Genomic DNA, 122,577 nt, shown 5'->3' on the forward strand with positions numbered 1-122,577 from the left:
CTGTTGCTGCCGCCGCCGGAGGCCCGAGATCCTGTTGCTGCCGTCGCCGGAGGCCCGAGGTCCTGTTGCTGCCGCCGCCGGAGGCCCGAGGTCCTGTTGCTGCCGCCGCCCGTATCACTTGAATTTAAAATTCTCCATCTGTTGTGGTGGGATTCAAACTCGTGTCCAGGCCCATGGATATTAGTCCAGTAACAACCATTTAGTACTGTTGAAATTCAATTTTCTACTAGAACTTTTCTTTCTGATCCTCAACCAATGCTGCATCCCCTTTACTCGGCCGCGGCAGGAGGAAACACACGCAGGCCGATTCCAGGGCATACCACTCCATAACTGGGAACAGCGGTCGTAGATCTCCAGAAATGGTTCGACCTAAAAGGGGAGGCAGGCCTCTTCAGCCCGGTTAGGCAACCTGCATAGGAGAAGGTCACTCCGATATAAAACCTACAACCCAATTACACTACAAGCACGTCTTTGGGATATGGGAGGAATACAAAAAATTCAGAGAAATCCGTGTAGTCACAAGTAGTCATGACTAAGAAACATGATTTTAAAATGAGACCAGCTCCTCCTGTACTTCGTAGGAAACACTTCTTCATCCACACAAACAGCACTGGAGGTCAGGACTGAATGTGGGAATTTGTAAAAACAATCCAGTATTCTCCAGATCTAAAGGATGTGCTATACTGTATGTGGCATGAATGTGGATCAACTATATAGAAAGGGCATGTATAAATATGACACTGCAATTATTAACTGAAATTAGAACAAAAATTGATTTAAAAAAGGCAGCATCCATAAAGAGAAAGTTCAATAAATGTTTTTGGTAAATAATCCATGTCTGAAAAGTGAATCATTTTCCGATACATTTCTGTCATGCTGACATTTTCCAATTTTATTACTAAGTAGGAGGATGCTGCCATCTGCTGATTAATAATAAAAAAATAGCAGATTTATATCACCACCAACAAAGCCAAGAGTCATGTTCAACGCTCTCCAATTTGTCCCCATTTGACACCCAAAAGACCAAAACTACTGGAATCTGGAGCGAAAAAAAATCACCCCAGAGCTCGCACAGCCTCTGCAGCCACACAGACTCCTGTTTGATTCATCGGCCACTCGAGATCTAGATCCAAACCTCCAGCACGATTAAGAAGCCTTCAGCGCCCGAGTCCTCTTGGGAGCCCTTCCTGTCCTCAGCACCCTCCCAAACTCTGGCACTGATATCTGGTTCCCATGAGCTAGTATCTAGCAATCCACAGCCTGAGTGGGTTCCCCAACTGCAAGTCACCAATAGCCACGGCCTATGTGGTTTCTCAGCCGCTAAGCACCTCACTGGTCTGCTGCCAGGTCATCTTCCCTTTTGGGTCCTTCAGCTGCTAAGTCCCTCGCTGGTCCGCTGGCAGGGTTACCATCCTGTATGTTCGTGTCCTCTCCTTCTCCTCAACAGGGGCAGTTTCTTCGCATTTCAGGTGCTCGCACCAGATCACTGCTCTTGCTGAATCTACAACCCCTCATGGCCATCGGCAAGCACAAGTGCCATCACCTTAGGCACAGACTTCGTGGTTGCAGGATTTTGCTCTCAACCACCATTGTGTCCTTCAATAGGCCATTTAAAGCCACTGCAAAGCCATCGGCATTAGGACTTGGTGGTTGAAACCTTTGGAGCAGCACTGTGTCTCCACTCTCTGCTCCTTGGGTCTGCATACACAGCTCCAACAGCATTGCCATTTTTATTTTGTCAGTATGCATACATGACATTCTTTTTTCTGCAGACCAGGCAGAATTTCTACTTATCAGCAATTATAAACTGTACTCAAGAAAAAATAGGCATACAAAGAAAGAGATCTAAATAAACTGACTGTGGGAACACAGAAAAAATATATTTTCAGTAATAAGTAACATGTAAACTAAGAGTCCTTAAATGAGTCTCTGATTGAGTCTGTTGTTTAAGACTCTGCTGGGGTTGATAAGAAACTGTTTCAGAACCTGTTGGGGCATCTATAACTCTCTGCTGATGGCAGCAGTGAGAACAGAGCATGACCTGTGTGGTGTGGACCCTTGATGATTGCTGCTGTTCTCCTATGGCAGCATTCCATGTAAACTTTTTCGAAGGTGGGGAGAATTTTGCCTATGATGTACTGGGCTGTGTCCACTATCTTTTGCAGGGCTTTCCAGTCAGAGGTCTTAGTGCCCCCCATAACAGGCCATGATGCAGCCGGTCAGTACACTTTCCACTACATATCTGTAGAAGTTTGCCAAGGTAATACCAAACCTCTGCCAACTCCTTAGAAATTAGAGGCACTGACATGCTTTCTTCACAATCACATTTGTATGTTGGTAAGGTACTCCAAGATAAAGACTCCCAGGAGTTTAAATTTGCTCACCCTCTCAACCTTTGATCCCCAATGATCAATGAATTGTGCATCTCTGGTTTTTCCTTGCTAAGGTGCACAATCAGTTCTTTGGTTTTGATGACATTGAATGTGAGGTTCTTAGAACACCATTCACCGAAGTTTTCAATCTCCCTTCTGTATGCTGACTCATCGCTTCTTTTTATACAACCCACTCCTGTGGTATCTGGTGAAAGAAAGTGAAAAAGGTAACAGTTCAGTAATGGTCTTAATAAATTGCAGCCAAATTCAAACTATACTTTGATCCTTTTCTCTGTTCCATTTCCGATGTTGTTATGTTTCTCTCCTTATTCACCACTCCACTGATGACCCAAGCAGATTTCTATTCCAAGCGTTTGAATCTCTTTTCTATATTCCACTGACCTCGCCATCTTCCTTTTCTGTTAAAATATTCTAAAAAGACTGACTGCAACTAACTAACACTAAAATATTCTAATCACTCCTTTGGCAATGTGTCCGTTTAGACTGCTTATACATTTCTGGAGTCTTGGAAAGTTTTTCCATTTCAAAGTTGCTAAAGGGTAAATTCAAATTACTGTTGATAATAGAAACCTTATGAATTTTTTTTTGTATTTAAACAGGAATCTTCTTGGATTAATTTGTCTCACAAAGTGTATTTGAGCTCCTGCCGAGTTCTGCATATTATTATTCAAAATAGATTTTGGTCAGAAATCCAACCCATGGTGTGAAATGTACATACGATTACATTCACAATTTGTTCAGAAAAGGTTTGCATTAAGCACAGTAAAGAAATTTAAAGTGAGTAGATTATTGTAACGATATAGACCAGCAGCAATAGAAATGTGGAAACAAACCTCAGACCAGACCTTGTCTCATGGTCGGCCTCACTCCATCTCATTTAGATCTCGAGTTTACAGTGCCCTGGGAGGATGTAGTGGAGGAGGCCTATGAGTGCAAGAAACTGAGGTATGCGGAACTTTTTAGCAGCAACATGGCTGGAAGGCAAGTGTCTGACTACTCCGGGAGTTGGGAGTGTGAGGAAAGATACACTGACAAGCAGTCAAAGATCTCTCCAGTGCTGCTAAAAAGGATAGTCAGTGGCTCTGGATGAGGATAAAGGATTTCATCTTGGCCCCCAAGAGAGTGAATGGTATCTAAGAGGTGAGCCTGGTATGCCAGGATTCACTGCTGAAGCCTCCGGAGATGTCATGGGTCTATCAGAGAAACACTGAGGAAGGAGGGCACCCACTTGATAACCCAAAAGATGCCACCACTCATTTGATAACCCTGCAGAGTCCAGGCTGCAAGTCTCAGGAGTGCAATAAGAGATATTAACATCACACCAAAACAAGGATATCTTCAAAACAATTATTTTTATTAATAACTATTAATAATATAAAATCTTACTTAACTCTAAACTTAACCCCACTATGCACAAGTGGTGTGTGTGTGTGTGTGTGTGTGTGTGTGTGTGTGTGTGTGTGTGTGTGTGTGTGTGTGTGTGTGTGTGTGTGTGTGTGTGTGTGTGTGTTTGGGTTGGGGGGTGGGGGTAAACCAAACCATTACAGTTCAGGCATAATTCAGAAGAGATGATTTTAAAGTTCAATCTCAGAAACCTTTTGTGTTGAAACTCAAAGCTTTAAAAAATGCCTTTCAAAAGTTCTCAAACTCATGAATTCTTTGTAGATTTGTTTTCAGAGTAATGTTTCTTCATAGAAATGAGTTTCCAGAAATCCTCCTCTCTTGCACAGAGGTTTACACAGTTTCAACCAAACATTGGATTAGCAGACATCAAAATGGTTTCTGAGTGTAAGAGTCTGTGTTCCTGTCCACCCACAAAGCCTTTTCTAATAAATATGTATTTTATATCTAAAGATTAATCATAGCACCATTCCACCACACCTCCTTCCAACAGAAGACAATTTGAGCTTTTTAAAGATAAAAATTGTAAACTGTAATCTATCATTTATCTGGTAGATTTTACATTCTTATGTTATATAATATAATGCAAACAAATATTGCAGAAACAACATGCAAATTCAACATCTTGAAAGGCAATTAGCCATGATAGTATCCTTGCCTTTAATATGAGTTAACACTAAATTATATTCTTCAAAAATTAAACTCCAATTTAATAATTTTCTATATTTATTTTACATTTTACTCAAAAACACTAAAGGATTGTGATCAGTGTAAGCCACAATTGGTCCCATTGTATTGCAAATGTAAATCTCAAAATGTTGCAAAGCCCATACAAGGGACAATAATTATTTTTCAATAATAGAATAATTCTTTTGATGTTGATTGAATTTCTTAGATATGTAAGCGTCTGGATGTTCAATATTATCACAGACACTCTTTTGTAATAAAACAGCACTAGTCGCTTCATCACTAGTATCGACTGCAAAATAAAATGGCTTTTCAAAGTCAGGTGACTTAAGCATAGGCTTGGGACATAAAATAGATTTCAATTTGTCAAATGCTTCCTGACAAATGTTTGTCCAAATAAAATTTTCACTCTTTTTTAGAAGGTTAGACAAAGGAATTGTGATATCAGCAAATTTTTTTAACAGAATTTAATTTTTGCTAAAAATATTTCTGACCCATGAGTATGGGAAACTCAGTAATCATCTGACCTTTCACCTGGACAGGAGTCAATTTTGCTTGACCTACAATATAACCAAGATAAGCGACAGTAGCATGACAAAATTCACTTTTAGCTAAATTAACAGTAAGATTTGCACCCAGACATCTTAAAACTTCCAATTATGATAATAATCTATGAATGGTCCCCACATCTCATCAATTGAAACTTTCTATCTTTTATGTTGTATCTAATTTTATCCAAACTTAAATAGGACACAATATCATGTAACCACTGTATATGAGTTGGTGAAATAATCTTTCCATTTCATTAAAGTCGCTCAACTGGATATCAATATAATAAAAGCTAAATCTTTCTCTTGGGTTGCAAACTGGGGTATATCTGTTTGTGAGAAAAAAACAAACAATGCAATTAAAGGACGTGGTTCTATTTTGATCTTAAAAATCATTGATAAAGTTTGGAAATTATTTTCCCAAAATTTTCCTAAATTAGGACACTCCTAAAACATATGAATCAGTGAAGCTTCAAAAATTTTACACTTATTTAGTGTCTGAAAGTCACTTTTCGATTGATATCATCATAATTTTTATGTTAACCTTGTATTTATATGTTAAACTCAATTAAAATATTTTAAAAAGAACAGTAAGGTTTGCTTCTGAAAGTTTATTGAACAATTTCTCTAGTGCAAACATACGTGCTTCCAGGTATCAGTCCCCATTACCAAATCATCAATATAATCATCTGTATGCTCTAATTCTTGAGTGACAGAATTAATCATCCTTTGGAATGTTCCTGAACCATTTATCATTCCAAATGGTAGAACATTGTATTCATATAACCCTGATGCAGTTATGAATGCAGACATTTCTCTACCTCTTTCTGTTAAGGTAACACATCAGTAACCTTTTAATAAGTCTATCTTCATAAGAAACTTAGTTTTCCAACCATATCCAGACAATCTTCTACCCTAGGAATATGATAAGCATCTGCCATTGCTACCACATTAACTTTTCAATAATCAGTGCAAAATGTAACTGTCCCATCTGATTTAGATACTGTTACAAGTCCAGAGGAACTCAAAACTCAGCAGCAAAAGAAATTCACCAAGACAAATGTTTACCTAAACAAAATTTGTTTTCAATTTTCTTTAAACATAAAAATAGGATCAAACTTTAACTTATTACTATTAACTTAACTTAACCTAACTTAACCCCCTTCTAATTCTAAGTGCATGTGTATTTAATGTGTATATGCTCAGGAAAGTTCTTTGATTTGCACACCTCCAAGTTCACTGGTATCAGACAATTCTTATACTGTGCACAAAATTTAACATTTATGAATTTTCACCAGACTCTGGTGCTTAAAGGTAAATGGTTACCACACAGGAAGGCTCCTGTTGGTTTCAGAGAGATTTGTTGTTCATTGGACACACACATAAACTGATTTTCTCCGATCAGCCACTTAAATGTCTTGCCGAAGGAACATGCTCCATCACGGGTTTCCAAATGATAACCTCTTCTTCCAGGTCACCACAGAGTTCCTCTTTTTTTCCCCTTATTTCAGGAGATAAACACTATAGCCAGCCATTTCCTCTTGTAAGGACTACAAGGGTTTTCAACAGGCTGAACTCAGAACTCACAAACCATCTTCAAAATGGGGATTTCAACAAGCCTGCCACCTTGACATGTTGCAGCCTCCAAAAGCTACTGCAGAACTCAGTTCTGTCTCTCTCTCTAAGAGAAATCCTGTTTGTTCTTTCCTCTCTTTCTGCTTATAAAAACCTGAACACCTCCCCAAGGCTCCAAAAGATCTTATCAATACTTTGAGCCTGGACTGTTTATTTGCTCCTGGTTTTGAAATTCCTTCCAAACCAATTCCATTGTCTTCTACAAAGCCACTGGTGCCTGCATGTCTGGCTTCAACAGAGCTCTTGCATTTTAAATGAGATGTGAAGTGAAGAGACCTACACTAAACCCCCACAATCTATCTTTTTTAAAAACATATTTCTACATAATATAAAATATAATATAACCCATAACAATACCAGGTCACAAGGTGAACTCCAATCTGAAATAAAATGTCTAATGATGTCATTCTTTAACATATATTCAATTTTTTGATCTACCAGTTTACACTTTTCAATATTCATTCTATTTGGATGTTGTTTGATAGGTTTTGCTTCTCCAATGTCAACATCATGGCAAGCTATTGAAGTTTCCTGAGGCATATCTGGAAACAAGTTCCTAAATTTTAAAATTAGCTATTTCATTTTTTTCCTTTTCCTGGGGCTGCAGATTAGCCAATTTATCATCCAAATTCTTCAAAATAAAGTTTTAACATGCTGACATAGCAACTTTGTGTTTTACGTCTCCAATCAGGTGTTTTAACTACGTAATTGACTTCATTTGCTTTGGATTCTATCTTACATGGTCGTGAAAATTTTGCTTTAAGAGGACTGAAATTTATTTGGAAACGAATTAACACTTTCTCCCCAGTTTAAAAATTCTCACTCTTGCTTTTTCATCATAACAGAATTTAATTTTGTCTTGTGTCATTTTCAAATTCTCCTCAGCTGTTTTACAAACTTTCTGCAAATTATCTTGAAACTTTGAAACATAATCTAGCAAATTCAACTGCACATCCTTATTAACCCATTATTCCTTCAACAACATTAACTTCATGTCCAAATACCAACTGAAAAGGACTAAAACTTAATGATTCTTGTACATACCTACAAACTACAAACAAAAGCAAATGGACATCCTCATCCCAATCCTTATTCTCAAACAATCATGGTTTTTGTGGTCAAATGGAACCTCTCCAAATCCCTTTGAGATTCTGGATGAAATGCAGATGACGTGATTTGATTAAATCTCTTTAGGCAGATTAACTAAATTGAAAAATTTTACAAGAGCACATGACAGAGTTTTAGTTTTAGTATTTTTAAGTGGAATGGCTTCTGGAAACCTGAAAGCTGTACACATGATGTTATAATTTTATAGTTTTCTTTACCCCAAGATTAAAATCTTATCCCTATAGGCGTTAGGAACTATAACCTGGTGAACAACTGCCCATTCTACATTGGCAGGGATATCAGGTGATCTCCACTTCCATTGGATCCACTCCCTCTGTGAATCCCTTGTGCACTCATCCTTCCATGGCTGCCAACTTCATTCTCATCCACCCCCATACTGCCCGTTTCTACCTTCTATCCAAGATACACAAACTCAACCATCCAGGTAGACCTATTGTTACAGCCTGCTCTTGCCCCACCAAACTAGTTTAATCTTCCCATGACTCTATCTTTTCTCCCCTTGTCCAATCCCTCCCCAACTACATCTGCAACACCTCACATGCCCTCCATGACTTCAGATTCCCCGAACAGGACCACCTTATCTTCATGATGGATGTCCAATCCCGTTATACCTCCACCCCCCACACAGAATGTCTGACAGCACTTTGCTTATTCCTGGACCAAAGATCTGATCAGTCACCCTCTACCGCCACCCTCCTCAATCTAAATAACATCTCACTTTCTCCAAAGTAAAAGAATAGCTATGGGTACCCGTATGAGTTCCAGCTATGCCTGCCTGTTTGTGGGTTTTGTGGAGCAATCCATGGTACAAGCCTACAGAGGAAAGACACCACAACTCTTCCTCTGGTATATTGATGACTATATTGGGGCTTTATCAACTTCATCTACTTTGCGTCTAACTTCCATCCTGATCTCAAACTCACCTGGTCCATCTCTGACAACACTCTCCCTTCCTTGATCTCTCTGTCTCCATCTCAGGAGACAAGCTTTCCACCGACATATGCTACAAACTTCCACAGCTACTTTGACTACATGTCCTCACACTCTGTCCTCTGCAAGGATTCCATCCCTTTCTCTCAATTTCTCCATCTCTGTCACATCTGTTTCCAAGATAAGGTCTTCCAGTCCAGGTCTTCCAAAATGACTGCCTTCTTACATGGATGTGGCTTCCCCTCTACCACTATCAACTCAGCCCTCACCCATATCTTCTCCACTTCCCACTCATATGCCCTTGCCCCCTCTGCCCTTAGGTGCAACAAACACAGAATCACCCTCGTCCTCACCTACCACCCCACCAGCCTCCATATCCAACACATCATCCATCAGAATTTCCAGCATTTACTACAGGATCCCACCACTAGACACATTTTTCCTTCTCCTCCCCTCTCTGCCTTCTGTAGGGACCACTTTCTCTGTGATTCCCTCATGCACTCATCCCTCCCCACCTATTCCACACCCCCACCCCAGCACCTTTCCCAGTTGCTGCAGGAGTTGCAACACTTATGCTCATACTTCCTCCCTCACCATAGTCCAGGGCCCAAACAGGTCTTTCAAGTGAAGCAACACTTCACTTGTATATCCACAGGACTCATTTACTACATCTGGTGCTTCCTTTGCGGCATTCTTTCTATTGGAGAGACTGGTCACAGATTGGAAAATCACTTTGCTGAGCACCTCCTCTCTGTCCGGAACCACAGCGACCTCCCAGTAGCCAAGCATTTCAATTCTGAGTCACACTCCCAGGCTCACATATCTGTCCATGGCCTTTTGCACCATTCTGCCCTGACCACCTGCATATTGGAGGAACAATACGTTATTTTCCATCTGGGCACTCTCCAGCCAAATGGGATGAACATTGATTTTTCTGATTTCTGTTAAACTTGCTCCTTTTCTTTCCTCTCCCTTTTCCTCTTTCCAGTTCTCCCCTCCCTTCCCCCTTACCTACCCAGCCATCTCAACTCCTCCTCATTGCTGCTGTTCCCTCCCTCCACATCCACCTATCATTTTTTGCCTTTCCCAACACCCCCCCCCCCCACCCTTTTGTTCGAATGTCCGCCGGCATTCGCTCGTACCTTAATGGAGGGCTCAATCCCAAAACGCTAGTTATGTATTTCTATCTTTGCTGCATAAAGGACACTGTTTGACTGCTGAGCTTCTCCACCGTTTTGTGTTTTTTACCAGAGAAGCAGATCTGGTCTCAGTTGGAGCTGGCAATTTCCGGTGGAAAGATGAGTCACTGGCCAAGGTCTACAAGCAATTTCCAGTCTCTGGCTGTGTTCATTTGGCCTATGTTTCAGAGTGAGGAGCAGTGCATCCTGTAACTTATCCCCTCCCGAATGAAAGGTATTAGGCATGGGAGGGTGTTTGGGTTCTGGGTGTCTGTTGGCAGAGTGTTCAAAGTTCTTTTTTATTTTTTTATTTTTCACACAGTGAACCATATCAACCAAAATACATACAATAATTTCCCTCTTAAATATAAACAGTGGCATTTTCTCCCCTTTTTTATGCCCTACCTTCCCTACCCCCCTTCCCACCCCCCTCTAAACTCATTAAACATTCAACATATACAATACAATAAAACCATTAAACAATGTCATCACACAATGAAAATAAACAAGAAAAATGTGTCATCTACTTTTACACACTGGATCAAGTCATTTTGTCTTCTTATCATTTTAGGGGGTGGAGGTCTGAGATAAGCCCCCTGTTATGTTCCATGTACGACTCCCAAATTTGCTCAAATAATGTGACTTTATATTTTTTAATTATGTTATTTTTTCCAATGGAATACATTTATTCATTTCCATGTACCATTGCTGTACATTTTCTATTCTTTTAATTCCTTTTCTCTCCCATTCTCTAAAGGAAAGGTTATTTATTGTGAAAGGGATGAGTGGATTTTGCGTCAATAATAATTTTGGTATTTGGTAATTTGTTTTTTTCCTTTCTAAGTGAATCTTCTTCCATATATTGAGTAAATGATGCGATACTGGTGAGCTTTGATATCGTACCAGCTTTTCATCCCACTTATAAAGTATATGTTCCAGTACCTTCTCCCCTATTTTATCTAGCTCTATCTTAGTCCAATCTGGTTTTTCGCTTGTCTGACAAAAATCTGATAAATACCTTAATTGTGCTGCTCTATAATAATTTTTAAAGTTTGGTAACTACAAACCACCTTGGTTGTACCTCTCTGTTAATTTATCTAATGGTATCCTTGGTTTCCCCCTTTTCATAAAAATTTCCTTATTATTCTCTTTAGTTCATTAAAGAATTTCTCTGTTAAGGGAATTGGTAACGATTGAAATAAGTATTGTATCCTTGGGAAGACATTCATTTTAATGTAATTTACCCTCCCTATCAACGTTAGCGGTAATTCTTTCCAATGTTCTAAGTCTTCCTGCAATTTCTTTATTAGTGGCTGATAATTTAATTTGTACAAGTGGCTTAAATTATTATCTAATCTAATAACTAGGTATAGGATTGCTTGAGTTTTCCATTTAAATGGAGATTCTTTTTTAAATTCTGTATAATCCGCATTACTCATTGGCATCACTTCAGTTTTATTTGCGTTAATCTTGTGCCCTAATATTTCTCCATATTCCTTCATATTCTTATGTAGTTCTTTTATTGATATTTCTGGTTCTGTTAAGTATACTATGATGTCATCTGCAAATAAACTGATTTCATACTCTTTCTCCTTTATTTTTATGCCTTTTATTTTATTTTCTGTTCTTATCATTTCTGCCAATGGTTCTATTGCTAAAGCGAACAGTGAGGGAGATAGCGGGACATCCCTGCCTAGTTGACCTACTTAATTTAAATTGGTTCAGTACATATCCATTTACTGTTACCTTCGCCAATGGTCCATTATATAATGCTTTAATCCAATTAATATATTTTTCTGGTAGATCTCTATAATACTTTGAATAAATAATTCCATTCTATCCTGTCAAAGGCTTTATCTGCATCTAAAGTTACAGCCACTGTTGGCTTATTTCCTTGAACTGCATGAATTAGATTAATAAATTTACAGACATTATCCGCTGTTCGTCTTTTCTTAATAAGTCCAGTTTGATCTTGTTTTACTATTTTTGGTACACAGTCAGCCAATTTGTTTGCTAATAATTTTGCTATTATCTTATAATCTGAATTAAGTAGAGATATTGGTCTATATGATGCTGGTTTTAGTGTATCCTTCCCTGTCTTTGGTATTACTGTAATTATTGCTGTCTTACATGAATCTGGCAAGTTTTGTGTTTCTTCAATCTGGTTCATTACTTCCAGGAGAGGAGGAATTAATAACTCTTTAAATGTTCTATAGAATTTTATTGGGAATCCATCCTCTCCAGGCGCTTTATTGTTTGGCAGCTTTTTTAATATATCCTCTACTTCCTCTATTTCAAATGGTTTTATCAGTTTGTTTTTGCTCCTTTTCTTGCAATTTCGGCAGTTCAATTTTAGCTAAAAACTCTTCTATTTTATTATCTTTCCCCTCATTCTCAGTTTGGTATAATTGTTCATAAAATTCCTTAAAATTCTCATTAATCTCCATTGGATTATATGTAATTTGTTTGTCCTTTTTCCTTGATGCAAATACAGTTCTTTTAGCTTGTTCTGTTTTAGGTTGCCAGACTAATATTTTGTGTGTTTTTTTCTCCTAGCTCATAATACTTTTGCTTTACTTTCATTATGTTCTTCTCCACCTTATATGTTTGTAATGTTTCATATTTTTATTTTTTTGTCTGCCAATTCTCTTCTTATTGTTATATCATCCCTTGTTGCTAGTTATTTTTCTGTACTTTCCCTTTCCAACTGTTCTATTTCCCGATTGTAGTCCTTTTTCATCTAAGTTAATAACTTATTATCTGCCCTCTAATTAATGCTTTCATTGCATCCCATAATATAAATTTGTCTTTCACTGATTCTGTATTTATTTCAAAGTACATCATAATTTGGCATTCAATAAATTCTCTAAATTCCTGCCTTTTTAGTAGCATGGAGTTTAACCTCAATCTATATGTTCTTGGTGGGATGTCCTCCAGTTCTATTGCTAATATCAGATAGCAATCTATCTTTATATTCAGTTTTCCGAACTCTCCCTTGAATATGGGCCTACAACAAAAACATATCAATCCTTGAGTATGTTTTATGCCTACTCGAATAATATGAGTATTCCTTCTCCCTTGGGTGCTACCTCCTCCATATATCCATGTTTCATTTCCTGCATTGATTTAACCATAAATTTGGCCACTTTATTCTTTTTGCTAATCTTTTGTCCAGTTTTATCCAACATTGGATCCAAATTAAGGTTTAAATCCCCTCCTATCAATATATTCCCCTGCGTATCTACAATCTTCAAAAAATTATCTTGCATAAACTTTTGATCCTCTTCATTAGGTGCATATATATTGATCAAATTCCAAAATTCTGAATATATCTGACACTTTATCATTACATACCTCCCTGCTGGATCTATTATTTCCTCCTCTATTTTAATTGCTACATTTTTATTAATTAATATAGCTACACCTCTAGCTTTTGAATTATATGATGCTGCCGCTACGTGGCCTACCCAGTCTCTCTTTAATTTATTATGTTCCACTTCAGTTAGATGCATTCCCTGCACAAATGCTATGTCTATTTTTTCTTTTTTCAGGAAATTTAATAGCCATTTTTGTTTAATTTGGTTATGTATTCCATTAATATTTATAGTCATATAGTTCATCATGGCCATCTCATATCCTGTTTACACCTCATTTGCATTTCCTCACCACCACCATTCCCCTTTTCCCCATTTTCATCTCTCAGGTTTCCTTTTTTGAACTCAATGTATGACAACAAATTTAAAACATAAAATACTTCAACAACTCTCACATCTAATATTCCATTAACCCCAAATGTCCCCCCCTCTCCGAGTTGCCCCTTATCCCTTGCCGGGCAACCACAACTCCCTTCTCCATTTGGATTACGAACCCGCACGCAAGCGTCAACTGATTTCGCATTGATGGTTATTCTCTCCCACCCAACCCCCTCCAGAAATGACATTTTTCTTCACACATAACAAAGCTCACCCACTATTATCCCCCATTACTTCCTTTCTTCCCTTTTCATTCCCTTCTTTAGTTCTTACATATACATTATTTTTACATCTTTATATGTATTTTATTGCCGTTCTTCATTCTTGTTACATCTCTTCATCTCTCCTTCTGTCCTGCAGGCGTTCTGCAAATTATCGTGCTTGCTCCAGATCCAAGAATGGCCTGTTTTGCTCCCCAGGGATAAATATTTTAAGCACAGCTGGATATCTTAACATAAATTTATAACCTTTTTTTCCATAGGATTGATTTTGCTGTATTAAACTCCTTCCTCTTCTTTAAGAGTTCAAAAAATATTTTTTGACCCTTGTATTCCAATGGTTTTTTTGTCTTCTCTAATTTAATTCCTTGTCCGCTCCAGTATATTTTCTCTTGTCATATATCTCAAAAGTTTTACTAAAACGGATCTTGGTTTTTGTTGTGTCTGTGGTTTTGGGGCTAATGTTCTTTGTGCCCTTTCTATTTCCATTCCTTCCTGTATTTCAGTCATTCCCAGGACCTTTGGGATCCATTCTTTTATAAATTCTTTCATATCTGTGCCTTCTTCTTCTTCCTTTAGGCCCACTATCTTTATGTTGTTTCGCCTACTATAATTTTCCATCGTATCAATTTTCTGAGCTAACTACTCTTGTGACACTTTAATTTTTTTGTCAGTGTGATAGTACAGATTCTATCACCAATGTGTATATGTACAGATGGTAGTGTAGGATGACTGTGATTGGCTGAGAGTGTAGCCACACCTACTGGCAGGTCTTAAAGGATTGCTCCTAGCCAGACCAGGTCATTCTGGACTGGTCGACCTACCTGTGATATGCTCCAGTCTTTTAGTTAATAAAAGCCTTGGTTTGGATCAACAAGTCTTTGGTTCCTTCGACACGCATTACAGTCACTTTCTTCCAATTTTCTTCTAAAGTCATTCACTTCCATTTCTACAGCCGTTTCTCGTTCTTCCACATTTTCTAATCTTTTCCCTTTTTCTCTCATGACCAGCTCTATTCTACTCACTTTTTCTTCTGTACATGTGCAGTTGCGCACTTTTGTTTGGTTCAAAGAGCTATTTTTGCAGTCCAACGGTCAGGGGGTCGCGACTCTGTGGGGTCGTCACCAACCTTGGAGAATGGGCTCTCTTCTCCATGATGGCTCCCTGTTTCTTCATGCAGGTAAGGTCTTCTCCTTTCTCTTCCGGCATCTATTCTTCTTTTTTTTTCCCGTTGTTTTTACTTTTTCCTTCTTGGGTGCCATTTTCTTTCTTTTCTCTACAACTTTATCTTTTATTTGTAATGTTTTGTATTTCTTGAACTTTGTATTTTCTTCACTTTATTTCTTCTTTTCTAGAGAGGGCTGGTATTCTCCTACCGGCCACTACTCCATCACATGACTCCTCAAAGTTCTTTTTTCTTCAAGTTCAACTGCTATACATCTCAGCACTTGATTGTGTATATCAGCCTTGGGTGAGACTGCCATTGGACACAACCAAAATGTGCTCGAGGGTATCAGGAACTGTGCAGAGGGGACATGCTAGGTCCTCTCCAAACGACAAATTTAAGTTTATGGGAGAGGACAGGACATCATATGTGACTCTGATGTTGCTATGAAGGTTATTGAGGAAATGCTTAGTGCAATCTTTTGATTTTGTTAATGTGGTCATGTCATCAATGTATGGTCTTATTGGAGGAAGACATAGCCCACTCTTCAGATGCTCCCCTCCTACCACCCATCGTGATGCATGGATGATGAGCTCCATTGCCATGGTGAAAGCAATGGTGTAACCTGCCATTATGCCTATTTCCAGGTTCTGCCAAGCAGGGGTGTAATAGAGAACTGGAGAATATGAAAATATGCTTGGATGAGATGTGTGATGGTCTCTGGAACCTTGAAGAAGTTCAAGGCTGTCCAAAGCATCTTATGAGGGACTGATCCAAAGGCATTGGCTAAATCTAAAAATACTATGTGCAAGTCTTTGTTTTTCCTCGTGGCTGTTTGTATCTGGTACCAGATGATGCTAATGTGCTCTAAGCATCCCGAGAATCCCCGTAGCTGTGCCATCTGCACTGATGCATCAACAAACTTATTGCTCACAAGGTATGTAGAGAGACATTGAGCCATGACACTGAAGAAAATCTTTCCTTCCATGTTCAGGAGACTGTTCTGATGGAATTGACTGATGGCTGAGGAGTTCTTTTCTTTAGGAATCAATATTCCTCCTGCTCTCCGCCATGCCTTAGGAATGATACCTGAGACTTTTCTTGCCTGCCACTCTCATCATGTTTCAAAGGGACTTCAGGATGTCAGGGGTGCTTTTATAGATCCTGTATGAAGTTCCATTGGGCTCTGAGGTTGATGCTGTTTTTGCCCGCTTTACCATGCTCTTCACTTCTTTCCATGTAAGAGGCCTCTCATCCAACTGATGTTCTGGTTGGTGAATTGGTGGCATCTCAAGGGGTGGGGGGGGGATGTTAATTGGATCATTCCTTAGACTACCTGCGTGGATCTTCCTCAAGATCCCTCCTTGGCACCTTGAGTGTTCCACTCTTTTCTACAGTGAAAATGCCTTTGATGAACTTTAAAGATCTTTGTAGAAGTTCACTCTTGCCCGATCTTTCTTTCTATGCTGCCTTCTCAGGCACTCTGCTCTTCGCAGAGTGGCAAGATGCATCTTTATCTCTTCCTGTAACACATTGAATCACATCAGCATTACATACTGTATGTTATTGACCTTTAATATGGAGCATTAAAGAGAATTTACATTTCCTCATACATTAAAACAAATTATGTCTAAGCATTTGTATGTGTCTTTAATGTCTGACTGTCAGTGGTGTGGATGGGACTCATCTACCTGCTGCCCCGCCACTATGTACATTGCTTAGTGGTAACTTAAATGATATTTCAACATTGCCTTTGAATTTGCTTCTCCTATTGTTACAATATATGTAGATATATATATATATATATATATATATATGTATAGAGAGAGAGAGAATGTGAGTAATTTAACACTAAATTCTAAGTTTATGATGCTCAGGGGAAAACAAAAGCTATTGATGATGGAATTTTGAGCAGACAGAGAATTGCTGGAGGAACTCAGGAGGTCAGACGGCCTCCATGAGTAGAAAAGAACAGTCAATCCTTCAGATCTGGACTCTTTATCAAGACTATGGGGAAGGGAAAAGAAGTTGGGGAGAGAAGAAGCCCAAAGGTGATAGGACAGAAGGCTTAAGAGGTGGAGAAACAGGTAGAGGGAGAGCCTGCTTGAAGTGTTGAGGGTGGGGGGGTGAGGGGTTGAATAAAGTTAGATAGTGGGGGAGAAATGAGTGCAGGAGTAGGTAAAGATGAAAACAATAGATGTTTTCAAATTGCAGCACCCGGGTAGCCTTCCTGGGACACGAATGCAATTGCTGTCAAATCCCAGCAATTTAAGGGGGATCCCGCTCCTGCTATAATGTGGTGAGTGGTGCATCACGCAGTCAGTTCCCTTTCTGTTTTAAAGTTCTTCTAAACGCCCTCCCCACCCGTCAGTCTCCCCCGACCCCCCGGCTGTCAGTAATCCCCCACTCCCAGCCATCAGTAGCCCCCTCTGGCCATCCGCATTCCCCCCCCCCATCAGTCACCCCCTGACAGTGTCATTCCCCCACCCACCCCCCCGTGACGTCTTTTTGCCACAAATGGAGGGGGGAGTGATTGCTGCCACGACATGCCACTCCAGTTCATGGCAACGCTCAATGCGGGAATACGGGAGCAATGGCCATCTTCCTTACCCATAATCCCCCAATGGCAGGGGTAAGGAAAATGCCTGTTGCTCCCACACTCCCACATTGAGCCATTGCCATGAACCAGAGCGACATTCATGGCAGCAGCACATCATGGTCCCCTCATCGCGGCAGAAACCACTCCTCCCCCACATTAATGGCAGTGGAACAATTTGCCCCCCCACCCCCTGATCATGACAGCAACGACTCTACCTCCCCATTTGCAAATTGCCCGGTTAATCCCATTTTACATGGCAATTTGAAAGGGCCTAATGGAACAAAGTGGAGTTAGGGTTACTGAGGTAAAGATTTCAGATTTATTATTATAGAGTACACACATGGCATCACATATTACCTTGTGATTCTTTTTCCTGTGGGCAAGGCAGAATTACCACTTATTGGTAGTGCAAAAAAAAACTATACACAGCGTATACACGTAAACAAATAAAGAAATGTAAACAGATAATGAATGTAAACAACTGACTGTGCAGTATAGAGTGAATAAAATAAACAATAAAGTGCACAAGCATCCTTAAATGAGTCCCTGACTGAGTTTGTTGTTGAGGAGACTGATGGTGGAGGACTACCAGCTGTTCCTGAACCTGGTGGTATGAGTCTTGTTGCACCCATACCTCAGCAAGAACAGAGTGTGATCTGGGTGGTGTAGATCCTTGATGTTTGCTGCTAACCTCCGAATGCAGCATTCCCTATAGGTGTTCTCAATAGTGAGGAGGATTTTGCCTGTGAAGTCCTGGGCATTGTCCACTAACTTTTGCAGAGTTTTACGCTCAAAGGAATTGGTGTCCCCATACTAGACTGTGATGCAACTGGTCAGCACACTTTCCACCACACATTTGTAGAAATTTGCCAGGGTTTCTGGTATCATACCAAACCTCCACAAGCTCTTGAGAAAGTAGAGGTGCTAATGTGCTTTCTTCACAACGTTATTAGTGGGTTGGATCCAGGAAAGGTCCTTCAAGAAAGTAACTCCCAAGAACTTAAATTTGCTCACCCTTTTCACCTCTGATTCCCCAATGATCACTGGATTGTTTTCCTCTGGCTTTCCCTTCCTAACGTCAACAATCAGCTCCTTTGTTTTGGTGACATTGAGTACAAGATTGTTGTTGGTGCACCATTCAGCCAAGTTTGCAATCTCCCTCCTGTAGGCTGACTTATCACCTTCCTTTATACAACCCACTACAGTGGTATCGTTGGTAATTTGTAGATGATCAAACCGAGCCACATAGTCATAGGTGTAAAGTGAGAAGAGCAAGGCAAAGTGAGTAGAGTGAAGGCTCCAGACCCAAACATTAACTGACCATTTGTACCCATGGATGCTGCCAGACCTGTCGAATTCCTCCAGCAATTGTTTGTCTGCTTTATAATGCTTATGCTGTTTCACCATGGAATACTTGCAAAACTCTACTGAATTAATTGCCGGCCAATATGCCAATGTTTTTATTCCCCAAAAATGAATGCAAGAAGTTAAAAGCAGTCAAACTAATGCCACAAGGTGGTGCTGTAAATATAGTTAAATACCAAGACGATTTCAGATCACTTTGCTAGGCACACAATTTAACTTTTTGATGAAGAAGAAATAAAGTTCCTTTTGAAAATGACCATGAATAATAAATCTTCAGGATGCAACCACATCTCCAACAAATATTTTTCAATTTCTGCTATTGCAATTTTGAACCTCTTCCCCATTCTTCTTCCTGCCAAGCACTCATTCATTGAAATGCCTTGTAAACTGATCCAGATATCTGTAAGCACAGCATATTACACTAAAATGTGTGGTATAATGGACAGTGAAGAAAATAATCTGAAAACACAAGATGTAGATGAACTGGGAAAGTGGGCTAAGGGTTGGCAGATGAAGTTTTACTCAGAGGTGAACGCAAGATTTTGCACTTTGGTAAGTTAAGCGAGGGCAGTAATTACGAAGTAGGGCCCCAGAGATTATTGTAGAACAGAGAGCTAGTGGTAGAGATAGGTCCAATGAAAGTACAGGGTGACGAAAAAGGCATTTGACAGCTTGCCTTCATCAGTCAAGTCATTGAGAACAGGAGCAGGAACAACATGTTACAACTATACAAGACATTGATGAGACTACATTTGGAGTATTGCATGTAATTTAAATTGCCCAGCTGTAGCAAGGATGTCATTAAGCTGGAAGTGGTTCAGAAAAGATTCACAAGGATTTTGTCAAGGCAGGAGGCCTTCAGTTGTCAGGAGATGCTGGATTCGCTGAGACATTTTTCCTTCAAGTGAAGGTGACTGAGAGATAACCTTAAAGAGATTTACATAAGCTGAATGGTCACAGTCTTCTTACCATGACATGGGAGACTAAAATTAGAGAGCACAGGTTTAAGGTGAGAAGGGAAAGATTTAAAGGCAACCAGAGGGGCAAGATTTTCCACATGGAGGGTACTAGATATATGAAATGATCTGCCATCGGAAATGATAAAGGCAGGTATAATTGTTATGTTTAAAATATGCAAAAACACAATGCTGGAGAAACTCAGCGGATCAAGCAGTTACTTTATATAGCAAAGATAAAAATATATTACCAACATTTCGGGCTTGAGACCTTCATCAAGGCATGATTAAGCATACTTATGTTTAAAAGATGTTTTCAGGTTCATGGAGAGGAATGGTTTAAAGCAGGGGTGGGTAACCTTTTAATTTTTAATTTAGATATACAGCACAATAACAGGCCATTTTGCCAGATGAGTCCGTGTCACCCAATTAACCTAGAGCCTTGGTACGTATTCATGGGCTGAAATGGCCTGTTACCATGCTTTATGTCTAAATTAAAAATTAAAAGGTTGGCCACCCCTGGTTTAGAGGGATATAGGCCAAATGCAAGCAAATGGGACTAGCTCAGGAAGGCATCTTGCTCGACATGTCCAAAATAGGCTGAAGGGCCTGTTTCCATGAGAATAACTCTATGACTGTACACAAGTCATATGATTGTACAACCCAGGTCCTTTCAGAGACAGATCAGCACCATAACATTTTTCAAATATATGGGGAACATTTTCATTGAACAGGCAGTCTTGAAGGTTAAATAATAACTGCTGGGATCAGTCTTCCGTTTCTTATCCATCCCAAAATGTGGTGATATGATGGTGAAGGAAGTGATCAAACTGGATGGAAATGTAGTCCCTAAATCTTCCACCCTCAACTGGACATTCAAATGCTTGTTGGGAAGGTAGGGGTGAGTCAAAGATCCCTAGCCAGATTTTCCCTTCTGCATCTATTCCAACCACTACCCTAACCTCCTTTTTGTAACAAAAGTTTATCATTGTTTTAAGTCAATGCTGAATTGATGTTTGAGTTCAGTGCACATTAAGGAGAGCAAATTCATCACTTTGCCACTCTGTAAATAGTATGCATCACAAATTGGATGTATGGCATTTTAGATACTGAAGCAGTTATTAATTTGTATGTACAATAATAAAGAGCTAGATAAATGAAAGAAACTATTCAACTGTAAAACATTATTTTAAACTGTATAAATTGGATTCAAGTGGAAGCTATCAACTAAGAAATGAATATATCAAATATTAGAATGCTTCATTAAATCTCTATTGCTGAGTAGGATTGTAATTTGTTTTTATTGAAAAATTTTGTGCCCCAAAGGTATTATTTTAAGCATTCCATTTTAGAATATGCAAGCTTGTAGGAACTAAATAAATGCTAGTTTTCCAAGATGTACATGATGCTCAAAGGAATCATTCTGATTGTTTAATTTTAGCTCATTGCAAATCTTTATTTCATACATTAAGAATTTCTTAATTCTTTTTAGATACAGGATGGTGACTCATTACAATCTGACATTTATAATTCTCTAATTTTACTTCTAGTCAAAAAGACATTTTTTTAAAACCAGAATAAGCTTCTACTTTCATATATCTGTATACATTCTATTTGTGCAACTAAAGTCAGGAAACATAGTCATATGCCATTACAAGACCATTAGAAATCAAAATCTGCCCCTGTTTAACCAGCCATCCTCACAAATTGCATAAAAATAGTTCTGTCAATGGATCCCAAACATAGAAAATTAACTGCTTCTCTTTCCAGGTTTTGCCTTATTCACTGAGTGTTTCCAGAACTTTCTGTTTTTATTTCGGATTTCCAGTATTAGAAATTCTTTTATTTTTCTCCATACATTAGCTTATTTGCTGTGGGGTTTAAGGACACATAGTAGCATAAACACACAGATCCTGGGTTTGATCTTGACATTTACACATCTTCCCTTAACTGTGTTTGGTTTCTTTTTTTCTGCCTCAAATTCCAAAGGTGTGCAGATTAGCAGGTTAATTGGCCACTGTAAATTGCTCTTTTGTACAGATGAGTGTGGAATTGTGGGTGGAGGAGGGGGCGATGGGAAATGGGAAGAAAGTTGATAGTCTGTACAGACGCAAGGGCTAATCTTAAATTGGACAATTCTAAGACTCTGGCCACAAAAAGCAAGAAAGATTTTTTTTGACATTTATACAACTTACTCATTTATTTTACTTGAATTTTATAATCACAGAGTCAACAGAAACATTGTGGGTGTTGAGGATCAGTCCAGTGGGTCAAAGAATGAAAGGGAAGTAAGGAATTTACCTGATCAGGGCCCAGGTCAATTACTGCACTGAAATCAAAACTTTGAAGATCAAGTTAACCTGTAAGTGCCCAGCTATATGAATTTTTGGGACAATTTTGCTCAAATATCCCCAGATGGAGTAGAGTAATACAAAAAGGACAAGAAATGGCCATTCTCTCATTTTGAATTTAAGAAAAAAAAATTTCAATCATAAAACATTGAAAAAAAAGGCAGAAGATTAAATTTATAGACAGCTAGTTATTCCTGATGCAGACTAAATCTAGAGTTTAGAAACTAAAATACATTGAAATAATAAAGAATAATAAATACAATAAATAATTCAAGAAAAAATAACTGTTTTTTTTTAAACTTTATTTAAAATTTTATGACATAAATAAAATAAAAATTACATTTAAAGAAATAATAAAAAATAAGATAATAAAAATTAGAATACTACATCATTAAACTACACAAATTAACCCCCCCAATAATTATAACACATTAATCATCTAATTTAAAATTAATCCAACCTTCCCCCCCAAAATAAAGAGTGAAGAATTAATTAACAATGTTGTAAATAAAATAGAAAAAACCCCACTTACAAAAAAAGAATAAAACTTAACAACAAAAAAAATATCAATACTAAAATAATACCCTTAAACATATATTTAAATCAAACATGATTCATGTATTTAACAAATGAAATCCACTTTAAAACTAAATTCAAATATTAAAATCATATATCAACCACATATCTGTTATATAAAAAATCATAATTAATAATACATAAATACAGAATTTCCATTAATACCAAGTTTCCTTTATAATTCATTGAGAGAACAAAAACATCCCTTAGAAAAACAATCAGATATACTTTTTATTCCCTTCCCCTCCCCTTATATAAAAAAAAGAAAAAAAAGTTCAAACTCTTATAAAATTCTCCATATTCTTCATTTATAAATTCAAAATTCTCTATCAAAATTAACTTAATTTTATTAAACTCTTCTCCCTCAATGTATTTGTACTTAATTTTTTTTCTTCTTCTTATCACCTTTCCCCTCATCTTCCTCTTCATCTAATTCAACATCCTCAATTTTTGACTTATTATCTTCTGTGACATCATCCTCTTAAAAAAGAAAGAAAAAAAGAGAAAAAAAACCCCAAAAAAAGAGAAACAAAAGGAGAGAAAAAAACCTCCTAATTCCCTCTCAATTACAATCAAAACAAAAAGAGTTAAAAAAAATTATTTATTTAAAAAAATATAATAAAAAAAACCTTCACTTCTTAACCCAAAAATTAAAAAGAAAAAAAAACAGGTCGGAGGTCACAACTACCTCCTCCTGTTTAAACCGCCCAAAGCGGTAACTCCCCCAAAATATTGGGTGTGAGATAACTCACAGGTAGCTGATGACTTCTGGAAACTAGTGCCCACCCAGTTCCCTCTCCCAACTCCCATTTCATTAAACTATCATCATTACTTAAACTATTTAAACTCTTTTCAAAAAAAAGATAAAAGATTAATTTTTTTAAATCAACGTTACCACTTTGATCGCCATTGCTTCCATTTCTTTTAAAAATCTAGATACCACCTTTGGAGACCTTGAAGGACTACATCGTTCCTGAAACTGCATGATTGGTAGAGACTGAGCAAAGTCCATAACCTCTTTAGGATTGTCAAAGAATTTTGGCTAATTTCCATCCTAAAAAATCTTCAGTACCGCAGAATACCTGAATGTTGCCCTATGTCTTTTTTTCCACAACCGTTCTTTCACAGAATTAAATTCGTGTCGTAATAGCATAGTATTAAATCTCCATCTTGAAGCTTTCTGAACATCTTGTGAACTCAAATATTCTAATAATAATAATGAATGATCCGAAACCAATCTAGCCTTATACTCCACAGATGTAACCCTATCCTGCAAATGTGCTGATATTAAAAAATAATCAATTCTAGAAAAAGAATTATGTCGCGAGGAATAAAAAGAAAAATCTTTCTCTGTAGGATTAACTCTTCGCCAAATATCAATTAAATTCAAATCTGCCATCATATTAATCACTTGGATTGCCATCTTAGACTTCTTAATTACTCTTGAGTACTTATCCAATAAAGGCTCCAACACCACATTCAAATCTCCCCTAACATCACATTAGAGTTCGATTGTCCAAGTAATAAAGACATATCCACAACAAAAGCTGTATCCTCAACATTAGGAACATAAACATCAAGCAAAGTCCATGCCACATTAAAGATTGTACAATTTAATTTTAATAATCTTCCACCATTTTTCTCTTCACTCTGTAACTAAAATGGTAGATTCTTATGTACAAAAATTGCCACACCTTTTGCCTTAGAATTAAACAAAGAATGAAAAACGTGCCCAATCCATTCACGTTTGAGTTTCAAATGTTCCTTATCTATTAAATGAGTTTCCTTTGCCATTGCTACCTCCGTTTCTTCCAGAAATCAAATTCCCTTCTCTGTCCTCTTTGGAGACCGTGGAGGACTACGTCGTTCCTGGAATTGTGTAATTGGTAAAGACTGAGCAAAATCCATAGCTTCTTTAGGATTATCAAAGAACTTTGGTTGATATCCATCCTGAAAAATCTTCAGTACCGCAGGGTATCTAAATGTTGCCTTATATCCTTTTTTCCACAATAATTCTTTCACAGAATTAAATTCACATCGTTGAAACATAATTTCCTGACTCAAATCCAGATAGAAGAAAACACGATTACTCTGAACCATCAAAGGAGATTTGTTTTGCTGTGCATTTCTAATAGCCATACGTAAAATAGTCTCTCTATCACAGTAATTTAAACAGCGAACCAGAACAGGTCTTGGATTCTGTCCTGAAAAAGGTCTCCTTCTCAATGCTCTATGAGCCCGTTCCAATATTAAACCTTCAGAAAACTTATCTTGTCCCAACACTTGTGGAATCCATTCAATGAAAAATTTTCTTGGATCTGGCCCTTCTATGCCTTCTGGCAAGCCGACAATTTTCACATTATTCCGTCTGGATTGGTTCTCCAAATAATCAACCTTTTTTGCTAAATTTTTATTCTGAATCTGTAATGTTTCAATTGTTTTATTCACATCTTGCAATTGATCTTGTACATCAGATAATCCTTGATCACACATCTCAAGTCTTTCAATAGTTTCAACTTTAAAAGCTCCATAATCAGCCATCTGTTGAGTATTGACATCCACCAATGCATTAATCTTAGAAGTAAGATTATTCATAGAATCACCTAAATGCATCATTGAAGAAAATATCTTATGTTCAAGACTCTTGAAAAGTATATCAACATCAGTAGATCCAGACATGGTGGGATTCTGCTGTTCTTGTGGAATCAGAGGACCTTCTATCCCTTCTTTTAATTTAGTAGCTTTTCTTGCAGTTTGACTCCGTGTAAGAGCCCCTGCCACAGACCCCCCAGAGGTATCAGAAGGCTGATGATCAGGGTTATCTTTGATCCAAACCTCCTTTAAAAGCTTCGTTACGTCAGTATCTGGAAGAGCTGTTATAACTGGTGGTATAGCAGTCAAATAACAACTCTTTAACTCTCCAACTGGTGGCGCCCCAGCTAATTCAGCAGTCAAAGTCTCAGTAGACGTTGTTTGAAATACTGGCATCCGGCCAGCCCTTTGTTCTAAAGGCAGCTGAAAACGACCTTCAGAAAGACTTACGGAATCAGAAGGGAGCTCCAAGGCTGAATTCTTCGCTTGTTTTCCTGGATCCATTTCAGGCTGAGTCATGGCTTTTTGTAAACAAGCAGGCTCAGATAATTTCGGAAAATATAATTTCTTAACAATCTGTTGATGTTTTCTTTTACTTTTTTTTTAAACAAATGTACCATTAGGTATTAATTCAACATCTCATACTATTTATAAACTTTAAAAAAAAGTTTTAACGGGTACTTAAAGACAAAACAATAAGTTAGAGTCAGGAGAGGACTGGAAGGCACGTCTGTTCCTTACGCCATCTTGCCACGCCCCCCAAGAAAAAAATAACTTTGTTCATGAGAGAGTGGTGAGAATATGGAACCCTCTTCTAGCTGGAGTGGTTGAGGCAATTAGTTCAGATACAGGCAGATCTTCTCACAGGCAGATCATAAGCGAGGCTTTTTGACACTATCAAAAGGAGTCACTATTTCAGAGGATCTTTCCTGGACCCAACACATGATGGCATTGTGAAAAAAGCATATCAGTGCCTCTGCTTCCTCGGGAGTTTGCAGAGGTTTGATACAACACCATATACCCTGGCAAATTTCTACAGATGTGTGGTGGAACGTGTGCTGACCAGCTGCATCATTGTCTGGTATGGGGACATCAATACCCCTGTACATAAAGCCCTCCAAAAGGTAGTGGACACACTCCAGGACATCATAGGCAAAACACTCCGCACTATAAAGATCAACTTCAGGGAATGCTGCCATCAGAGAGCAGCAGCAGTCAAGGATTCACACCACCCAGCACATGCTCTGTTCTCACTGCTGCCATCAGGAAAGAGGTGTATGTGCCACAAGACTCGCACCACCAGGTTCAGGAACAGCTGGTACCCCTCCACCATTAGACTCCTCAACAACAAACTCAATCAGGGACTCATTTAAGGACTCTTACTTGTGCACTTTATTGAATTTTTTAATTCTCTCAATATTACACAGTCACAGTTTGTTTACAGTTGTTATCTGTTTACAGTTCTTTATTTATTTACATGTATATGCTGCATACAGTTTTTTCTGTCACGTCTGTGACATGTATGTACTCTGACAATAAATCTGAAATATTTGTAATTATAAGGCAAGAAGATCAAACAAAAGAACATAATTAATTTAGCAAAGAAGTCAAAAGCCAAGGACCATAGTTGTGAAGTTATTCGTAGAATTTTGTGTGTAAATACTGTGTGTGTCTATATGTGCATGTATATATGGTCAAGAATCTCAAGTTCCTGGTTGTCAACATCTCTGAGGATCTGTCCTGGAGCCTCTACGTTGATGCAATCACAAAGAAGGCTTGCTAGTAGCTATACTTTATAAGGTATTTGAGGAGACTCGGTATGTCACTGAAGACTCTCATAAACTTCTACAGATGTAGTGTGGAGAGCCTTATTGCTGGTTGCATCACTGCCTGGTTATGGACGTGCCAATTCTCAGGACAAGAATAAACTCCAGAGGGTTGTTAACTTGACCTACAACATCACAGGCACCAGACTTCATTCCATCAAGGACATCTACATGAGGAGGTGTCTTAAAAAAAGCAGCCCCTATCCTCAAAGATGCCCTCTTCACTTTGCTACCATTTGGAAAAAAGTACAGGAGCCTAAAAACGAGCTCTCAACTGCAGGATAGCTTCTTCTCCATTGCCATCAGATTCCTGAATTATCAATGAACTAATGACAATGCCTTAATTTTCATGAACTACAATTTTTTTTAATTTCTAGTCATTTTGTAAGATGGTTATAATATGAATGTTTGCACTGTGACGCTGCCACAAAATACTGAATTTCATGACTTGTTCATGACAATAAATCCTGATTCTGATGCTGGAAGGTTAGATCGCATGGGATCCAGAACGAGCTGGCTAATTGGATGCAGAATTGGCCTGGTAGTAGGGTAGTAGAGGTTTGCTACTCAGAGGTACACTGAAGAGACCAGTCTTTGCCATCTATATTTATGACTTGGGCATCAAAATGGTGAGTAATTTGGACAAGTTTGAAGTGTTTTACTTTAGTCGGTTAAATCAGGGTAGGTGAATAGTTGGGCCCTGTGAGTGTTTTTTTTTTTGAAAATTTTATTTAATAATCAAAATAATTCATACAATAAAAATACAAACAAAGACATAGCATTTTAACCCTTTAAAACCCCCCTCCCAGCCCCCCTCTAACCTACCCCAAAAAGAAAGAAAAACATTAAAAAAAAGAAGAGGAGATCAAATAAAATAAAATAATTATTTGCCATGGTTTGGGGCATCACCACCAATGCATGGGAAAAAAATAATAATTAAATCACATATATTCCATACAAGGGCTCAGGGTTTTAACAAAAAAAGAAAAATTATTATGTAAAGTATATGTTATCTTTTCCAACGGAATACAAGATCTCATTTCCAAATGCCATAGTTGAATACTCAAATTAGTCTAATTTTTCCAAGTAATTGCCAAGTAATTCCAGCCACAGCTAAAGTTAATTTCAGAAAAGCAATTTGAAATTTATTTAATTTTAACTCCAAACTCAATTTCTTAATATAACCCAATAAAAGTACCAAAGGGTCAAGTGAAATTTTAAATTTGAAATCAGTTTCTAAAAGTTCCTTAATTCTACTCCAAAAGGGTTTCACCGTCTCGCATAACCAAGTAGCATGTAAAAAAGAACCAACTTCCTTATAACATCTGAAACATATATTTCCTTAATTTCTCCAGAGTTAAGTACAACTGATGAAGAAAATTATAATGAATCAATCTATACCTTACATTTACAATTTTAGTCATAATCTCCTCACATAAAGACATCCAATCATCTTGAAAAATAGATATAGACAAATCTTTTTCCCATTTTAATTTAGATTTATAAACATCCGGCTTAAGCATTTTATTCTGCAATAAAGCATACATATCAGATATAAATCCTTTCTTACCTCCATCAGTAAGCAGACATTCAAATTTAGACCACTTAGGTAGCCAGCACCGAAAGTGAAGATTTGGCATGCTTGCCTTCATTGGTCAAGGCATTGAGTATACAAGCAGTGACGCCATGATTCAATTGTCCAGGTCTATTTATTTTGTGCAAAATTCTGGTCACCCACCTATAGAAAAGATATAATTAAGCTGGAAAAGTTGCAGAAAAGTCATGAGAATGTTTATAAAATAATGAGACATGAAACAATGCCTTTTCCCCCAGAGTAGGTGAATCAAAAACTAAAAGGCATAGATTAAAGGTGAGAGGAGAAAGATTTAAAAGGAGCCTGAGGGATTCTTTCTTCACACAGAGGGTGGTGGGTACATGGAACAAGTTGCCATAGGAAGTAGTAGAAAGGGGACAATTCAAAAGCATTTAGACAAGTACATGATTAAGAAAAGTTTAGAGAAATATGGGCTGAACGCAGCCAACTCAGACTGACTTAGTTGGCATTGAAGAGTTGGGCTGAAGGGTCTGTTTTCATGCTGCAGAACTCAATGGTTTTATAAAAGCTAGCAAAGTTTCCTTTTATTTCCTCATGAAATTAGGGCATGACTAGAGGACCAGCATTTATTGGAAACAGGTAACCCCCAACTTACAACAGTAAGGATTGATTGTAACTCGGGTTTGGTCATATCAGATTCACCCCACCGCACATGCCCAATGTTATGCAACAAATGGGGATCTCGAGCTGCTGCTGGGAAAGGGGACCTCAGGCTGCCTCAGGGAACGGTAACTTCAGGCTGCCAAAAGAAAACAGGACGTTGGACTGCTTCGGGGAATGGGGAATGTGGACCTTGGGCTGCCGCCAAGAGCGGGGACCACTGAATACAGTACTCTTAATAAAAAAATGTACTTGTACAGTAGTTTTAATAAAGATATTTTTTAAATGTGGTTGGACGTGCGGGTGGACTTAATTCATGTAGGTCAGAAGTCAAGGACTACCGGTATTCTATTGTTTATAAGAAGGTGGTGATATGTTGAATTATTTAATTGTTTCAATTCTTCTGGTGAAAATAATCCAAAATTATTGTTGAGTGAATATTTCTTGGATTGAAACTTGCTGACAATTTAGAAGCAGCAAAGCACTTGAAATTGGAATGGTGTGTGATTGCTGAAGAACTTGCAGCTGAAGGTGTTTTAATGCACTTGATGCCCTTTGTTGTGAATGTATGCCTATGTGCTTATGACATCATCACATATATATATTGTGTGCTGCGGGGAACAATTTTAGATTAGTAATAAAGAATGAATGAGACACCCTGTTGAGTGTGTGAGTGTATTTCTAAGCCTAGAATACACAACAGATTGATGACGAGGATTGTAATGAACTTCTACACACAAAGGATTGGAGAGAAGATTTTAAAGTGAAATACAATGAACAAAAACCAGTGAGTCACAGGCTCATGCAGAGAGAACAAAGAAAAGATTCAAGATGGTGGAGGGACAGTTTAAAAAATTTGAGAACTCAGAATAAAACTGGTATAACTATGTCAAAAGATTTGATCAACAGTCTTGCCCATAATATTACTGATACACCAGTTTTGAGCAAAAAAAGGGCACTGTTTCCGAGCCATGTGTGAAGCAAGACATTTAAACTGATGAAATCTCTGTTGGCACCTCAAAGACCAAGTATGTAAACTTATGCAGAGTAGGAGAATGTCTATGTCCAAAGCCATTGGTTAGCACAGACCCAACTTTTATTTCAGAAAACAGAATTCAGATGAATCCGTAAGTGAATATTTGGCTGAAACCTGTGAGTTTGGTGCATTCTTAAACGAAGCATTCAGAGATAGGTTAGTTATGGGTTTAGTTGACCACAGTGCCCAACAGCGATTGCTAAGTACAATAAATCTGTATATGACACAGCCTTGGGTTTCGAGATGCCAATAAAAGCTTGGAAATTATACTAGGTAAACCATAGGTAATGGGAAAATTGACCTGACGAGAATCCTTCTGCTGCAGAGAAAGCAACCACAGTCTGGATCATTGTTATTTCAGAAAAGCTAGATGTCATCTATGTGATAAGGAGGGACACATCAGACCCAAATGTCCAAGAAAGAAAGAGTGTCAATAAAGGGAAAAAGGACAAAAAGCAAAGATCCAGATATGAAAAACAGTCCCTTCAAAGTAAAAACCATGGAGAAGAAGGATGAAAGCCCTAGCAATTAACCTAATGACTTGGGAAGATAAGGCACTGGAAGTAATGTATATTCGTGGATTAATGGATAAGAAATCAGAAAACTATGTCCATGTGAAAATCAACAACAAACGTCTTCAAATGGAGTTGGACATGGGAGAAACAGTGTCATTAATGGCAATAAAGTTAAAAACATGACTGTTAACTCATCTTACCATGAAAGAGTCTGACATGGTGCTCAAAACAGTCACAGGGTTTGTGAAATGGAAAATAAATATTGAATATAAAGGACAGACACCAAAAAGATTATCCCTCTACATCATTGACACCAAGGGGCCACCGATGTTTGGAAGAAACTGGTTGTCGCACATCCAAATAGATTGGATGGAAATTGGATCCGTAATGAGTGCATGTTCAGAGGGTGAGGCCAAGCCAAAACTGGACCAAGTACTTAAGAGATATCGGATGATTTTTGGAAAAGACCTTGGGAAAATCCAAGGAGTCTAAGTGAAATTACACTTGAAATCTAGTGGTGAATTAAAGTTCTATAAGCCCAGGACAACACCATTTGTAATAAAAGGAAAGATTGAATCAGAACTGTGATGTTTCTTCTATTACAATAAAGAAACTTGGATTCTTTGTAAAACAACTAGATTTATTAACTAAGCAAACAGCACTAAGGACAGATCATACACATGCAGACTTCATGGGAAGGCATCCATCTTGAATCTATTAAAGAAGCAACAACATTTGCAATATGCTACATTCCCCAGATGCTACATACTCCATCTCCGACTCCTCCTGGTGTTAGCTCTTTATCACTATGCCCTTTCCTTGAGATGTTTAATCAAACATGACACATTAATATAGCATTCTTTCAATTTAAAGTTCAACACCAACATAACCTGAACATCAGCAGCTCAAACCTTTTAAGTGTGCAGTTCTTCAAACAAGTCTCACAGCTGGAAATCATCCTATCAATGTCAGCATTTATCCCTGGCCAATAAACAGCAGTTCTGGCCCTCTTGCATTTTTCATTTCCAAGGTGCCCCTCGTGCACTCTTTTCAGCATCTCTTGTCTTCATGATTAAGGAATGACAATTCTGCTCTGTCTAAGTAGAAGCCTATTGTCAACACTCAGCTCAGCTCTGATGTAGTATGACTGACATTCACCTCTAAGCCATTCTTCAATCAGATTCTTGATGACTTTCTGTAGACCTGTGTCCTTTTCTGCTTCAGCGGCAATCTTCTTGGATTTCATGTCAGATACAGGAAGAGATTCAGTGATCAGGTTCACCTGGAGATTCACATCTGTCTCTGTGGAACTCTCATTGTGTGCTTCACTCTGCATTGTTGCCCTGGATAATGCATCAGCTAAAACAATGAGTTTTCCTGGTGTGTACACCAATTCAGAGTCATAATGTTGTAGCTTCATCATCAGTCTTTAGATTCTCAGCGACATTTCACTAAGATTTTTATTATTGGTATTAATGGCTTTTGGTCTGTCTCTGCCATGAATGTTGGTCGACCATGCATATAACTGTGGAATTTCTCACGTTCATAGACCAGACCTAGACACTCTTTCTCGATCTATGCATATCGACATTCAGATGTTATCATCGTCCTTGCTGCGTATGCTACTTGGTAGTTAAATGCAGGCCTATTTACCTCCCATGGAAGCTTACTATTGCTATAGTTATAGCTGCTTATATCCCACCAGATGCTAATGTGAACAGAGCTTTGGGTTTCATTCTCAATTCTATTAACTTACAACAGATTACACACACAAAAGCAGCTTACATCATTGCCGGATTCAAAGGCAGTCACCCAAATTTCGAATAGCATGTCACTTGTGTGACTAGGGGGATAGGAGTCTTGATAAAGTCTATTCAAATATCAAGAAAGGTTTCAGGTCAATTTCCATGCCACATTTAGGCTGGTCGGATCACCTTTACATACTTTTAATTCCAGTATACATTCCCCTTAGCAGAATGGCTACACCCACTGTAAAAATCATTAAGACAAGGCCGGAAGGTGCTTCTTTGCAGTTGCAGGATTGCTTTGAATGGAAAAACTGGGACATCTTTGAAAGTCAGGATTTGTAGGAGTATGTACTTGGATATATAAAGAACTGTGTTAACACTGTCACTGTCAACAAATGGATTAGGATTTATCACAATCAGAAGCCCTGGATGACCAGCGAGGTTAAAATTCTTCTCAGGTACCATAATATCACTTTTAGGTCAGATGACAGTGTATTGCATAGTGTGGCTAAAGCCAACTTGAGCAGAGGTATCAGGGATGCTAAAGTGGCCTAAAGGAGGATTGAAGACTACTTCAATGATAATGAACCATAGCAAATGTGGCAAGGCATCCAGCACTTCACCAATTATAAAAACAACAACAGCATGACTGTTGATGGTGATTTTAGGCTGGCCATTTTTTTTTGGATGATTTGAGGTGGATGTGGAAGAGATGGCTGCAACACACTCACTGGCCTATAACGGTCTGTCCTCACTGTGCAAGTACATGAGGTGAGATGGGTACTTAGAATGATAAACCCAAGGAAAGCTGCCTGCCCCGATAGCGTATCAGGTAGGGTGCTGAAGGAGTGTACGAACCATCTCTCTGAGATCTTCATGAAGATTTTTAATAGGTCCCTGTCAAAATCTATCATTCCACCTTGCTTAAAGGCTGCTACAATCATTCCACTGCCTAAGAAGACTATCAAAGGCCTCAACAACTATCGTCCTGTTGCTTTAACACCAGTTATTATGAAGTGCTTCGAGAGGCTGGTTGTGCAGCACATTAAAGCCAGTCTCCCATCCACCTTCGATCCATGCCAGTTTGCTTACAGGAGTAATAGGTTTACTGTGGATGCTATTGCCACTGTTCTTCACTTAGGATTGACCCACTTAGAACAACAGGGGTACTATGTGAGGTTGATTTTTATAGACTTTAGTTCTGCTTTTAATACTGTTATTCCAGGCAGACTGGTTGGTAAACTCACTGACTTAGGATTTTCCAGATCGATTTGTCTATGGGCTTTTTAACAAACTGTTCCCAGACTGTAAAAATATTCATTATTCCCCTACTCTCACACTTAGCACTGGTTCCCCGCAGGGTTGAGCCCAATGTTGTATTCTTTTTATACCTATGACTATGTCTCCAAGTATTCTAATACCATCATAACATTTGCGGATAAGACTGCGATTGGGCTCATTTCAAGGGGTGACGAGTCAGCCTATAGGGACGAAGCCCACAGACTCAGTGTAGGGCTCAGAAAATAATCTGGTATTGAATTCCTTGAAGATGAAAGACCTAGTAATGGATTTCAGAAGGAACAATATGGCCCCAGCTCCATCGTATATTAATGGGGACTGTGTGGAAAGGGTTGTGACTTTTTAAGTTTCTGGGAACGTATTTGGCCGAGGATCTTTCTTGGAGCATTAATACCTCTGCGATAGTCAAGAAGGAACATCAATGCATTTATTTCCTGAAAATTCTTAGGAAAATCGATCTACAGGAAAAGTATCGATGTCCTTGCTTCACTGCTCTATTGAAAGCATGATTTATTGCATTCCCATATGGTTTGCCAGCTGTACAACAGCAGATAAGAGGGATACTCAGAGGGTTATCAATATGGCCCAGAAGATCATTAGGTATTCCTTGTCCCCTTTGGCAGATTTATTTCGATCTTATTATATTGGGAAGGAAGTTAATATTTTTAAGGATTCTACTCACCTGGGCTATCATGTTTGACCGTTCGCCCTTGTGTAGATGATATAGGTCCATTAAATCATAGAGAAACAGACTCAAGAACATTTTCCATCCCAGAGCTATTTGAGAATTAAATTCCATCAATTAGTGTATTTGTACAGGTACACGATCCTTTATCTGGACATCTAAAATCCAGAAAGCTCCAAAATCCGGCAAGTGGGGACCGGCAGTTGGCAGAGGCGGTCAAGGGACCGGCAGTTGAGGGAGACTGCCGGGCAGCCAAGGGACCGGCGGTTGAGGGATGCGGCCAAGGGACCGCGGTTGGGGGAGATGGCCAGGTGACTGGAAGGGGGTGAGGTGGATATGGCAGCACAATTCAGGTGGGCTTTCCGAAATCCGGAAAAATCCGAAATTCAGAACACACTGTCCCCCAAGGGTTCTGGATAAAGGATTGTGTACCTGTATATTGTATTGTTTTAATCCTGCTTTTTCTTCTTTCTTAGTTTTACTGTTTTATATGCTCTTATATATTGCATTTGTGAGTACTGCAGTTGCATTTTTAAATTTTGTTGTATTTTTCTTATGCAATGACAATAAAGTACTTACTTACTTACTTCTCCTATTGCCTGAAGTAGTATTCCATCTTTTGAAGCGTCTGTGGATATTTTCAACTTTCTGGATGCGTCAAAGAATGTCAAAAGTACTAGTTCTGTAATGGCCTTCAGTCTTCCTCATGGTTGTCTGTCCAGTTGAATTTACATTAGTATGAATTTACCAATGAAATTGATCATTCCCAAGATTGTCAATAAGCCTTTTTTGTCAGTGGGTCTGGGCATCTCTAAAATTGCTTTCACCTTCCTCTCGCCTGGCTCTACACCTGCCTTTGAAAGATTATCTCCCAGAAAGGTGATTACGAACTAACAACCCTTTTAATTTTTTTTGGGGCTAAAGGGACTTTGTTAGCACTAACATATGAAAAGCAATGGAAAATTCTCCAATGGTAAATTCAAATTAATAGTTTTTATTAAATTATCAGCAATATATCATATCTCTAAATTTAACCCCACTATGTCCAAATATAAATGTATGTGTGTGTATAATTAAAGTCCCACTCTGAAAAGTCGATCATTAAAAGTTCAGTATCATTTTAATCTTGCTTGAAGGTCTTAAATTCTCATTTCAGAAATAATTATAAAATGCTTTTAAACATCACATCATCAGACCTCTTTACTTACAATTTGGCTATTTTCTTCCACGATGAATTCACAAACCCAGCCAAGGGTTGAACAAATGTCGTTACATGATTAAGTCATAAACAAGAGAAGGGTTAAATGAAGTGGCCACACAAAAATAGACCCAGTATAAATCTGTGACAGAAAAATGGACTTCCTTATTTCAAAACCTACTGATTCTGTGTTCCCCTTTTCCCAGGAGTAACACACAACAGCACCAGTTTTGGTTACTGTAACTCAACCCTGTCTTTCACAAGGTTTCAACCCCTGTGTCATAGAGTTTTGACTTCTATCAACTCCAAAATGAACTCTTCAAAAAAAACTTAAGATGTCTGAATTTGGTAATATATTTCTCCAAATCATGTGACCAATACATAATCACCGTGGTGAGTCCCAATTCTTGAAACCAATTGACCATCAGTTATATTCCTACCAAAATTCTGTTCATTTTTCGAAACCATTTCATGTCCATAACAACCTCTGACCTCATCTCTGTTCAAGAGGCTTAAGTCGCTTTAATTAAAAACAGATGGCTTCTTCAGCAGTTCGTGAATAATTAAGACCCACTTGAAACCCATTAGCTCTGTCTCGTTGGCTCCGAGAATTAACACTCTTCTCAGAAAATAATGGTTCTCTATAAATATGCTGTGACCTATGTGTGACCCTGTACCAACCCACAACTAACTTACTAAGAATACATTTACAATACTTTAACTCTACAATTTACTTTAAGAAGACATTTTTACATATGAGATATATAGTTTAACATTAAAGATGAACATAAATTCATTACACTTCACACCAAACTGACATTTTTCTGTTTAATTTTAATCCATACTTCTGGATGGGTTTTAGTACTTCGATGAGGCTTTCGTTGCATTGTTTTTGTGTGGATCCTCATAGGATTATGTCACCTATGTACACACATATCCCATTTATGCCTTCTGTGATGTGCTCCATTGTCCTGTGGAACACTATTGCAACTGAGGAAATTCCAAAAGACATCCTCGGACAGGAGTATTGGCCAAATGGTTTATTAAATGTTCAGTATTTTGTGCTATCATCATGCAGTTTTATTTACCAGAAGCCCTGGGATGCATCCAATTTAGTGAAACACTTTGCACCGGCCATCTCACTTGTAATTTCGTCCCTGGTTGGAATCTGAAAATATTGCAATCAAGTCTTTTGGGTCAATGCACATACAAAGTCACCATTCTTCTTTTTGACACACACACCATTGAATTCTCCCATTCTGTTAGCTCCTCCACTTTCTTTATGATGCCTAATGCCATCATTCAGTCGAGTTCCTGCTTGAGCTTTTCTTTTAGTGGCGTTGGAACCTGCCTAAGGGCATGCACTACTGGCTGTGCATCCTCATTTAACTGTATCTTATAGGTGAACGCTTCCACCAGCGTTGTCTCCGCTCCATCCTCAACATCCATTGGAGCGCTTTCATCCCTAATGTCGAAGTACTCGAGATGGCAGAGGTCGACAGCATCGAGTCCACGCTGCTGAAGATCCAGCTGCGCTGGATGGGTCACGTCTCCAGAATGGAGGACCATCGCGTTATATGGCGAGCTCTCCACTGGCCACCGTGACAGAGGTGCACCAAAGAAAAGGTACAAGGACTGCCTAAAGAAATCTCTTGGTGCCTGCCACATTGACCACCGTCAGTGGGCTGATATCGCCTCAAACCGTGCATCTTGGCGCCTCACAGTTTGGCGGGCAGCAACCTCCTTTGAAGAAGACCGCAGAGCCCACCTCACTGACAAAAGGCAAAGGAGGAAAAACCCAACACCCAACCCCAACCAACCAATTTTCCCCTGCAGCCGCTGCAACCGTGTCTGCCTGTCCCGCATCGGACTTGTCAGCCACAAACGAGCCTGCAGCTTACCCCCTCCATAAATCTCGTCCGTGAAGCCAAGCCAAAGAAGAAGAATAGGTGAATGGTAGAACTCCAAACCCTTTGAAGATGTTGGGAAATTGATCCAGTGTTTCCTCTACACTGTTTTGTGTATAGTCACTGTTAATGTGATGTATGGCTTTATCTTCTTTACCCTGATGTCATGCTCACAGATTAAATTGACCTTTGTCCCTGCGTCTAACTTGAAAAGAATATTTGTTCCATTTGTATGCAATGGCACAGTCCATTTATCCTGCTCGATACTGTTCACTTCCTGCACCACCATGCCCATGAAAAGTGTATCACTAAGAGCAGTTTCTTCTATAATGTGTACAGTGTCTTCTATAGTGTGTACTTCTGTTTAGTTTACCTTTGGAAAAACATTGCTCTGACCTTTACACTTGTTACACACTTTTCCATAAGCAGGGCATTGCTTTGGCACATGCTTACTGCCACATCATTTACAATTGAACGTCTCTCCATCTTTTTGTTGGTTCCTGCATCTTATTTTTTGTTTGTAAGTATATCTAAACACTATGGCTAAGACTATGTCTTCATTTTCACTGGCTTTTACACTATCACCAAACTTTCTGCATGCTGCAGAACTAGTTCACTGGTATAACATAACTTAACAGTTCCTGGCAAGGTAAGCTCTGTTTGTCACAGCAACCTTTCTCTCACTTTCTCATCAATAAACCCGAACACAACTTGATCACAGGTCAATGAATCTTGCAGCTGTCCAAAATTGCAAGTTCTTGCTTTTAGTTTTAAGTCTGTTTAAAAAAGTATCAAAATTGTCTCCCTGCAGCTGTGTGCGTGAGCAAAACATGTACTTCTCGAAGGTTTCACTTTACTTTGGTGAAATAGCTCTGGTCTTCTGCCTTGGCAAAAACAAATGTGTTGAAAACCTCTGGAGCTTGAGGTTCTGCCTCAGTAAGTAGCATTGTAATCTTCCATGTATCCACAATCACTTGCAGGTAAAGCATAAACCTTTGCTTAAACATCCTCCTCTTGTGGTCAATATTTCCAGTGTTAGGAGCTTTTAAACCCTCCATATTTTCTCTGCTGATATCGACTGTTACTCACTATGCTCAGTTTTTTTTTCTTTCACTCCTGTCCATAGCAGATCTTGGCTGTTGCTTCCACTCCTGGTATCATTTCTTCTATTTCAATAATGAAACTTGGGTTCTTTTTAAAACAACTAAATTTATTAACTAAGAAAACAGCACCAAGGACAGAACATAAACATGCAGACGTCATAGGAAGGCATTCGTCTTGAATCTACTAAAGATGCAACATTCCCCAGATGCTACATACTCTGACTCATCCTGGTGGTAGCACTCTATTATAATGGATAAATATTGGGAGGAATTTGGTAAGATTAGTGGGTTACATACATACACATATTTTAAAACAGATTTTATTTGAAAGACTGAAGAATTCATATTCAATAACATCGCAGGATCTCTGGAGAATGTGATGCACATTTCACAAGTAGGTGATAATTGAAATGATGTCATGAAATGAGTGGACTGGAGACACTATGGCTGTTGGAAGCTCTTTTCAAGACTTTTGACAGAGTGCACAGAAAGGTCACTTCTGGGTTTTGTTTATCCAAGACAACATCTTGACCAAGGAGAAGAACTCCTGTTGTTTGCTGAAGAAGGTGAGGGTTTTGGTAAGTGAGAGAGTTACATGGGCTTTCTGGCAGTTGGGGAGAGAGAGAGAGAGAGAGAGAGAGAGAGAGAGAGAGAGAGAGAGAGAAATTAACAAGCTCTCCCAGCCAGTGTGTGAGTGACACTGAAAAGAGACTGAACAGTCACGGCTGAAACAAACCAGGAAGAGCTGATTGGAAACAGAAAGTTCCAGAACAGTGGATGGCTAGAAGTGCTATCTGTCTGATGTTTCTCTTGGAATAAGTGGAACAGAAGGGAACTCTAGGTCAAGACAACTCAGAGCACCTATCTAACTTAGAAAGGGTCCTGCAAAAGCAAATGTCTATCTGTGCCAAGACAAGTGTGTATTTATTGTACCTTCTGTAACATATTTAGGCTTAACAATTTATAGGTGGCCTGAAGGAAAGAGGTTGCCATCTGGAAAACCCTGATGGGGGAAGTTTCATCAGCGAGACATTGAGGTGACTAATGGTGGTACCTCAGTTGTGGATATCCTGGAACAACAAATCTCTCTCTGCATACCCTACAAGAACCTTCCTGAGTGGTAAACATTTACCTTTTGAGCACCAAAGCCTGGTGAACTTTATACATGTTAAATTCTGTGCACAGTATAAGAATTGCCTGCGTGCAGAGAATTTGGAAGAAGGAAAAGTGATATTGAACTGTGAACCAAAGAACTTTTCTTAAATTTACACATCATACACAGGCGCTTAGAATTAGAAGGGGGTTAATTTAGGTTAGTTAAGTATAGTGACAAGTTAAAGTTTGATTCTGTTTTCATGTATAAAGTTGATTAAAAATAACTTTTGTTTTAAAAACTACTTGTCTTGGTAAATGTCTATTGGTGCTGGGTTTTGGGGTCCTTTGGGCTCGTAACACTATCGTTACAAGAACTTAACAGGTTGTTAAACGAAGGAATCCTGGAAAGAATTCAAAACAGTTATTGGACAGTTTCCATCGTGCCAGTCTAAAAAGCCAACAGAGAAATCCGAATTTGTGGTGATTACAAAGTCACCATTAATCAGGTCCTACAAGTACTTGAACATCCTCTGCCCAAAGTGGAAGAATTATTTCAGGCCCTGAATGAGGGAAGAAAGTTCATAAAACTGGACTCACTCCAGGTGAATCAGCAAATCGAATTGGATGAGGCCTCAAAGAAATATATGGCAATCAATACTCATTTGGGGTTATTCACCTATTTTACTTACTACATCTTCTTCTGGCTATCCACCCCATAGGATGATGATGGTTCCTTTCAGTCAGTTTGTGGGGTTTGGTTTGAGGATACCCCACTCCTCAGAAAGGAATAGCGTGTGCGTGAATGGATTTTAGGTGAGTAGGGGTTGCACAGGTCCAGACCCATCCTCTTGACATCCCCTCCCAGATCCAGTAGCATGGTGAGGTCCAAGACGGCTGGGGGAAGTTCTGTTGCAGTGAATGGCCAGACCAAGCTTTGATGCAAGGGAGTCTTTTCCACACTTCACAGTACATGTTTGGTAGATGGCCATTGACCCTACAAGAGGGTTCATCCACCCTTTGACAGATCTTATTTTTCATCCTGTAGGATGTCTAGCCACCCTCCGCATTTGGCAAGTCTGGTGGGGGAGCTGGTTTAGTCACTGACCACCCGACCATGCAACGGGTAGTACTGGGTTACATGGTATCAGTAGCGCTCAGACGAGTGATCTGACCATTTACCCATACCTGAGAGCCATATTTCAAGTAGTCTATGGACAAATTGTTGCACAGCATAAATGTGCAATGCTACCTCAATGTCATAATAATTATAGGTAAAGACAACTCAGAGCACCTATCTAACTTAGAAAGGGTCCTGCAAAAGCAAATGTCTATCTGTGCCAAGACAAGTGTGTATTTATTGTACCTTCTGTAACATATTTAGGCTTAACAATTTATAGTAAAGAAATTTGAACAGTCATTGCTGGTACTGAGGCTGTCTGCAGAGCACCCTACCCATTGAATTAAGCCAAATTGCAACCATTACTGGGTTTGGTTAACCATTATCAGAAGCACATTCCAAATATGTCAATGCTGTGCAGCCCGCTGAACCAATTGTTAAGAAAAGAAAATGGTGCTGGAATGAAGAGACAAGTAATGTGGTCATCATTTTAAAGAACTGTTGACATCAAGTGATAATGTTCTTGCTCATTAGTACCCAGAAAAAGAAGTGACCCTTGCAGTGGATTAAGTGCAATGTTGTCACAGGTGACAGAAAAGAGGGAACAACTGGTGGCTTATGCTTCCTGGTCTTGACGGCTTGTGAACGCAATTATGTACAACTGGAAAAATAAGTACTTGCCATAATATTGGTGTCAATACTTATATGGTAGGAAGTGTACCTTGGTAACAGATAACAAACCACTGAGTTTGATTCCAGACCATAAAAAGGGAATTCCAGAGCGAGCTGCAACAAGAATTCAAATTTGGGCCATGCTGCTTGCCGCATATGATTACGATTTGAAACATAAACCAGCAACACAAAACAACCATGCTGATGCTCTATCTTGCTTACCTCTACCGGAAATAGAACAGAAAGACCAAGATAATTAAATGGATGGCAGACGCTACAGCTTTTAATCAAGAACAACTTCAAGAACAATAATTATAACAAAGACTATCAGCAAAGAAGTATGAAAAGAAGATACACTATCAAAAGTCCTATATTTCACATTAAATGGGTAGCCGAAGGCCAAAGCTATTTCTCCCGGACTGAAACCTTACTATACATAACACAATGAAATATCAATTACCATATATCATATGACCATTTACAGCACAGAAACAGGCCAGTTTGGCCCTACTAGTCCATGCAGAACATCATCTCCCACCTAGTCCCACTGACCCACATTTGGCCCATAACCCTCCACATCTCTCCCGTCCATATACCTATCCAACCCATCCTTGAATATTAACATTGATCTCACTTCTACCACCAATGCCAGAAGTTCATTCCATACCCCCATCACCCTCTGCATGAAAAGATTTCCCCTTATGTTTCCCTTAAACCTTTCCCCTTTTACTCTCAATCCATGCCCTCTTGTTGGAATCTCCCCCACTCTCAGTGGAAAAAGCCTATCCACATTGACTATCCGTCTCCCTTATAATTTTGAATACCTGTATTAAATCGCCCCTCAACCTTCTACGCTCCAGAGAATAAAGTCCCAACCTGCTCAACTATTCCCCATAACTCAATCCCTGAAATCCCACAACATTCTTGTAAATCTCCTCTGCATTCTCTCTATACTGTTTCTATCCTTCTTTTAATTTGGTGACCAAAACTGCACACAATATTCCAACTTTGGCCTCACCAATAACTTGTACAATTTCAACATGACATCCAAACTCCTGTATTCTCTACTCTGATTTATGAAAGGCAACATACTAAATGCCTTCTTTAATGAAGAAGGTTGTTTATTATGGGGGACCAGGACAATCATTCCCACAAAATGGCAGGCTGCCATGTTATCAGAGCTCCACAATAATTACCCAGGGATAGTTCGAATGAAAGCTTTGGCATGTCTGGTGGCCATCAATGGACATCAATATTGAATAGACAGTGAGAAGATGCTGCATTTGTCAGGAGAAGCAACCCAAAGCACCTCAAGCCAAAGCTAACCAGTGGAAATGGTCATTGAGACCATGGCACAGGATTTACATAGACTTCATGGGTCCATTTATGAGAGAAAACTTTCTTATTGTTGTCGATGCACACTCTAAATGGCCAGAAGTGTCACACACGAGAACAACAACAACAAACCAGACAATTAAGAGACTACGAAATATGTTCGCTCATATAGATTACCTATAGAACTAGTCTCCAATAATAGGCTGCAGATTGTATCTGGTGCTTTTAAGGTGTTCCTACATAATAACAATATATGACACATCTTATCAGCACCCTACCACCCAAGCATGAATGGGGAAGCGGAATATTTTGTGCAAACTTTTAATAAGGTCATGAAAACTAAGAAATTCATAAAATCTCAGATTTCCAGGATACCATATAGAAACATGCTGCACTCTACTATCAAATGAACACAAGCTGAATTGATGTTTGGGTGTGACCCAAGGACAAGACTTTCCATGCTGCACCCGAACATTAACCTTCGCATGGAACAATCCAAGTCTCCAAGTAAACCTACCAAATCTCTGGAAGTAGGAAAGTGAGTACTGGTATGGGACTCCCACGGCAATAGGGAGCCATGGATAAGAGGCGTGATTCTTAAAAAACTGAGTCCCTGTTCTTATTCTGTACTGGTGGGAACTAAAATATGAAAACAGCACATCAACCAGTTAAGAGGGGCTACACCCACTGCTCACAATCCCGATGAGTTTCCATGGTGGGCTCATCCCAAAGACAACATTCTAGAAATATCTTCTAAAGATGATACCCCCTCAACGTCGGTTGCTCAGCACTGCAGTCCGACACTACGTCCTGCTCAGCAGAGCAGTCCGACACAACATCTGAATGGGGCTTGCCAAAGACAAAGTTCACAGTCCTTACTACGAGGAGGAGGTACTGCCCAAAAAGGCAGAGTCCAGAGAAGCCGCAAAGTCTCCCAGTGGATTCTACCTCGCCAAAGAGATCAAAAAGGAAAGATGTCCTCCAGAACGCCTGAGGATCTATGTACAGTGACTTGGCTGCTTTAACATGTCATACTTACATTGTAGTGTAATTGTAATTCACACCATTAGTCCACCATGTGTACCACATAGTTATTGTAGTTTAGAATGAGTGCAGCCGATATGTTATTTTCACGAGGCATTTATCCTGTGGGGGAGGGTGGGGGGTGGGAAGAGTGTTGTGAATATACGACTGCGTGAGTATGACGTCATCATGTATATATATTGTGTGCTGCGGGGAACCATTTTAGATTAGTAGTAAAGAATGAATGAGACACCACGTTGGTGTGTGTGAGTGTATCTCTAAGCCAAGAATACACCACACCCTTGTCCATTTTGGTGCAAGGAATCACAGATTTGGGAGGCAATGCACATTTGAAAGGTGCACACTATATACACATTCGGGGAAGGAAGTGAACACTTGATGAGGTACATGGAATGTGTAGTGAGTTGCTTTAACCTGGATGGGTGACCTTGCTGAGTCATGTTGGATCTGTACTCACCAGCCAAGTCCATGAAGATGAAGATGAGAAGAACAAAGGACATGTTAATAGTATGACTGAATGAACTGCGATGAAGAAGCATAATATAAATCTGTTGGACAAATAAGCAATAGGTGTTCTCTGATTTTTGTTTCTCATCAAAACAAAGATATTCCTCCTTCTTCGAAAGAAACAAAACATTTGAGAATGTCATAACATCTGAATAATCAAACTTCCCCTAATGTCACCAACTATGATAACTAAAGTGGAGCAAAATGAAAACACTCAAGACAATTGTTGTTTGGAAACACACAAAGGTGCAAGAGAAACTCAGCAGATTACACAGCATCCTTGGAAAGTAAAAGTTTTCAACATTTCGGGCAACCCACGTTTTGGTCTTTGCTTCCTCTAGATCAGTGGTTCTCAACCTTTTCCTTCCCCACTCACGCATCACCTTAAGCCATAAATGCTCTGTGGTTAGTGACAGTGAGTGGTAAAAGGTGGTGAATCACTTGATGCTGCGTGGCCTGCTGAGTTTCTCCAGCACGTTTGTGGATTACACTCACCCCCCACCCTCTGCAGGTTTTCTTGTAGCCACCTACCATCTCCCACCCTCCCCCTTTTGTTCGGGCATCTCTCATGTTTCCCCCACCCCTTGATGAAGGGCTCAAGCCCGAAACGTCGGGGATGTATCTTCACCGTTGCTACATAAAGGCACCGTTTGACCTGCTGAGTTTCTCCAGCATTTGTGTGTTTTTTCGAGATAAAATATGTTAATTGCAACGATAAATCATAGTCTGCAAGGGTATCAGTTCACCAGGCTTAACAAATCAATTGGATTCACGCGTCTTTGAAGAATCTCACCCGGGTCAACGTGGCCAAGGGCAGAGATCGCATCGCCTTCAGTTACCCGCCTGCAAGCAGGAGGTCGGAACCACAGTTGAGAGCTGTGGTTGTTCGAGGGACTGGTCCTTCCGCGGAAACACCTCCGCAGTCGACACATGGCGGCTGCGTGGAGCGCGAAGCTACGATGGGTTGCCACGTAAGTACCGGCACGGCAGTCAGTGGAAGGGATGGCGCCGGTCGGGGTGGCGCGCGTGCCGCGGCGGATGGCGCCGGTCGGGGTGGCGCGCGTGCCGCGGCGGATGGCGCAGGCGCGGAGCCCCGGGGGTCGGAAGGCGGGGCGTCGAGCCCTGGGCCAGAGAGCGAGGCTGAGTCGCGCGGGCTGCTCCCACCCAGCCGTTCAGGGAATAAACGCCTGTCTGCCACAACGATCCATTTCGAGACCGACTTCCACCGCGCGTTTGGGCCCGCGTCGTTGGAGTAATTCATTTCCTCTTGAACTGTTGGCTAAACCCATGTGCCGCCGCAGGGCGCTTCTGGCCACCCCAAGGTCATCTCATTGAACGTCGGAAACATTGGGGACCACATCAGGCCGTTAGTCAGGAGAGTTGTGACGAACCACATGAATGTGTTCCACTGAATAGGAAAAATGAGTATGGCAAAGAAGAAATTAAAAATATTTTAATTGTATCTGAACTCATTGTTCATAATTTGATTTTAAGTTTAAGCTTGACGCAGTGCAGTGAGAAGAAAGGTTCTTCTGTGAGTTTTATCTTGCAGTTGTCAGGCTGATGTTCAGGTCTCATTGCTCTATCTCCAAGTCTTCTTGACATTCAGCCTGACCCAAAGATTCCGGTATCCATCGTTGAAAAAAAATCTTTTCAAGTCTTGACCCTCGTCCAACAATCTTGATGTTATTCCTTCAACTAAAATTTTTCAAAACATGAATTTTGTTTGCATTAACCTGGTCCTGCTTAGCAGCTGCCTCCGCTTGTGCTATCTTTAATATTTTGAAGCTCAAACTGATTCCTTTTAATTTTTCTGTCAATTATTTCAAATCTAGTGTCCACTTGTTGCATTAATCTTTCCATCTTATCACCATTCATCCTTACTTATCACCATTCTTCCTTGCTTCATCAGTTAACACTTCCATAGATTGTAGAAAAAAGTCTAACATTCACCAAAAAATAAAGAAGCTTCTGAACCTTTTTCTGCTTTTTTTTGATTGTAGGTCGTTCTAGTTCTTTCCTTTGCTTTTCCAGGGCTGCTTCTTGATCACTGGAGCTGTGGGTGTCTGGAATCTTTTAAAAAATTTCCTGTCTTTTTTTGTGCTTTGCACGTATGCGAGGAGTCGTGTACGCGCAGAGTTATTTCTTCACCCGATGTCAGCAGCCATTGTCGGAGGAGACCTTGTGCAGCAGTGTCCAAGGTCTCCCTGGCTTCTGGCCTCTCTCCTTTGCATATTACCTTGTGAACAGCTCCAGGATCCTTTCTCAAGGTAGGCCTCTCTTCATTTTCTTGCTCGGTTTCTTTATCCTTTTTGGTGGCATTATTAATATCTTCTGTATATCTTCAGACAGTTCCTCCTTTATATTTTCTGAAACTTTTATAGTTTTTTTGCCACTTTTTCTTAACTTTTTCAAGGAGAGCAGGGATTATCAGTCTAACCCCACGTCATCATGTGGCACGCCCCCCCAAGTTTTATCTTCCAACTGTGTAAATAGCACCTTTACAGTGTACAGCAATGAAAAGGAAGATCAGTTAGTGTGATAGTACAGATCTATCACCAATGTACATAGTGTATATAGTTACTGTATCTAGACTGTGCTTACAGCGATTGGCTGAGAGCTAAGCCACACCTATTGTTTGGGCCTTAAAGGGTTGTGTCCCTAGCCAGGTCGGATCATTCCGGACTGGTCGGCCACCTGTGAAGAGCTCCGGTCTTTTGCTAATAAAAGCCTTGGTTTGGATCAACAAGTCTTTGGTTCTTTCGACGAGCTCTACAATTTTATTAGCAAAAATAATTTTTTTTGAAAGGGATGGAGCGTTTAACTCGGCCAGAAAAACTTGATATCGACCCACAGTCAGCTACAGCCTTCAAAGCCTTTAACTTCTGGCTGCTGAACTTTGAAAACTTCCTGAGATTCATTCAGGTAGAGGAGGATAACCAGCGTCTAACAGCATTGCTGTCTATGGTGTCCTTGAGAGTCTACGAGAACATCCAGGATGAGACCACTTACACCGCAGCCATAAAGGTACTGAAAGGACTGTATGATCAACCGGTGAACAGAGTTCATGCCCGGCTCGTGCTTGCGTCGAGGAAGCAACAGCCCGGTGAGTCCAGCAGAGCATATTTACAAGTATTAAAGGCATTGGGCAAGGACTGTAACTGTGTGGACAAAACTGCTGCCGAGATCACAAACGATCTCGTCCGGGATGCCTATGTGGCCGGGCTCAGATCGAATGAAGTGAGGCTGCGCTTGCTCGAACAAGGGGTAGAAAAACTAGAGGACGTGGCCCGGATTGCAATCACAATGGAGGATGCAGCCTTAAAATCCACCGAGCTCTCTTGGGACTGGACCCCTCGTTCTGATGTGAGTAGAGTGCCCTTCTACCCTACCCCTGACGGCCTGTCGGCTGCTGCTACCCTCCCCCGTGCGGAACCGAAATGTTATTTCTGCGGGAGGGACAAGCACAGCAGATCCCAGTGCCCAGCAAGAAAAGCCAGGTGCCAGAAGTGCCTTAAAAAGGGCCACTTTGCTGCAGTCTGTAGGTCTAAAATGGCCGCCAGCAAACACAGTGCCTCGTGTGAAGCTCAACCGCCACTATCCCATTCAAACTCTTCTTCCCCAGAGCTCTCGTCCAATGAGAGCGAGGGCTCCCCTGCACGGCAACGCCTGACGTCACGGAGACGCCGAACCCGGAAGGGGCAGCCCACCGTCGCAACCATGGTGATGGCCTGCCTCTCGCCCCCGTGCGGAACACTTGACACTACAGCCGCTGCTGCCGCCGCCACAGCCACCCCCGGGGCCGACGCTACCGCCGCTGCTGCCGCCGCCACGGACACCCCCGGGGCCGACGCTACCGCCGCTGCTGCCGCCGCCACAGCCACCCCCGGGGCCGACGCTACCGCCGCTGCTGCCCCCGGGGCCGACGCTACCGCCGCTGCTGCCACCGCCACAGCCACCCCCGGGGCCGACGCTACCGCCGCTGCTGCCACCGCCACAGCCACCCCCGGGGCCGACGCTATCGCCGCTGCTGCCGCCGCCACGGACACCCCCGGGGCCGACGCTACCGCCGCTGCTGCTGCCGCCACAGACACCCCCGGGGCCGACGCTACCGCCGCCGCAGCCACCCCCGCGGCCAACCAGGTGCGCACCCTAGCGTCCATCGCTGACGACCGCCAGGGCCCGACCACCGATCACGAGCAACTACAAACCCCACTACTTACCATTCACCTGCCACAGCAGCACTTCCGGGAGGTTCTCCAACCTTCTCCTCGAGCGTTGACTACGTCATCCCGTTGCGTGACGTCATCCCGTTGTGTGACGTCATCGCGCAACACTCGCCTGTCAACTGCTTCAATAACATTAAACCAGCAATGCTCTCATCCCCTCACCAGAGCAATGGAACTGATTAAAGTGCATGGACACTACACCAATTGCTTATTTGACTCTGGGTCAACTGACAGTTTTATCCAGCCAGATCTGGCCCTCCGTTGGGGACTTGACATTATCCCCACTACCCAGAGGATCTCATTAGCGACGAGGTCGCACTCGACTGGGATAAAGGGGTATTGCATCGCCACGCTGGAAGTACAGGGCGTGACGGTCACCCACTTTAAATTATTCGTCCTTCCCCAATTGTGCGCCCCAGTGTTGCTGGGATTAGACTTCCAGTGTCAGTTCCAAACGGTGTCCCTACACTTTGGGGGACCCCACGCCCCCCTCTCGGTCTGCCATCGCCCCACTCCCGAAGCACCCGAGCAACCCGCCCCCGTGCCCCGGGGCCAATCCTGCGGCCTTTCCACACTCCGGATTGCCCCGCCAGCACTCTTCGCAAACCTCACCCCTGGCTGGAAGCCTGTGGCCACCAAAAGTCGGCAATATAGTTACGAAAACAGGCAATTCATTAGGAGTGAGGTGCGTAGATTGCTGGATGAGGGCATCATCGAACCCAGTTCAAGCCCCTGGAGAGCCCAGGTGGTGGTTGTCAAGAATGGGGAAAAACTACGGATGGTGGTCGACTATAGCCAGACCATTAACCGCTTCACACTCCTGGATGCGTACCCCCTGCCACGCATCACGGATGTGGTGAACCACATCGCCCAGTACCGCATTTTCTCCACTATTGACCTACGTTCGGCCTACCACCAGCTCCCAATCCGCTGCGAGGACCGACCATTCACGGCCTTTGAAGCGAATGGGCGGCTATATCAATTTCTCAGGGTACCATTCGGGGTCACAAATGGTGTCGCGGTCTTCCAGCGGGAAATGGACAGGATGGTGGACCAGAACGGGCTAACCGCTACCTTCCCGTATCTGGACAATATCACCATCTGTGGCCACGACATGCAGGACCATGACGCCAACCTAGACAAATTTCTTCAAACTGCCCGTCAGCTAAACCTGACTTACAATTTGGACAAGTGTGTTTTCCGGACCACACGACTCGCTATTCTAGGTTGTGTGGTGGAAAACGGGATAGTCATGCCAGATCCTGACCGCATGCGTCCCTTAATGGACTTACCCCCCCCACATACCCAGAAAGCTCTCAAACGCTGCCTGGGCCTTTTCTCTTATTACGCCCAATGGGTTCCAAACTACGCCGACAAGGCACGTCCTCTTATCAAGACCACCTCTTTTCCCCTCTCGACCGAAGCCACAGCGGCTTTCGATCGAATCAAATCTGACATCGCTGCTGCGACGCTGCACGCGATCGATGAGTCTGTCCCGTTTCAAGTCGAGAGCGATGCATCCGACTTCGCCCTGGCAGCCACCTTGAACCAGGCCGGTCGGCCTGTAGCCTTCTTCTCCAGAACCCTCCAGGGTCCGGAGAGTAGACACTCCTCGATCGAGAAGGAGGCCCAGGCCATAGTTGAAGCGGTACGTCGTTGGAGACATTACCTCGCTGGGAGGCGCTTTACACTGTTGACTGATCAACGCGCGGTCTCCTTCATGTTCAGCAACACCCAGCGTGGTAAGATAAAAAACGACAAAATCGCCAGATGGAGAATCGAACTCTCCACCTTTAACTATGACATCCTGTACCGGCCTGGTAAGCTCAACGACCCGCCTGACGCGCTCTCCAGGGGGACGTGCGCCAGCATACAGATGGACAGACTACGGAAACTCCATGAGGCGCTCTGTCATCCAGGGGTCACTAGGTTTGCTCACTTTGTCAAGGCGCGCAACTTACCCTACACAGTTGAGGAGATCCGCTCCATGACCCGAGTCTGTTCGGTGTGCGCCGAATGCAAGCCCCACTTCTTCCGTCCGGATAACTCCCACGTCATCAAAGCCACCCGCCCCTTCGAGCGTCTTAGCGTAGACTTTAAGGGACCCCTACCGTCGACCAACCGTAATACCTACATCCTTACGGCCATCGACGAATACTCCCGCTTCCCATTCGCTGTGGCCTGCCCAGACACAACTGCCACCTCAGTGATACAGGCCCTTCACAGTATTTTCACCATCTTCGGGTACCCCAATTCCATCCACAGTGATAGGGGGTCCTCATTCATGAGTGCAGAGCTGCAACAGTACCTTCTGGAGTGTGGTATTGCTTCAAGCAGGACCACGAGCTATAACCCACGCGGTAATGGCCAGGTCGAGAGGGAGAATGCCACCATATGGAGAGCGGTTACACTGGCTCTCCGGTCTAAAGGTCTCCCCACCTCTCACTGGCAGGAGGTTCTCACTAGTGCCTTACACTCCATCCGCTCCCTCCTATGTACTGCAACAAATGCCACCCCCCACGAAAGGATGTTCCTTTTCCCGAGGAAATCCGATTCGGGAACCACTGTACCGGCATGGCTCACCGTCCCTGGCCCCGTCCTTTTGCGACGCCACGTCCGGCACTCAAAGAACGACCCCTTGGTCGACCGAGTGACTCTACTCCACGCGAACCCACATTACGCATACGTGGAGTTCCCAGACGGGCGGGAGGACACTGTTTCGGTGCGGGACCTAGCTCAGGACGCGGTAGACCCAGCAAACCCCCCAACTCCTTATGCTCCAGGCCCCGTGCCGCAACAGAAGGACCAACAGCACCCCAATGACTCGGGCCACCCTGCCGACAAAACGACTGGGGAATTGAGTGACGGAGCAGTCGCACCCGATGAGCCCGCTGGTGACACCACTCCAGCGACCCCAATCCCGGCACCACGGCGGTCACGCCGGATGGTCAGACCCCCTGACCGCTACAGTCCTTGACCTACCCCTTCCTTTTCATTCTCTCCCTCGTTTTTGTTTTTTTTTTTCCCGGGTCAATTCTCCAAGAAGGGGTGAATGTGATAGTACAGATCTATCACCAATGTACATAGTGTATATAGTTACTGTATCTAGACTGTGCTTACAGCGATTGGCTGAGAGCTAAGCCACACCTATTGTTTGGGCCTTAAAGGGTTGTGTCCCTAGCCAGGTCGGATCATTCCGGACTGGTCGGCCACCTGTGAAGAGCTCCGGTCTTTTGCTAATAAAAGCCTTGGTTTGGATCAACAAGTCTTTGGTTCTTTCGACGAGCTCTACAGTTAGCACCAAGCAAGGGCGGCGTAATGGTGCTGTTATGAAGTTTGTTCAGGAGTCTGATGGCTGCGGGGAAGAAACAGTCATTAAACCTGTTGGTACACGCTTTAGCCTTCCCCCACCCTTCGTGGGAGGAAGGAGAAGAGAGTGGTGTGTGATAGGTCCTTCAGTATGTTGGCTCCCTTTCCTAGATGGAGTTCCTGGAGGGGATGAGAGTTGTGTGATATTCAGAGCTATGTTCGTTATCTTCTGTAACTTCTGGTCTTGAGTCGAACTGCTTCCATGCCAAGCTGTGATACTTTTGGTAGTGCACCTGCAGAGGTTGGTGAGGGATAAGGGGAACATACCAAACTATCTTAAGCCCTTTTCACAGTTGTATCCCACTAAATCAGCCATTCAGTGTCCCAGGATAGGAATGGCGGTTTGGCCTTTCACACTAGACCACTCCTAACCAGGACACCTTTAATCAGAAGTGCCTGCATGATGCGGCACGTAAAAGATAGAAGTGATTTCACACTTGCCTGATCTCAATGCTGGTGTCTGGAGACACCAGGGATTGTACTAGGGGTCGAGGCTGTCAGTCCCTGGTGTGACATGATGTCATCTGACGCTGGCTTTGAGCAGATTTTGCTTTCACACTTGCCACTTTAAAGGCCGATTGGCATTTTATTCCTGGGATCACTGGCAAGTGTGAAAGGGGCTTTAGTCTCCTGGAAAATAGAGACATTGTTGTGCTTTCTGGACCATCAGGTCAACATTTGTGTCCCAGGTCAGGTCACTGAATCACAATTTATTGTCATGAACATGTTATGAAATTTTCTGTTTTGCGGCAGCATCACAGTGTAAACATTCATATTATAACCATCTTACAACGTTGCTATAAATAAATAAAAGTAATATTGCACAAAAAGTAAGGAAATGTCTTTAGTTCATTGATGATTCAGGAATCTGATGGCAGTGGGGAAGAAGCTGTCCTTGTGCCGTTGAGTGCTCGTCTTTAGTTTCCTGTACTTTTTTCCCGATGTTAGCAGAATGAAGAGAGCATGGCCTAGGTGTTGGGATCTTGAAGAGAGAGACTGCTTTTTTAAGTCACCGCCTCATGTAGATGTCCTTGATGGAGTGAAGTTTGGGGCCTGTGATGTCACAAGCTGAGCTAACAATCCTCTGGAGTTTATTTTTGCCCTGAGATTTGGCACCTCCATACCAGGTAGTGATGCAACCAACCAGAACACACACCTGTAGAAGTTTACAAGAGTTGGTGATATACCAAATCTCCTCAGGCACCTCACAAAATATAGCCACTGGCAAGCTGCCTTTGTGATTGCATCAACGTGGAGGCTCCAGGACAGATCCTCCAAGATTATGAAATTCTTGACCCTCTCCACTGCTGAGCCCTCAATGAGGACTGGGTTGTGTTCCCCTGATTTCTTCCTGAAGTCCACAATCACCTTCTTGGTTTTGGTAACGTTGAGCGCAAGATTGTTGTGGTTACAACATTCAACAAGCTGATCTATCTCCCTCTTGCACATTTCCTCATTACCATTTGTGATATATATTCCTCAAAACTTGAAGCTATCCAGTCTTTTTGACGTCAACACCATAAATGTGGACAGGTGTGTGGACTCGGCTCATCTCCTGAAATCAGTGATCATCTTCTTTGTCTTATTGATGTGGAGCGAGAGGTTGTTATCTTGGCATCATAATACTAAACTTTCAATTACTCTTGCATTATATCGAGTTATTTGTTAGCTAGCCCATTACTGTGGTGTCGCTGGTAAATTTAAAGGTGAAGTCAGAACTGTATTTAGCTGTACAATTGGGGGTGGAGAGGGAGTATAACAGGGGACTGATTATACATCCTTGAAGAGAGCTTGTGTTGACTGTTATCAAGGAAGAAACGTTGTTATCCATCTTCACTGATTATGGTCTGTTAGTCAGAAAGTCAAGGATCCAGGTACATGGGGAGGAACTGAGTCTTAAACTTTAAGTCACCATGAGTCTGAACTGCTGCAGTCTGTTGAACAGGCAGGTAAGGTGCGTCCTGTGGGTGCTGATATCGGGGCCAGCGATGAGGATGTCATCGAGATAAATGAAGTCGAGGACCCTTCCGACCACGTTCATTAGCCGTTGGAATGTCTGGGCCACGTTTTTTAGTCCAAAAGGCATTTTTATGAATTCGAAGAGGCCAAAGGGTGTGATGGTGGCCGTCGCTGGGGTGTAGGAGGATTTGGTGGTACCCCTTTACAAAGTCCACCTTGGAGAATACCCTTCAGCCCTGTAGCCTCGAGGCGAAATCCTGGATGTGTGGGATGCAGTACCTTTCTGGGACTGTTGCCTTCTTTAGATGTCAGTAGTCACCATACGGTCGCCAACCGCTGGAGCTCTTCCACACCATGTGGAGCGGGGAGGCCCAAGGGTTGTTGGAACAGTAGACAATCCCCAACTCCAACTCCTCCATGGTGGCGAACTCGGCCTTGGCTTGTTGGAGCTTGTCTGGTGGGAGGTGCCAGTCTCGTGCATAAACCGGGGGGTCCTCCCGTCCGTCTCTATGTGGTGCTCCATGCCATGTGGCGGGTTGGAGTCATGGAAGTTCAGTGCCAATAAAGTTGGGTATTTGACCAGTAAGGAGGCATTAATGTCTTGGTTCAGGGCATGGATTCCCAGTGGCAGGAAAGAGCATCTCTGCAGGGTGAGAGAGAAAGACTGGAGCATTGTGGCGTCTACTAACCGGCATCTTGTCACGTCTACCAGAAGTACATGAGTCCGGAGGAAATCCGCTCCGAGTAGTGCCTGTTTCACGGACACAATGGTGCACTCCCACTGGAAAACGGAGTCTGCAATGTGGATGGTGACCAGACGGGTGCCGTAGCTGGGAATGGAGGACCCATTGGCTGCTTGCAGGGGAAAGCCTTTGGTATTTTTGGTATTATGTCTTGCCTGAAAGTACGTGGGCGGAATGAGGCTAATCTCCACGCCCATGTCAACGAGGAAGTCCCTCTTCATCCTCTAGTCTCTGAGGTAGAGTAGACCTTTATGTGTGCCAACTGCCAAGGCCACTATCAGTGGCTGACCTGCCCATTTCTCATTGCTGTGTTGGTTTGGCGGTGAGGTACGAACATGGAGGGATGCACTGCTGGGCGTTCCTGCCCCATCGGCGGTGGTAGAAACAGTACTCGCTATTCTTCTCCATGCGTCCTTCATGTTGCTGCTGTGCCACGGCTACCACTGGTGCTTCTAATAGGCTGGATGGGGTAGCGGCACCGATTGTGTAGGCTGGTTGCATGTGGTGGGAGCTTTGCTGTGGCATGCAGAAGAGCCTGTCTGCCTCCTTGGCTACGAGGTGCGGGGCACTGAAATCCATGTCCAAAACTGCCGAGGATATGTGAACTGATAGTTTCGCGAGGAATAGGGCCTCAAACAGGAAACAATCTATGTGCCCGTCTGCCAGGGCCACCATCTCATGCATCAGTTCAGAGGGGTTTCAGTCGCCCAGGTCCTGCATGTTGAGGATTCTGATGGTGCACTCGTGCTGGCTGAGCTCTAGGGTGCTGAGGAGGAAATGTTGGAACTGCTCGTATTTACGCTTCATCGGTGGGTTTTCTATGAAGGAGCTTACTTTGGCAGCTGTGGCAGCGACCAGGGTACTGACAGCATGCCAGAACTTGGTGTCCTCTGAAACTATTCCCCTGATGTGGAACTGTGACTCAGCCACCTGAAGCTAGTTCATGGGCTGGCTTGCCCAGAATGGCAGGAGATGAATGCCCACTGCGTTGGTCGCAAACACTGCGACTAAGGGTTCAGTCAGTTGCTGCATTCTTGTGTGATCGATGCTGGGTCCAAAATGTTTGAACCGTTGGGGTCATCACTGAAGTGACTGCTGTGGCAACGCTACCGAGTAAAGAGACGTCCACACAGCATGACGGTGAACCTTCCGGTGACATACCTGCCGGCTTCCGGAAGTGATGTAATCGCATTGCGGTGTCACTCTCCAGTTGGCGGGCCGCCATGTGGAAGTGGAGAACTACTTAGCCTGCATGTGGCGCTAGGTGTGGGCTCCTCGCCAGTGAAGGGGAGCCCATGCCATCTTGGACCAGCCACGTGTTGCAGTGATTTGGACCATTTACTCGCGCAGTTGCTCAGCCCGCTACACTGTTTCCCCAAGCATTTCCTAGCCATCTGTAGGACCACCAACCTGCTGGGCCTTCATTAAGACCATCAACATATTGCCTGATATTGTTTATGTGCTCACTAATGTTGTGGAAGTGATCCTTCACATTAGTCTCCTAATGTGGTACAAATGCCACCTTCTTGTTGGCGAGTAGGTAATCAACGGCATAATGGTTCTGCTGGGCATACAAGCGGAGCTCAAAAGCTCTTGATTAATATCATCTAGTGCACTAGATGTTTTGTTGCCGAGGAATGCTAAACCACATATGTTTTTATTACGATTTCTGGTGGTGATGGCACCAGCAGATCCACCATGGGTTAATGTATTCAGAATTCCATAACCAACTGGTGACCACAAGGTGTTGGGATTTTTTCAATCTTCACAAAATTCCATGCTCACAGATCTCACAACTATACATCGCTGGACTAAAGTGTTAGTGGGAATGGTAATGTGAGGGGTCCAATCATCCTGATGGCAAAATAAATAGGCAAATATCTTGTGACAAGGTCGGGTCAGATACAGCAATGAGCTCTCTGAACCCTTCTCCATTAACAATGGCGTGAAGCAAGGCTGTGTTCTCGCACCAACCCTCTTTTCAATCTTCTTCAGCATGATGCTGAACCAAGCCATGAAAGACCCCAACAATGAAGACGCTGTTTACATCCGGTACCGCACGGATGGCAGTCTCTTCAATCTGAGGCGCCTGCAAGCTCACACCAAGACACAAGAGAAACTTGTCCGAGAACTACTCTTTGCAGACGATGCCGCTTTAGTTGCCCATTCAGAGCCAGCTCTTCAGCGCTTGACGTCCTGCTTTGCGGAAACTGCCAAAATGTTTGGCCTGGAAGTCAGCCTGAAGAAAACTGAGGTCCTCCATCAGCCAGCTCCCCACCATGACTACCAGCCCCCTCACATCTCCATCGGGCACACAAAACTCAAAACGGTCAACCAGTTTACCTATCTCGGCTGCACCATTTCATCAGATGCAAGGATCGACAATGAGATCGACAACAGACTCGCCAAGGCAAATAGCGCCTTTGGAAGACTACACAAAAGAGTCTGGAAAAACAACCAACTGAAAAACCTCACAAAGATAAGCGTATACAGAGCCGTTGTCATACCCACACTCCTGTTCGGCTCCGAATCATGGGTCCTCTACCGGCACCACCTACGGCTCCTAGAACGCTTCCACCAGCGTTGTCTCCGCACCATCCTCAACATCCATTGGAGCGCTTACATCCCTAACGTCGAAGTACTCGAGATGGCAGAGGTCGACAGCATCGAGTCCACGCTGCTGAAGATCCAGATGCGCTGGATGGGTCACGTCTCCAGAATGGAGGACCATCGCCTTCCCAAGATCGTGTTATATGACGAGCTCTCCACTGGCCACCGTGACAGAGGTGCACCAAAGAAAAGGTACAAGGACTGCCTAAAGAAATCTCTTGGTGCCTGCCACATTGACCACCGCCAGTGGGCTGATAACGCCTCAAACCGTGCATCTTGGCGCCTCACAGTTTGGCGGGCAGCAACCTCCTTTGAAGAAGACCGCAGAGCCCACCTCACTGACAAAAGGCAAAGGAGGAAAAACCCAACACCCAACCCCAACCAACCAATTTTCCCCTGCAACCGCTGCAATCGTGTCTGCCTGTCCCGCATCGGACTTGTCAGCCACAAACGAGCCTGCAGCTGACGTGGACTTTTTACCCCCTCCATAAATCTTCGTCCGCGAAGACAAGCCAAAGAAAGAAAAGAATGGTAAAAGTATCATTAAAGAGAAATGCAACATTTCTTGGCACGGTAACAGGTGTCATTCTTGGGAGTGGGGTATGGTTGATTATTCTAGAAACGGAAGGAAGTCCGCCAAGGTGAGGTGAAGGTTAAATTCCCCTGAAAAAATGAATGCCATTGCTGAGACTGCAAACAATCTCCAGTCCTGTGGAAAGAGACAAACAGGTCTTGTTCATGCAGCGACAGCTGAACAAATCTTTGTATATGCTGCACTGATGTTGAAGGCAATGGCACTCGACACAGGAGTAGTTCCGTGTGACATCAACAGTCACACAGGCCCACCCAGTGCCATTGTGGCAAAAGGGGTAGCTAATGCCTTTATATCAAAACTGACACTTTGGATCCTCCTTTAATGTATGCCCAATTCTCGAATAGTTGGCAACTCTGAAGGAGATCACTCAATAACTAGTTCGCAAGAGTTATTATAAGGTTAATCTCCGAGGTCTTGGGGACCAGCAATGTCCCCTTCCTCCCATCAAGAAGGTTCCTTTACTCCCTCAGCAGCTTCTATCTGAACTCTCCTCAACAACTTCTAGGAAATGTTTATCAGTAAGGGGCTACTGCAAACAATGATCTTACTGACCAAGCTAGTGGTTAGCAAACATTATGATTACCATACAAAAGATTATGCATCTGGAAAAAAAAAGTTATGTTGTAAAGCATAAGTCCATGATAGCGGATAGATGCTCACTTCATTACATGGGTTGAAGTGGCACTGCTCTGCCAATCTTTTTGCATTCAGATTAGTGAATGCACCTCGGATTTCCTTCCACCTTCACTGCCGTCACTGTGGAGAGCAGGACCTGGAAGGGTCCATTCCAGTGATTTCCCAACTTCTTACAATTTCAATTTCGTATCAGCTGGTTGTAATGAATGTTCCTCTATTCCTTCAGGCATTGATTTCTGTGTTTCCTTCACCTGCAAATGTAATGCTGACAATACATTGGTTAGTTGCTAGTGTTATGGGTTATATTGGTATGGTTATGGATAAATGCGTCTTTAAAAGAGCTTGTGGGGGTTTAGTGTAGGTCACTTCACAAACAGAGTAACACTTCACAAAAGTAATCTCATTTAAAATACAAGAGCTTTGCTGAAGCTAGACTTTGAGACTCCAGTTGGTTTTGCAGAAGCAATGAAGAATTCTGATCTATTATGTATGGATAATAAAGTCCAGGCTCAGAAGTACTGCTAAGATCATTCAAATATTGGGTTTGGAGCCTTGGGGAGAGGTTATTGGTTTTTACAAGCAGAGAGAGGAAAAACAAACAGGATTCTTCTCTCAGAGAGAGGGAGATAGAAGTCAGTTCTACAGTAGCAGTTGAGGCTGCAAAATGACAAGCTGGCAGGCTTGTTGAAAGATCCCATTTTGAAGATGGGTTCTGAAAACCCTTGTTGTCCTTACAAGAGGAAATGGCTGGCTCGTGTGCTTCACCTGAAATAAGGGAAACGTGGAACTCTGTGGTGATCTGGAAGAAGAGGTTATCATTTGGAAAACCCACGATGGGGCAAGTTTCTTCGGCAAGACACTGAAATGTCTGAATGGAAGAAATAATTTGTGTGTGTCCAACGAGCAACAAATTTCTCTCTGAAACCAACAAGAACCTTTCTGAGCAGTAATCATTTAACTTTAAACACAACACTGATGAAGATTCATAAATGTTGAATTGTGTTCACAGTATGAGAATTGCCTGATACTGGTGAACTTGGAGAAATGAGAAGTGAATGATTGGACTGTGAAACAAAGAACTTTCCTGAACATGTACACATCACAGACACATGCACTTAGAATTAGAAGGGGTTTAAATTAAGTTAAGTTAATAGTAATGTTAAAGTTTGATCCTGTTTTTGTGTTTACAGAAAATTAAAAGCAACTTTTGTTTAAGTAACCATTGTCTTGGTGAATATCTATTGCTGCTGGGTTTTGTCCTCTGGGCTCGTAACACTAGACTAAGTTAAAATTTCATCATTGAGGGCTTGTAAGTTTAGTGTTCTCTTCCATGATTTGCTAGCCCCCCATGGTTTTCCATAAACTATTTCAGTCGGGGACAACTTAGTCACGCTATGTAGAATAACTCTCATTTCAAACACGGCCAGTGATCAAAACTTAATCCAAAACTGGCCCATTTCTCCAATCAACTTGGTCATTTTATTTTTAAGGGTACCATTCACTCTCTCTCTACCATACCAGAGGCTTGTGAATGATGTACACAATGAAATTACTGTTTAATTTTAAAATACTAACAAAGTTGCTTGTTTATTGTAGCCGTGAAATGAGGGCCATTGTCTGATCTGATTACCACTGGTAGTCCAAACCTTCGAATTACCTCCTTTAATTTCAGTAGTTTCAGCTACTGTAGTAGGTAAAGCCTTGATCCATGTTCTAAACAAATCTAATACTACATAGCAATACTTATAGCAATGGGCCCGTGGCATTTCAATAAAATCTATCTGTATGCATTCAAACGGTTATGATGTCATAGGTGTAGTCCCAGCAGGTATTCGAATGGACTTGCCTGGATTGGTCTTCTGACAAATTTTACACTTGGAGGCTTGTCGTAATGCCTCTTGACAGATTTTAGAATGACACCTTGTTTCTTTTGTCATCCTTCTTATTTCCTCCTTTCCTGCATGGGTAAGCGAATGCAAGTATGTCAAAAGCATTGATAAGAATGCATTAGGTACACAAACTTGACGGAGAGGGGTGAGCCTAAGACCAGTAGTGAGATCCAGGGTGCAGCCCTCTCGTTTCCATAGTTGTTGTTCAGTAGCAGAGGCGTCCCTCTGTTTAACCTCCTCCATATCTGGCATGACCTTTCTACCCTTTAGGACCCTTTCTCCTGATGGTACCAGGTTTCTGGGGTAGTGAGCAGCTTCTTTAGCCATTTGATCAGCAAATACATTTCCCCTGGAGACAGAATCATCTCCTGCCATGTGAGCATTACATTTAATTACAACTAAATTCTTAGGTAATTGGAGGGCTTTTAAAAAGTTCCTTACACATGGGGCATTTTTGAAGGGTGTGCCAGCAGAAGTCAGAAAGCCACTGTGCCCCAAAGTCGTGGGCAACTCTGAATGCATAGTGGGAATCCATATAGATATTTACTCTTTTTCCCTTCGTCCAAGAGACAGGCATGGGTAAGCGCAGACCACTCCACCTGTTGTGCGGATAGGAGGTGTTAGAAACATTCCTCTTCCAGTATGATGTTGGCATCATTGACTATGGAGTAACCAGATGCTCATTGTCCTGTGTTGGGCAGAACCATTGAGGAACCATCCACAAACCAAGTAGCTTGAGTGGTTTGTAGTGGTATATCTGAAAATCTCTCCCTGGCAGTGGTCAAGATGTCATTGGCTAGCTTGCAGTCATGTGGAGGCTTACTGCATTCCTCTGGTTGTCGGGTGAGAATGTCTGCTGGGTTAGTGATGGAGCAATGCTGGAAGGATAAATTGGGATTACTTAAAAGGGACAATTCATAGTGTCCAAACCTGGCGAAAGTAAGTAATTTTGTTTGCCCTGCGATCAGGCAATTCATCAGTATAGCATTAAAAACAGGATCCCTGGCTTATATCCTGTACACCTCCAAATCTATCAAGCCAGGAATTTGCTTCCTCTTTTGACAAAGGTTTGCAGTCTAGGCCTTATTCATGTTTATGGGATGCCTTAGGCATTCCGCTAAGTGTTGCCTCTCCAGCCTGTCCATTATGCACTGCTACTGCCTTACAGGCGTTCCAGGTTTGGTGGTTCATTGCCATTTACTATTTAGTCTTTTCTGCTGATGTTATTAGAGACATGGTTAGAGTCCATATGTCTCTATGATTAGCTATATTGTAATCCATGGTAGATCACACATAATCCACAAATCCCTGAGGGTTACAAATCATACACAATTCCTGGGGTTTCCACACAGAGTACATCTTCATAGTTACTTGCTGACCATTTGCTTCTGTATGAGGGTTTAGGACAGTTTTCACTGGCAAAATCTTTTGTTTTCTTTCTCACAGGGTTAACTTAACTGCTTCTGCTATGGCCAGAAGGCATAGGTGAATTGATGCTGATGGGGAAGATGGATCAAATAATGCTTTCAGACCATCCAAACCCTCCAAGTAATTTGTTTCCATTACTGGGCAAGGAGGGAATATAATGGGGCATATAGAAGTCGTTTCCCTATCGGCCATCCTCTTTCTCACTAGCAGGTTGGGTCGCAATGGCAGACATGGAGTCGCCAGAGAATTTTTAAAATCTAGTTTTCCTTCTTTTGCTATCATTTGTTTTATCCGAGATCTCTGTTTTTCTGAACTTTCGTTTTGATGTTTCTTTTCCTGTTCCTCTGCCCACTTACATTCTGCCTGTAACATCTTCCAATCTTTTACCTTTCTGTCTCTATCCCTTAACTAGTTATCAGGCATTGTCCATCCAATTTTGATTCCTAATCTCCTCCCATCTCTTTTGTGCCTACTCTTTCCAGTCCTTAATCTGTTTCTTCTACTTTTTTCTGCATCTTTCTCCCAAATTAACATTTTGTTTAAAAATAATCTCTATATTCCAGATACCTCTTACTGGTCAACATAACTCAACATTCAATAATCCTTATTATAATTATGGTTCAAATAACACAATATGCTGGTTCCCCCGTCACTTTTATTCAAATTATTTCCCATTGTCACAAGGTTTCATCCTCGGCCCAACTAATTTGTGAACGACAATTCCTTTTCTGACTTGCAGTAATCAATCGTTAATAAGATTTTCATTCACATATCTTATTCACGTTTTTCCAACCTTACCGTACTGATCTGTTTTCTAAGGATCTCAGCAAGGAACTAGATCCTGCTGATGAGGGACCACAGCGTTGGTGGGAATTTCCTTTAGGAGGTTGATCACAAAGGGTTTGACTGGAGCTTATTTCTCCCCTTCCGATCCTGAGAACACCATAGTCTCTTACTCAATCTTCGGTATTATTTTCCCAGTGAAATCCTGCTGACTAAAGCCAATATAGAAGTTAGTTCTTAGAACAGACAACACCACGTTTCTTTCAGTAAGGTAATTCTTTCGTTTGACGGGAGTGGAGAGATTTCAGCACTGAGTATATCACTATACGAAGTGCCCTCGACAATCACTCAAAGCATGCTTACACATCTGAGATTTTTGTACAATTCTTAGCACTTAAATACATTAGTCAGTAACAACAAAGTTCAGCTGCACCATGTGGACTTGCTTTCCTTGTGCAGCTTCTTCCATCTGATGAGCAGTTTTTATTCCATTCACTCTAACTCGTGATTGCGTGTATTGTAGTCCAGCAGATTTAACCTATTTTAACATACTCCTCATAAGGAGTTGTTTTTGTTATTACTTTGTTTAAAGTAAATATCAACTTCTGCAGTTGATATAATTATTCACATTTTTATCTGTTGTCACATCAATAATTCTGTTCATTATTCTTCATACAGTTTTGTAAAGACATTTTATCAAAGTTATCACGTATACTTGAAGAATACCTTCGGATTCTCCTTTTCCTTATCTGCCAAAGCCATTCTTGTCTTTCTTTTGCTTTCCTCATTTCTTCTTTAGTGAACTACTGCATCTCTTGTACTCCTCAAGGAATTTGCTTGTTTTCAGTTGGGTATTACCTCATGGGCGATGTGGTTAGTTCAATGTTAGTACAGCACCAACAACCTGTGTTCGCATCTGGCTTTGTCAGTAAGGAGTTTATACAACCTCTCCATGTCTATGTGGTTTTCCTCCAGATTCTCTGGTTTCCACCCACCCTTGAAAACTTATTGGGGTTGTAAGTTAATTTGGATATTTCTATGACCTGGGCTCATGAGTAGGCAGGGTCTGTTACCGTCCTCTGTATTTAAATTAAAAAATAAAAATTAAACTTTTAAAAATATTGGATTCCCTCATCCTTCCAACCTATCCCTCTAACAAGATCGTGCTGTTTCTGAACTCTTCCAAAATGACAAGCATCCCTACGCCTACAAACAACCTTCCCCAGACAACTTTTGATAGTTCATGTCTGATGCCATCAAAATTTGCCTTTTCCCCCATTTTGGACTTGAGAACTCACCATATCTTCTATTGCCTCTATAAAACCAATAGAATTATAATCATTGGTCCCAAAATACTCCCCCACCAACACTTGAATATTACACCATTTAGCAATAGGCATCTCTACTATTGGGGGAAAGAAAATCTTCCAGTTCACCATGCCCAGGCCTCTCATAACTCTATACATCATGATTTACATTTCCCTTTGCCTAGCCAATCTTCTCTCTTAATCAAAGTTCCTCAGCCTTGCCAACATCCTTATAAATCTCTGCATTGGTTTTTGTCCTCTCTCCTTAAGTTAATCATACTAGTTTTTATGTCATCTAGTCTTATGATCATCAAGAGTGGTATTGGCTTTTTATATTAAACTGCAAGAAAAGGAGAATGAGGAAACAAATGGTAAAACTAAACAAAAATGGGAACAAGATTTAAATATAAAGATAAAAAAGGAAACATGGGAGAAGTTATGCTCCAGAACGATGAGAAATACAATAAATACGAGGTTACGTATGATACGATATAACTGGATACACAGGCTATACATTACACCTCAAAAGTTATATAAATGGGACCCAACAGTATCTGATAGATGTTTTCGATGTAAAAAAGAAATGGGAACAACAATTCATGCAATCTGGAAATGTGAGAAAGTAAAAAAATTTTGGGAAGATCTAAATCATTTATTAAATAAAATAACAGAAAACAATATACCAAAGAATCCAGAGATCTTCCTCCTAAGTAACATAAAAAACAAAGAATTTGGAATTGATTTGGAGGATGCACAAAAAAGATTTGTTAAGATAGCTCTAGCCGTAGCAAAAAAATGTATTATGTCAACCTGGAAATTGGAAGATAATTTGAAAATACAACAATGGTATATAGAAATGAATAATGTATTCTATTAGAAAAAATAACATATAGTTTAAGAAATAATATTGAAATATTCGAACAAATATGGGAGCCTTACATTAAATACAATAGCGAAAACCTACCGGGGACAATCATTACCTAAGTTAACGGAAGGAAAAGGAAATGAAAAGAATGGACTCAGTAGAATTTCTGGTGTATTTTTATTGAATGACAACATTGTCTGACTGGTTTAATGTATCCTAGATTGTATACCTTAAATGGACGGGAGGGGGGAGGTAGGGAGGGTGGGATGGGAGGGGGGAGGTAGGGAGGGTGGGATGGGAGGAGGGAGGGGGGGGAGAAAATGGCACTGTATATGTGTGAAAAGGAAAAAGTGTGTACCATGGTTAATGTGATTTATGGTGTGAAAAATAAAAAATTTAAAAAAAAAAGAGTGGTATTGGCTTTTTATGCTATATTGTTTTAATAATTTTAGTTGAATTTAAGTTGCCTAACTACCTCGGTAAGGTATGAATTCAAACCATAATGCAATAATATTAAATGATCGAATTTCACACAAAGATACTTTAAGACCATGATTTTGAGAAAATTAATGCATTTTTTAAATTATGAAGCTTGCAATCATTATTTATTCTTTCTTTTGTCAAGTCATTCTCCAGAATTTAGAAAGCACTTGTATTTAGTAGATACCGTGACTTTTTTTCTGACGTGTGCCGAGAGCTGAGAGAGCAGTTGACCAAAGGTTATCCGATTTCTGCATGCTTGGTTCTCACTTGGGTATTTGTTAATTTATTACTATAAGATTTGTGTGCTAGATGTTAATTTGTGAAGCAGTTGCATTTCTTGGTGATGGGTCCAAAAGATTTGGGATAGAGAATTGGTGAAGCAAAGTTCCTCAATGATGGGAAAAAATGGTGCACATGTAGCAGCTGCTACAACACAGAAAACACCACTGAACTCGACGGGGGTTTCCAGTATAACTGTTTATTTGAATTTCTCGCGCGCCTCTTTAAGGCCAACAGGAGATCCACCCCACACAGGGGTGACATCATCACATGGCCCGGGGCACGAGCTGTGGCTTAAGCCACGAGGCAATGAGCAAGCCCCAACTGTGCCATCTTCTGCAGCTGCCCCACCAACGCGGCAGTACAAACGGGGGTTCTCTCACAGAAATGTGCCCCGCCACACACACACAATTTTCTGACCATTAAGCCATTCTCTCAACCATTTATTTAATTTATGAAGTCTTCATTGTTTTTCTTCCCCATAACTTGCTGTACAACTTCCTTGTGTGATTATTTTGTCATCCAAATGGCAAACACCTCCCCCCATCCATCTCTACAAATTCATCTTGAAGTTTGTCAAAACCAGTTTGTGAAATTAAAAGGTCTCTAACACAAGTTTCATTCCAGTAGTTACCCATTTGCAATGCTTGTCCGTGTTTAATGAGCCAAATGCTGATTTATTTAATGGTCAACTCTAATGGTAATCCTCCATGTCTATTGCAGAATACTTTAGCACAATATCTAGGTTGGACCTACAGTACAGTTGGAGGGAAAGAACTTTGAATGAGATGTTCAGCTAACATCATGTTTCAGGTTGACAAAAATTCTCAGTATTATTCAGAAGAGTGAATTATTCCCAGTAGCCTGTCAATATTTATTCTTAAATCAACATTCAAAATCTTATTGGTTGTGGTGGCTTGCTCTGCACAAATGATCTGCTAAGATACAACATACACTTCAAAACGACTACCATACAATGCTATGGGGAGCTATTCGAAATGGAAGTAGCTTCTTCACCCTCCATGTAGACATCATGTACCTACCTACCTACCTATTACATAGCATTTGGTCCATAGAATACTGACATCAAGAGACTAGGGAAATTACTGCATAACTACAAGCCCATTCTTTCCCAAATAGAGTTGTTTAGATATGGAAATAGAACCTTCAGCCTGATTTGTTCATTCTGACCAGGGTATCTCCCTGAGCTGGTTCCCTTGCCTGTATTTGGCCCATACCCCTCAAAGCCTTTCCTATCCTGGCCAAATGTTTTTTTTTAATATTGCCATTGTATCCATCTCTACCATTTATTTTGACAGCTTGTTCCATATACACACAACTTTCAGCTCCTTTCTCGCCAGACATCTGCGCTGTCATGTTTTAGACTCTCCTATCCTGTGAAAATGTATGGCAATCCATCTATGCCACACATGTCAAACTCGGGCCCGCGGGCCAAATTTGGCCCATGATATAATTATATTGGGCCTGCAAGATCATATCAAATATGTATTAGAGCTGGCCTGCTGGCCGCCGTGCCAGTATAGCGCACGCACAGCTAATACTACAAATCCCAGAATGCTTTGCAAATGCATTGGCGCCGGCCCGTCAGCCCGCTAATCGCCCCCACCTCCTCTCTTTACTTTCATTGGCATCTGTGACCTGTCGCCGAACTCACATGTAATAAACCCCTTACGAAAAATGGCCAAACCAAAGACAGAAAACAGGACCTTTCAAGACAGGTGGGAGGCAGACTATATGTTCATCATTTTAAAAGACAAACCTGTTTGTCATTGAAGCAAGTTGTTATTTTTTTGACTTGTTGGCTTGTGAAAAAAAATACATTTAAAAGGAGCTTAAAGGCTATAGAGAAATATTATTTATTGAATATTTTATTTCTCATTTGTTAATACTTCTTCTGGAAAGAGTTTAACCAAAACTATTATTAAACATTTATTTTAATAAGAAAAAGTTTAACATTACATATGTTGAAGGAAGAGAAAACATGCAGATGTTGTTGAAAATTTTCAATAAATATTTAGTTTGGCCCACGACTTAGTCCAAGTTTTTAATTTTGGCCCTCTGTGAATTTGAGTTTGACACCCCTGATCTATGCTATGGCCCCTCATGACTTTATAAACTATTTTGTAATGTGAAAAGTATGAATGTTTGTTTATGCTGCAGTACATTTAAAGGAACCAAAATTGAATTTTACATAGAAATTAGTTATAATATTAGATATCATTTTGTCAATTTAATAAAAATTTAAATCAAACCTTTCACAGAGGCAGAATTTCTCAGACAAACTTGATAAAATGTTATTTGTGGTGGGTGTTTATGGAAAATTTTTTTATAAATTCACTGATGAATGTTTTTACTTTTAATAGTTCCTTACAGCTAAGTGCGTCTGAAAGACTGCTTCTTTTCATATGTCCTTGGCACAGTCTGTCCAAACGAAATAATTCCAATAGAACTTCGGTAGTCCGCTTTGGAAGGCAGGCCTACGCCAGGCAGTATCCTGTTCTGCTGGTTCGACCTGATGGATCTTCAATCAATATCCGATACAAAGAGCCCAAAAAAATCATTACTGTAAGGATTTACTAATTTAATGTTTAACTCAGAAAGATGTTTTATTGAAAATGGTTCAAAGTTGAAGTGTTTCATAATATTTCCAAGAAAAATACACAAGAACACACAAAATTGCATCGAGCCTGCTCCACCATTTAATATGATCATGGCTAATCTATGTTTACCTCAACTCCTCTTCAATACCATTTTCCACACCCCTCTATTCTTCGATATATCAAATATTTATCCACCTCCACTTTAAATACATCCATTGATCCTGCTTTCACAATCCCCTGGACTGAGATTTTCAGAGATTCACTATTCCTGTGAGAAGAGATTACTTTGTACTTTGATTACTTTGAATATATAATGGGGAATAAGGAAATGGCAGACAATTAAATTCTTACTTTAGTTCTGTTTTTACAAGAGAGGATACAAATAACCTCCCAAGGACGTTGGGAAACATAGAGGCTAATGCAAGGGAGGAACTGAAAGAAATCAGTATCTCTAAGGACATGGTCTTGGGGAAATTAATGGGATTGAAGGCAGATAAATCCAAAGGGCCTGATAATCTACATCCTAGGGTACTTAAGGAAGTGGCCATTCAGATAGCAGATGCTTTAAGAATTATTTTCCAGAACTCGATAAACTCAGGATCAGTACCCATGGATTGGAGGGTAGCTAATGTTACCCCACTATTTAAAAAGGGGGGTAGAGAAAAAGCGGGGAATTATAGGCCGGTGAGCCTTACATCAGTAGTGGGCAAAATGATGGAATCCATTATTAAGGATGTAATAGCGGAGCATATGACTAGCAGAGAAGGGATCGGACGGAGTCAACATGGATTTACAAAAGGTAAATCGTGCTTGACAAATCTATTGGAATTCTTTGAGATGGTGACAGGTAAAATAGATGGGGGAGAGCCAGTGGATGTGGTGTACCTGGACTTCCAAAAGGCCTTCAATAAGGTCCTGCATAAACGACTGGCTTACAAAATCAAGGCTCATGGGATTGGGGGCAAAGTATTGATGTGGATTGAGAACTGGCTGGCAGGTAGAAGACAGAGAGTTGGGATAAATGGCTCGTTTTCTGAGTGGTAGGCGGTGACCAGTGGGGTGCCACAGGGATCTGTACTGGGACCCCAGCTGTTCACAATTTACATTAATGATCTGGATGAGGGGATTGGATGTAAATATCTCCAAATTTGCAGATGACACTAAGCTAGGAGGGGTTGTGTGCACGGAAGAGGGGGTCAGGAAGCTCCAGTGTGATTTGGATAAATTGAGGGACTGGGCAGATACATGGCAAATGCACTACAATGTGGATAAATGTGAGGTTATCCACTTTGGTAATACAAACCGGAGGGCAGATTACTATTTGAATGGCAATAGATTAAGAGATGGGGAAGTGCAGAGAGACCTAGGGGTACTTGTACACCAGTCTCTGAAGGCGAGCATGCAGGTACAGCAGGCGGTTAAAAAGGCAAATGGTATGTTGGCCTTCATATCAAGAGGGTTTGAGTATAGGAACAAGGATACCTTACTGCAGCTGTACAGGGCCTTGGTGAGACCCCACCTGGAGTATTGTGTGCAGTTTTGGTCACCTTATCTAAGGAAGGATGTTCTTGCAATGGAGGGAGTGCAGAGGCGATTCACCAGGCTGATACCTGGAATGGCAGGAATGACTTATGAGGAAAGATTGCGCAAATTGGGATTGTACTCGCTGGAGTTTAGAAGATTGAGAGGGGATCTCATAGAGACATATAAAATTCTGGCAGGACTGGACAGAATGGATGCAGATGGGATATTTCCAATGATGGGAAAATCCAGAACCCGGGGCCATGGTTTGAGGATAATAGGCAAACCATTTAGGACCGAGATGAGGAGGAATTTCTTGACCCAGAGGGTGGTGAATCTGTGGAATTCATTGCCACAGAGGGCAGTAGAGGCAGGTTCATTAAATATATTTAAGAGGGAATTAGATCTATTTCTTCAGTATAAGGGTATTAAAAGTTATGGAGAGAAGGCGGGGACGGGGTACTGAACTTTAAGATTAGCCATGATCTCGTTGAATGGCGGAGCAGGCTCGAAGGGTCGAATGACCTACTCCTGCTCCTATCTCCTATGTTTCTATATACCTCAGTTTTAAATGACTGGCCCTTAACCACTCGTGCAAGAAGGTAGCATGTTCATTTTTTTTTTAATGCTTCCTTCATCAGGGTAACTGGCATTTTCACAGAAAAATATTTTAATTTTTTTAAATGAATTGACTTCTTGCCTGTGGCAAGACAGTCATTGACTTTAAGAGAATACAGATGGACTGATGAAATAGAAAAATGAAAATAAGGAGCATAAGGAAGACTGAAGAGAAATTGTAAACTAGAGGCCACAATTTCAAATGGAATGCAAGAACTGAGGGATCGGGAGTTGAATATGCATGTTTCATTGAAAATGCAAGGCCAGGTAGAGAAGTTGAGGGGAAAAAAAAAGTTCATGGCTCAGGAAGTCATGATTAACCATTACAAAATTTGCATCATATACTTGTACATTCTGAATATCATTATGCACTAAGTTACATAGGAAGTAGGAACCAGGAGTAGGCCAAAAATGGCCCATCGAGCCTGCTCCGCCATTCGATACGATCATGGCTGATCTAATTTATGACCTCACTCCACCTACCTGCCTTCTCCCCATATCCCCTAATTCCTCTATCATGTAAAAATTTATCTAACCAAATTTTAAATATGTTTAATGAAGCAGCCTCAACCACTTCCCTGGTTAGAGAATTCCAAATATTCACTACTCTCTGGGAAAAACTATTTTTCCTCATCTCTGTCCTAAATCTACTCTCCCGAATTTTGAGTTTCCCCGGCCAGCTCAAAAAACCTTCCTACATCTATCCTATCCATACCCTTCATAATCCTATATGTTTCTATAAGATCTCCTCTCATTCTTCTGAACTTGAGCGTTATGAAGTTGTTCACCATCATTTATTAGAATACTAAGAAAATTATTTATTACAGATGCCAGTGGATATTTCTCTTCTACCAGAAGCTGAACGGAAAGCAAGAATGCGCAAACATGACCCCAAAAAAGTCAAAATAAATGAGGAAAAATTTGAAGATGAATTTAAGGTTGAAGATTACAGCAAATTCTGGAAGAAAAAATAAGTTTCTGGATTTTGGAAAGACAGAACTATTAGTGAACAGCTTGCCTGGTGTTGATATCAATAGAACATGACAGATTGACAATGCATAAATTATATAATCTGAAAGCCTCAATAATTTTTTTAATTTATGATATACTGAAGTTTGTAATTCTCTAGGAATGCCCAAGAAGTAAATCAATTAAATATTGTTTATGTCTCCATTGTTTCTTATGATGACCTGCAAGGGAAAATGTTTTGAACATTTGAACACAATAAGCTGTTGTCTCAACATCACTGTACCCACGCTTACCATGATTCACCTGCCTACATTAGAAGGATTTGACATACATATATTTTAACTTATTGCTTCAGTGTTCTGAAAAGTTATCCAGGTCATATTAGCTTGAGTATTATGTCAGTTATTTATAATGTTATTGAATGAAGTTTCATTTGTACATGGCTATCAAGCAGAACAGTTCCTTATTATTGTTAAAAATGCCATCACCAATCTGCTAAGGCCGGAGTGGGCAACCTTTTTTTAAAAAAAATTCAAATTCCACCTTAAGTATTCCCTATGTCATAAGTGCTCTGTGAATAGTAAGGGATGGCTTAAGGTGGTATGTGAGTGGGAAGGGAAGGTTGAGAATCACTGCTCGAGACCCAATTGTTACTCAGATATTTGGCTTGAGAAAAATTGTCATTGTCCACATAACGAGCCAATTGGGTATGATTCAAGCAGTAGTTTTCAAACATTTTTCTTCCCACTCACATACCACCTAAAGCAATCCCTAACCAATCGCTAAGTACTTATGGTACAGGGAATACTTAAGGTGGAATGTGAGTTTAAAAAAAAATGGTTGTCCACCCCTATGTTAAGGCATATGATACAACAATATTTATAGCATCACAATTTGCATAAATAACCACAGTATATTTTGGCGTACATGTTGAGTCTTGGAACCCACAAAAAGCACTCAAAAATCAGGCATCAACTTTTACACCAGATGTAGAAGTTTGTGTTTATAGCCCATCTTGAAATATCAATTATGAGAAAACCAGCACAGATTTTTCTCTGTAACAGAAATAGTCATAAGCTTCCAGAGAACAGGCTGGAAGGGAGAGACAAGTTTTAAGCCAAGGAACATTCCAGACAGGAAATTAGAATTGATTATCTCTTCAGCCCTGATCATCTCAAAGTAATCCCAGTATCCCCAGACTCTAGAATGCTTTAACACAAAGATACTAAGTGTTTTGCCAACAGATTCCACTACTTGTCAAATGGGCTCCAATTCATAAATCGGCCTCCCGCCCAAACGTGGCTGAATGACACCACCTCTTGTCAGATGCGATCTAGTTGTCAAAAGCTGAAGGATGCGCATAGCCACACTGAAGGAACCAAGAAGACTTAGGCTTCACAGAACTTCAAATTTAGCAGCTTCCTTTCCTATTAGTATAGATGGCTTTCTGTTTAGGGTGGAACTGGCATTTACAAGTTTAATGAATGGCATTTAGAGCGAGAAATCACCATATTGTAGGCAGCTTTCCAGACTGCTAATTTTATATGCTGCAAATATGTATCTTTTAATTTTTTTAATCTTTTAACATATACATGTAAAAAGCCAATTGATGTCAATCATTTTCCTGTCTAGAAATTTGCAAATACTGACTGTAATGCCTTAACTTGTAACAATAATTTCAAAGAGACACCTCTAATTTTTTTTGAAAAATGGTCCTTGTGTAGCGGCAGCTACACAGCTCCTGCAATAACACACAACCAGACGGGTTGTACTCAGTGAGCAGACTAGTTTATTGCAGGTTGCTGAGCTGCACTTATACTCCCAGCCTGGACCTGGCTGAGAACTGCGCTAGAGGGCGCTGATGTCACCCGAGCATCATGTGGTCCCCAAGCGTGGGTTTCTGAGCCCCGAGCTGGAAGGAGGGGAAACCCCTGACGGTGCCATTTTGGCTGGCTACCCCACCACATGGCTTACAAGCGGGGCCATTTCGCCTGCCTTGTGGTGAGCCGACACACAGCCTGCCCCAGAACCGGCGCCAATGTTTTTTTTGCCAGGTGGCCTCGCTTCATGGGCTGGGTAACGACCATGAGCTCAGTGGGATCGAAGTGCACTGGCTTCAGCCTGTCCATGGTAAACAGCTCATGGCTGCCGCCCAAGTCCAGCATGAACGTTGAGCCGGAATGCTGAATAGCCCTGTACGGCCCCTCGTATGGTCACTGCAGAGGTGCCACGGCCGAGCCGCGCCGAACGAAAATGAACTCCGCGGAAAGCAGCTCACCAGGAACGTGAGACAGGTGGGTGCCATGCCTGGGCGGTGGTGGGGGTTCGAAAGAGTCCAAGCATTCCCTGAGGTGAGGAAGTAGTTAATGCGGTGACTGCTGGGGATTGTGAAGTGCTTTGATGAACTCACCGGGTAGTACCAACAGCGCACCGTAGACCAGCTCAGTTGATGATGCCTGCAGATCCTTGGGCGTGGAGCGGATGCCCAGGAGCACCCAAGGCAGTTCATCCATCCAATTGGGACCAGTGAGATGGGCCATGAGCACCGATTTGAGGTGGCGGTGCAGACGTTCGACCAGTCCATTGGCCTGCAGGTGGTAGGCCGTAGTGCGGAGTAGCTGTATCCCCAACCTGTTGGCGAGTTGTACCCAGAGCGCAGATATGAACTGGGTACCCCAATCGTTGGTGAGGTGAGCTGGGACGCCGAACCGGTTGATCCAACCATGCAACAGTGCTCGGGAGTAGGAGTCAGTGGAGGCGTCTGGCATCGGGATCGCCTCGGGCCAGCGAGTGGTGTGGTCCACCACCGTAAACAGGTAACAGTTGCCACGGGAAACGGGTAAGGGCCTGACGATGTTCACGTGATTGTGGCTGAACCATTCCCGAACGTGCTTGAATTCCTGTACAGGCACCCTGGTGTGCCTGTGCACCTTGGACATCTGGCAATGGGTGCATGTTCTGGCCCAGCCCGCGATCTGCTTCTGCAGCCCATGCCATACGAACCATTCTGCCACCATCTGGACCGTGGACCTGATGGACGGATGTGAAAGGTCGTGGATGTGATGGAAGACCTCCCTGCACCACTGCTGTGGAACGACTGGCCGCAGGGTGCCCAAGGAGATATCGCACAGGATGGTGCCTTTGCCGCTCGGAGTCGGGAGGTCTCAGAACCGCAGGCCAGTGATGGCGGTCTTGAAGGCCCTTGTCTAATCTTGGTCCCGGGAGAGCTGGTCGAAGTCGAGGCCAGGCATCAGCGTGCAGATGGCCAGTTGCAAGAGTGCATCGGCAGCCACATTGTCCTTCCCCGCCTTGTGCTGAATGTCAGTGGTAAACTCCGACACGAAGGAAAGGTGACGCTGCTGGCAGGCCAACCAGGGATCCTTTGCCATCGCAAGCGCCTTGGTGATGGGTTTGTGGTCTGTGAAAATGGTAAAAGTCCTCCCCTCCAAAAAATAGTGGAAATGCCGCACTGCCTTGTACATGCCCAGTAACTTGCGGTCGAAGGCACTATACTTGCGTTCTGGTGAGCGAAGCAGGCGGCTGAAGAATGCCAACGGTTTCCAATGTCCATTCACCTGCTGCTCAAGGACGGCACCGACGGCTGTGGCAGAGGCATTGACAGAGAGTGCCATACGCAGGTCAGTGTGCGGGTGGGCGAGCATGGTGGCCTTCGCCAGGGTGTCCTTTGTGGCCTCGAAGGTGGTGCAGGCTTCTGGGTTCCAAGTGAGCATCTTGTGCTTGGCTGCGATGAGGACAAACAGCTCCCAGGATGAAGCGGTAGTAAAAGTTGACCATATCTGTGAACTCCTGCAGCCCCTTGAGGCTGTCCAGGCATGGGAACTCCCTGATAGCGGTGACCTTCACAGCGGCAGGCATTGCTCCTTTGGCCATGATGGTATGGCCCAGGAACTGCATGGACTCTTTACCGAACTGGCACTTGGCCGGGTTGATGATAAGGCCGAAGTCGGCCAGCCAGGAGAAAAGGGGGCGTAGATGGGCATTGTGTTGCACCTGGTCCTTCCTGGCGACGAGGATGTCATCCAAATAAATTAAGACGAAATCCAAGTCCCTGCCCACAGAGTTCATAAGGCGCTGGAAGGTCTGAGTGGCGTTCTTGAGCCTGAACTGCATGCGCAGGAATTCAAACAAACCAAATGAAATGATGATGGCCATCTTAGGTATGTCCTCAGGGTGCACCAGGATCTGGTGATATCTGCGCACCAGGTCAACCTTGGAGAAGACTCTCAGGCTGTGCAGGTTGGCCGTAAAGTCCTGGATGTGAGGGATGGGGTAACAGTCAGGAATGGTTGCCTCAATGAGCTGTCGATAGTCTCTGCAGGGATGCCAGCCACCAGAGGCTTTCGGGACCAGGTGGAGAGGCGAGGCCCACGGGCTGTCGGACCACTGAATGATCCCCAGCTCCAACAGGTGCAAAAACTCCTTCGCTGCCTGGAGCTTGTCAGGCGTGAGCCGGCATGCCTTGGCGTGAACCAGCGGGCCCTGGTTGGGGATGTGGTGGAACACCCTGAGGTGTGGCAAGGCATCAGAGAACTGTGGCTTGAGGAGTGTCAGGAACTCATCCAGGATCTGCTGGAACTCATTTCTGTGCTGATCGTGGCCATCTGCGGTTGCTCCAAGCGGGCAGCGTCGAGGCGAACGGCCTGGAAGGTACGGGCATCCACCAGGTGCCTACCTCGAATGTCCACCAGAAGCCTGTGTGCGAGAAGGAAGTCTGTACTGTTAGGTCTGCTTTGTTCGAGAATGAATGAGTCAGACACCAGACTGAGTCGAAATCAAGGTTCTTTATTACCGGATTGTAACACTTACAACTCACAGTGTTAGTTGGAGAAGGCGCATTCTCCTGATATCAGCAAGTGGTGTTTTTTTATACCTCAGGACACACATTTAGTAAATTATCATACCATTACACAGTCCAATGAATAAGCTATTGCTACCCTTCACTGTTAGTCTGCTGCTCATCAGCTTGTTAGTGCCAAACTTATCTTGAGCGTACAAGGTCACACCTGCATCCTGTTACTCCTTAGTACGGGGTGACTCCTCCTCCGGTCCCATCTCATGATGTTTTTACCTTACAATACCCAGGATGGCAGTCAGGAGGGACGAAACGGTGAACCTCCATGCAAAATTCCATTGGCCGATCTGGAAATGGACTGTCTTGTCTCCATATGTCCGGATTGCCGTTGCATTGGTCGCACGGAAGGGAGGTCCACGAGGTCAGTTCCTGGATTCGATGGCCGTGGCCAGGATGATGCTGATCTGGGCTCCAGTGTCAATGAGGAACCGCTTGCCGCTGACTGAGTCCCACTGGAAGAGAAGGCTATGGCCTTGGCCAGCCGCCGCAGACATTAACAGCAGTCAGCCTTGTAATTTCTCTGGAACAAGTAAGGCTGACGACACTTCTGGGCCTTGGCTCCCCAGCGCTGGTGATAGAAGCAGAGGCCTGAAGCAGATGCTGTTGCCTTGGTTATGCTCTTGGGGGCCCCTGCAGGGGCCGGGTGCTCTACCGCAGTACTAGGGGCAGGCTTGGCGTGGTCGTGCCCAATGCCTCATGACTTGCTGGACTACTGAGCTTTCCGAGAATCATGCGAACCATAGCTCTTGGGCTTTCTGGGCGACCTTCCTCGGGTCAGTGAAGCTTTCCTGAACCAGCAGCAGACAGATGACTCCGGGAATATGTTCGAGGAAGATGCGCTCGAAAAGTGGGCAATTGGTGTGCTCACCCTTGAGCGCAAGCATCTCATCCATCAGTTCCACCGGGGACCTGTCCCCCAGGGCGTCGAGGTGCAGCACCCGAGCGGAACACTGGTGTCTGGATAGTCCGAGGGACCCGGTAAGCACTCGTTTGATGGTCTCGTACTTGTCCTCGGCAGGTGGGTGCTGAACAAGGTGCAGCACGCATCTCCAGTGGCCTGGTCCAGGGCAGCGACCACATGGTAGAATTTGGTCGTGTCGGACGAAATCTGGCGGAGGTGAAACTAGGCCTCCGCATGGCCAAACCAGGTCTCCATCTCCTGAACCCAGAATTCAGGCAGTTTCACGGCTATAGCACTGATCCCAGGCTCGCTCACGATGGGTTCAAAGACGTTTGAACCAGTCGGGGTCACCAATTGTAGAGGTGGCTACACTGCTCCTACAATAACACGCATAAACAGATGGGATGAGCTCAGTAAGCAGACTAGTTTATTGCAGGCTGCTGGGCTACTCCCAGCCCGGTCCTGGCTGAGAACTGCACTAGAGGGCGCTGACGTCACCCGGGCATCACATGGTCCCCAAGCGCGATTTCTGAACCCCGAGCTGGAAGGAAAGGAAACCCCCGATGGTGCCATTTTGGCCGGCTGCCCCGCCGCATGGCTTACAAGCGGGCCGGTTCGCCTGCCTTGTGGTGAGCTGTCACACTTAAATATTGTACCCCTTGACTGAGTTCTTTGAATGAGGTTCAACAGTATTAATGTGGTGTCCTTGTCTACCTGCCTCTAATTCCTGTTAGTGTGACTCAATAAAATCTGTGTTTTGTACTTTGTGGTTTTGCTGTACCTTTTGTACATTGACAGGAGGCACCACTTTAACACAGATACAAAAATGAGACCTTAAATTCAACTAAAAAAAAACACTCAATGTAGATTTGGCATGTCAGATGACCCTTGAAACACCAAAAAATAACCTAATCTACAACAAATTTTCTCGCAGCAGCAGAGTTTCTGGATTTTTTGGCCACTTCTATTACTTTTAACTTAAAACTCGCTTCATACTTACATCGTTTTGCTGGAGACCTCATTTTAACGCACTCCGTCCGGCAACACCCAACAGGTCAGTCAATGTGATTTTTGAGGGTCAACTTATATGCCCGTTATATGATAAAACAATGAAATGAGGCTGAAAATGGGGACCTGACTTAACTGAAGGTCCACTTATATGCCAAAATATACAGTAATAATTTTGGTACCAAAATGACAGCTTTATACTTTGAAATTTGTTTGGTAAGGTTTTACTGGGTTAGAAACAAAAACTGATGGAATGAACTTATCCAGTCAAACCGCATCTGTGGAAGGAAAAAACTGCCATCTCAGGTCAGGAACCCTTCCCCAGGATTACTTCAGTTCCAAGGAAGGGTCGCTGATCTGAAACATTGATTGGTTTCTCCTACAGATAAAGAATCATACAGCTCATTTTGGCCCCAACTTGTCTGACCAGCTTAGCCTTCTGGGTTAGTCTCATATACCTTGATTTGATCCATAACTATGCATACATCTGTCCAATTGTCATAGTTGTACCTTCCTCTTGCTGCTTGTTCAGATATGGACTATCCTCTGAGTGAAAAAAAATGTCCTTGTCAAATCTCTCTCCCCACACCTTACATATAGAATACCAGGGAAAAAGACTGAGCAGTTACTTTATCCATGTCCCTCATGATTTTATATATCTCTATAAGGTCGCTACATTATTTCCTATATTCTAGAGAATTAAAAATCCAGCCTCTTGCTGGTGAATCTCATCTGTACTCTTTTCTACTTAATGACATCCTTCTTATAGTTGGGCAAGCAAAACCGCACACAGTTTTATCAATGACCTGTACACTGTAACATGATGTCCCAACTGTTGTACCATTACCCTTGCCCATTTTCTTCATCGTGTCCACTGGAGTTGCCACTTTCAGGGGACTACGCACCTATACTTGGAGCTCTGTTCAGCAACCTTCTCCACGTGCCTACCATTCACTGTACAAGTCAAGCACGTTTTGACTTACCAAAGTTCAACAACTCATTCTTGTCAGAGTTAAAATTCCATTTGCCACTACTTGGCCCATATTCTCAACTGATCTTTAATATTGTAAACTTGGATATCTATTCTCAGTGTCCACTGTACCACCACCTTGGTATTGCAAATTTACTAATCATGTAAACTACATTATTTTCCAAATATTAATATTGATGACAAATAACTGCTAACCTAATATGGATCGTTGAGCTCACTGTTGGTCACCAGCTTCTAATCTGAAAAGCATTCAGGCAAGCATCAGATGCTACTTAATTGCTTGAGTTCACCCAGCATTTCTGCTTTTGTTTTAGATTTCAGCTCTTTTGATTTCATTTGTTTTCTGTGGTGGAACCACTGTGTAACTATTAGTGCTGTCTAATATGAATATATTGTTTGGGCTGACCCACCCTGTACCTGTGTCTCCTCCCCTCAGAATTCCCATAAAGGCAGTAACGCCCAAACCCCTCCCTCAGTACCTGCCTTGGAACGGGGCCAGCAACATGCGAGATACGCTTGCAGTTTATTGTGATTAAAGTCTACTTAATCATGACTTCTAGTCTGACATGAGTAATTGACAGCGTATCATTCAATCACCATACTTTTGTGCCTTGGACAAGGCAATATGGGTGGATGAATTGGACACCAACCTGAAAGCTCCGGAGGCCTCCATAAAATTCAACCAGTGGCTGCACTGCCTCAATGATTTTTCATAAGATGAAATGACGTGCAGAGCGAAGAAGATAGATGGGACCTGCACTGCGCACAGGTTGGCCACTGCGTTTTTCCAAATGATCAGAAACTGCAGTACTTACACGGCTGTTAAGGATCTCCAGCAGAGACAGTACCAGACCCTGACAAATCTCTATGCCAGGTATCTTATGGGCCATCGCAGACAAGTGCCTGGTGAGTCAGTGGACTCACATCAGCCAGAGACTTGTGGAAAAGGGCAATCGGAGCCTGCAAGAAGTGTGCCTGGCCAAATCTCTTGAAAGAGTGCATCAAAATGTGGAGGTCTTCTCCTCTGGCAATGTGGCTGCCACGTGGGGAACATGGGTGCTGCCATCTTGGGATGTGGGATCCCAAGTTGCCGCCGTTGAGCTCCCAAAGTGCCACTTCTGTGGCCATGCAAAGCATTCACATTGGAGCTGCCTGGCCAGAGATGCAACTTCCTCCGGCTGCGAGAAGAAGGGGGTTGACAAAAGGGTATGTAGGTCCAAACCTTCCTCCAGCAGTGCTGCGTGTGGATGGCAGCCATTGCCATCTTGGATTGCATCACTTCTGGGACCTTTTCTAGTCAGGGGGAACAGCTCGACTATGGGGATAACAATCTGGGACGGCACCACTTCCAGCAACAAGGAACAGCACCACGTATGTGCCATGGGGGCTGCCATCGTGAAGGGTACCACTGAGCCAGTACAAATTGGACAGCGACCATAGGTTCGCCTCGATCATCCAGGACCAGAATAACCTGTATCAGCTAGCCAGGTCTATGATGGACATGGAGGTACACAGTCGTATTACAAACTGTCTGTTTGACACCAGGAGCACAGAGAACTTCATACACTCTGTCACAGTACGGCACTATTCCCTCGCGGTGACTCCAGCCAAGTGCACAGTCTCTTTGACCTCTAGATCCCACTTAATGAGATCCACAGCAGCTGCACTGTGACACTGACTGTACGTTGATGCTAAATACAAAAATTTTAAACTCCTTGTTATGCCACAGCCCTGTGCACCAATCATATTGGGACTGAACTTTCAGTGTCAACTCAATAGTGTCCTAATGGAATATGACAGGCCTCACCCCTCCCTCTTGGTCCACAACAACCAATTTTTAAACCACCTGCCCTCCCCTCCGAACACAGCCAATTGCAACCCGAAATCCACCCATGGCACACAACCTACGATTTGTCCACCCTCCGGGTCCCACCGCTGCCCCTGTTCCCAAATCTCACCCCCAACTGCAAGCCTGTCACCACCAAAAGCAGGCAATGCAGCCCTGGAGAATAGAGCCTTCATTAGAACAGAAATTAAATGACTTCAGACTGAAGGGATTATAGAACTTAGCACCCACACCTGGAGGGCAAAAGTGGTAATAGTAAAGAGCGGGGTGAAGCACCGCATGGTCGTAGACTATAGTCAGACCACCAACTCTCCTGCATAGCCGACATGCTGAATGAGATTGCCCAGTACTGAGACTTCTCAGCCATCAACCTTAATACAACATACCACCATCTCCTAATCCGCCCAAGGGACAGCCAGTACATGGTGTTCGAGGCAGATGGCCACCTCTATTACTTCATTTGGGTCCCCTTTGGGGTCATCAACTGGGTTTTCGTCTTACAAAGGGAGAGGGACTGGGTGGTGGATGACTTTTCCTGCACCCTCCTTGGCCCCAAACTCTGGCATTCAGCCATTGAGAAGGAGGCCCAGACCACAGTGGAAGCAATACACCACTAGAGGCACTACCTGGTCAGCAAACTGTTCACCCTGCTGACTGACCAATATGCAGTTGCTTATACATTTAATAACAAACAGCAGGGAAAAATCAAGAATGACAAGATCCTGAGGTGGAGAATTGAGCTATCCATCTACAACTACAAGATCTTGTACTGGCCCAGGAAGCTGAACAAGCCCCCCGATGCACTGTTCCGGGGGACATGTGCCAATGTGCACACAGACCGCCTCCTAGCCTTCCACAACAACTTCTGCCGCCCTGGGTCACTAGGCTCCACACTTCATTAGAGCTCGCACCCTCCCTTACTCTGTTGAGGACATCAGGGAATTGACCCAGAACTGCCCAGTCTGCACGGAGTGCAAACCACAATTCTACTAGCTGGAGAAAGCTCACCTGATTAAGGCCTCCTGCCCTTTTGAATGTATGAGGATAGACTTCAAGATCACCCTTCCCTCCAGCAACCAGAATATGTACGTTCTCAATGTTATTGACAAGTACTCACATTTCCCATTCGCAATCTGTACAATCTCTTCGGATATCCCTGCTATTTTCATAGTGACTGGGGGAGTCCTCCTTTATGAGTGACGAGTTGCGCCAGTACCTGCTGGCCAAGGGTATCCCACAAGCAGGACCACCATCTAGAATCCCTGAGGGATGGGCCAGGTGGAAAGTGAGAATGCCACCATTTGGAGGGCAGTCCTTCTAGCCTCCAGGTTGAAAGGCCTGCCCATTTCCCAATGGAATTAGGTCCTCTCAGATGTGCTACATGCTACCAGGTCCCTCCTCTGTACCACTACAAACACAACCCTGCATGAAAGGCTGTTCCCTTCCCCAGGAAGTCAGCATTGGGAACCACACTGCTTTCTGGCTAATGAACCCATGGCCTGTTCTGTTGCGGAGACATACGAGGAGCCATAAGACAGGTCCACTTCCTCCACATGGCTCCCTAGTCCACTTACATGGAGTATCAGGATGGGCAGAAAAACACGGTTTCTGTCTGGGATCTGGCGCATGCTGGAGCCCTCATGGTTGACCTACCAGTAACTCCCCACCCCCACGACTATCAGTGATACATTCGGGTTCCTGGCCCCACCAATGGCACCCGGTGCTCTGCTGCAACCACAGAGTAAACAACTCACACCCTCCTATGACTCAATTAACTCTTTTTAGCCACCAGACACTCTGCCTGTCACACAAAACGCCACTCAGGAGCCAACAGCTGAACACAGCCAGCATTATGATGGTCGCAATGATAGACAAGACCACTGGATAGGCTGAACCTGTAATAGAGTTTGATCCACTTCACCCTGCCGGACTCTTTTAAAAGAAGAGGTAAATATGGTGGAACCATTGTTTAACTGTTAGTGCTGTCTAATATGAATGTACTGTATGGGCTGGCCGGGCCCTGTACCTGTGACTCCTCCCCTCAGAATTTCCATAAAGGCAGTTACACCCAAACCCCTCCCTCGGTACCTGCCTTTGATCTGGGCCAGCAATACGTGAGACGAGCTTGCAGTTTATGGCGATTAAAGTCTCTATAATCACAACTTCTAGTCTGACGCGAGTTATTGAGAGCATATCATTTTCTTTTACTCGAGTAGAATACTGTTGAAGCTTTTAGGCTTTTAACCAAGATGTCATGCCACATTTAACATTAAGGCACAATTTTCTAATGTGACAGCAACTAGATTGGTGTGAAGTTAATTTCATGGTTTAGTCGTCTGCATGTGAGCTGTTCAATTGCAATTTGAAGAAAGGCCAATTGCCAAAGGCTGGAAATTTAAATTTTCGACAGTAACAGGTTCCTCCGGCCCATGTCCCCATGCCACCTAATTACACCCAATTAACCTACAACCCCCATGCAGTACTGTAACAGGCTCCTCCGGCCCATGTCCCCATGCCACCTAATTACACCCAATTAACCTACAACCCCCATGCAGTACTGTAACAGGCTCCTCCGGCCCATGAACCCATCCCACCTAATTACACCCAATTAACCTACAACCCCCATACAGTACAGAAACAGGCTCCTCCGGCCCATGTCCCCATCCCACCTAATTACACCCAATTAACCTACAACCCCCATACAGTGCAGTAACAGGCTCCTCCGGCCCATGTCCCCATCCCACCTAATTACACCCAATTAACCTACAACCCCCATACAGTACAGTAACAGGCTCCTCCGGCCCAAGTCCCAATGCCACCTAATTACACCCAATTAACCTACAACCCCCATACAGTACAGTAACAGACTCCTCCAGCCCATGACCCCATCCCACCTAATTACACCCAATTAACCTACAACCCCCATACAGTACAGTAACAGGCTCCTCCGGCCCAAGTCCCAATGCCACCTAATTACACCCAATTAACCTACAACCCCCATACAGTACAGTAACAGACTCCTCCGGCCCATGACCCCATCCCACCTAATTACACCCAATTAACCTACAACCCCCAATACAGTACAGTAACAGGCTCCTCTGGCCCATGTCCCCATGCCACCTAATTACACCCAATTAACCTACAACCCCCATGCAGTACTGTAACAGGCTCCTCCGGCCCATGAACCCATCCCACCTAATTACACCCAATTAACCTACAACCCCCATACAGTACAGTAACAGGCTCCTCCGGCCCAAGTCCCAATGCCACCTAATTACACCCAATTAACCTACAACCCCCATACAGTACAGTAACAGACTCCTCCAGCCCATGACCCCATCCCACCTAATTACACCCAATTAACCTACAACCCCCATACAGTACAGTAACAGGCTCCTCCGGCCCAAGTCCCAATGCCACCTAATTACACCCAATTAACCTACAACCCCCATACAGTACAGTAACAGGCTCCTCCGGCCCAAGTCCCAATGCCACCTAATTACACCCAATTAACCTACAACCCCCATACAGTACAGTAACAGACTCCTCCGGCCCATGACCCCATCCCACCTAATTACACCCAATTAACCTACAACCCCCAATACAGTACAGTAACAGGCTCCTCTGGCCCATGTCCCCATGCCACCTAATTACACCCAATTAACCTACAACCCCCATACAGTTTGAAGGATGAAAGGAAACCCACACAGATATGTGGAGGACATACAAACTCCTTCCAAAGAGTGCCGGATTTGAACCTGGGTTGCTGGTCCTGTAAAAGCATTGCACAAATTGCTATGCTAACATGCTGGACTGAAGAATATTTGATGCTCATAAATGTGGAAAAAGTAGATGACTATCTATTATATCCAAAACTGGTCTAGCATTAGAGCTTTGAGAATTTTGGAATCAATAGCCATATTTGTTGTTATAGTGATTTTATGATTACTTTTTCATACCACCATCTTTGTGGGTCCAATGTTCAACAGGTGAAAGTCAACTCTAAATAATGTAGCAGAAGAAGTTAAGGTTTCAGAAAAGTCAAATTTTCATACCATGTGTTGGATATATGGTGTCCTTTACATAGATGAAAGCATTTGTTGTAGTTTCTCTGGCTTTATGTTTCTTTTGTAGCCAACTGCTGCAAAGAAACACACACACTTGCAGTGTGGGAGGTTAAGCTCTGAGATTTATTGAGGCTGGAAAGGCTCCTTTTATACAGTTGGAGTTCCCGCCGTTTGTTTGATTGGCTGACATCAGCCACATGAATAACAATGGCGGGCGGGAACATTCTTGTATCTGAATTCTTCCCCAGCTGGTCTTGTACTGCTCCAGCTTTCAACCGCACTAGTTTGCTGTGTTAAGGGATGTGTTACAGTATGTAATGATGCTGTTTACTACTGAGCGCACCGTGCGATGTACTGGCTCGATCTCCACGGTGGCGGGCCGCCAAATTTTGACCTTTAAATCCAACATGAGATTTGAATTTCCTTCCTTAGAGAGTTAGGAGCACCCAGTTCTGAGCATAATCAAAGCAATGGATACTAAGGAAATCATTAGGGTTGAGATTGGTACATTAAGGATAATAGAGGAAAGAAAGGATATGAGGATTTAACAGAATGTGGTCATATGGCTTAGTAGATTGGCGATGGAATTTTTAACATTAATAAGGAACTGCTCTGCTTGATAGCCATGTACAATTAAGACAATGGGAATTTTTATTAAGAAATTTGAATGTTAATGTGGCTGTCCAACAAGAGGCTTTGTAGTTTAAAAATCATTCGTTACCTATTGGTAAATAGCTGCACCGCCTTACATCATCATGTTAATAATTAAATGGGTCCAAAGTTCAATTTCAAAAGGGTGCAACTTACAAAATTCCCTAGTGAGAATACAGAATGGAATCAACAATGAAAGTTTCGAGGATATTTGCTTTGGAGATACCAGACATTATTGTGATTGTTATTTACTTTGTATTTGTTATGTGTGTTGGAATCTGGGTGAGTTCAGAGTACTTTAGAGCAAGCAGTTTTCAATGCATAAGAGCAGTACCCTTGAACTGTGAGATTTTGAAAGCAGATGTTTAAATAAAATTAATGGCATACCTTCTCCTTTTGAATTTTTACTGTGCAGTTTGAATTTATTATTGGTTCTTTGAAGTTTAAAGATGCTATGGTCTATTTTGGATATGAACTTGTATTGTTAAATGTAGTACAATACTGTAAACAAGCAACCAGCAGTTATGTGCTTGGAAAAACTAAATAACATTAATTGTCTAATATATCAACATTAATTTCAACTAAAATTGTTTTCTGATAACTTTAACTCTTTATTTATATTGGTTTATATCTAGAGTTGTTGCAAGACATGCATAAAAATCATTTGCAGTTGCCAAAGGTTTATGTTCTTAAAACTTACTGTACTGTTAGTGATGGATTCCACTCAAAAGTTTAAACTAGAATTATTTTTATAACAATAAAGTGAAAATTAAGCTTTATGCAGAAATTAAGGCAAAATATGTAAAAGAGAATACATTTAAAAAAAATAGGTTTGTGGATGAATATTATTTCTGGGCTAATTTGATTAAACAGGGTTAAAGAAATATAAAATGAAATGGTTCTTCATATCATGAATTTGGCAAACCATACATACTTTTTGAAACAGTTCCTGGCTCCTTGATGTTAAGTTTATCTATGCTCCATTATCCTTAATGCTTTATTTTTAACTGGACTTTGATTAAGAAAATTGACACATTTTTCTGTATTAGTCGTCTATCAGAGCCAACCGAAATACAGTGGGAGGATATTTCCTTGCTGGAAAATCTATGACGTGGTGGCCAGTAAGTCTATCAATGTAGTTATTTTTTATTTAAGTAAGTTAATATCGGTTGCAAATTAGTGTAATGTTCAATGTCTGTATTATGCACTTGTGTTGCAAAATGTAATTTTTTTCCAAACACCAGTAAAATATTAATTTTTTGTGCAGTATTGTCAAGTATCTTGTAGAATTTTACAGTGATACAGTAGAGAAGGAGACCATTCAGCTCATCGTATTTGTTTCAGATTAATGGTAAAGATGGCCATTTACTCTCATTCTCTTTCCTGATTGTGGCTGCAATAATCTTCTTTGGGAGCCATGCAGATGCCAAGGAGCACCCATGGGAGCTTGTCCTCCCAATAATGCCATTAGGGCTATCTTCAGGTGCCTGTGGAAATGCTCTACCAGACCATTGGACTGCGAATGGTAGGCTGAGGTGTGGTGCAACTGGGCCCCAGTAACTGTGCCAGCGCCAACCATAGGCTGGACATGAACTGCTGACTGAGGTGAAGTGATGTTGGCAGTCAGGTCAAAACATGTGACCCAACTTCCAATGAGGCCTCTGGTATAGTACTGCATGGACATGTCAGCGAGCAGTATGACTTCTGACACATGGTGAACCTATCGACCATGTACTTTGCCCCCTGGGAGACTGGCAGCAGACCGATGATGTCCTGATGGATATGCTGAAACACCCTGTGCATCAGATGGAAGGGTTGAAGGGAGACCTTTACATGTCTTTGGAGGTCTGACAGTATATGCATGTCCTGGCCCAGTGCCCAACCTGCTTGCGTAGGCCAGGCCGAGCAAATCTATCCATCACCAGTCAGATGGTTGGCCGAATAGACAGGTGGGCTAAACCATTTACAACTTCAAAAATGCAATGCTCCAAGCGGCTGGAATGATGGGACAAAGTTGGGTGGTGGATATGTCACAGAGGAGCTTGCTGCCAGTTGGGCTGGTGAGGATGTTCTCAAGTTGCAGGCCCAGGTATATCTTCATCCAGCTGCTGTGCCTCGTTGAGAGCCACGTAGTCCAACCCTGGGGACTGGGAATGTGCTGAAAGGATGGAGGTGCGAGACAGGGCATTGGCCATGGCATTGTTTTTCCCAGAGATGTGTTTGACAGTGATGGTATACTCCAAGATGTATGACAGGTGGATCTGACGTTTTGGCCAATGCAAAGGTGAGGGGCTTGTGGTCCATGAAAACCATGAACTCCCTCTCCTCCAAGAAATACCAAAAGTGCCGGATGGCAAGGTCGAGGCCTGGTAGCTCCCTGTCGAAGGCACTGTATCTCAGCTCTGGGGGTCACAGGTGCTGGCTGAAGAATGCGAATGGTTTCCAGTGACTCTCAATTAGTTGTTCCAGCACGCTGCTAACTGCTGAGTTGGAAGTGTCAACCATGAGGGCTGTGGACACATCCACCCGTGGGTGCACCAGGAGGGTGGTGTTTGCAAGGATGTCCTTGGCCTGCTCAAAAGCTGCCTCTGACTCTGTGTCTCAGGTGATTTCCTTGGCCTTGCCAGACATCAGGCCGAACAGGGATCACATGATTTTGGCCACTGATGGTAGGAACCTGTGGAAAAATTGATCATGCCCAGGAACTCCTGTAGGCCTTTGATTGTACTGGCCCTGGCAAACTGGCGTATGGCTCAACTTTCATCAGCAAGGGAACTACTCCATGTAGGTTGATGTGGTGTCCAAGGAAACCAATGGCCAACAGCCCGAACTGGCACTTTGCGGGTTTGATGGCCAGGCCATATTCACTCAGGTAGTGGCAGAGTTGGCACAGATGTGACAAATGCTCTTGGTGCGAGTGGCTGGTGATCAGGATATCATCTAAATAGAGGAAGATGAAAGCCAAGCTGTGTCCCACCGAGTCCATGAGTCACTGGAACGTCTGTGAAACGTTCGAGTCTTAAAGGCATCGACAGGAACTCGAATAGGCCAAATGGAGTGATAAGGGCCATCTTGGGGACATTGCTGGGGTGGATGGGGATCTGCTGAAACCCGTGGACCAGGTAGACCTTGGAGAAGATGCATGCCCCATACAAATTAGCCATAAGGTCCTGAATGTGGGGCACTGGGTAGCAGTCAGCCATGGGGTGTTGTTGAGCTTCCATCCTCCACCCGACTTGAGCACCATGTGCAGCGGAGAGGCCCATGGGCTGTCTGACTGCTAGATGATCCCCATCTTCTCTATTTTCCTGAACTCATCCTTGGCGAGGTGGAGTTTGTCGGGCGGGAGCCTGTGTTCCTGGGCATATAGTGGTGGTCCTTGAGTGGGAATGTGGTGCTGTACACCATGCTTAATAACAGTCTGGAACTCCTCTAGTTTTCTGGCAAATTCATTGCCTGACAAAGTCGCAGAGTCCAGGTGTGGGGCAGGTAACTTGGCTTCGCCAAACAAGAAGGTCTGGAAAGTCTTGGCATTCATTAGGTGCTGTCTCTTGAGGTCCATGTGTGAATACTGCCTTTATTGGTAGTAGTGAGCATTGGTCCTGACTTCTAACCATGGGTGTTGTGGCTCAAGGAGGATAAGATGCTAACCTCCGCCCTTGTGTCACCTGGAGTATCAGTCCCATAAGTGAAGGAGGCTATCACGAGGGCCAGCCACCATAGTCATTAGTGACGGCCGGCCCCAAGGTTTCCCAGGATGGGCAGCAATGGTAGGCTCCTCAACCCCACTTTTGGAGGTTAAAACACCAATGGTCCAAACTGAGGTCGCTCCCTTCTGTGGGCATCATCCGCATCATTGGTGGTGTGGGGAAGGCCTGGTTCTTAGGGCGTGACACAACTTGGTTGATGGAGGCCTTGCCTTGCTTCTGGGTGTGCCACAGGATATCTGCGTGGGCCACTGCTTTACATGGGTCTCTGAAATCATCGTCAGCGATGAGGAGGCAGAGATCTTCTGGCATCTGCTTGAGAAAGACATGTTTGAACATGGCCGTCTTCTTGTGCCAGCATCTCGTTCATTAACGCCAATGGTGCTAGGTCGCCTAGGCCATCCATGTGGAGCAACTGCACTGAGTGTTAATGCAGGAGAGGCTAAAGGTACGGATGAGGAGCGCTTTGATTGTTTCATACCTGTACACAACCGGTGGCCAGTGTAGGAAGCTGATGATTCGGTCTGCTGTTTCCTGGTCGAGTTTCCTGGTGGCGTCCGAGATAATTTGACCTGGAATTGGGCTTTGGCCCGTTCAAACCAGACAAGCACCTATGAGGTTCAGAAAATCGGCAGTTTCAGTGAAACTGTATTCTATGTGCTTGGGTCGGTCATCGTTGGGTCCAAATGCTGTTTGGACCGCCGGGGTCACCAATGTAGTTGCGATAGCCGCGCAAGCGAGCAAACAAACGACGCAGAGTTGAAAGTGAGTTGAACCAACTGCTTCACTGATTCACAAACCGCATGCTTAAGAATGCTCTCCCAGCAGCCCCTGCCTGCAGGGCAGAAATGACATCAGCCGCCAGGCTGTGGGCTGCACCTGGAGCACTCACAGTTAGATCTGCCGCGGACTTGCCTGCGACTCCATGAGCCAGTTCGCCTGTGGCATGAGCAAGCCACCTCAAGGTCTTGTATAAGATATAATCTAATAGATATAAAGATATAATGCAAGTACAGTAATTGTTTAAAATGTTGCAACAAAATCAATGCTTATCGTTGCAATTGAATAACAGAATAATGATACATTTCAGGAATGACAGAAATCTTAGGAAATGCATATATAAAAACATGTTTAACATTGGATCTAGTGCAGCTTCTTTATTTTATCTTTTTATTCTTATTCTGAACAGATCGGGGCTTCTCTTATGTCCAGTAATGTAGGGAGTGGCCTATTTATCGGTCTGGCAGGCACTGGAGCTGCAGGAGGCATTGCTGTTGGTGGTTTTGAATGGAATGTAGGTTTGATGGCTAAAGCTTTCCAAATTACACAGTATCTAACTCCAAAAAATGCTTTTTATTTATCAATCAGACATCCATTGTACTCCTAATTTAAAAAAAATCTTTTCACTAAAACTAAAATTTCTGTGGCCTGCTTTCAATTGCCACTTTTTTAAAAAAAATTAGCAGCCGTAGAACAAAATTAGCCAATCATACAGCAATAATGATTTTTTTTTGTATGTTTGTGGGAAACATTTTTTTTGTATGTTTGTGGGAACGACGTTATTGATCCCTAGCTTTGAAGAATACAACAAATCAGAATGAGATTTGAATGACTTTATCTTGATATACTTGCTTGAAAGTGCTGCTCAATCACTATTCTATCTTTGATGTGACCATCCTTGACATTGTTCAGCCAAATGACAACTGAAAAATCACCTGCCTTTGCATTAGATATCTGCACTGAAGCTCCTCAAGTGGCTGGAATGAACTTTAGTCACAATTCACAACTTCATTTCTCGCATGTAGGAAGAGGAGAGCATGTTAGGGAACTTCTGAGACACTGTACAGAGGAATCACCCTGCTGAAGAGAAACACAAAAGCTGGAGTCTTCAGCAGATGAAGAATCGTTGGTGGAGCTCAACAGATCAGACAGCATCCATTGGCTGAAATGATCAGTCAGTTTCTGGTTGGACCCTTCATCAAGACTAGAAGGGTGAAATTGTATATATGTGAGCACTGCTGTGCGAAGAATTCAGACACAAAGTTTGCAGACTGTACAACAGGCTTTAATCCGCTTCAACTTGTACACACACAAGGTTTCTGTACCTTCCTGGCTCCACGTCTCCCAGAGAGGGGCCTGGCTTGAGTCTTTATACGGGCCGGTGATTGACAGCAGGCAGGTGGGGCCAGCCTCTAAGGTTGCTTCCCCCTGCAATAGGCCAGTAGAAGTGCAGCCAGTGTAGTGGTTGTATCACCACATTATATGAAGATGGGGAGGGGCCAGAGGTGATGCAGCAGAGTGGGGGGTGGGGGGGGGGGTGGAGAGGTAGAGAGAGAAACCATCAGGAAGGAAGGGGAAGGGTGGAATAAAAGTTAGAGTGAGAGAGAAAAAAAATTAAATTAAAGAGATGCAAACAGTGGAATCATATGGAGATGAGTATTCTTGTCTTGAGGTTCATGTCTTTTTATCCAGGAGGAATATGGCATGTTGTTACTCTAGTGTATGTTTACCTTCACCCTGACAACGGATGTAGCAAGAACAGATATGTCACTGTAGTATAGAAGTTCCCTAACATGCTCTCCTCTTTCTCTATGAGAGATATGAGGTTGTGAATTGTGTCTAAAGTTCTATCCAGCCAACTTGATTGGCCACAAGAAGCTCAAGTTGAGACTCATAGAGGGTAAACATTCAATGAAGTGGTCACCCAGTCTATATTTGGACTCACCAATGTAGAGGAGACCACACCAGGTACATCGAATGAATTTTCCTGCTAAATGTCACAGGGAAGACTATCATCAGTATCCTCATCAACCTCCACCACTCAGTGGCCGAAGAATATCTCCCCAATTTGCAGTGGACATTATCTTCACTGAGTGTCAACCCCTAGAGAAAAGCAGTGAGCAGCATCAACCCCTGTACATGGCTTTTTTTTTGCTTCGCTTTGTGTCCTTCAATCAAGAGGGACGATGGAGCATTCTTTCCAAAACTGGCTACCTACAGAAATTCAAATCCATCAAATGTCTGTAACATTACAGCATACAAGCCACAAACTTAACCAATTGTTTCACAGTGAATCAGTTCTCAGTACCACAAGTATTGCAAGGCTGCAGCATTACCCTAACACATATATTTCTTGCCTCCAAATGGCATATTGCTGAAGTGGAGTTGATTTTCAGGAAAAATTAGAAACTGTTCAATATAGTTCAAAACCAGGGTCATTGAACTTTGGTCATCAAGCTGTGGTATACAGACAATGTGTATATATCTTCATGTTTGGTGGCCAAGGCTACACCACCAGAATGGGCCTTGCACATAACATCTACAAAGAAATGGTCCTCTGTGAATCTATCCCCCAAGTACTTCCTCATATAAGCCCACAAAGTGATCCACAAAAATGAAGATCACCTTCTATTTCTTGGAACCAACTTTCAATGAAGGTAACATCAATGAAAAAATTCACCATTGTCATGCTGGATCTGTCCTTTTCAAATGAGGAAAAGGGGGTTCGAAGATCCAGTCATGCTATATACCCTCCTATATGTTTTGAAAACAAGCTAATTACAGCAGATTAAAGCACTGAAGAGAACTCATATTTTTAACACAATAATTAATCCTAAGACACTTTATACAGGCACTATAATTGAATAATACTCAAGAACAGGTTGACTTCATTGGTAGCACATAAAATAAGGTTTTTCCACAATATTTTGATATACATTCAATGCAGTCTCTGTGAAATCCTCCATATACAATTGCAGGATAAGCTAGCAATGTCAGCTTCTTCTCATGGACCAGTTTACCTCACATGGAGGTCCTAGTTACCTTCAGTCCATTCCCATTTGCAGTCACATCATCATAAGTTAACCAGATTCCCGAAACAAACAGTTTGCCCTGAGTTCCATCAGGGGAAGAGATTATTAAGTGGACAGAAGAAACAATTCAAGGATATTACCAAAATATCCTCGAAAAATGTGAAGCTTCTCCACAATTTAGTCCATGATCATCCAAAATAAAAGAAGAGTGCACCCAAACTATCCACCTCTCGCATCCAGCAGCTCTTGCACCACATGTAATGGAGGCTACAGATCTCATATTGGCCTCATGAGTGGTTGTGAAGCTCATTAAAATGAAGTAGAGGTCATCCATGATCCAAGAAGATGATGCAAGATATAATTATGCAAGTATCCCATTCCCAATCTATAAGAATCATTTTTGCTGAGGGGAACATTTAAAAGACTGCCACAATAATCAGGTAAGAATCCAATTATAGAAGCAAAGGCCAGGATAAGGAGAGAGTCCTTAGATGAGACTCTGAGTCTGTTGTTTAAGAGTCTGATGGTGGAGGGGTAACAACTGTTCCTAAGCCATGGTAGTATGATGCTTGTGGAATCTATACCTCTTTCCTGATGGCAGCACCAGGACCAAATTATGTCCTGCGTGGTGCGGGTCGTTGATGATTGAAGCTGCCCTCAGACAGCAGTGTTCCGTATAGATTTTCTCGATGGTAGGGAGAGTTTTGCCCATGATGTACTGGGCTGTGTCCACTAGCTGCTGCAGGGCTTTCCACTCACAGGTATTGGTGCTCCCATACCAGGCAGTGATGCAGCCACTCAGCACAAAGACCGCAATTAGCGCTTTGGTTTTGGTGACACTGAGTGTGACATTGTTAGTACACCATTCAGCCAAGTTTTCAATCTCCTTTTTGTATGCCGACTCATCACCCTTTATTTTATACAGCCCACCATCGAGGTATTGTCAGCAAATTTGTAGATGGTGTTGTTGTCGTAAAGGATGAAGGGCTTCTTTGCAGAAAAGACATTGAAGTAATCATGTGTGTTTCCTTTGAAAAAGAGGTGACATCATAAAAATTAGAACCAATAGAAACAAATATTTACATGATTTGATCAATGGTTAGAAGTCAGATTTAAAGTAATTGAGAACAGCTTAGAGAGAAGATTTTTTCATTTGGGGGTTGTCGGGACAAGAATGGTCCGCCTGAAAATATGGTGAAAATTGAATCTAAATATATGAAAGTTCGAAGTGAAAGTGGTCTTAAATATTCTTTTGAAGGCATCTTTCACAACATTTTTTAATAATCACTTGCCAGAAGTTAATACAACTTATCAAAATAGAGTTTTTTTTTTAAATTGTAAGGAATCTGACTTGGCCTCTCTAAATTGTGTTCTTATTTTAGGCAACATGGCTCCTTGTGGCACTTGGTTGGATTTTTGTCCCAGTATACATCGCTGCTGGTGTGATCACTATGCCTGAATATTTACAGAAAAGGTTTGGAGGGCAAAGAATCCAAATCTACTTGTCTGTATTATCTTTGATCCTGTACATTTTTACTAAGATATCGGTAAGTAGGAGAGATTAGAGAGATTTGATGCATTACATTCAGTGGCTGAGGAATGCTAGTCTCTTGAACAAACGATCAGAATGTAAATTTTGTGATTATTGTTGAGCTGTTGGAATGCGCGATACTCTGAAAAAAGTTTGTTTCACTCATTGAAGCCCTATGTTCCTTAATGTGATTGATTTCAGTTCTGAAAAGATGAAGGAGAGTAAAATCTGTACGTCAGCAAATCAAGGGCTTGGTTCACACTCACAGGAAGAAATGGCAATCAATGAATCATGTAAATGGGCACTGTTGTGCAGAGAGCACTACATATAGCTAGAATTCTCAACAGGAAATATAAGTTGCAACAAGCATATTATTAATAAATCATCCCCATCATTTTGTTTCCTGACATCTTTATCCACAGTGTCAACTGTGCCCAAAACTTTTGCTTTTGACAATTCCTAAAAAGTCTCTGGTGGGTGCACGAGGTGAGTTTAAATTAAATACTGCAGATTCTCCCTCACTCATTCACCACTAGACAAGATGTGTGCAATTGACATTCCATCAGCAAATGGGTAAGTTATACTGGAACAACATGTGGATGCAGTTGTTCTGATCAATAATGTTAAAATAGGGGAATATTCTATGAATAATTCTCAAGATGATTTTGGAGAGACTGGGTTATCTTGGGTCCTCTTACTTCATTGGCAGTAAAGCTGCCAAGTAAAGGGCTTTGGCCTTGGGTCTGTCCTTAATATGGCATGAAGGTAGTATATTCTCATGAGTGCCACAGAATTGGTTGGCATTAGCACTTTTAATTAAGTATAACTCATTTATCTATAAGCATTACATAATGGAATGCTAATTGTTAAACTTTTAAGTTTACATTAAAAAAGATGCTTGTATTGGTAAAATAAACCACTTCATACTAATTGCAGTAAAAACACAAAATGTTGGAGAAGCTCTGCAGGTCAAACAGTGTCCTTTATGAGGCAAAGGGAAAGATATATAACTAACGTTTCAGGCTTGGGCCCTTAATCAAGGTATGATAAAATGCCGGCAAGCATCTGAACAAAAAGGTAGGAGGGGTGGGAGGCAGCAAGCCATCCTTTGTGGCATTCTCTACATCGAAGAGACTGGTCACCGACTGGGAGATCACTTCACTCAGTGCCTCTGCACCATTCACAACCACAGCGACCCCCCCCAGTGACCAACATTTCAATTTTGGTCACACTCCCGCGCTCACTCGTCTGTCCATGGCCTTATGTACTGTCCCACCTTGACCAACCGCAGATTGGAGGAACAACACCTCATTTTCCATCTGGGCCCCCTCCAGCCACATGGCATGAACATTGACTTTACTGCTTTCCATTAAACCTGCTTGCTTTTTCTTCCCCCTCCCCCTTTCCTGTCCTTCCAATTTTTTTCACCCACACAGCCCTGGCATCCCCCCTCCCTCTAATTGCTGTGGTCCCCTCCTTCCTTTCTCCACCTATCATCTCCTGTCTTGCCACCCCCCCCCCTCCTCCTACCCTTTCGTTCAGTCGCTTGCCGGCATTTTCTCATACCTTGATGAAGGGCTCAAGCCCGAACCGTCAGATATGTATCTTTGCCTTTGCTACATAAAGGACACTGACCTGCTGAATCTCTCCAGCATTTTATATTTTTACTCCACCATGGTGTCTACAGAATTTTGTGATTTACTTCATACTAAATGCAATAGTATCACCAATCTAAGGATTCAGTGAGGAATTATTTTTATAACATCATTCTAAAGCAATCAATTAGCTTTTCTTCTTGAAATCATTTTATATTGGAGACAATGCATTATCTTCACCAGTAGTTGTATTTTAAATATAGTAAAATACTTGGTATCCAGCACCTAAGGGGATCGCAGATGCTGGATATACAATCTTCTGGTTGACTGAGACACCCTCCTTCAAAGCCTAACTAATATGCTTGAATTAAGAATACACCATTTAAAAGACAAAAGACAGTGCAAAATGTAAAGTAATTTGAAAAAAAATCAGTATTGTTGACCTTAATTATGTAAAGTCCACTCTAATCATTAATTCCTGTAATTTACAAAATTTAAATTAGAAGCCTGGTCACTAGCGCAATCACAATTAACCCCCCTCCCCCAAGTTAACAGATAAAGCCTTACTAATATACTTAATTCTAATAAAGATAAAGACTCTTACCAGGCAGGGATAGGATGACCCTTTGAGAGAGTTTGCCCACAGCTGATCAGCAGCGGCCAACTCTTCATCCTGGGTGCCACCATTTCATTCAAACATGACTTTATGGAAACTTTCTTTAAGCAGCTGCTCTGCTGCAGGCAGGGCAAGACCGGGGCACATCGCTGGCTGAATGTTTGCTCCCATCTTCACCAAAGGGTTGTGTGTTGCTTTGGAGAAAAATTCCAATTATAACCTTGTATTTAATTTTTTTTAAAAAAGTTCTTATTATTTATTTATTTCCTTTAAAAACATTTTGTCAAATGAATAGTTTTCTGGTTGCTTGAATTCTAGATGCCAGCCATTTTACTGTAGTTTCCTCAATAATTTCCATATTTTTGTGGTATATCTATCTTCAATAAGAAGATTAGTAATTTAAGTTCTGTGTTAATATTTATATGTTAATTATATTCCTTCTTTCAGACTGACATTTTCTCTGGAGCACTTTTTATCCAGGTCTCACTGGGATGGAATCTGTATATTTCTACAGTAACTCTCCTGGCAGTGACTGCCATATACACAATAGCTGGTAATTACACATGTCATTTTGAAAGTATGAGGAAAATATTACTATCTCTAACATGCAAGTCAATTTCAATTTTAGTGATGGTTGCTACTACCTCTTTGCCAGAAATTGTTACATAGCCAAGAATGCATGCAAATGGAGCTGAGAAGAAAGATACCAAGAGGAAATTGACAGGCTGGATGGTGAGAGGATGTGTCCCCAAGTAAGATTATCTAGAATTAGGTAAACTAGTTTCAGAATAAAGGGTTGCTCATTTAAAATGGGCATGAGGAGGAGTTCTTCTCTCAAAGAGTTGTGACTTTTTGGCACTAAGTTTGTGGAGAGGGAGTCAGAGAATATATTGAAGGTGGAGATGGATGAAGATTGAACTGCAAGAAAGGCTAGAGAAGTGGGTCAGCAATGAAAAAGGTGTCTGGTGAAACTGACCCCGTGAGCTGATTTGACCAAATCCTGTTCCTTGTGTCTTTCTGTATTTCCCTTTCCATTTTTACACCTACAAGTGGAACTCCTGTCCCTTTGTACTTAGAAATTCCCCATGGGTAGAAACCCCTTTTCCCCACTGGAGACAGTGATTAGAATAACTTGCATAGAGGCCCATTTTACTGATTTGTTGATTCACAGCAACTGAAAAATATAAATACAGAAAGGAATCATTAATCCCAGAAAGAAATCTGTTGAACTACTCAAAGAAACCTTAGCCAGTATTGAGAAATCAAATCATTGATTCAGATAATAAATTTCTGCCTGAAGAATCATAAACAATTCTTTCTATAAGCTCTTTCAAGTGATACTTCATGGAACATTTCTTTAAAGGAATTAATTATGCAGCATAATTTCACTTATAATTTCTCATTAACCCCTTCTCACCTAGATCCTCCTAATGCTTGCCAGCTCATGCCACACCCCCTCCCTCTCATCTTTCTCTATTGCCTATCTTCACTTTACTCACTCAGTTATTATGCAGGGTCTTGACCTGACTTGTCAACCATTCCATTGTCTCTACAGATACTGAGTTCCACCAGCAGCTTGTTTTTGTTCTATAATCTATCTAATTCTCCCACCACCCACTACACTGCGAAAGAAAAATAATTACTACATTTCCGTCTTAAATAGATGATCCCTTTTTTTTGACAAACCATGACCCCATTCTAGATTCTTTTTATAAGAAGAAACATCCTTTCTATCTACATCCACCATGTTAAAACCACTCAGGATATTAAATGTTACAATCAAGTCACCTCCCACTCCTTTAAACTTTATGTGAACCTTGCAGAAAGAAATCATGAAAATCAAACAAAGCAGAGTTTCTTCTCAAACTGAGTCAGCAATTGTGCACAATTTGGCAGTAATAACATGGGCTTAAATAAATCCCAATAATGATAATAATAATATCTTATTAACTTTTAATTAAGTACAGATGCAAGGCATCTCTCGAGATAAAGCAGCTTATGTGCTATTTCATTTGGATCTTACTATTAATCTATTGATACTAAAATGATACTGCTAGCAACAGGAGTCATACTCAAAATCCCTTTGTTTTCTATTGTTAGGGATGAAAGGAAATCACCAGTGTCGATGATAATAGAATATTTAAAGTACACATACAAATGTGGAGTTTTAAATGGATTCCTAAAACCAAAGGGAGTGGTGTAATACTTATTATTGCATAACACTTTAACTTTAAATAGAATATTTAAAGGTTAAGTAGTTTAAAGGAGTTTAAACAGAAATAAAACTGTAGAAAATCAAAATACAGAAAAAACTGTCAATACTCAACAATTCAGGCAACTTTGACGAGAGAAAACTATCTGAGCATCAACTTTCCCCTTCCACTATTCCACCACAACCCCTGTAAATATTGCCTGTCTTGCACTATTTCTGTTTTCGTTTCACATTTCTCGTACCCCCGATGCTTACAGAATTATTGCTGTTTGAAATTAGTTTCAAAATGCTGGAGAAACTATGCTGCAACTTTAAAGAATGAAGAATATTTTGGAAAAGTAAAACAAAAATCAATTGAATCAGCAGAAATAAATATTTTTAAATTAAAAATGAAAACTTGAGGGATTCAAATGGCACTGTTGATTTGCTGTAGTCTTTTATAGTCCTTACCAAAGATCGATTTTGCCCCATCAAGCATGTGAGGTAGAAACTTTGAACCAAGTTAGTTTAGGTTGAGCTCACTTGATTTTGACATAAGACTATTTTTGCAATAAAACGGAAGACAGCAAAGATCACTTCGCTGTTTAAAAAAAGGCACAGGCAGGTAACTCTTGGCCAGTTAGTTCATTGTCTGTATTCAGGAAAGTGCTTGAAACTATCATTAAGGAAGAAATAGAGACACATCTAGATAGAAATAGTCCACCAGCCAGACACAACATGAATTCAGGAAAGACAGGTCCTTTTACTGGAGTTCTTTGAGGAAGAAAGCAAATGCAGTGAATAAAGGGGAATAGGTAAATGTATACTTGGATTTTCAGAAGGCACTCATCAGGAGACATATAAAAGACTTATTCATAAGGTGTTTGGAGTTATGTATTAGCATGGATTGAGAATTGGTTAACCAATAGGAGGCAGAGAGTCAGGAAGAATGGGACTTTCTATGGTCGGCAATCAGTGGTGAGCAGAGTGCCACGGAGTGCTGTGCTAGGCCCGCAACTGTTCACAATAGACATCAGCAAAAAAATGTGAAAGGGGGCAGAATGTAGAGTGCCTAAATTTTCTGATGAAACAAAATTGAGTTGCAAAGCAAATTGTGCAGATGATGAGGAGTGTTTGCAAAGATATAGAGAGGTTGAGCAAGTGGGCTAGGGTCTGGCAGATGGAGTACAATGTTGGTAAATGCAAGATCATTGGAAGAAAAAATAGTTACTTGGTTACTGGCACTGTGTATATGTTTGGTTTCACCCCCTGGAATCCCCTAATAAAGGCAATTAAGCCAAGTCCCTCCTTCAGTATGAGTCCTGGGATCGGGCCAGAACAGGAGCATGGTCCGAGTCTTATGATATTGATAGCCTCTCATCCTGCAGCTCCAGCCTTTTGGTATTATTGGTAGTGTATCACACAGATATGGGACAGTTTGTCGAGCTGCTGCCTCGTGCCTGCAGTGAACCGGGTGCAATCCTGACCTTCAATGCACTGTGTGTGGAGTTTGCACATTCAACTTATAATTGTGAAGGTTTCCTTTGGGTACTGTGGCTTTCTCCTACTATTCAAAAGACATGCAGGTTGACGGTCACTGAAAACTGCTCTGAATGTGTTGGTGAGTGATAAAATTCAGTGAAAAGGAAATGCAACAGGAAATAGGATTAGAGTAAGAGAAACATAAAGTGGTAGTTGATACTTTGTGCAGAAGTTAGACCCAAGGGTATTCTTTGTATTCCAAAGATGGAACCAGCACCATCTCAAATCAGAAAAATGTACTGAAACCTGAACAATTTCTAGTCATGAATGAAGTTAAAAGAAGTTGAAAACTAATCTATGTGGCACACAGATATGCTCTCTGAGCCCAGAAAGATTTATCTTCATTGAAATTCTTCAGGGAATAGCATGGCTATAACTATGTCAGATTTATTACGTACAATCTGGGATTATGTGTTGGAAAAAAAACGGTTAATATATATTTTTGCCTTCCTGCTGGCAGGTGGTTTGACTGCTGTGATTTATACAGACGCCCTTCAGACTGTGATTATGGTGGCAGGAGCTCTCACCCTGATGTTCATTGGTGAGTTCGTTGGTGTGAATAAATATAAAAATAGTAAAGTATTATGGAAAAGCAGCTTCAGCTTAGTGACTGAAGCTACCACATCTACCATTTATTTGTTAGTTGGAAATATGAAGCATTTAGGATAAATATTAATAAGCTTATAATATCAATCACTTGAAACTACATTGTTGCAGCATATTGTTCTGTATTATATTGCAAATCTAATCTAATTACATGCATTTCATATGACCATATGACGCCATTTATTGCACATTTTCTTCTCTATGGAATCAACTCACACCCACTTCTTGTGACCTTTTTGGCCACTGTAGAGATCTGCAGCTCTCTCACAGCAGTATTCCTGATTGCCACATCTTGGTTGATATGCTGAACCTTCTGTCAGAATACCTGGGGAAGGTTGATCTCACCAATTTCTTTTCCATCCCACCAACACCATCCACCACTGTGTGCTCATTCTTTGATAGCAGCTCAACAATTGCTATCTTTTACTCATTCCTTTTCAGAACTGCAAATTTCTCTCGAAATGATGATATACAATCTTTGAAACAGGATTTACTGGTTTCTCACATGTCTGTCCATGGCCTGATGCACTATCCCACCCAGACGACCCACAGATTGGAGGATCAACACTATTTGGGCACTCTTCAGCTGGATGGCATGAACAATGACTTTTCTGATTTCTACTAAACCTGCTCACCTTTCTTCCCCTCCCACTTTCCTATCTTTCCAGTTCTCCCCTCCCTTCCCACTTACCCACCCAGCCATCCCTCCTCCCCCTCATTGCTGCTGACCCTTCCCTCCCCTCATCCACCTATCATCTCCTGCCTTTTCCATTGCCCCTCTCCCTACCTGTTTGTTCAGACACCTGACAGCATTCTCTCATACCTTGATGAAGGGCTCAAGCCCGAAACATTGGTTATGTATTTTTACCTTTGCTGCATAAGGGCACTGACCTGCTGGGCTTCTCCGGCATCTTGTGTTTTTACTTCAACCAATGTCTACAGATTTTTGTGATTTATTTACTGGTGGAGATACCTTACCCCATGGCATTTTATCCCCATGTGATTATATTTCCTAGACTGACCCCTTTCATTCTCCTACAGTAAAATGTTGCCTCTGTCACAAAGTTTTAATGTGACCTCAGCAGTGAACCTTTGGATAGATATTATTGGATTAAAGAGTAGATTTGATCTATATCATGTCAACTATTGCCTAGGCCTCGTGTACTGCCCAAAACTATTACAGATCCAAAGATTTGTACCTATCTACAATACTCCATCTTACCAATTTCTGGTGTGAAAAATCTCTCAAGTAAACACCTCTTCTTTCATATTCTCTTTTCTCTTGCTTCAGGTTCTGAATCTGAGCCAATCCTTTCTATGGATTGCTGGCAATACTGCATGCTCTCGTGTAGATCCTTTTCTAACTTCTGACCTGTGGTCTAAAACGCACCCTTTATTTTCTGGTAAATCCCACTGCACTATATATTCCACAGCATCCCTTTGCAACCACCTAGAAATGTGAACTTCCTCATTTCTGTATGGAAATGTATGGAATGAAAAGAGGTGAAAACAAAAGAAACAAAATCTTCAATAGATGAAAGCGAGAAAATGTCTCATGACTTAGTGTGCGTAACATCTTTGGATACGCACTAATAAATATTTAAACAGAGAGGGCATACCATTATTAATTTACTAAATTATTAATTTGCCAGCTAAAATATATATTGTCTAACCAGCCTAAAGGTAACTGTAGATCATTCATTGTTACTGTAATCATTATTAATGATCAATAGAACTTCTTTCATTAAAAGTTAGCAACGCCCTTAATATGTTCGATGAAGAAATACCTTGACTCTCAATTTGGCTTCTTAATGCAGTAAAGTGTCAGTATTACTGTTTTTAAACATTAAAAAAAAGAGATATACAACACAGTAACAGACCCTTCCGGTCCACAAACCTGGGCAGCCCAAATATACCAATCAACCTACAACCTCCGTTTTGAAGGGTAGGAGGAAAATGGACATTCCGGGGAGAACCCATGCAGATCTGGAGAGGATGCACAAACTCTTTACAAACAGCTCCAGATTCAAACCTGGGTCGCTGGCGCTGTAATAGCATTGCACTAACCACTACATTAAATCTCAACGAGGTGGAGTGTGGAGTAGAAGGAAGGAGGAATGGTGGAGGCACCATTAGAAACTTCTCTGCAAAGTGCCCATGTTTTGGCAGCCCAGATATTGAGGGGGTGTGAACTCCAAGGGAGCAGTGGACCAGTAAAGGGCACAAAAGCAGAACACAACCACATACTGAGAAGGAGAAGCCCGTGAGAGGACCCTGCAGGATAGGAAGCCAGAGTAGTGGTCCAGTGCCAGCCTTGACTGCAGATCATGGCTGCCTATGACTGGTATCGGGACCAGGATTCATGAAGGTGATGGTGTCATGCAGGGTTCCCAAAAGGGAGACTCATTTGTTATGGAAGTAGGCTGCTAGTAGCCTTTCTTTTAATACCAAGCTGTTGCTCCCAACGTTGAAAACTGACATTGCTGCAGTTAATTGAAAGGGTGACCATGCCAAAGGTACATGAAGGTTACTTATGTGTTTGGCTAAGGTGGAAACTTAAAATTCTTCATTTGCTAGAGGAGGAAAAATGAGCATAGAAGTAATTGGATTATTTTTTTTCTTTATGGAAGGAGAAGTAGCTTCCCTCAGTTGACTTTTACTGCTATCTTCTTTGGGACTATTGCAGCGTTTTACTGAGGAGCAGTTACAATAAGAAGGGTAACAGAGGGCTTGCTTAAATACTGCCTCCTCTCCAGTTAAATGCACCAGATAGAGAAGTGACCATACCTATAGTGATGGAATGAGTTCAGGAGTAGTATATTCATCAGTCGGATACTTCTCCATGCTTTACCCACCTGACTTCAGTGGAATGTCTGATAAATGTAGCTATCAATGGATTATCTAACGCATTTGATGATAAGATAGGAATCAGTAGTCACAGCAAACTTACTTACGGAACTGCCATGACCTGCCCAATTGCACAGACTGGCAACCTTGTACACTGTATGACCTATTGTGATACTGGAATAGGGCACCAGTGTGTTTTCAGAAGCAAATACCTATTTCAATATGTGCTTACGTATCAGGACATGAGAAATATAAGTAGAAAGAGGCCATCTAACATGGAATGAAGAACAGTAGAGCTCAGGAACAGGCCCTTTGCCCCACATGACTGCCTAACATGATGTCCAAATCAAGCTGAAACTCTGCTACTTGCACCTGATGGATATTCCTCCATTCCCTTCACATTCGTGTGTTATATCTGGAAGCCTCTTAAGCGCGACTATTGTATGCTTCCACCACTACTCCTCGCACCCTGTTCTAGCACCAACCATTCTCTGAAATACGTTTTCCCCTTACATCTCCCTACCAATCAAACTTCCTACCCCTGACCTGAAATGGATGTCCTCTCGAGTGTGATGCTCTTGTCCTGGGAGATAATTTCTGACTGTCCACCTTATGTCTCAGTGATTGAGCCCAGCTTTAAGTCCTCTGAGTGCAGCTGTGATACTCTTCCTGAATAGCAATGCTACATCTCCCCCCTCTTTTTCCTCCTGTCTAAAACACCAAAACTCAGGAATATTAAATTGCCAAATATAGTTTCTCTTGCAGTTTTCACAAGTAAAACTCCCCACAAAGACATTGGTCATCCAATTCAGGTGTAACCCATCCTCTTGTAGAATTTCCAACTTTCCATTCTGTGTTATCTCCCCATCTTTCCTATCAAGCCTTCTGAAATGTTTTCTTCAGCTCATTATTCAAGATGGCATTGTTTTCCTTTGTTTGCCTTGTGAAGGCAGATAAAGAAGCACCACTGTCAAGATGATAAAGAAAAGCAAAAGAGGGTCCCTTCAACAACACCAAGTGTCTGTGGATCCCATCAGCTCCTCCGATGTTACTGCTTTCGGTGACTCTGAAACCTTTGTAGCTGCACAATCTCTGTGGGACCAGTGGTGAACCCAGGCTGAAGGCATCTATCACCCTTTGTGGCTCTGGTTTAGAATCCCCAGCGATTGACAAGCCAACGCCCTTTGGGAGCCCTGCACGACATCATCACCTTCATGAATCCTGGTCCCGATACCAGTCATAGGCAGCCATGATCTGCAGTCGAGGCTGGCACTGGACCACTACTCTGGCTTCCTATCCTGCAGGGTCCTCTCACGGGCTTCTCCTTCTCAGTATGTGGTTGTGTTCTGCTTTTGTGCCCTTTACTGGTCCACTGCTCCCTTGGAGTTCACACCCCTCAATATCTGGGCTGCCAAAACATGGGCACTTTGAAGAGAAGTTTCTAATTTTTGAAGCTATTTTGAGAGATAGAGTGCAAATGTGATTGGTAACAAATTCTTTTTGCCGGTCTCCTTCCTATTCTCTCAGCATTCTCTTCATCACTACCCCTAATAGCGGGATAAATCCCAATAAGACTGGATGCAACTTTAGTGTGGCATTGGACCTGGAGATGAACTTCCAAAGACCAAATTTATGTCATTTTCTCTGTTTCTACATCTGGAACATTCCCCTATTATACTCATGACTTGGCTCATCTTCTACTGAAAGCCTAACTCATGCCATTATTACTTCTTTTATCTACACCATAAATGTGAGCTCAGGTGCTGCATATGTCCAAGCTTGTGCCAGACTCCACTCCCCTTCATCTCGGTCTTTGCTGATCAACACATTCCCTTTTAAGCAATGTCTCAGTTTTAAAATTCTTCATCTTCTTTTCTAATCTCACCTGGATCCTGCCATTATTTATCTCTGAGGTACCTTCTTCACTCAATCGGTCAAGTCCTGGAAAGAAATGAGACTTCATGAACTGCTGATTCAGACTTGAGAGTGCAGTCAGCCAATTGAGCCAATATTTAACACATTTAATGCTGCCATTGACATTATTTACAGTAACAGGTTAACTGACTTACTAATCCAAGGAATTTTCTGACACAGGTTATTCTGAATTGTTAAAGAATCCACACCATTTCTTAAAAACTGTGCAAAATGAATTATACAAGGGTTGAAGGGAGGGTAATATAATTGCAGGAAAATTGTGTTGGTCTTTATTAGAATTTATTAATAGAGTTCATATTGCAAAATATTGTCCTAGATATTAAGAAATAGCCTCTCTTTCCTTAACCTTCAGGGGGAATTTATGAATTAACTGTTTACGAGCATTTGCTTGGCACATGAAAATAAAATCTGCACTTTTTGACTTCAGGTTTAAACAAAGTTGGTTGGTATTCAGGATTGGAGGAGAAATACTTCCAAGCAATTCCCAACATCACTGTGGAAAACACTTCCTGTCACATTCCACGTGCTGATGCTTTCCACATGTTTCGAGATCCAGTCAATGGTGATATTCCTTGGCCTGGACTCATATTTGGACTCACTGTGCTTGCCACATGGTGTTGGTGCACTGATCAGGTAAATCTCAATTGCCTGAGGAAATAAACATGGAAATTTTAACAGCACTTGAAATGATTTGACCTGCACATATTTAAATATCTAACAATCATCAGTGAAGTTAATTATGCATTTCTTCCTTTTTCACACTTCAACCACAGTTTTATTAGTACATACCCATTGAGCCCATTCATAATTTACGGTTCAATGAGTTCCCATACTTCTCGGACTCTAAAGTGAATTTTAAGACAGCAATGTTATTTGTCAAAAGGGGGCAAGTACTGAACAGATCAGTTTCTGCATTGCATTCAATTAATAGCGATCTGGACTTCCTGGTATGTCCATGGTTATTAGCTGGAAGCTAATGTAGGTGATAATAGCAGATAAACAGTGAGTTAATTTGTTCCATATTTATTCATTTTCATAACAAGCATAAATTAGAAATGTTTTATATCCAATATTATTGTCAAATGTAATTACTAGGCCAACTGACCCTGAAATTAAACTGCAGGATGCTGATATGAGAAGCTTATTGGTGGATCTGATGTTTTCCTGTGTGTTATCTGAGAATGGAAATGTTTAGCTATTTAAATTAATTGATTAATGGCTGGAACAATGGAATCATTTCATTCTACCTCATTCATACTATGTATAGTAGTAATCTATGACATAATGTGAGGGTCAAGTATTCATGGCAAGCCACCACAAAAGTAACGTTGTCAGGCAAATAAAGATGGATAAATCCCCAGGACCTGACAAAATGTTCCCTCAGACCTTGAGAGAGGCTAGAGAAGAAATTGCAGGGGCCCTGGCAGATATACTTAACATGTCCTTACCCATAGGTGAGGTGCTAGAGGATTGGAGGGTAGCTCATGTTATTTCATTGTTTAAAAAAAAGCTCTAAAAATAATCTGGGATGTTATAGGCTGCTGAGCTTGACCTCGGTCATGGGTAAATTAATGAAAGGTATTCTAAGAGATCAGATATATAAGTATTTGGTTAGTCAGGTAGCAAATGATTGCTTCTCTGACTAATGGCCTTTATCTAGCGGTGTGCCTCAAGAATCAGTACTGGGTCCACTGTTGTTTTTCATCAAAATCAATGAAGTGGATGATGATGTGGTAAAATGGATCAGCAAGTTTGCAGGTAACACAAAGATTGGAGGTGTAGTAGACTGTGAGGAAGGCTTTCAAAGTTTGCAGAGGGACCTTGGCCAATTGGAAAAATGGGCTTCAGAATGACAGATGCAATTTAATGCAGACAAATATGAGATGTTGACTTTGAGAGGATAAACCAAGGTAAAACATACACTATAAATGGTAAGGCACAGTAGAACAGAGGGATTTGGAAATACAGATACAAATTTCTTGAAAGTGGTATCACAGTTAGATAGGATTATAAAGAGATCTTTTGGCACATTGGCTTTCCTGAAACAAAGTATTGAGTGTACGAGTTGTGAAGTTATGGTGAAGTTGTACCATTGGTGAGGCCAAATTTGGAGTATTGTGTGCAGTTTTGGTACCTAACCACAGGAAGGATATCAATAAGATTTGAAATAGTGCAGATTTACAAGAGATGTCTGTGGCCAGAACTTGAAGAATTAAGTTACATGGAAAAGTTAAACAGGTTCAGACATTATTCCCTGGAGCACAGAAAAGTATGATTAGACAGAGTAAATGCAAACAGACTTATGGCACTGAGGTTAATTGAGACAAAAACCAAAGGACATGGGTTATGGGTGAAAGGAGAAAAGTTTTAAGGGAATATTAGGGAAACTTCATGCAGTAGTTCGTAGGAGTGCGGAATGACCTGCCAGGTGAATTGGTAAATACAGGCTCAATTTTTACATTTCAAAATTTGTACAGGTACATGGACGGGAGGGGTTATGGAGAGATATGATTAGTGGGACTGTGTACAAAAATAGTTTGACACAGACTAGAAAGGATGAAGGACCTGTTTCTGTGCTGTAATGTTCTATGGTTCTATGGTTTATTTTAATTAGGTTATTGTACAGAGGTCCCTTTCAGCAAAAAGTCTTTCTCATGCCAAAGGAGGATCAGTTTTGGGAGGGTATCTGAAGATGTTACCAATGTTCTTCATCGTCTGGCCGGGCATGATCAGTAGAGCATTGTATCCAGGTGTGTATGAAATTCATGTGCTGTGTTCTGGAGGGTTTGGTACAAATTCATTGTGCAAATATTTTTGGTCTATAAATCTTGCTTTGCATTAGGAAGATCTATTAAGTATTTAACTATCTTTATACTACCAATGCAATGAGTGCAAATGCTTTCAAAAGTTCCACAAAGGAGAGTAAAATTAAATTTGGCAAGCTCTAATAAAGGACTAGATCTGAGACAACCTTGACAAGATAACAACTCATCTTTAACACTATTTGTATTTTGAGTTTTAAGATATATAGAATGCATTCACCTGAAGTTATTTCCTTTGTTATTAATTTACTTTGAACATTTCCAGATGAGGTGGGCTGTGTGGATCCTGATGTTTGTGAGTCAGTCTGTGGAGCCAGAGTAGGATGCTCAAATATTGCATACCCCAAACTGGTAGTGGAACTTATGCCTGTAGGTGAGACTATTTATTATTATCTTTTAGTTTTAGGTGGTTGATGAACAGTGCATCTATTCTTTTCCACTGTTGGATGTATATCAACCTCACTGGGTCTATTTACTAGTCTGCTGAACTCAGCTGCCATTATGAACCCAGCTCCTTGCTAATTCATTTTTGAAGTATTTTTCACAGTTCATTTATTTGCCTACATGAGCAAGGTGCCAATTTCACAGTAGAGAGCATCCAGAAAAACCACTTAAGTAATTGTGGGTGTCATTCACTGCATGTCATATGAGCAACTGCCTTGTCTCCATTCATGGTTTTTGCTTTAATCTAGATTCTAGAACTTACAAAATGATTTCAAATGGAAAGAATTGTTTTTATTTTACATATTTGGGAAATCTTAAAAGCATTCAATCATTTTCTTCCTGCTGAAAACTTCAGTATCAAATACACCAGCTTCAAATACAGTACAAGGAACCGATAACTTGAGTCATGGGTTTGCTCGCTTGTAGAAATGTAGCAGATAAGCAGTTAAAACTGAGCTAGGAAATAACCCTTCCCTTCTTCCTGTAATTTCAATGATGCTGCTTTGTTTTGAATGGCTGAGATGCACAAGATTCAGAGAATGCATAAATGGGGAGTAATCACCCTGTACTGGTTTAACCCTAAGCATGAACCACGACCATCAAAAGATCTGTCATCACTACCGAAACATCACTTTTTCTTGCACTGGCTGAATGAATATTTATTTATCTAACCTGCTTTTTAAAAATTTTCTCTTTACTTTGAACCAGGTTTGAGGGGCCTGATGATTGCAGTGATGATGGCTGCATTAATGAGTTCACTCACCTCAATATTTAACAGCAGCAGCACGCTCTTCACCCTTGATATCTGGCAGCGGGTTCGCAAAAATGCCACTGAACAGGAGCTGATGATTGTTGGCAGGTACCTTTGTATTTTATAACGCAAGAGGTTGATAAGAAATATTCTTATCTTGGCAATGTCTTGCTTTTTGTGGTATTATATGAAAAAAAGCATTCCAAGGTGAACAGTCACCTGGCAACTAGTGATGACTGTGGATATCCACCTGGTAGTTGTCCAGATCAGCATAGAGTTGATTTGCCATCTGTTGCACCATAACTATGGAACTTGATGCTCGGACAAGCTGAAGGACTTGCTTGAAACTCAGCCTCAGCTTCTTGAAGGTTCCTCTGGCCGCATAAGGCACCAGCAAAAAAAGTGGCCACTCGTTTGATTGGATCATCATTTTGCTGTCACAATTTATTTCCTTCTTGACGTTCCCCAGCTCTGTAGCAGGAGTGCAGGGAGTGAAAGTTTAAGCTGATTGATGGGGTGCCAATCAAGCAGACTGGAGTGGAGCTTCTCAGGAATTGCTGGAGCCCCGTTCATGCAGGCAAGTGGAGTGCATATTCCATTGTGCTCTCGAACATGCTTGGCTCTAACCTGTTCAGTTGAGAAAGGGGAAGGAGGAAATGGACATGATCTGAATGCAAGTCTATGAGATGAGCCAGCACCAATATATTTTCCAAAAATAAACATTATTCACAATAAAAAAATACACAAACTAAAGAAAATACAGTACATTTGCATTTTTTAGAGTCATATTTCTGTAAACATTTTGCTACTGTACATTTTAGTGTCAATCTTTACAATATAGTACTATTAGCACGATGGTTATTCCTCCTTCCATTGTTTGAGGGGTTTCCTCACCAGACTCAGCCCCTCCATGCCTGGTACTGGAAGGTCCCAAGGCTTGACCTTTCCCACTAGTCTTTGTGTTTTATGTTCCAAGGTTCAGAGTGCCCCTCAGCACATACTCCTGCAGCCTGGAATGTGCCAGACAGCAGCATTCTTTCACAGATGTTTAATTGTGATGGAAGACCAACAAGTTACGGGCAGACAAAAGAGCACCTTTCACCAAATTGATGATCTTCCAGCAGCTCTGCGAGGATACCTGGGAGTAGTCTGCTAATAAGAGTCCTCAGTTATACTTTTGCTGGGACAAAGACCCTTGGATCCTCTTAGCAAATTCACAGTGTGCATAAGCTGTTTCCTCCCCATCAGAGTCATTTTGACAGCAATGTACATTAGGGGTAATGTTTTGATTGTACAGCAAGGATCTGACTGGGAGGGCTCCCCTCAGTGGAAGCCCCGGTGGGTTTCAGTGTGTTCTGGTGAAGAGGTACACTGCCAGTTGATCTGGACTGTCTGTTCAGGGAACCAGCCCACAGTATCCATTGTCCTTGTCCATCAGAGTCTTCAGGACATTCTGTGCTGACCATTGCCTACCAGACTTCTGGTCAAAGTTGTATGTCTGGAAGAACATTTCCATATAGGATAGGTAGTGTGGCAATATTTACCTAGTTAATAAATCTATTGCTGTGTTTATTTCAATTCTTTAGGAATTCATAGGCAATTATTTGGGCAATTATAACTGCAATTTAATTTTTTAAAATAAACGACAGATAGAGGAGTAAAAAGATCTTCCATTTTGTTGCATGCAACAGGAAGAGATTAGCAGTGAATCGATCATTGTTAGGAAAGTGTTTTCAATAAAGGTGGTTGAATGGACAATAAGAGGAGACTTTTTCTTACAGAACCACTGAGCTGATCAGAAGATGTGCCCAGATGTTGTTTCCTCTTATTTATTAGGGTTATCTTTTCCAGCAAGAGAAATGAAGTATTTAATTAAATTTCCTTTTTTTTTGGCAGGGTATTTATTATTTTCCTCATTGCTGTCAGTATAGTGTGGATCCCCATTATCCAGAGAGCCAACAGTGGCCAGCTTTTTGACTACATTCAGTCTGTTACCAGCTACTTAGCACCACCAATCACCGCACTTTTCATTATGGCAGTCTTCTGGACAAGAGTCAATGAGCCGGTGAGAACCAGAAGCAGCAAGAGAGATATTGTAATTACAGTCATTTAATACCCCATTAATGTTGAAAATCTGCTGAAATGAGAATCAAATCTTTGTGGATGATGCATTTCAAAATGTGCAAATGTAAATTGTTTTACAAAGATCTAATTTCAAAATAATCCAAATAATGCTGAAGGGCACTTCTTTTATTTCATTGGAACTCTTCAAACTATAGAAAATTGCTGTTAGAAATGTTCTAAATAAGCATTGTTCCCACTCCAAAGGCAAGGAAATCTTTAGACTTATTCAGCTCTTCAGTAGACCAGCTAATGGCTATTATTCAAATACCGTCATGCCAAGTCCTATTTGTAGCAATCTTTAAAAGTATTTTTCCAACAAATATCATGAAAAAGTGTTAAATAACATCCATATTTATATGTATTATACATTGACATCACTGAGGCCAACTGTCCAGTTGAGATTAATGGGATTCTCCATTCAATTTCCCTTAAAATGTTTGTTACTGTAATTTCTAAGTGGACAAAGTCATACCTATGGAAGAACACATACATGATAAAACAACCTGGGTTGGCATATGAACCATCCAAAAGACACGGGCATAACTAGAAACGTAAATGTTATCTACCTATGATACTCATGCTGCAGAGTTGCTGGAGCTGTTAGAATCTCTCTTCAACAGCCCCCCTCTGAGGTCTGCACTCTAGGCCTAGTTGGCCTAATGGTAGTGCAGGCCCATCTTAAAGTACTTAATCGTCTGCAAAAGAGGAATATTTGTGACATTAGGAACAACATGTCACATTGTATGTATTTAAGTTTCTGGCATAAAAGATTATAATATGTTTATGCAATGCAAATACATATCAAATTACTTCTTGTTCTGTAATGTATTAACCTTCTCATAAAGGAAATCATACATTGAGTGTTACAATGCAGTACTTTAAATGTCTCACCTGGATTGCTATGTTTTCAAATCATCTTGACAATATATTTCCATACATGCCGCAGGGTGCTTTCTGGGGATTGATGGTCGGGCTGATCCTGGGTCTTGTTCGAATGGTCATGGAGTTTGTTTATGGAACGCCATCATGCGGTGAAGAAGATAAAAGGCCTTCCTTCATTAAGGACGTGCATTACCTTTACTTTGCTCTGATTCTATGTGGAATAAGTGCAATTGTTATTGCTGTCATTAGTTTAATGACTCCAGCTATCCAGAAAGAAAATGTAAGTGATAGGTACCAAGTCTTAAGAAAATGCATTTTTAAAGTTCTTGTAAGCAGTTTTTTTCAACTATATTCCCTAAATTTTCACATTGTTCTTAAAACATATGATGCAATTTTTACTACCTTTAAAAACATGGATTAATTCGATCTAATTTTGGTTGTATAGTCTGTTAACTACTACTTTTAGATTGATATCCATTGCTAACTATATTTTCTATCTTTGGTGTGCACTGTGAGGAATTTAGGGTGAGATTTCTGTGTTAAAGAAAACTAATTGGTTCTTTCTAATAGGATGATTCTAATAAGACCACACTATCTAAATAAATCTATACAGACCCAGAAGACTGGGAATGTTCAGTGAGTCTTATACACAAGACTTGCAACAGCTAGACTTTAGGGCACCAGGTAAATGCAAAAGTTAAAGTGATCGGATGAAAAGTTGAGTTCATGTAGAAAAGTAACAATAATATTGAATGGTAGACTCAAGGAATGCTGAGCTCTTGCTCCAATTGCTGAAGTTCTGATTGCCTCAAAGATACAAGCATTGATTGATGACACAATTAACACAAGAGCAAGGATTCACATAGCTGGTTTGATTTAAATTATTTCATCATGAAATGGAAATGGGATTTTATTTGATATTCCAAACAAAACGTGCTAAATGTGTTTTGAAAGTAGGTTTTAGTTGCTATATAGAGCTAAAGCAGTATTGAAACTTCCCTTTATTTTTCATGGAGCTGAAATATCTCTAACTCTGTAACCTTAATACTTGAAATATGGAATAATTTCTGTATTTCCCAGGTTCACAGCAGAGTATCAGAATTGTTTAGCCCATAAAGAAATAATCTATGGATTGGTTATCTCCAATAAAGGATATTTCCTGAAAGGTATCAAGGCAGAGGATATAAAATAATTTGGTAGAAACATGAAAATGCTGGGGAACTCAGCAGATCCTGCAGTGTACTTAGGAGGTTACGATATATGATCAAAATTTCGGGCCTGATCAAAAAGATATGAGCAAAAAGAAACCAGGCACCTGAATAACAGACAAAAGGTGATAATTGGATGTGGATAGGAGGAAAGGTGAGAACTGATCAAGCTCTGAATGTAGAAGCTGGAGGAAAGGAGAGAGAGAGAGACAGACAGACAGAGCTAGAGGAAAGGAGAAACAGGGGAAGAGGAGAGATGGGGGAACTGTAACCAGAGAAGTTGATATTAATGCCACCCGGATTCTACCCCCTCCCCCCCCCCCCCCCCCGATCTAATGGAAATTTAATTGGCCAACTAACTTGCACACCTCTTTGGAATGTGAGGGAATGCACATGGTCACAGGGAGAAGATGCAAACTCTGGGCAGATAGTACCTGAAGTCAGGATTGAACTTGAATTGCTGGAGATGATGAGGCAGCTGTGGCACTAAATTCAGTATTGATTTCCAGTGACTAGACAAAAGATGGCGTTCTGGACCTTAAACTTACAATGGGCATCATTGGAATACTGTAGAAGGTCAAAGGTGGAGAGTTAAAATGACTGGCAAATGGAAGGTCACCATCACTCTTGCAGTGAAGAGAATTTAGATTAATTGTTTTGCTGAAATGTTTCTGTTGCTTTACACATGCTTACAGGAGACCTGTTAAAAATACAGATAGAGGAAATTTAAAATAAAAATAAAACTCTGGGTGTACTCAGCACACAAGAGAGCATCTATGAAGAGAGATATTGGATTAACTTTCAGGTAAAAGACCCTTCATCAAAACTTCAAGGGAAACAGGAAAATCTGCAGATACTGTGACTGTAGTAAAAACACAATGCCAGAGAAACTTAGCAGGTCACACAGCATACTTTATAATAGTAAAGATAAACATAACCAAAATTTCAGGCCTGAGCCCTCAATCAAGGTATGTTCAATATATAGGCAGACGCTTGAATAAAATGTCAGAGGAAGGTGCACAAGTCATAGATGGATAAGGGAGGGATCAAAATGTTGAATCCATCCAGAGCAATGGTGAAATATTATCCATTACAGAGGGTGATTGAGTACAAGAAACAATGAGAGGAGTGATATGAAATGTTAACTCCGTTTTTTTTTCCTCCATGTCTGCAGCCTGAAATACTTCCTCCAATTTCTGCTTTTGTTACAGGATTCCTTGGATTCTGTCTCCATTTGTCAATCAAATGGCCTATGACACATAATTCCAAGCACAAAATTGCACCTCTAAGTGTATTTACTTTTTTGAAAAAAAATCAGATCTACTGGGTTATAACACTGCAATGCGCATCTTTCTGTTTCACCCAAACTTGTGCTTTTCTTCACCAATATTCTTCCCTCATTAACCCAATATTTTCTCTGAAGTTACACATGCTGTCTTTTTGGTACTTTGCAATGATGTTCGTAAATAGTTTACTGATTTCCACAGTACAGAATAAATATTATTTATATTTTCAAAGCTCATTCGATTAACATGGTGGACTCGACACATTAACATTTCGAAGATTCGCTTGGATGATAACTGGAGCAGGCCAAAAACAATCTCTGAATCTGCTGACAGAAACATTGAAATATTAGCCATAACAGAAGATGATGGACTGCAAGAAACAGGTAAAGGAGTGTTTGAGGGTTCTTAATTGTTTCTCTCTTCGCAGATGCTGCCCCTGCCCAGTATTTTCTGTTTTTATTGAAGGATATTCAAATGTACCAACTCCATCCCTCATGCATTCTGCCTGCAACACCACAACTCTTCATACAAAATTCCTCCACTGAGTGGACAAAGACAGGAACACAAAACATTTTTAAAAGATTTTATGCACTTTATAATTTTTATCTTGTTTCTCCCAACTGCCCCACCATCCTCTTCATCAAACTGCATTTGCCGGATTGGCAGTTCATGATTTGGTGATCCCAGATATCTTACATCCCACATGGTATTTATGACCTCTATTTGTCATCATCTGCCATCCAGCTTATATAACAAAAGCAAAGAGTGGAGAAAGAGGATGTGATGGAATCAAAGGTATACAAGTAAAAATAGCAACTTTTTTCATCACTTAGCTGATGGGTGAGGATACAATGATGGACAGTGATTATTCAGATTGATTTGGGTTTTTTTCTATACCAGACATATGTCCACAACTTTTCACAATATTAGATGGATGCCAGTGTTGAACCTGGAGTGGAACAGAACTGTAGAAATCTAGCTCTTTCTCGAGCATCAGAACCAAAGCAAGATCTTGTCTGGTTCCATCGCCATGACGGTATTGTGTGCTCTCATATATTCCTTGTGGAATGAATAAATTGGGTTGATTTTAGGCCAATGAATGGCAGGTTGTTCAGAAGGGAGGAGGCTAAAAATAACAACCTATGTTTTATCCTTGGTTTTGGGAATCACAAACTGGGTTATGTCATTATTGAGGTAAGGGATATTCTTGGGAAACCTCCTTCCATTTGCTATTTAATTGATCACAACAATTAATGATGTTGTGTAGGATGCATACTTCTATTAATTAAATGCAGTATTTGCAATTTACTAGAGACATAGCCCTGTTTTTCAGCTTCAGGTTATGCTTCAGGTTTGTCTTTCTCATTGCCCCACAGTGGTCTAACTGGATTAATAATAGTTTGCTTACTCCGAGAAGCCAGAGGATTGCAGATTGCAATGGAATAAGTTATTGCTGTCACTGATGGATCACAAAACCTTCTGGATGCCTAGTTATGAACTGCCAGATGTCTCAGAATCAGAATCAGTTTATTTTCATAAACATGTCATGAAATTTGTGGCTTTGCAGCAGCAGTTTTGTGCATTACAGGTGCAAAATCACTCTAAATTATGGTCTGTAAATACAATATTTAAAAATAAATAACTAGTGCACAAAAATAGGAAACAAAAGGGAGTTAGTATCTATAGATTCATTGTCCTTCAGAAATCTGGTGGTGGACGGGAAAAAGAAGCTGTTTTTGTAACATCGGGTGTGCATCTTCTTCAGGTTCCTGTACCTCTTTCCTGATAGTAGCAGAGAGAAAAGGGCATGGTCTGGGTGGTGAGGGTCCTTGATGATAGAGGCTACTTTCCTCTTTCTTAAGGTACTGCCTCTTAAAGTTGCCCTTAATGGAGCGGACTAATGCCCATAATGGCACTGGCCGAGTTCACAATCCTCTGCATTCTTTTCCTGCCCTTTACATTGGCACATCTATACCAGACAGTGATGCAACCAATCAGAATGCTCTCCACAGTGTGCCTGTTGAAATTCGCAGGAGTCCTTGATGACATACCGAATCGTTTCAAACTCCTAATGAAATATAGCTGCTGGTGAGCCTTCTTCATGATTGCATCAACATGGAGGCCCCAGGATAGATCTTCAGAGATGTTGACACCCATGAATTTGAAGTTCTTTACCCTCTCCACTGCTAACCCCTCACTGAGGGCTGGTTTATGTTCTGATTTCCTCTTCCTGAAGTCCACAATCAATTGCTTAGTTTTGCTAACATTAAGTGTCAAAGTTATTGTTGTGACACCACTCAACTTACTGATCTATCTCACTCTTATAAACTTCCTTTTGTTTTGAATTTTTTAAAAATATAAGCAACCACAATTACACCAATAATACAAATATATCCTTAATTTTAACATGGTTTACATATATAAAAGAAAACCCTTCTAACCACCCCTAACCCCTACAATAATACATCCCCTCCTCCCATCTCTACCCCTCATATCTCAACTAACCCCAAAAAGAAAAAGAAAACACCAAAACAAAATAAATACATCACGGAATAAGGAAACCTCACTACATCAGGATCACCATCTTCAAATTTTCCAATTAAAATAATCCAAATATGGCTCCAAATCTTCTTAAAAATAATATTTATCCCTCAAATTATGTTATCTTCTTCAATGAAATACAAGACCTTAATTCTGAATACAATTTCTGTAAACTAAGTTCTATCTGACCTTTTCACAAAATAGTCATGCATTTCCTCCCCACTGCTAATGCCAGTTTCAGAAAAGCTATTTTAAATTTATCCAATTTATATACCAAATTCCACTTATATCACCAATTTAAAAAAAATTGAGACTAAAGAAAATTTTACTTTCAATATATTCTGTAAACAATCCTTAACCCGAGACCAAAAAGGTTTAATCTTGTCACAAGACCATACTGAATGTAAAAACGTACCTTCTGACCATTACATCAAAAACACAAATCAGAAAATCTCAAATTATATCTTTTTAAATGCTCCAGAGTTAAATATAATTGATGTATAAAATTATAAGTTACAAGTCTATACTGACTGGACATTTATAATTTTTGTCATTCTATCATTACAAATATTCTTCCAATGACCTCTATCCAAATCAACTCCCAAATCTTTCTCCCATTTAAGTCTTGATTTATGCAAATCAATTTTAGACATTTTCTGTTGCAATAATTTATACACTTCAGAAAAAAATTCCTTTCTTCCTTCTATCACAAACCAACATGTCAAATTTCAACTCATTTGGAAGAAACAAATTTTTCCCTGTAAGCTTCCTCATCGCCATTTGTGATTCTGCCGACAATCGTGGTGCCATCGGCAAATTTGTGCATGGCATTTGAATTGTGCCTAGCTACACAGTCATGGAAGTATAGAGAGTAGAGCAGTGGACTCAGCATGCATCCTTGAGGTGTGCCTGGGTTGATTGTCAGTGAGGAGGAGACATTGTACTGATTGCACTGACTGTGGTCTAATGAGGAAGTCAAGGATCCAATTGCAGAGGCTCAGGTTTTGAAGATTGCTGACCAGTAATAGAGGGGATGATGGTGTTCAAAGCAGAGCTGTAATTGATGAAAATCAGCCTAATGTACATATTGCTGTTGTCCAGGTGATCCAGGGCTGAGACCAAAGCCAGTGAGATTGCAGCTGCTATGGAATGATTGGGGCAGTAGGCAAATTGCAGTGGGTCCAAGTCTTTTCTTAGGTATGTTAATTCTGGCATTAACCAACCTCTCAAAGCATTTTATTCCAGTCGATGTGATCTTCTTGGGCCCGGATATAATTGGTGCCCTCCGACTGCAGCAGTGAGAGATTGAAAATGTCCATAAACACTCCAGTTTGTTAGTTTGCATAGATTTTCAGTTACCTGCCAGGTGCGCCATCACGGCCTGATACCTTGCGAGGGTTCACCCTCTTTGAAGACGTTCTGATGTTGGCCTCTGATTCAGATATCACAGGGTTGCCAGCATCTGCGTGGATTCTCATTGGTACAGTTGAATTCTCCTTTTCAAAGCAAGCATAAAAGGTGTGTAGCATCACAGCTATTTATGATGCAAGGCTTCCCTTTGGAGGATGTAATGGCCTGCGAGCCCTGCAATAGCTGGCGAATATCTGATTCTGTCTCTAATTTACTCAGAATTGCCTCTTTGCTGTTAAGATGGCCTTCCATAGGTTATACCTGGACTTCTTTTAGAGATCTGGATCATCAGTCTTGAACATCATTGACCTAGCCCTCAGCAGGTTGCAAATCCTCAGACACCAATCTCAAACATCACACAGCACTCCCTGATGTCCCTCTGCTGCTGCAATCTGGCTCAGAGTTCATCCAGTCTATTTTTTAAAGATTGCACATGAGCCATGAAGATGGTAGGGAGTGAAGGCCTCAAGGCCCAGAGTTTTAGCTTAATCTGGAACCTGCTCTACCACTGCATGGTCAGATCTTCCTTAAAGGGCTCGGTTGCCTGAATCATGTACGATCCTCTGGAGTTTGCAATTTCTGTCAATTGCTAAGTTTTTCAATATACTTAGTACAATGTTACTTACAGGCATGTCTGTTTCTGTGGTTGTGGGTTCGAGCTGTAGTTCTAAACGGGAATATTTCATGATTCTCGTCAGAGCTGCATGCAAGGTGCCATCATTTTTTTGTTTGTGTGTTTCAAAACCAATCACTGATGTTAATTATCAATGCATTCAGCTGAAGTAGTTTGTAAACTAATGCTATTTCTTAAATTGGTTATTAATACTTTTATATTTGTAGGGATTGTATTGGATACAAAGGACTGGCATTTAGTGGCACCTGCCTTTTGTTTGTCCATACCCCAATACCACATTAATATCGAGAACTTGCATTTTCACTTTTGTTGTATTTATTTATCTTGAAACAGTTACACTTTCTTGGTGGAAGAAAACATGCTTTTGCCTCTGTGGCCTGTCAGTACAGGAGGAATCCGAACTCACAGATGAAGAAAATGATGCCATACAGGAAAGCTTAACCAGCATTGAGGAAGAACCTTTATGGAAAAATGTATGCAATATAAATGTTTTAATCCTACTAGTAGTTAATGTCTTCTGCTGGGGATACTTTGGATAATTTTTGTCATGGTAATTAGTTCCGGACTAGTTTTATCCCTCTTTGGTGAAATGTTCACTTGTACCAGTAGGTTAATGGCAACAATGGCATAAGTATTAAGTCATGTAAAATTTCAGGTGACATATTGATGAAATAAACATCACAATTGCTAGAACAAAGATGATCCAAGTCCAGAAGTAGCTTTAATCAACAGTGATATTTCCTTCAAGCAACTTAAATATTGTAAATAGAAAATAGTGGGAAAATAAAATAAATATCAATTTTTAAACACCGACTTCCCAAAAATTATTTTAAAGATTCCCCAGGTAAATCACTACATTTTTAAAATTGAAAAAAAATTACAAAAATGTTCAAGCAGAGCATTATGTACAGATAGAGATTAATTATAGATTAATTTACACGCCAAACATTTAAAATTTCAGATTTATCGACTTAAGTTTTAGAATGTTCAATTTGTTAAAGTTTTGTTAATTGGTAAATCTTTGCTAAATAATTGAAAAACATTGTTGTTGCAGAATCTAATGGAATAATATCAGTTGGTAGATTTTTCCATTTTTCATTGCACTAATACACATTCAGGTGTACTCTAGAACATCAAGAAAGGGGTGAAAAAAGCCTTTGAAATAGTGTTCGCATATTAAACACCCAGAAATGTGCAAAAACTGGACCTGCATGGATCCCAGCTGCACCTCACATCAATTAGTGAAGCTTCCAGTACTTCCACTCCAATCCAAAAAGTGCATTCATTCTTTAAGTTATGCTCCCAGTGACAGCTAGACCTCAGCTACAAACACACACTCCACTGGAATAGAAACATGTTGCAGGGCATTCCCATCAGTGACACCAGGGGACAGATTTTGGGTTCTGGCTAGTTGGAATTGGGGTGTCAGGAGATGCTCTGGTGCTACATCATCACTTGACAATAAGTGCCTCCAGCTATCTTTTTATATCTTCACAAAATCATTAGGGTATGTAGTACATTGCTTGGAGCAAACCATTTTAGTAAGTCATGAAATGTTTCCACAGAACTGAGAGAAGTTATTCCTGTTGGCAGAGTAGTAAAAAGCCAGGCAGCATAGAGCAAAGGTGATTAGCAAAATAACAGAGAGTGACAATCAGGAACATTGGTCGGGGCTTAGAATGGCCTTACAGGAGTTCATTCCAAGGAAGAGGAAAATTCAATAGTGTTTTAAAATGAGCTGGGTAAACATATAAATTAAAAAAAAACAGAGCTGGGCTGAACCACCAGTTTCCTTCCATCTGATAATCGTTCTGTGACTGCACAATAGGAGTCTGAATTTATGTGGGGGACTAGGGAAGTAGACCTTCTTCTCGAGGATTCTTCCCTCCAAGTAATGCTAGCCATTGATTGGATGCTGGGCATTGTTGTCAATGCAAGGAAGACGGTTCTCTAGGAAATGTGGGATTGGTCACAAGAAAATCCTTCTCCATAACCACCTGCACATTAAACCTTTTCTGCTGATGCAATGGTCTTTTTAAGTAATAGTGACTCTTGTGGCACAAACGCAGTAGATGG

At 41.6% G+C, this 122,577-nt stretch overlaps 2 protein-coding genes across 3 annotated transcripts; both read left to right on the forward strand.

Moving 5' to 3' along the window:
• Positions 1-45,638: 45,638 nt before the first annotated feature.
• On the forward strand, positions 45,639-71,872 carry mrpl55 (mitochondrial ribosomal protein L55). 2 transcript variants are annotated; one of them, XM_069938569.1, is made up of 3 exons: positions 45,639-45,747; positions 68,336-68,537; positions 71,539-71,872. In XM_069938569.1, the coding sequence occupies exons 1-3, from the start codon at positions 45,707-45,709 to the stop codon at positions 71,683-71,685; spliced, it is 390 nt and encodes a 129-aa protein (XP_069794670.1). In that variant the 5' UTR covers positions 45,639-45,706; the 3' UTR covers positions 71,686-71,872. The 2 variants fall into 2 exon arrangements, with proteins under 2 accessions (XP_069794670.1, XP_069794671.1); XM_069938570.1 differs by having other exon boundaries at positions 45,657-45,747; positions 68,393-68,537.
• A 14,325-nt stretch (positions 71,873-86,197) lies between these two features.
• Positions 86,198-121,273, forward strand: slc5a9 (solute carrier family 5 member 9). The gene is made up of 14 exons (XM_069936341.1): positions 86,198-86,299; positions 87,067-87,138; positions 90,914-91,018; positions 94,919-95,083; positions 97,726-97,831; positions 101,472-101,552; positions 106,827-107,032; positions 109,014-109,149; positions 109,487-109,594; positions 110,374-110,524; positions 112,313-112,481; positions 113,487-113,702; positions 116,149-116,299; positions 120,835-121,273. Exons 1-14 carry the CDS (start codon positions 86,198-86,200, stop codon positions 121,038-121,040), a joined length of 1,974 nt encoding a protein of 657 aa, XP_069792442.1. The 3' UTR covers positions 121,041-121,273.
• The last annotated feature ends 1,304 nt before the right edge of the window (positions 121,274-122,577 follow it).

The sequence above is a fragment of the Narcine bancroftii genome, chromosome 5, assembly GCF_036971445.1.
Source record: "Narcine bancroftii isolate sNarBan1 chromosome 5, sNarBan1.hap1, whole genome shotgun sequence".
Classification (NCBI taxonomy): Eukaryota; Metazoa; Chordata; class Chondrichthyes; order Torpediniformes; family Narcinidae; genus Narcine; species Narcine bancroftii.

Excerpts from the sequence above, each read along its gene's own strand:
- mrpl55 (XM_069938569.1), top strand. The coding sequence starts at position 45,707 with ATGGCGGCTGCGTGGAGCGCGAAGCTACGATGGGTTGCCAC. Across the intron at positions 45,748-68,335 it reads AAGCTACGATGGGTTGCCAC|TTCCTTACAGCTAAGTGCGT; the intron begins GTAAGTACCGGC and ends TACTTTTAATAG. Across the intron at positions 68,538-71,538 it reads AGCCCAAAAAAATCATTACT|ATGCCAGTGGATATTTCTCT; the intron begins GTAAGGATTTAC and ends TATTTATTACAG.
- slc5a9 (XM_069936341.1), top strand. The coding sequence starts at position 86,198 with ATGGAATCAACAATGAAAGTTTCGAGGATATTTGCTTTGGAGATACCA. Across the intron at positions 107,033-109,013 it reads GGTGTTGGTGCACTGATCAG|GTTATTGTACAGAGGTCCCT; the intron begins GTAAATCTCAAT and ends TATTTTAATTAG. Across the intron at positions 112,482-113,486 it reads GGACAAGAGTCAATGAGCCG|GGTGCTTTCTGGGGATTGAT; the intron begins GTGAGAACCAGA and ends TACATGCCGCAG.